Raw genomic sequence first — 121896 nt, 5'->3', positions numbered from 1 at the left:
TGGGCTGTTAGCGTTTAAAAGACCCATTGTCAGCGAATGAACGAGGCAAATTTCCCTGTTCGTAACAATGCCACTTGCAAAATACCCGTGAAGTTTTATCTCACGATGTATTCTGAATCGGAACTAAGCGTGGTTTTGTCTGTTTGATTCTGGAAAAAAAAAAAAAATAATCAAAACGTTTCGTTTCACACTTTTAATGACATTATATACTTTATTCTTTAAAATTTTGTAAATTTTTAAGAAAATGTTTAACGCATTCCTTACAGACAATAGCACTACACAGGTTTTTGTTCTTAATTCATCTTAATGGAACAAAACTGCTCAAAACCAAGCAGTAGTCAGAGATAAAAACTCATAAAATGAAATAAATATTTAAAATATTTATATTTTGTAGTTATTGTAAAAAAAAAGGGGGGGGAGAGAGAGAATTGACGATGAAAGTAATGGCTTGTCTCAACGTTCGTTGTTGGTAGGTGTTTCTGAGACGAACTTCGCCGATGATACACGAAGCGCTGTATGTCGTCGCTCTAGCCAGAGGTTTGTATTTATAATATTGTAAGAGAGAAAATGAAGCAATAAACTCTCTGAACGTTTTATCGCGCTATATCTGAGGCCCACAATGTTTCTTTTCAACTGCAAGTATAGTATTTAAAGCGCGTTTCTTAGATATAAGTAAATTATTATAAACTGCTGTTGTTACGAGTATTCACGAGGTGGCAGAACTCACAGGCAGCAATTCTAACTCAAATATCTCTTAAATTAAGAAAAAGGTCGGTTACTTAATAGGAATAAACACCACCATGTTCATTACATTTGAGAATTTTTTGAAATTATATTTTGTAACAATCTATTATAATCAGTGGCACAACTCTGAATAAATAACGTATTTATACAACTTATTTATACAACTAGAGTCTGATATAAATAAACAATTACCAGAAATTTTAATCTCAGGGTGGAAATAGCCCATTATTTCATGTGAGTGCTTGCAGTTATAATATTTACTCTAGGATCTGGGATACGAATTTTTTTTTTTTGAGAAGGGTCCTAATCTAGGTTTCTTGCGGTTTATCAGTCAGAATAAATAATACAATTGTACAGCAAGCTGTCACCAATTTTTTAAAAAAGGGCACGTGTGCTTTCATACGCACTTTAGAAGATATACGTACTAATTTTTGATTGAACAAACAATTTTTTTTGAAACTAATAGCACCAAAAATTATCAAAATTTGTTACATAATATTAATCACACAAAATTATTTTAAAGCACAATGGATATAGAGTTAATTATATGTACGTATATATCAGCTGAAATTATCGGTATTGACACAGTGTAAAAACTTTATTTTAGAGAATTAAAAAACAAAAGTTTAATGTTTTATATCAGAATTGAGAATATTTTTGTTCGACATCAGATATGGAAATAAATTTGTGTCTTAATATGAATGTAAAGTTTGCAAAATTTCCAACATTCGTTATTAAAAGGTGGGAATCGGGGTTAAAAAATGGTCACCTAGTATAAAACAACCAAACTAACATACTGGGCTATTTATTACAAATTATAATAAGAATATTATTAAACAGAATTAGTGATAATACAAATTGTAACTTTTATTGCTGTGTAAAATGTATATAAAGTAATGAAAAAAAAGTAATGAATAGTGTCGGGACTCGAGCCTAGAATATTGCAAGTCAACAACTTGTATTTAACCGCTGATCTAAAGGAGCACAATTTAAAATTGTGTAGTATTTTGAGCTATCGTTCATAATACCAGGGAAAAAAACGTATTTTTAAAGTTGTTATTAGTTATTAATGACTACCATATAAAAATATATTTAAGAGTAGTTTTGCTACCATAAATATTTATAAGACGCACAGATACGTTTGGTACGTTTGCCGATGTTCACGTAAGCGACTACATACAGCTTAATGCCGCCACCCGCGGTCTGTTGTCTGGACGACTTCAGCTCGTGGATATGGCAGAAACAAGCATGCGCTTTGGATTTAAAAATGTCAAACTTCCATCCATGGTCCATTGCATTTCCGTTGCTTGCTAAAATATCACCCTCAACGTGCCTAAAGTAGTATGACTTCCAAAAAAAAAAAATTCCAAGATTGCATGGTGTAATCACATTTTAAATATTTTTTAAAGCTGTCTACTAATGTTAAAGCTAAGACAAACATTCTAAAGTATTAATATAACGTCGTTGTTGTTAGATTGTAAGTTTAACATCCAGAGAGAGACATAAACTATTCCTATCGCACGAAGGTTTATCTTTCAGAATGATGCGAGGATTAACTATCCCGAATGAAAATTTAAAAAAATGGGTGCGTGTCCACCACGCGCGTTAGAAGTGAAACTTTACACTTTAATGCGCCAGTTGAATGATAACGCAAAATATTCAATAAGTCATTAAACAATAAAATTTATATATATAGAATTGATGTTCATACTCGAGGTTCGCAACTGTAACAAACATGGCGGCCGAAAAACCTTGAAAATTCGAGTCTAAGGGTTGCCTGAATCTACGTTTTTTTATTTTTATTTTTAAATTAACCCTCCACTTCTCCCTCCCCCTTTTGAACGTTACATCACGACTTACCCTACCAACTCTAAGGATTTTTAACTTTCAAAACTTTCTTAAAATTGAGACACTACTCATAAAGAACTATTTTTTTTTAATTTTATTTTGAAGCTTAGAGAGGTGCGCAAGTTTGTCCGCGGAGGGGGCCGAAAGTTTCATCGAAGCGCCCTAAAACCGTCCAACGTGACACCGCGAACTTTCGTTCCACCCCCCCCCCCCCCCCCCCCCCCCCCCCATCAAAATCCACTCCTCAGAAGGCCGCCGAGCGGGTCACGGCTCTCGCCGGGGACCGAAAAGATCCGTCCGGGTCCTCTGGCTCGTGCGCACCGTGCGTCACGCGCGAGAGCGTTCCGCAGCTCGACGGCAGAGCGTCGTGGTTCTGCCGGCCGCATGGTCCTAGCGCTGGCGTCTTCAGTTCGAAAATTCACCGTCAACTGTCAAAAAAATTTTTTTTCTGACGTGACAACGTCTAATAAATCGATGAACGCCGGCTACACGCACGAAAAATTGTCCCGTTACACTCACTGTACGCTTGCGACGCATCTATCTCTCTTCCACTCGATTGGAACAACCATCGATTTGACTTTTTCGAGGCACATTAAACTTGAAACACTCCCATTCGTTTCCTACTTTTCCTATCATCGTCCTATCCTTAACAGAATAACACAGATTGGAAGAAGTTAAATAGCAAACATGTATAAAAGTTATAGTTCAAATAATCTCTTCGTTAAAGTAATAAACATATTTGAATTAATGAGAGCAAATAAAAGTAAATTTATCAATTAAATTGTAGATTTCATTTCACTCCTTCTTTGTATCCATACAAAATAGTGATAATTCAATAAAAATTATTCAATTTTATTCATAAAGGTATGCAATCATTCCATCAATGTTTTGTTATGACGTTGTCACGTTAAACTATCGTCCGTAAACAAACTTTACAGACAACCAATTTGTTTTCACCTTAAATTGGCCGAGAATGCTGGTTACGAACTGTCCAGGAATCTTCGTAAATTTATCGTCATCTTCCTAAATTTACGGGTACTAAGTTCATTAAACTTCAAACATCGGCCCACAAGGATAACGTTGGTATGCAAGCAAAACATTTAGAAACTGATTTGGACTACTAAAAAAACACGTGAATTGCACCTGTTTGTACAGAATAAATTAAATACGTCGCTGTTTCTAGGAAAAAACCTGGTGCCTGAAATTGAGAAGAACTATTTGCTTATTTGAGGCTAATTCTTCGTTGAAAATTCTGTATATTTACTGTATTTTCTAACAGTGGGGTCGGCAACAACTGATTATCAATTCACCATTTCCTCTACATCACAGAACTATTTCATAAAGATCTTTTACATTTTATATTTAAAAAAATACTATGGCCATTGTTCCCAAAAATATTAAACTAATTTTATTTTCAGATAAAATAAATTACCTACACTTATATGAACAGCAAGATTTCTCTTATACCTAATTAGTGTTATCTTTTCTGTGGCAGCTTATGAAGATTGAATTTTCTTTTAATCGTAATATTAAATTTAATATATTTTGGAACAATGTATCACAATATGAACACAACAATTCAATATATTGTTACGAACGTGAGCAAGGCCGCGACACGTGCAGGTGCAGAGCTGGCTGGCGGTTTCCGCAACATGAGATGCACCGCGCGTACCTGGAAGATTACAAGGATTGTCGCTTTCCCCCCCTCCTTGTCCACGCTCAACGCGCGGCGCTGATAGCTAAGACACCTGACACCTCACAGCTGCGGAGTTCTCGAACCGCCGACACGTGTTTCGAGAGATTTCTGCCGCCGGGTGGGCGCGGAATGGCGGCTCGTATATAAGAGCCTCAGAGTCAGTGGAGAGCTGATGGCTGACTGGCAGCCTGGCGGGAAACGACGAAAGTCGCCCCCACTAAAAACCAGTCAGTGCTTAGTAGATATTTTCTACTCTTCCAGCTCTTCTTCCTGAGCCATCCTTCTATTCCCGTAGCCAATCCGCATGTAATTAATGCATGAAATTTTGCATCCCGCATGTAAGTGCCCAGGGTTTTCCCTGTGTCTATGCAGGTTTTACCTGGGCCCAACTTATCTAGTTTTAGTCTAGAATAGTCAGTGAGGGGAGTTAGTCATGGCGCCAATCGCTGCCATGGCTGGCCAATCCCCTCCTAGCACACGATGCATGCACCCTCTCCCGCATGGCTACCCCCTGCATGACTAGGCGTATAGGCTTCGGCCTGAGACGCACCTAGAGTCTGTCCCTAATACAGACCCCTCCCCAACACACTTAGTTTTAATTTAGGTTAGGAAAAAAAATTGGAGAGCTGAGTCTGAGTTCAGTCAGAGTTCGGGCGGGAGCTTTCCCGCGGCGGAGTTTCCGGGGGTGCGGCATAGTGGCGAAGTCCCTGGACGAAGGTTCCAGGGCGAAGAGTTCAGTTCCGGGCGATAGTGTTGCGGGCGCGGCGGAGTTCCGAGCGAAGTTCCGAGCGAAGTGTCGGCGGATCCTCGGCGAAGGCAAGTGCGTCGGCGACGGCGGAGTCCCGCGGCGGAGACCCACGAGGGGTGCTGCGGCGAGAGTTGCGCCAGAGGTGCGGCCCAGCGAGATGTGCGGTGTGTGAAAACGAGTGGCTGGGGAAGTAACATTTTAAAGTACAATTGATTAATCGTCATTTTTAGATTATTTGATAGTAATGTAAATAGTGGCAATAAATAAAACTGTGTGGGTAGTAAAATCTATTAATTGGGCTATCCTTTACGAACCCACGGTAAATCGTAAAAATATTTAAAAAATCTAAGATTTCATAATTTCGTATGTTTTTTATAAAAAAATATGTATATATAATATAACGATACCTCCTAGATGTAGACATTAGAAACATACTCTAGTAATACTCACATTCAAACTAGCATTTTTTTTATTTATTTCAAGTAAAACGTAATGTTATTTTACAAAAGATCTACCAATTTAAAATAATGATAGTAATATAAGCAGGTGCCTGCAAAATTTACATTGTTATTTGGCGACTATATAGAAAGCAAATGTTGGTATAGCTGGAGAAGCTTTCAAGAACTTATAGCTAATGACAAAGTACACAGGAAAAAAAAACTGCAGAACGAACCACTTGGGACCAAGAAAGAAAGTGTAACTTGGCAGCAGTTTAGAAACACGTGTCATCAAATTGATCATGCACATGTTTTTGGTGTATAGCATGGCATCACAAAACAAAGCGAATTTTGCAAGTATTTAGTCATGATGTTCGAGACTTTTCCGGGAAATACAAATACATACATTTTAATGGTAAGCTAGTGCAAGTGTGTAGTAAGCTGATGCAGATGAGCGAGTGCATTGCCAGTAGATTTCCTAGATGGCAAACGATCGTATAAGAGTGTATATCGCAAATGCAACATGAAGTGAAATATTCTGAATAGTGTGCAAAACAAAAACAAAAAAATGCCACATGAGCTTACCGCGATAGTTAAGTTTCTCTTCCGCAATCAGACGCATAGGGTTACTGGATGACAAAGCACTGATATTGACACACTCGTCCCTTCGTGTGTGAGTAACAGAACGGAACCATACTTTCTCGTGCGTTCATGCGAGCGACGTAAAGTTTAGGGGGTCGACCGACGGACCTGGGAAACGTACTTATTATTCATCGACCCCGAATCTGTTGCCGGAATAAAATATGTTCATTTTTAGATTCTTTTGTTTATTTTTATTTTTCCTTTTGTAAGAGTAGAAGGTGTGGTCGTTTAGGATATGTTAAATGAATAAAAAGTAAAATCGTTTAAGTTTTTGTTAGGTTTTTAAACGTCTGTGTTATCGGGACTAAAACTAAATTTAGTGACGTGAAATCAGCGGCATTTAAGATACACGAAAATCGTGAAAAAAAAAAGTACATGATGGAGATTAAATTTCATTTTTATGTAGCTAAAGTGCAAATTATGAAATCATATATATATAAGAATAATTGTGTCTTATATGCAACAATTAACACTAGCAGAATAATAATTTTTGAAATTATTTTTGGAATGTTACTATGATTTTTTCGTTGGGTTAAGCAGCTAGCCGTATCATATTTAACACTAAAACAAGTCCTGCAAGATGTAGGTACCAGCAGGGGGGGGGGGGTAAATTATTCATTTCTTGATGTTCCAAAAGTTCCCAGACTAGCGACCAAAAAAAGCTCAAAATCGAAAGGAAAATTTATGTTTTTTTTCAAACCCAAATAAAAACAAGTTTATTTTGTAGTAAGGGTGAGGGTAAGGGAGGGACCTAGGTGCCTAGTCATGCTGGGATTAACCATGCAGGTAAGGGTAGCGTAAGGGATCTTGCCGGCCATGGCAGATAATGAAACCAGCTCCAAACCCACGCTAAGCTGGGCCCAGGTAGAACCTGCATGGACACGTGCACAGACACCAGGGAAGCATTAATAGCGTAGGAGCACACAGGATACAGAGGATGGTATGGACGAAGAGTTTTGACGGAAGGTTGTATAGGGAAGGGGATTTGGGGCACTTGGACGCATAGACCCGCTTTCATGTATCTTACCAGCCGCTGGGTTTATGGACCAGGGGCGCACGCAACCTTTGTGGTTGAGTGGGCTACACTGGCCTATCACTCCGCTGCCGAGAAGACTGACTATTTTGATTCCATCCCGCGAAGTAGCGCGAAGGAGCGGCGGTTAACTTCGGGCGAGTCCGCGGGAATCGACTCGGTGGCCGAATGAAACGGAAGCTTCACCTCGGAACCGGAAGAGGAGTAGTGGAACGAGGGGGGGGGGGGAAGGGGGGGGGGGCGGCTCGCAGTCGCGGGTAAACAAGCCGGAGAACGACGCACGTCCGCGGACAGAACCTTAACCCCCCCCCCCTCCCACCCGCCGAGACGTCGAAGGACTCTCACGGCCGCCGCCGCGGGGCGGATGTTTACCTTCCGCCCCGACGGCTGTCCCCTCCTCGCCGCAGCTGCCCCCGGGTGAGCTGACGTGGTGGCAGTCCTGCAGTCGCGCGGAGACGGAGACGTATCTACCGGAGCGGAGCTTCTGGACGGAGACGTATCTACCGGAGCAGAGCTTCTGGACGGAGACGTATCTCCCCGAGCAGAGCTTCTGGACGGAGACGTATCTACCGGAGCAGAGCTTCTGGACGGAGACGTATCTACCGGAGCAGAGCTTCTGGACGGAGACGTATCTCCCCGAGCAGAGCTTCTGGACGGAGACGTATCTACCGGAGCAGAGCTTCTGGACGGAGACGTATCTCCCCGAGCAGAGCTTCTGGACGGAGACGTATCTCCCCGAGCAGAGCTTCTGGACGGAGACGTATCTCCCCGAGCAGAGCTTCTGGACGGAGACGTATCTACCGGAGCAGAGCTTCTGGACGGAGACGTATCTACCGGAGCAGAGCTTCTGGACGGAGACGTATCTCCCCGAGCAGAGCTTCTGGACGGAGACGTATCTACCGGAGCAGAGCTTCTGGACGGAGACGGACCCGCACGGATTACCTCGGCGATGCTGAGCTCTTCCGTTTACTGAAGAGGCGAGTACTTGGCTGTTTACCTACTGTTATAATATGACTTAGTCGTTTATTTTCATCAAATATTTAAATTCTTCCCGTGCTATGACCTGAAAGCATCATTTTTTTAAAATTAAAATAATATTTCTTAACCTTAAAACGCAATCTCATTGGTTGCCATTTGTCACCGTTTCCGCGCACTGTGGATGCAGCAGACTGGAATAGTGAAACAATCCCGGATACCAGTCAACGTTTACGTGATCCGTCTCCGCCCTCATAGTATTTTTTCCACTTGGATGCTGCCAATGCACTTTGAAGGCTTGCAATTTATATAAAAAAATATTTATAAAAATTTCTCTTGTTAGGATTTATTAGTTTGACGATCACGTACGCAGTAAACACATGCATATTACACTAGTTTCTTTTTTCGCTCTTTTATTTTTAAGAGAAATTTTCGAGTTGCTTTACGTTATTAATACAACATTCGTGTCTCGGTCAAACTTTGCTTCAAACTTTACAACCTGTCCGAACTCAAGTTAAAACATAATACTAATGCACATGAACAAATTAGAAAACCTTTTAGAATTCAGGCAGTGTCTACAGTATCAGACATTTTTGAAGTTATAATTTAATCCGTCCGTCCGTAGAAAGTTAAAGCTTCGTAAGGATGGGAATGCTTATGCCATCTGATTGACTGCGGGTCGCATTGATTGACGGACGAATACGACGGATCGTCGTGAGTCGAGCTTATCACGTTGCGCCCGTCCGTAGATCATCCGTACGTCGTCCGTACGTCATCCGTTAGTTAATCAGCCGCCGAGCGATTTACCATGTTCCACTCGTACGTCGTAATATTTAGACCATTTCAACACCACCAACTGAACATAAACTTTAATTTCGGAGAAAATTTCTCTTGAATTGATAATCATGTAATTCATGCACAGGGGAATGGAGATGCAAGCAATCGCATTTGTAGGAATACATTTTATTAATGACCTTAACTCTTACCTTTACACAAAAAAAAAGTCAATACTTTAACAAAATATTGTAACCTTGTAAAACACGTGGCTATTGTTATTTTTGCATACATGAAATAGGTAGGGGCAGGCATTTTTCACGAGTAAACCTGAACGCCTATTAGACTACAACAATGTATATCCGCACCACCGTTTTGTTCCTTGTGATTGGCTGCCGTCTGCCAGAGAAGTCGTTCCCTTATTTGACCGAGCCACTCAGAACGCGTTTACTTATGCGCTTAATTACTGTGATTGGTGTTGTAACAGTCAACACGTACCTGAAATAAACTCACCCGATCACGAAACACAGACGATGCTACAGTGTTTTAACTTTCACCTAGTCTGGGAATCTTTTCGCGAAATATGCATGGCCCTAAAATGGGTTTTCCGATATGATATTGATTATTTCTTACGAATATTGGCGCATTTATTTAATATTTCAATTGATGTTTCACAAAAGCATAAATTTTTTTTAAACCATGGGATAGATAATCGAATATTCAATAATTGGACTATGTTTTGTTTTATTTTGCTAATTGATGTGCGCAGTTAATACTGGAAAGCTACTCAGGGAACGGATTACAAATACCTTTTAACTACTGGAATTAACTGGGACAACACAAAGCATAAAGGCCCGGGTAAGAAACCGAACCCAGTATTACCACGAAAACTAGTTTGTAGTGATACAGTCGTTTGCAACATAAATTTAAAAGATATTTGTAACTTTTGCATGAATAGTTCTGTTTCATTTACAAAAAAAGGGCGTGGCTGTGTCAAGGACACGGCCGTGTGTTGTACATGAATACGTGTACGTAACAGGTAATATTTTCTATACAAATATAATAGCTATTTTTTATCTTAACACCATATATATACACTGTAACTATTTTACATTAATGTTTTATATATGCAATCGTTATATTTTGACGAGAGCTGACGATTGAAACTTAAACGAACGTCGTAGCTTCTCCGAGCCAAAAGTTGTACTAAATAGAAATCTCGAAACGCAGCAAAATGACCTCAAAATGGCGGCGCTTCCCCCCCTCCACCGCGCGCGCGATGCGTCACAGTCCTCACTTAGCGTAACGAATTATTTGATCCTTTAGCTATCCAGTGGTGTAATTAAATTTTGGATGGAGATGATAAGATATGTAGCTGCAACACCAAACTGTATCCCCTGATTTTGTTAAAATTGTTTTTTTTTAATTGCCTCCCATTATAGAAGCAATTTTAAAGACGTATTCAAGTAAAAAAAAAATACAATTTCTGTCCCGACAGCTAAGTTGGACGAGGAAGCTGCGACCTGGCTGGGAGGTCAGGAAATGAGGCCATGCTACTCAGTCCGATGACCTCGTCGCTAGTCTACGGTCGTCTCTCCCCCCAGCTCTACATCCCATTTACCCGTTATTTAGTCACGTGGGGCCACCGTTTGATTGCGCGCATGCCGGGGGTCTGGCGATAAATCACCGCGTCCGCGTTCGGGAAGGTAACTAGTAAAAGGAAATAAGTGGTTAGGGGACTGGGGAGATCGGAGCTCATCGAGTTAGGTCCAGCGACGTCAAACGAGGTACGAACCAACCGCTCATTAAATAATCACTAACTCGGTTGCGCGTGATCCGGCTTCCTCGTCCAGGACACGTGACTTCCGGATCAAATAACTCATTTATAGAGACCTGCGAAATTCGCGGTTTCGATGGCCTTCAGGATAGACTGCACACACCCCTGTACACTCGGGCAAATAACGCAAGTTCATTGGCTGCCGACTCGTAATTCGTCTCAGCTGATTTGTCTGTGATTCGATCCTTCTTTGGTTGAGGGTTTATAACTGGTTGAGATTCGTCCAGATGAACAGTAAGCCAATAGCAAAATTATCTAAGAGGTATATGTGTTTGAATTCTAGCTTATCACCGAATGAATCCACGAATTTTGCAGGTCTCTACTCATTTATTTGTATGTTTACGAAATTAAATGAACAGACGAAATGGAAAATATAGTATGAGATTTATTTTCATTTTTTTAGTATATACGAAAGTATATAATACTGAAAGATTTCTAACTATATTTTGATTAGTGGAACATCTTGCCATTTACAACACAGGTTTTTTCATAACTTTATCGTATTTTCATTGGCTACAAATTATAACGTGTGAATTTTTTTTTTCATTTATGAACTAGACTTATTTCAACAAGAAATAAATAAAAATACTAAAATGTTGCAGAATATCCTACAACACATATGATTGTACAAACTGTAGAATAATTTAATAAGTAGTTTACTAAAATAATCCTTTCTTGCTCAATTGAGAGCATAGTTGACTCTTTATGATTACAATGTTTCAGCGAACAGTGGTTTGAGGTTCATATAATAACAAACTATTAAATATCTCCTTACGTTTACTGCTGTGATTTCCTTTCTTTACAAATACTGAAATACAGAATCCAAATTTTTTCACGTAGCTTCGGGAGTCGATCACGAACGTTGCCGAAGGTACCCAAAGTTTTTCCATCATGGTGAAGACCCGTTCCTATTTCAATCGAGACATCCATAAGAAGCATAAAAGTGTGTAGCGAACCGCCAGAAATAATGATCACACTTGGCGGTCATCAACACAAAATAAATTTGCTGTTGTTTAGAGCAAATAGTTCTTTAAACGGTAACAGACAAAAATACCTGACCGTGAGATTACGACCAAAGTATTAAGAGTATTTTTTGTTTCAGTTTAATATTTTTAAAAATCAAAATAATTATAATAAAAAACAATTACACTGGAAATTCTGGTATTTTACGGATTTTGTTTGCAAAATCCTGCGGATGTCGAAGTTTAAAATTTTTAACAAGCATTTTCCTGTTATGGGGAGTTTGTCTCACATAGTAATATCGGTACGCGACCACTATCGCTGTAGTGACTCACGCTTGGTAATGCTGTGTGAAGTCGTGTACAAATCTTTCGTGAGCGATCCTAAACACGACAGCCCCTAACCACATGCACCGGACGTGGTTTGCAAACCACAGACGGTTTCAGATCGTAAATCTGAACACTCCTCCCCCCTCCAAACCCTTTCCAAAATAATCATTCAATTGGATTTAAGTTCGCACGCCACGTGAATTCACCATCATCGACACACCATCCAACACACATCCTTCTTCATCGAAGCAAAATTCGACACCCATTGCCCATCATCGATGCTCAATTTGACGCACATTCAACATACATATGTACTCATTATCGACATAATAATAATTCGACACACATTCATTATCTTCAAAAACACACATTCATCATCAAAGTCAAAGTGGATTAACTTGACAGGCAGTAATTCAGTCAGACGGAAAACGCACCGGGTTTAAATGGATCGAGGTTGGAACTTAACCTGGTAATCAAATTTATTACCTTCTTTGAATAATTCTTGCAACGGGGAAGATTGATTTATGACACTATTTTCGACATAAATCATTGCTAGTTTGTAATGTATTTCTTGGAGAAAACCCGAAGACCGGACAACGAAAGACCAATACACAAACACAGAAATAAAACAATCGGTCTGTGCCCGATGATGGAAATAAATCTTAGTTCCCGAAACATCGCAACTGTTTTGTCTCAGGAAATTCACTGTATTCATCTGTGCTGTTGCGTTTGTGTATGTCAGAGTAGCTGTTCAATTTCTTCGCTGGGTTTGCGTGTGCGTCGTTTTTTGGCGGCGTATTGTGCCAATTATCTGTTTAATACCGCCGTCCGGTACCACTGCCTGTCGCTGTGTTGATCTAGGTTGTTGTATGTCTGTATTTTATGTTTTCTTGTTACAACTGTCTCATAGGCCTATGTATTTATCGGGCAACTTTCGTCTGTGCTGTGTTAGTGTTATATTTCCTTTTTCCTGTCTAGTAGTAGCTATACAATAGGGGTTACTGCTACATGAGTAGGAGTGTGGATGGTATGGGTGGGGTCGAAAGTCTTGGATTGTGACGTCACGGCAGTCATATTTGATGACCTGGACCTTGACTTTGCGTACATATACTGATCGTAACTAACGAAAAAAATGGCAGAATCCTAAGTTGGTTGCCGTTCATTAGTGTGTCAGTAATGAAGTGTCAGTGATAAATGACTAATTTTAATTAAAACAATTACGTCTGAATGAAAATGTATTTATTAAAAAAAAATTATAACCTGTATGGATGGCTTTTACCATTTTTCGAGGCAAATACTTGTACTCGTTTGAACTTATATGGACATAAACTGTCAAAATAAAAATATATATATATATATTAATTGGGAAATGTTTAGATCGTTGTTGATGAAACATCACCTACGAGCCAAAATGTTTAATGACCCACCTAGTCAGGTGTCTGTTTGTGTCAGTGAGGCTGGATGATAAGTGCGACGCTCGCTGGTGCTTGAAGCGCGGTGTCGTCTCTAAGCACAAGGCTCTGAACTGGCGCGCAGTCTTCTCGTTGCGCATAGGGCTACTACGAGATTTGAGCGGTTACCGTAACCCTTGATGGCGGAGAAGAGAAGATAAAGGTGGAATACAAGTCCCTTGAGTGCTTAAAATGTTTTTACTTGGTGTTTCAAAAATAAATAATACTCTGAAATCACACGTTTTTATCGATTTACACTATTTTAAAAATATAATAAAAACGAAATATTGAAACAGGTATACCTAGGTTGGCGGGGACCGTTAAGTTATTTTTTATACTTTGTTTGTTACTTTATTTGAATAATTCTTGTATTTTGAAAGATTTAATTTAAATAATTTCATAGGCATACACCATTAACGGTTTTCTGTGGTTTTCATAGGAAAAAATATTTTAAAAAAAATGATTACATAAACACGAGAAGAACCAGTGATAAGTATATGCCTGGACAGTAATACACAATTCCAGGGGAAAAATTTAGTCCGAAAAAAAGTTTAAAACGATTACAGATTGTAATAGGGTAAAGTAAGTACAAATAAAACAACCGTGGACGAATCAGCGACGCACTGGTGAACCCAACGTTGAAACATAACAGACAATCTGAACAACACAACGACGACAGCACACCCGAACACAGAATGCTTTCAATGACACATCAGTTAGGTACTCAGGCATTCGCCTATCCATTGCCATACGCAAATATACACAATCACGCAAAGTTTGCACATGTTAATTGAACGTCGCCTTTCGTCAATGCTGACATCTTGTGTGAGATCGCGTTTGACATTTGTTTCTTACTAAAAAAAAATAATATCAACGCTCCCAGTAGATTCTATTCAGAAAGTACACAATAATTATTTAAAGTTTTAATTCTTAAGAGAGTGTATGAAAAAATTACAAAAGTTAATTTCCATCCTGCGCGCGAATCATGCAACGAAATTTTCACACGATGAAAAGATGGCTAAATAAAAAAAAGAAGCTACATAAAAATAAAAATTTTTATACGTGCTTTTAAATCGTATTCTTTAGTAATTGGGATTGGATATGAACCAATATCATTAAAAACCTTTATTAATTGTAAATTTTTGTAATAGAAACTGTGTTTATACATTTTAAAAGTGTATTTATATAATTGAGGTTAGGTTGTACTTCATTAGGCGCGTTATGACAAAATGAGAATGATAAATTTTTACCATGCGCGCTCAGCATGCAAAAAAAAAAAAATGACAGGATGAAAAAAACCTGCATACAAATAAAAAGTATACATATGTGTTTTTAGATCGTATAATTTAGTGATTGATATCGAATAATGGTCCATGCAGGTGTAATTAAAAACAATCATTTATTTTGAGTATTAGCGATATAAATTGTTTTTTTTTATAAACTTATTCAAGTGTATTTATAAGTTTATCTTCACGTATGCAATACGATGTCAGGTTTGCTTGTAAGCACGCAAACTAATTGTGTGTTCATTTCATTTCCTTGGGTCTTTCTTCATCGGCGACCTGATATGCGGCTAGAGGTTTATCGCGTAGGGGAAATTTACTTTTTTTCGAGTCGGAACGTAACAGCCCTGACCGTGTGAGGAGGGAAGTGGGCTTCCTGCGGCTGCGATAGCGAGTCTCTGCTTACTCTCACTTCGCGCTCAGATAAGGCGACAACGCTCTTTCCCGCCACCGCCGCGTGCTTTTAGTTCCAGTTCCGAAAGGAAAAAAAAAATTCCGAACGTAAATCTGCTTGCACGGTGTTTTACGCATCACAGAAAGGCGTTACCATGTCCTCAACGGAAGAAAAAAAAAATCGAACATTCAACAATAATTTGTTTAGTTTCTTTTTTAGCATGCTTATTAACGTGCGCGTAAATACTGTAAAGCTATTCAAAGCACGATTCACAAACAACTCTTAACTCACAAATCATAAATGTCCGGGTAAGAATCCGAACCCATTATTACTGCGAAAACGTTTTTTTAAATTGTGATTCAGTAGTTTTCATGTAAATGAAAAACGTACAAATATTTAAAGTTTAACATGAATATTTCTGTTCCATTAAACAAAAAAAAATTACAGTATAGTTATCATTCGTAATAATGGCACTTTCCGCAGTAAAACGGCGTACTCTTGAAGATGTACAGAATAGGTAAGTACTCGTGTATAATTATTTCTTTATTTTGTTTATTTAATGCCGTATTTTCGTGTCGCATGACCCACCAAGCAATGTTTAGTTTACTTTGTGTTTGCCAATACATGTAACACGTTCCTTCTAAGGAAATTAAATGTCTTCCAACGTGATTCTTTGTACGCCCTTTTGAATGAAAATAAATATACTGAAATTTGTAAATTTTAGAATTTAATGACCTTTGTGTTTTTACCGATACTTTCAAGTTTATTGTTTGCTGTCACGCTGCGTAACGGTTGGTATTTGTATCTTTGCATTTCCAAGGTTAGTAATTCTGCACCTGTACAGTAGATAGCACAAAAGTCAAACGAGAATCCGTTTTCTATACTCTGTAAGGCCCGTTATTTAACTGAATATAACTGGAGTAACATATTCGTGTAAAAGTTTGAATCGTTACTCAAATATATTTTAATCATTAATATATTTAATTTTCCAAAATTTATAATTCAAACACATTTTAAACAAAAATGAATAACATACAATTTCGTTTGCTAGTTTGATTTATTAGCTTGTTCCGTTCAAAACCGCAGATAAATGCGTAAATATTGGCCGCGTTACTGAAGCCTTAAAAGCCACAGGCGGGTGGTGTTCGTAAACTCCTCGCCGATATTTCTTGAACGTGAAATTCTACGCAAAAAAAAAAAACAGCCGTGCGTAAACAATATTTAAGTCCCGTTCCCACAAACATTCTGGTTTTAAGTTCCTATCCCTACTCCTCCTGCAAGGGTGAAGGGGGAAAAAATTTAAACGACGGTATTTTATTTTTTATTTTTTAAAGGGAGGTAGCATAAACGGGTGCACGCGAAAGTATAAAGAACGTCCGAAGAAGGTAGGAGTGTGTGTGCGTGCTATCTCCCGTGGTAGCAGTTAGCTAGCGTATCTTCCGCTTTTAAGTTAAGCGAGCACCGCTGTCCCAACGTGGTTCCAAAAAAGGGGCTTCCAACAGCCCCATCCCCCCCTTCCCCTCAACACCATCTCCCACTTTACCCTCCTGCTCGTTGAAAAACAGGAAATTGCGGCCAGAGACTAGACCGCTAGAAAAAAAATAATAATAAAAAAATAAAATACGCCTCTGGAGGACGAAATGGGTCGTGGTCTTCGTTACGAAAGTAAAAGGGAAGTGGCTTCGAAAGTAAACAAACTTAATTTATATAACAGAATAAATATATTCATACATGTAAATTATTTTATTTTGCACAAGGCAATGATTTTTTTAACTGACCTCCCTGTACTTGGGACATTTTTTCACTTGACGTTACAAATATAATCTAAATGTTTTTTTTTTCCTTCACTGGATACGATTTTAAGGATGGCAATTTAACTATTATCCTACTTAAAAAAAAATCTTGATAATCGAATGTTCTTGACAAAAAATATACATTTCTTGGCGTTACATTTTCGTAACATTAATGTCAACATGTTTTGTTTCTATTTGCGCATTTTTTTAAAACACACGTATCAACTATACGTTTATAAAATTTCTCTCCCTTGCTGTTTTTGGTATTATTTATATGGGTTTCGAGATCGCCTGTTTTGCTAGCCTGCTTTTCGTTACCAACAACCAGGTAAGTAGATAAATACAGTTACGATTATTTCGTGGATTCATTTCAATCCAGGCTAGATTCTGTTTGCCTGTAAATTATTAAACTTTTTTTTAAGTGATCATTGGTCAATAACATGTTCACATCCTTTGGCTCAGAGTGATCAAGGGCGTGTCAAGAGAACTGTAGATCATACAACTAACTATATTAAGCAGATTTATATGTGCTTCAATTATACTTTGCTTTGAAATGAATCCGCGAAGGGATAAATATTCACTTACCACTATTTCGTCCAGTTCATGCTATTCTACGAGGTAAGTAGTAGCGACAAGGGCAATATACGCAAAGAAGCCGTTCCGGCTATTATCAGTCAAAGACAACAAAAAAAAGGCGATTGGTGAGGATTCAAAAGCATAAAAAAGTCATCCTTCAACATTCATTATTAGTGTGAAATAAAAACACTTTCAAAACATTAATACTGCACGGACTATCTTAATTATTCAGGAACTGTGAAAGCAACTGGACATTTTGTAGTGAAGCTAAAAGGTGTTAAATAACAAAAAAAAAAAAAAAAAGGAAATAGAAGGTTCATCATACTATACGTAACTAAAAGAGTCTAAAATTTACATTCGGAAGTCACTCCTACACTAAAACAGCACAACACAAAACCTACCTACACTGGAACTTCGACAGCGTAAGAAAACTGAGTGTAGCAAGTTTTTTACAACTACATATATGGTTACAGATAGTTCAAAAAGGTACAGCTCTAGCGAAAGTATTTCCTATAGTTTAGTGTGGTTCTGGTTCTTCCGTGAAAATTTGTTCGGTAACTTCTAGAAATGAAGAAGGGTGGAATTTGGGGGAAGAATAGTTAAGTAACATATCAAAAAAAAAAAATTTTTTTTAGAAACATACAAAACAGTTATGTAGTATCCTCAAAATAGCTTATCGGTAACAGAAAACGCTGTTATTCTTAAATAGTTTGGTAAAGACTGCTAAATTACGCTGTCGTCACAAATAAATATTTGGAGCAATTAATAACAAAATAATTGTGTGTCGGCTACAAAACTATATTTATTTTCTCACGTCAGTTAACGGATGTTTTTGTTAAGTTTGCTGTTAATGATACCATTACGGTAAAGGTAAACCAGAGAGGGCGATGCAGTTAGGCATTAAACTGGCCCAAGAGTTTTTAATCCAATTTTCTCCGCTGGACATAAGTCCCATTGTTTTTATCACGCCGTTTTCATAGAAAAACCTCAAGAATGGATCGCAGAGATATGAACTGTGAAATAAATATTACAGCACAAACGTACACAGTGGGCTCTTACGACGATGAAACAGTTAAAACAAAAACATAAATCACAAAAGAAAACTGATAACACACCGACTAACAGAAAAACCCAACGATGATACCAAACAGATTTTCTAGACAACATAACGACAGCAGCACGGCTTCCCACGACAAATCAGTGCTAATTTTAGGGGATTGACACCTGCTCCTGTGTCCTGTCATCAGGCACAGTCAGTCCATCACTCTAAATACATTTCTTGTAAAATCTACAATGAATGTCTTGTGTATTCTCACCAGCCCTCTTAAAAGTACAACAGTGTGTGTTGTGATATCATTTACCTTGTAAAAGTACAAGGGCAATGCTTGTAGCCCCCCAAAATAAAACTACTGTATGAACACATAATACAGAAAAAAAAAATTCTGTTAATTTTACAAAAGATTATTTTGGAAACAAGTTGCCTATAAAAAAAGGTTTCAATACTACAAGAAAGATATAAGTTCGTACAACACATGGCTATGGTTATTTTTTGCATATTTGAAATACGTTTTTTAAAGGATGATACTGAGTATTTCTTACGAAAATTGGCCCATAACTGATGTTTCATTCAAGCATAATTTCAAAATCAAATATCCAATCATTGGATTTTTTTTTGGTTTTATTATGCTTATTAATGTGCGCAGTTAATACGGGAAATCTATTTAGAGGAACGGTTCACAAATAACATTGGAGGTAACGGAACAACATAGAGCATAAATGCCCGGGTAAGAATCCGGACATGGTATTACTGCGAAGATTTATTTTTTCTGTAGTGATATACTTGCGTACAAACATTTCGGGTTTAATTTCATCGATATTTGAAGTTCATGGTTGGCCGTGGGATTTTTTTTTAATGCGTCTTTTGTGTCGAATGCGTTTCTCCGCGCGGGTCCGCGAACCGGTTCCTGATCACATGTTTGTATCGTTTAAGATTATTTCGGTTATTTAACATTAATATGTTCAAGTATATAACATTTCCGCACATTACAGTCCTTTGCTTTGATTTATTTAGTTACAATTCATGCATTTAATCATTGTAATTCGTTTACATGAAATAACACTTACTTCGTTATAAATGAGTTCTTTTGATGCTGTTTGTTGTTTTTTTTACTTCATTTTAATTATTTTATTACATTTAGGTACAAATCATTGTATTTCTATTTTATCGAGTGATTTGGTTTGATGTATTAGGTTTCCGACTATTTTCCGTATATTTGGATTTATTTCAGTTCCGTTATTATCGTTTAAGATTATTTCGGTTATTTCACATTGATATGTTCAAGTATATAACATTTCCGCACATTACAGTCCTTTGCTTTGATTTATTTAGTTACAATACAACCATTTTAATCTTTGTAATTCGTTTCTATTAAGTAACACTTATTTCGTTATAAATGGGTTCTTTTGATGCTGTTTGTTGTTTTTTTTAGCTTCATTTTAATTATTTTATTTAATTTGGGTACAAATCATTGTATTTCTATTTTATCGAGTGATTTGGTTTGATGTATTAGGTTTCCGACTCTTTTCCGTATAATTGGATATATTTCAGTTCCATTATTATCGTTTAAGATTATTTCGGTTATTTCACATCAATATGTTCAAGTATATAACATTTCCGCACATTACAGTTTTTTGCTTTGATTTATTTTGTTACAATTCATGCATTTAATCATTGTAACACGTTCATATGAAAGAACACTTATTTCGTTATAAATGGGTTCTTTTGATAGTGTTTGTTGTTTTTTTTTTTACTTCATTTTATTTATTTTTAACATTTAAGTACAATTCTTACAATACGATCAAATTACAATACGATAGTGTTTGTGTTTGTGTTTCCAGACGTGTAAGCGTCCGCGGGCGCGCGGGAGGGGCTGCTGCCATGAGCGCGTCCCGCAGCGGACGACGCCCATGATGCCCGGGACGACGACTTCGACGTCGTCGACGACTTCGACGACGACGACGGTCCTGCTGCTGTGGCTGCTGGCGCCCCCGGGTCCCCGGGTCGCCCCCGCCTCAACCTCGGACTTCCGCTACCACGACCACGACGCCGTCACAGCGTTCCTCAGGAGCGTCGGCGACTCGCACGGAGACGTCGCGACGCTCTACTCCATCGGCAAGTCCGTCGCCGGTGGGTTTCCCATTCACACCATAAAAAAAAAAAACCACAACATGCTACCCTCTTACCCTTCCAGCGCATCGGCCCTGTGCTTATGTATAGTCGGTAGAGACCCGTGAAATTCGCGGGTTCATTTCGTGTCATGCTAAAATTCAAATAATTTCACCTTAGTGGTGCTTCTGTCATTGGTTCACTGTTAATCTGGAGGACTGAGGGCCAATTAGAGACCCTCGCTCATAGAAGTGTCGAATCACAAGCCACCCAGTCGAGACGACTCACAAGTCAGCAGCCAGTGAACAGTTGGCATTTGCCCGAGTGTGTAGAGGATATTGGAGTCTATCCTGGAGGTCATTGAACCCGCGAATTTCATAGGTCTCTATGTATAGGGGCAGGCATTTTTTCGTGAATAAATCTGAACGCCTGTTAGACTGCAACAAGGTATACCCGCGCACCAGGGGTTTCTTCCTTGCGATTGGCGGCCGTCTGAGAGAGAAGTCGTTGCCTTGTTTGACGAAGCCACTCAGGTCGCGTTTACTTCCGCACTGAATCACTGTGGATTGGTGTTGTTACAATCGACATGCGCCTGAAAGAAAATTCACCCAATCACGAAACACAGACGATGCTACAAGTGTTTTCACTTATAGCTAATCTCGGAATCTTTCGCGAAATTTGAATGGCCCTACTTGTGTAGAAAGGGAATGAATGATACCTACACTGTAAAAATTATATATTTTTTTTAGATTTAACGTGAGCCAGTCTTCCAGTACTCTCCAAGTGACGTGTAACATCTAACCTTGGTAACAAGCAAATTCACGTGTCAGGATTTTAGCATGAAAACTATCATAATCATGAATGGTTTTTCCATCCCGAGAGAGTTGATCGTTCTCGATTTGAAAAAATTTATTACCGGTTTCCACCTGGGGACAGGAACCACCTTGGCGCTTTTTTTTTTTTTTTTAAATCCAAACCAAAACCTTTCCCGAAAACACCTCAGATCGTCACCAAATGTTAATCCCACTATTCCAAAAATTTTTTTATTCAATTTATATGGTAAATATATTTATTTGCAGCAATTTCATTTTTAATACATCGCAAGTTGGACACTACAATAAAAATAACAGTTTTTTTAAGTGAAAACTTCTTTGGCCGCGTTGAGCGATTTTTGGTAGGGGCAAAACTTATGGGTTCGCGTAACGACATCCTAGTGATATAATACCAAAATAATTTTCTTACGTAAATTTTACGTAGAAATGATGATGTTATATTACACATTTAAAAACAAAGTTTTAAATTTTCACTTCTGTAGACAGTCCCCATGACCAGGGCCGGCGCGTCCACACAGGCGAACTAGGCAACCGCCCAGTGCGCCAAGTAGCTGGGGGCGGCGCAGCACGACACACAACAGCTGATACAATATGTTTAACGCTTATTCAAACTAGATGAAAATGGATTTTTGTAACAGCTTGGAATGTTTATATTGATATAAGTAATTATTTAAAGTCCACGGTGACCTGTTTATGATTTGTAATAGTAATAAGTAAAAAAGTAAAAAAAAAACACAAGCCTGTTTACATTTTGATTGTTGACAAAATCTTAGGCTTACGTGATGTATTTTGAGGCAAAGAAAATTTTATTTTGGGGTTTCCGGCGGGTAGGTTGGGGGGGGGGGGGGGGCGGCTGCATTAAGGTTTTTCGTCTAGGGCGCCAATTTACCTTGCACCGGCCCTGCCCATGACTGACTTATTTTTTCCCCACGTTCAACGCATCTTAGCTCTCGTCATACACAGCATTTCAGTGGGAGTGGTTTCGTGTACGCGACGGAGGTCAAGGAACGGGAAAAAAAAGTGTAGCAACCACGGTGCTGCCATCTGTGGCGGACGGCGCGAACCGGAGTTCACAGAGCCAAGGGGAAGAACTTATAGCATCAACTGTTTGATGAATAAATTGCTAGTATTTTAACTAAAAGTCCTATTCGAAAACCAGGTCCAAAGCCGGGGCTTGGTAATTTTTCCAAGTCTTTCTCTCGCTTTTATCGGAAATCAAATTTTTTAATTAGTTGACGTAGCTGCACCGGCTCCGTGGGGGCTCGTGTCCAGAAATGTTTTTTTTTTTAAAGCAAAATTTGCGTAAATTCATCACGCTCGGCATTATTTAAAAAAATTCTAAGTTAAATTTCGTGTCCAATTTTAGTGTTATAAGTGTATTTGCAATATGAGAATACGGTAATTTGGTCGTTACCGATGTTAGATGTTACACATGAATGTCGAGTACTGAAAGACGCGTTCACATAAATTTTTTTTTTAAAAATCAAGTTTCTAACATTTTTTAGAGTTGAGGTGTCATTCTGTTCCACATCAGTACAGACCGATGCGTTGGAGACTAAGAGGCTCGGGTCCACCATTCGTTTTTTTTTTTTGACGTGACAACATCTAATAAAACGATGAACGCCGGCTGCACGCACGAAAAAGTGTCCCGTTACGCACATTGTCCCGTTACGCTGTGTCCCGTTACGCTCATTGTACGCTTGCGACGCATCTATATCTCTTCCACTCGATTGGAACAACCATCGATTTGACTTTTTCGAGGCACATTAAACTTGAAACACTCCCATTCGTTTCCTACTTTTCCTATCATCGTCCTATCCTTAACAGAATAACACAGATTGGAAGAAGTTAAATACCAAACATGTATAAAAGTTATAGTTCAAATAATCTGTTCAGTTAAGTAATAAACATATTTGAATTAATGAGTGAAAATAAAAGTAAATCTATCAATTAAATTGTAGATTTCATTTCACTCCTTCTTTGTATCAATACAAAATAGTGATAATTGTATAAAAATTATTCAATTTTATTCATAAAAGTATGCAATCATTTCATCAATGTTTTGTTATGACGTTGTCACGTTAAACGATCGTCCGTAAACCGACTTTACAGACAACCAATTTTTTTTGTTTTCCTTCTTCGCCTCTGTACGCCCGCGCATTCTGTGCCGCGACGTCGCAGATCGAGGTCGCCAAACCACTCGCGCGAAACAGCGCTGATAACAAGCGCGGTCGATATCTAATCAAATATCCGGGCCGCGCATAGATCACCCTTAACTGAATTATCTCCGTCACGGGCAAAAGTGGCTCGGTCGAACTGAATTTCCCGGCGTCACCGGGAAAATTTTGCGTCACGGGCGTGCAGATTCCTTCGAGTTCAGATCGTTCCCATCGTGTCAACGGCGAAGCAGTGGGTATGCGATTTTATCATCAGTCAAATTGGTTTTATTGAATTGAATTTCATTTTAGTCGACTTATTTCAAATTGCCAAGTCTACCATCTCACCCCGCGAGTGTTAATAAAGTGCATGTAATATGATAGTAACACAAAACCTAAGTTTATCCAAATAAATAAAATAACCAAGAAAAATAAAACTGATTACAAATAAAATACCCACTAAAATAAAGTCTAGCAAACCTAAAACTTATAAGATACTAAATATGGCATGGCATTAACGAGATTAAGAACTGAATTAGAAAAAAATAAATTATAGAGAAAATATTCATAAAGTGAAATAAAAGAGTTTTAAATGTACCCAATAACTTAATCTTAACAATAATAACACAAGTTTCGTGGTATAAAATATGTTTACAATACACTTATATAATATATTAATAATAATTAGAGAAACGTGAATTTCACGGGTTCAATGACCTCCAGGATAGACTCCAATATCCTATACACACTCGGGCAAACGCCAACTGTTCATTGGCTGCTGACTTGTGAGTCGTCTCGGCTGGGTGGCCTGTGATTCGACACTTCAATGAGTGAGGGTCTCTAATTGGCCCTCAGTCCTCCAGATTAACAGAGAACCAATGACAGAAGCAGCACTAAGGTATAATTATTTGAATTTTAGCATAACACGAAATGAATCCGTGAAATTCACGGGTCTCTAATAATAATCATCTACACATTTTCACGCATTTTCAAGAATTTTAATGTACCTGCTTTATGCTGAACAGCTTAGTGAAGAACAGTTAAAAAAAAAGAAAAAAAACTAAAACTTTCTGTAACACTACATTCCTGGCTGGTGCACACCAGTCAAATAAATACTGTTCGGTTTCATCAGCAAAACCTTTATTTCCGCATGGCAAAGAACATTTCACAAAAAAAAACTTAATGGGACGAATTTTGATTACCAAATCTATAAGTATCGCTAACTTTGAGTATTTTTATGTCACACACAAAGTAAATCATTTATGCATAAAATAAAATAGAAGCAACCAAAATATTTTGTTGCAGAAAATATTTTTTTTGTTTAAATGTTTATATATATATATATACATTGGGGATTGTAACTTGAAAATAAGAATCGGCTTGTGCCTGATGACTAGAGACCCGTGAATTTCGCGGATTCATTTCGTGTTATGCTAAAATTCAAAAAATTATACCTTAGTGCTGCTTCTGCCATTGGTTCACTGTTAATCTGGAGGACTGAGGGCCAATTAGAGACCCTCACTCACAGAAATGTCGAATCACAGGCCACCCAGTCGAGACGACTCACAAGTCAACAGCCAATGAACAGTTGGCATTTGCCCGAGTGTGTAGAGGATATTGGAGTCTATCCTGGAGGTCATTGAATCCGCGAAATTCACGGGTCTCTACTGATGACGTAAAACGATGTCAGATCCCAAAAATTCGCAAACCGTTTTGTCATTGGAAACCTACTGTGTTAGTTGGTGTTGTTTCATTATGTTGTCCATAATATATATAGGTATGTTTGTATATTTGCTTTTTTGTCCAGGTTTTGTTGTTCTACCTGCATTTACTGTTATTTTTGAAACTGTTTTTAGCACATTGTGTTCGTCTGTGTTAATATATTTTTTTTTCATGACTACATTCCTTCCACGGATTTCTTGTGTGCTGTTTTGGGTTTGTGTATTCATTTTTAAATCTTAATTTACGCTCTTGAAGGTTTTCCATTAAAAAAAGGTGCAAAACTGCTATGGCGTATGCCCAAGAAATGTATTAAATCAATAATTCCTCATTCCATGGATCATTTAAAGAAGGTATTGTTGGAATAATTTTCAAAAATCCTAGAAACAAAACAGTCTACGCAAATGATATTGTCATTACACTGCCATGGTCATTAGTTACTCACTGTGGCGTAATTTATATGCCAACTGAAAAATCGGTGCCTACTGGTGCTAAAATGCAGAAATAAATAAAATATTTATGAAGTATGCCTGTAGGCATACAATTTATAACGTTTCTGCCAGGAAAAAAAATATTTATAAAAGTTATCTTTATGTTTTTATTTTTAACTTGTAAAGTCTTCATATGTTCTCGTTAAGCTTAGCAATTTACAAATCACGCAAAGTTTGCATTTGTACAAGAAAATATTTTCAAAAACTATTTTTATAGAATATATTTAAAATTGTAGAAAAACCAAATTCGACTGTGTCTTTGTATCATTAAAAAAAAACTTTGTTTAAGCTTAATGTACTCATAAATGTATTATAAAACTGCAATTTCTCCACATACAGTGTTGAAAAATAGATTTATTATTCGGGAAAAGCTTTCCAAAATCATATTTTTTATTGCGATTTGTTTTTGTTTTTTTCGACGTAGAGATCAAAGAGATATTTAAAATACCGATTTCGGTCCGGAAAAATGAACGGAAAGCGCTTAGCTTCCTTTGTAAGACAAGCACAGAACCATCCTCTGTATTGGGGGGAAAAAAAAGGGAGGTGGGAGGGTTGGTTAAGGCTTGACAGCGTGGTTCCCATAAAGGGCTGAGGTCACCAGAATTTAGGGGAGGAAGAGGGGGTAGATTGTGCTTTGCCCTTTGAGGGTTTTTCAAGGAAGGCCAAAAACATTATACGTTTGATGTTTCACGAACGGTAGGGTAGCTCCCGGCAGAACAGGCGTGGCCAAAGTTTTCGATTATTGTTGTCGATTCGAGGAATATCTCGCCAAAGCAAACAACGAAAGCCGCCATCTTCTATTTCCAGCCAGTGGTACCTCGGGTGCGAACACCCTTTTTGAAGGGTTCGGTTCAGCTGCGCGAACGGAAGCACCACCACCGAGGGCTCGTTAAAATACATTCCCGGCAGTGGGCGGCAAATTGTGTGCGCAAGTGGAGACTGGTTGGGAAGAAAACGATTCTACCGATTCCGGGTAACATAGGGACATTTTCCGAGATCCTCCGTCTACAAATCAACATCCGTAACATAAATAAGAGTTTCTTGTTTGATACGTTAACATCTTAGCTCTTGGTATACGGCCTTCTGGTGGGAGTACATTTCGTGAATGGAACGGGTTGTCGAGGAACGGAAATGTGTAACCACGGTGCTGCCATCTGTGGCGGTTGGCGCGAACAAAAAAAAAAAATCATAAAGCCAAAGTGAAAAGTTTTTCACTACCTGCTTAATGGAATTTTAACAAGATGGGAAGCATTTTAATAATATCCCTTGTCAAAAATCAGGAAGAAATCCGGGGATTGGAAATATTTTTTTTTTTTTCGGTTTTATCGGAGCAGTTTTATCATATAGTTTAAAATTTCGGTCTGCTGATCAAATGATTCAACAGTCGACGTAGCTGCTCCGGTAACGAACTCTAGCGGCGGGTGCGGGAACTACGTGTTATTCGCGTCAATATGTAGCCTATAGATGAAAACACAAATTGCGTATATATTTATCAAGCCCGGCATATTTTTTTAAGAATTATGCTTGATTTTCGGGGCCGATTTTCGTTTTATAAGTGTGTTTGCCACATGAGAACACACGAATTTGCTCGTCAGCGAGGTTAGATGTTGCCTATCTCTGGCGAGTACTGAAATACTGCTAACTTTTTATTTCACGCAATTTTACAGTAGGTATTACTCCTAACTTGAAATTTTTCACACATTACCTTAGCAACAAGAGGAAGGTTACTGTCTACGTGGATTATGAAAAAAAAAATCCCCCTTTCCCAACCATAAGGACATAAATTTGGTAATGTTGATAAAAATTTGCACGCATAACATCCAAAATAAGAGGGAAATCACTGTTTATCATACAATTATTTGGAAAAATATGTAAGGTCAAACGCCTTCACTCGATGTTCAGCCTGGGCTTCACTAGTCTATACATGTAAAGTGGAGTTTCCGTTTGTTCGTTTTTTCATACAAATTTACAGTTCTGCAACTAGTTCTACGAAATTTTTCACACTTTACCTATAAAACAAGAGGAAGGTCACTGTCTTAATATGATTTCTGAAAACAACCTCCAGACCCCATATCCCACGTATCTCATAGCTAAAAAAAATATATATTTATTTTTCTTCAAATCTGCACAATCTATAACCTATGTCAATATCTGCTGCCTGCAATAATATTATTACGATAAAAATAACCAAAAAAATTGGAAAATTAAAGGAATTTGTTATTATGAAATTCTACTTTTCCAAATGTGTCCATTTCATAAGCATGAGAGCATCCTTTTTTTTTGTCAATCTGAAAGTACCACTCCAAGTGACTGCAAGTCATCCTTGCTTTCACCAATCAAATATTTGACCACCAGAAATAAATGTAGCTGTATTTCCACGGAACGGTAATGACTAGAGACCTGTAATATTCGCGATTTCAAATCCCTAAAGGATAGACTCTATGATCCTCTACGCACTCGTGCAAATTACATCTGCTGGTTGGTTACCGACTCGTAACACCTGTCGACTGGAATGATCGTGATTCGCTAATTCTTCTGTTAAATATTTTTCATTGGCCCAGAGTCCTTCAGATAAACTGTGGCGCAATCACTGAAGCAAAATCATGTCAAAAGTATTTGGACTCTATCCTATCGCGAAATGAATCCGCGAATTTTACAGGTCTCTAGTAATGACTGATGATACTGTGCTAGAGAAAGAGGAGCAGTGGTAGGAATCTGAGATTTCTTCAATAACAGAGCAGTTGTCCAGCTGAATATGTCACGTGGCGTTCGGCGCTGCAACAAATCACGAGAATGTTCACCCAGTGTTGCCGTGGCAAGAGCTACACAGAAAAATAAATTCTGTACATTAAAAAAATATTCCTTTGGAAACCAGTTGCCAAAAAAAAATATATTGTTATAATTCAAAGAAATTTATTGTAACTGTGTAAAACATATGGCTATGGTTATTTTTTTTCATGTATGAAAAAATTGATTATTTCTCACGAAAATTGACGCATGATTTCATATTTTGATTGTGTCTCATTCAAGCATAATTTTATTCAACCATCGAGAAGACAATACAATATTTAATAATTGGACTTTATTGTGTCCTATTATGCTTATTATGTGCACAGTTTATATTGGAAATCTATTCAGGGAACGGCTTAGAAAAAAAATTTAATTATTGGAGGTACTCAGACAACACAAAGCATAAATACCCGGTAAAAATTCGAACACAGTATTACTACGAACACTATTTTGTAGAAATACATTGTTCATGTTAAATGTACAAAATTACAAATCTCTGTAATTTTACATGAATATTTCCGTTCCAATTAACGAAAATATTTACGCAGTACAAATACTTTAAATAATTTTACATCCCTCCCTAAAAGTAAACAGGTGACATTTTTATTTCAAAATTCCTATGTATATTTAAAAATATGTAAATATAATTCGTTGGCAAACAAACAAAAAGAAACTTTTTTCTAAAGTAAAAAAAAAATCGCTGAATATTTCTTTTTACGTCCAACAAAAACTAGCGAAAGTCTCATTTTACGCTACCTCAAACATTCAGAAGACCTTTAAAGGAAAACGTACGTGGCTGCAAATCTATTTATCCATCTATCTTTTTCTTACCACCAATACCGTGTGAAATATCGAAGATCTTGCCAAGCACATCCCCGCTTTTTCCCTTTATTTATCTTTGGAACGATCCTTAGGAAAACATTCGGAGCGCTCAGCTCGATACGTGAAGATAGAATAATCACTTCTGAACGCGTGTTTTTTCAATAAATTTTGCCACTTCGCAGAAAACGTTTTCAAGTTCTGCATACTTGTCTTATTTCACAAGGAAGGGAGGATATGCAGGCTTGTAAGATTCACACACTAAATTTTAAATTTCTGAAACCCCCTAAAATGCAGTTGGCTCAAGTTATATCCGCATGCATTTTCCCAGTTTCAATTCACCGACTTTTTTCATTGCCAGCTTCACGATGCGCCAGTAACAACTAATTAGCATAACATTCCGTGACTGTCCTTGAATGCACAATATTAATCTTTATCTATCATTTGTTCCAAATGTAATGCTTTCCTTTTTTACTGAATGAAATTTGTAAACAAGGATTCTAATATTTTCATTCGAACCAAAAATTTCTGTCTATAAGGAAGAGATTCCGTTTGTTTGTTGGTATTTCATAAGAATTTACAGTTTTACTCTGATCTCAATGAAATTATGCACACTTGACCTTCGGAACACGAAGGACGTAACTATCTATGTGATATTAAAAAATGACCCCTTAAAGAATAATACTGATACATCATAATACGATTCCACATATTTTTTTTTTAAAATAATACGTAATTTACTGCTGTGATATGTATATAAAGAAGTGATATGTATATAAAACTTTTGATTTAACGAAAAATTTGGGGTTTATGGGCCATAAAACGAAAAACTATGTTAAGTTTTTTTACGGTGTCCACACTATGGCAACGGCTGCAATAAGTAGTCATTCTTCGAAATCTTTCTAAAAAAAAAGAGGGGTGGGGGTTGAATATGCGCGGCCGTGCTGGATACGGAACGCTCAAAGTGTGCTTGAGGAAACCTTATATTCACCGACTACGAGTCATATGACCCCCCCCCCCCCCCCCCCGCCAACCAAAGAAGTATAAGTATGTTAGGTTAAGTGTCTCACATAAATAAAAAATCTTTGCAAAAGTTATTTTTTTCCCCATTAGGATTGATTTTACATGTCTAGGTGATTTTAAGTAAAATTGAAGATTGGTTAGGTTATTACGGTGAATTAAAAAAAAACTATTATATCGTGAAAATATATATACAACAATATATCCCAATTGTTTTTTTTTTTAGTGTAACAGCTTAAATATCAGTTAATGGCATTTGGTGGGAGTAATTTCGTGAATCCGACGGAAGTCAAGGAACGGAAATGTGTAATAATTGGGCGTCACTGCCATCTGTGGCGGATGGCGCAAACATAAATTCACAAATACAAAGGGTAAACTGTATAGTACTAACTGCTTAATGAATTTCAGCAAGATGGGCAGTATCTAAACACAATTCCTTGTAAAAAAAAATCAGGTCCAAAGCCGTTTCAATTTAAATTTTAAAAACTTCTGGCTACAAAGCCAAATGATTCGACAGTCGACGTAGGCTGCTCCGGCAGCGAATTCTAGCGACGGGTTCGGAAACTACATATGTTATTCGCGTCCAGAAATGTAGTCGCATAGGTATATATAGTTACTTATTTTAAAGAAAAATTCTACGTCAAATGTCATGTTCGAGCATCGTTATTATACGTGTCAGTGCAAAACAAAGAACACCGATGTTAATACTGGTGAGTCCGAAAAATCTAGCTCACTTTTTTTTTTTTTTTTTTTTCACTTTCCACTCGGACACGAGCGCGCGGCGAGGCTCGGACAGTGTTGATGATGTGTATCGTGTGGGAAGCCTTTTTTTCGCAGACGAGAGAGCCAAACGCCCGATCGTGCATCTTTGGTTTTTTTGTGTTCATTGTAAATAATATTAACAATTCGGGAATACTTATATTTTGTGCTACAAAAATTCCTCTATTTAATACAACTTGCGCAGACACGAAATTCCAACACGTTTACGAGAAATCGCCGTTTATTCATTAACATACATATGTACATTGGTGCGGCCGCAGCCATATTTTTCGTTTGCCGTGTGTCCGTGAATGTTTATTTTGGACAACTCATGATAACTAATGGTCAATTAGGTTAGGCTAGCTATTATAAATACTTTAAAACATCTTGGACGGTTGATTTGGTTAGTATAATAGCTACGTTAAAGATACTGTGAAATCATGTAAACGGTTTCCTAGCGCTGGATAGCTACATATTAGAAAGTTATTTGCTAAGCAACCACAAAATGATTTTACTGTATTTTTAATGTAGCTATACTTACCTAATATAACGAACCATCCACAAAGTTTTAAAGTATTTATAATGTAGCTAACCTATGATGTATGTTAATGAATAATTTTAAGAATGACATCTTATAAGTTAAACCCGCGCATTTAGAGAATAAATATCCGCGAAATTTTTTTTTCCACCCAAATAAATACAACTGTTGTGGTACGGGGGGGGGGGGGGAAGGGGGGGGGGAGGCGAGCATGAACTTCGGGTAACTTCGGGTGTGTCTCTCTCGTCTGTGAAATGAAGGCTTCCCATGTGCGTGGTGTCGTGTGTTGTTTGTCTCCAGGGAGGGAGCTGTGGGCGCTGCGGCTGACGGCGGCGGCGGAGCGGCAGGCAGGCGCGCCGCACGTGATGGTCGCCGCCGGTATCCATGGCAACGAAGCCGTCGGCAGGGAGCTCGTGCTGCAGCTCGCTCAGGTGGGCAGCTCTAGTCCGGGGGGCGCGGGAGACGCCGTTCGCTCATTCACTCAGCGGTGGGCTCAAATCCTCTCCCTCCCCTTCTACCACGACCTCACCCCCAACCAACACACACACACACAATAAGCAGGGACCGGAAAAATTCGCGGATTCAATGACCTCTAGGCTAGCCTCCGTTATCATCCTCTGCATTTCTCAAGTGAACACGCGTGTTCATTGGGTGCTAAATTATGAGGCGTCTCCACTGGGTAGCTTGTGATTCGACGCTTCTTTGGTCGATTAGTCTCTCATCGGCCCAGAGATAGAGAGCTCCAGTTAAAACTGCGAGCCAATAGCAGAACCAGCAGAATTTTACACAATTTTTGAATTTCAGCCCATCACGAAATGAATCCGCGAATTTTTTTTCCGGTCTCTAACAATAAGTAGGAACCGGAAAAATTCGCGGGTTCAATGACCTGCAGGATGAACTCCATAATAGTTCCACGTACACTCGGTCAAATGCCACCCGCTCATTGGCTGCTGTCTTGTGAGACGTCCCAACGTAGCAGCCTGTGATTCGATAAAGCTTTGGTCGGGCGTTTCTCATTGGCCCAGAGTCATCCAGGTGAGTTGTTGAGCCAATGGCAGAGGCAGCACTGAGGTATAACTATTTGTATTTTAGCCTGTCGCGAAATGAATTCGCGAATTTTTCCGGTCTCTAACAATAAGTGTACCGTCCCTACGGTTGGCACATATTTTTTTTATTAATCTGGAGAACTGTTGAGCCAATGAGAAAAAAAAACCACAAGTGGATTATTTTGCTTTACATAATGTCGTGTTTCTGGTCATTACTGCCATTTATTGTTTATTAAATGTTTTACAATTTTTTTAAAACTTTTTTTATTTAATAGTTTTATGTCAGCCCTAGCAAATGCTTGAAATCGTTTTAATTGTTCGTTTGTGTGCATCAGTATTACTTTTTTTTTTGTATATCGTTCATGAATAAATTTAAAAAAAATGTATTTCCCAAAACCCTGAATAACTCGGGTTTGTAGGATTGTGAGAAAATCAATATATATTATATATATTTAGTTAAATACAAGAAAATTAAATAATAAGTGGCAATAAAATAAATAATTCAAAATTGTACACAGTTGACATAAAAATTGTTTTTACGTAAGTTTCTAAAAACCATTTAATACATAATTATTAAATCTAAAAAAAAAGTTAATAAGTAACATAAAGGTTACCCTTTTGTATGAATTGATTTAGGTTGGTGATAAAAACATGTAATAATGAAAGCAAAATATCTAAGGATGCTACTTTCTTACCTAAACGAATTCTGGATTACAGACAACTCAGTTGAGACGCCTAACAGGTCAGCAGCCCGTGAAAAGGCGACATTTGCCCCAAGTGTGCAGTCCATTCTATAGGTCAATAAACCTGCGAATCTTTTCCGGTCCCCGGTTATATAGTCCGTGCCGTGAACAACTTGCCTCCAACTCGACGGTTATCAAAAGCAGCACCAATGCTACTCGTATCCTTCTGCCACTGTTTGTTCTGTCGCACAGTGTTGTATGCAACTTCCGTTTGTTCGTATACAAACAACAAGATATGCTTTTGCAAGCGACAGTTCCGGAAATATGCTACCACCAGAGACCCGAAAAATTTCCCTGATTCGTCTGGCCTCAGGGTAGAATTCAAAGTCACAGGTGTGCTCAACCAATGTTTGCTTTCTCATTTGTAGAGACATGCAAAATTCGCGGATTCATTTCGCGATAGGCTAGCATCAAAACAACAATACCTTCGTACCGCTTCTGCGATTGGCCCACATTTTATCCGGGGAACTGTGAGACAATGGGAACAACTAAACCAAGAAAGTGCCGAATTACGGACAGCCTAGTTGAGACGTCACACGCGTCAGTAGCCATTGAACAGGTGTCATTTCCACGAGTATTTAAAGGACTGTGGAGTCTATCCTTTTGTTAGGAGAACGTTTTTTAATCCTTTGTTAATTAGCACTACCAGATTGGCTTACTTCTCTAAAAGCTGGGCATCGTTGGCTCTCGGTCGTAGAGAGGCGATGGGGATTATAAGTAATTTTTCTCTCTACAGATTATTTTCTGATATAAAACGGGATATTTTCCCCCACAAAAATCGGTAATATTTCCCCCCAAAAATAGGGAATATTCCCCTCTAAAAAAATGTACATTTCTAGGAATTTTTAATAATTTTGAGTCCAAGATGGCCGCCGTGAAGTCAGAGCGGTCGGTCTTTGACCCCATCCACAATCCACACTCCCGACTCCAGTACCAGAACCGACCAAACTACACTACTAATGTTCGGTAATGGGAGGTTAATCATCATCAGAAGACCCGGCGCCGGTCCGCCACGTCCAACATTAATGTAATTAGGTCATACGTAACGGGCCTGCTCCACATTGTGGAGATAAAGTCTGGTTACGTCACGCTAGCTATCGTCTTATGTGCTGTCCTTGTATAATGCATAACACGTTGTGGGGAAAAATTTAAATGCAAACAATAATAAGGCATGTCTACATTTTTAAACTAACTTGTGAAAAAAAATTTTAAATGTCAGATACGGATACACTATGAAAAACCTAGTAAATTACTCGCAAAATTTTTTTTGAAATGTATTATTATTTATTTTAATTGGATCTAACAACAAATTGAGTAAGGAAATTCAATCAAATCACTATTAGTTGATTTGAAAAATTTGATGAACACACTAATCTGCTTTATGCCGCGTGATTTAAATCGTTAAAGTGACACACTGCGTATAACATGGTTTAGATTATTATAATTCTACGATGTCAGCTAGTGAGATAGTTATTCTCAAATGTTATCACCAATATGATACGTAAATGATACGACACAAGAACGTGAAAATGCGCCAGTGGCCCGACTTTCGTGAAGATCCAAGAAAAAAATTGCCCAACACGTGTTTTGGCACATAGTGAAGTATTTTATATTTGGGCCTAGGAATAAGATGAATGCAGAAAACAAATTGATCATTACTTCATCGAATTTATTTTAAAATAGAAATATGACCATACAACTTTAGTTTACTATAAGAGTTGAAATAATCCGTAAACACTGTTAGACCACTTTTTAAGATAACTATACCTAATCAAAAATTTAATAATTTTTAGTTAGATATAACTTATTAGTACATCACGTTTTGTATAAAAAATAAATATATTCATCATATTTAGCTTAATAGAAATGTTGTGTAATTGAATGTGTGTTGAGACCAATCTGGATAATGTTTATTCACTGGAAGCAAGACAGTTACTTGTGGGCATGTAGGATATTTCAAACCAATTCTTCTTCATAAAAATATAGGCAGATTCAATACGAATGGGTACGTGGCCACCAAGTGCATTAGAAGTGAAATTTCACAGACAGAGGGATGGGAAATTAGTAGGGTACAGAAATATTTTAAAGAAGTTTACGTGGGTGTAAGTATATGCACACTTAAAGGTGAGTGTACGCTACAAATATCTGAATGTATAAGAATGTGAGCAAATATGAAAGACAGAAAGTATGCGAGTGAACAAGTATGCAAGTGGGTGAGCAAGTATGCGAGTCAGAATGTATGCAAATGCAAGTACACAAGTACGTAAATATATATGTGCGCAAGCAAGTAGTGTGCTTATGTAGGTCCGGCGCCAGGTTCAAGGTTGTGAGGTGTTGAGGTGTTTGTCGCAATCTTGGATTTGTGACGTCACGGCAAATGTCTTGGATTAAAAAAATTAATATATTTTTAAAATATTATAACATTTAAATTTTTTTGAAAGAATTGATTTTAAAAAACACTAATGTCATCAAGTTCTGGGTCCTCAGTTCGAAGCCAACGAAATAAATTTAATGGAAAATTAATGTGTTTTTAATAATAAAAATTATAAACAACTTTTAAATGAAACACACGCAATTACGTCCTGGATTTCAGACTGTTGTGTTCGATTCCCACCGAGGTCAATCAAAAAATGGCGACAGATTGTTCCTCATTGATATTAAAAAGCTGACTGATCCCCACTACTTATCGTATACCAACGCATATATATTTCTTCCATCATTATGACGTCATGATAGACATCTGGATGCCGCCACATTGTTTTTTATACGCTAGAGTGTGCTGCCACCACATTGGTTTAGCAATTACCCTCTAGAGCACGTTGACGTCAATCACCAGAACGTAGCGTCCGCCATCTTGTTTGTCATTTTTTTCCCGCCATCTTGAAAATTTCGGAATTACCACTCGATACATTTGGAAAAATTAAAATATATACATGTACCTATCATTAGATAGATAACAGCGCCGTGTAAGGAGGACGCGGAGGATGGGAGGAGGGGTGAAGAGGTAAAACCGCGCTAGTGCGTGTATGACGTCAGTGGCCGTGTAAGGCCCCGGGACAGGCTACCGCTGAAGGTTCCGCTCAGGTATGTGGCACGCGTCGAGACACTGCTTCCCAGTTCGTAACAATATAAAACAAATGAATTGGTTTTGACGTAAATACATCTTTAAAATTTCTTCCTTAGTGGGAGGCAATTAAAAAAAAAAAAGATAACAAAATCGGGGGATACAGTTTGGTGTTGTAGCTACATGTATATCATCTCAATCCAAAATTTAATTACACCACTGGATAGCTAAAGGTCCAAAGAATTAGTTACGCTAAGTGAGGACTGTAACGTATTGCTCGCGGTGGAGGGGGGAAGCGCCGCCATTTTGAGGTCATTTTGCTACATTTCGAGATTTACATTTAGTATATTATTTGACTCGGAGAAGCTACGACGTTCATTTATGTTTCAATCGTCAGCTCTTGTCAACATATGTCGATTGCAGAAAATATTACTTTTTATGTACACGTATTCACGTACAACACACGGCCGTGTCCTTGACACAGCCACACCCCATTAAAAAAAAACTAGTAAGAATAAAAATTAAACAAAATAAAATGGTTCTTGAACGAGAAATGTTTGGGATGAGGGTTGACATATATTTTAAGCCCATGTAATATGTAAAAAAAGGAGGGGGTGGGTGTTTGTTGACATGCAAACGATTTTTTCAATTAGAGATTCAGGGAATCCAGAAGGATAACTTAATAAGTTTAATTAGTTAAAATCCACCGGTATCCTTCGAGCCTGCTCGTCTTGATCACAGCGTGTCTGTCCAGAAGTTGTAGGCAGGGTTCACACTTACTTGTGTACCTTACCAAAAAGTCCTTCCTCATTAAAATTGCCTCCTCGCAGTCAACTCTTAGTCCAGGCTAAAATAACGTACACAGTTCAGAATTTATCTTTGCAAGCTTGTGATAGGTATAGTTGAAATGAAGTCTAAACTATGCATAAATAAATATAAAATTACACGTTTTGTTATATTTAAACGTTAAATCTATAATTTTATGAATGAAAATTATCCTCAGGCACTAATTTCAGAACTTCAATAAAGATGTTTTATGGGCAATTAGGGCCTATTATAATTATTGATTTTTATAATTTTTTTTGCTGTAACTCAATTTTTGTACCATTTATACCAATTTTTTTGGCATGTCAAGGCATAAGTAATATCTCCCAGACCTACCGTACGTTATTGCAAACACATGTTTACTAAAAGGCTCCAGTCTGTAAGAACAGCAAAGAAATAACTTATTATTTAACTTAACATTTTCACGACTACAAATAAAATTATACTAACACCAGTTCACAGGCGGTGGCTTCAACAGTTAAGACAAAGCTGTGCCCTGTGCACGCAAGCTTTATATCAAGCGGTATCAAAATATTTGAAATTGCAATATTTCGGTGCCTAATCCCCGTTAAACAAATCTCTGATTAGTAATTAAAACACAATGTATTTCACAGGAAAAATATCTGTCTGGTAACTGAAACAGGTTGGCAAGACCAGTTCATGAATTTTTTCTTTTAAATATCCGTGGAATTATGTTAAAAAGTGTAAACAATATTTTTAATGAATATGCTCAGCATTTTCAAACTCCCAATTAATAAATCGTTTTCTTTGCACTATTTCATAAGGCGCCAGATTTTAAAAAGATCTTAACTTACCGACTTTAAACAATTACCCTTCTATTTGTTAAGAAAAAAAAGATTGATGTCAACTATAGTTCAAATAAGCTAACGTGTAAAGTGAATACCTAAATAGTAACGACAACAGTTACTCATCTGGTCTAAATAAGGTGAAACATATTTATCATTGGACTATACGGCCCAAGCCTGCGTACAATCTCACCTTAGGTAATAATTTCTGGTTGGATTTAAAATTCAAAAGATGGCATGACTACTTAAAACTGCAACGGGCTTCGAAAATTTAAAACTCTCTTAAAAGAATTTTAAGTGCCAAGCATTGTTAAGTAGTAAAAATTAAAAATAAATAAAAAAGCTTTTCGAATCTTGAAAATATTATTTTTGTTTGAAAACAGTTTTTTCTCTCGACAGAATCATAAATATCACATATTTTGGAAGCACGTTTTCTTAGCCACACCAACTTTGAAAAAAAAAAAAAAAAAATGAAAAATTTAAAACGGCAGTACTTAAACTTCAGAGCCAACAGCTTGCGTCGATTGATGCTTCACGAAGTTTTATAATCGGATTAGTTCCTTGAAATTAAAAATTTCGGCGTTTTATTAATTTACAGTTCAACTTGGTGAGCTATTATTTACCGTGTTTTCAATATAAGTTCTTTGCAATGAGTTTTTTTAAAGGTAAATACAAAGTGTGTCGAGTGCCCCACTACTAAACTTTACTTTTTTTCGGATTTATTCACGTTACGATTACGTTATTGCCACTACTTACTGTCCCGAGTGTTAATATTTTTCACTTTTGAAAATATTAATATGTGAGTGAATATTTAGGTGCTCGCCCGAGATGTATAAGTATATAACATCTAACCTCGCTAATGAGCAAATTTATGTGTTCTCATGTTGCAATACGAAATTCTAACACGACTTTCAACGCAAAATTCTTTAAAATAATGCCGAGCATGATAAATTCACGCAAACTGAGTTTTCAACTGCATTTCTAGACGCGAATCTCACATAGTTTTCGCGCCCACCGCTAGAATTCGCTGCCGGAGAGCAGCTACGTCGACAAATCCAATTATTCGTTTTTTCTGAGCGAAATTTTTAACTGTATAATAAAACTACTACTATAAAAGCGAAAATCACTTGAAAAAAAAAAACTACTAAACCCCGTTTTTGGTCGTGATTTCCGACAAGGAATTTTATGTAAATAGCCATTAAAGAATTAATACTATAAAAGTTACGTTTTGAATTTTGTAAACTTCGGTCCGGTAGCCGTCCACAGTGGTTGTTCCCGTGCCGTGGTTGTTACTCACTTCCGCTCCTCGACCTCCGTCTCACCTTTGAATATATATACTGTATAGAAGTCGCCAGCCCAGGTTAAAATTTCTAATACGGTTTTGAGGTAGTTGGTTAATTCACCGCCGCAATCGCCACCATCTCTAGGGCATCGACTTGTGGTGGTCCCTAGCGGACAAGTGTCGAACTCTTCAAACACCCCTTCCCCCTCCCGTTGAACGACCTTGAGCTGCAGTGAATGATGGATGAGGGGTGCGGGGAATGACAGCGGGCGACAGTCCTGCGCTCTAATGTGTAAATAACAACCTAAGACGATACAGGGCGTTACGGCAGCGCACTGCAGCGGTGAAGTTCCCAAGCTGCTCCTCATACGCTTCTGAAAAACGTAGAGTAAATCCTATCCACTCGCGACTTCTATACAGTATGTATATTCAAAGGTCTCGCGGAGAGACGAGGTGTCACGCACCGATCGCACACGGCCGGCGTGTTCGCAGTTCCTGGCGGTCAGCTACCGCAGCGACCCAACCGTGCAGTGGCTGCTGAACAACACCAGGATACACCTGCTGCCCAGCCTCAACCCCGACGGAGCAGCCAAGGACCGCACGGCCAGGTCGTGCCTGACGCACCTGGGCAGGTGAGGCAACACTCGCGTGCGCGTGCAGTCTGTGTCGAGGCAACACTCGCGTGCACGTACAGTCTGCGTCATGGTAACATTCGCGTGCACGTACAGTCTGCGTCATGGTAACATTCGCGTGCACGTGCAGTCTGTGTCGAGTCAACACTCGCGTGCACGTACAGTCTGTGTCGAGGCAACACTCGTGTGCACGTACAGTCTGTGTCGAGGCCACACTCGCGTGCACGTACAGTCTGTGTCGAGGCAACACTCGTGTGCACGTACAGTCTGTGTCGAGGCAACACTCGTGTGCACGTACAGTCTGTGTGGAGGCAACACTCGCGTGCACGTACAGCATGTGTCGAGGCAACACTTGAGTGCACGTACAGTCTGTATCGAGGCAACACTCGTGTGCACGTAAAGCCTGTGTCGAGGCAACACTCGTGTGCACGTACAATCTGTGTCGAGGCAACACTCGTGTGCACGTACAGCCTGTGTCGAGGCAACACTCGTGTGTACGTACAGTCTGTGTCGAGGCAACACTCGTGTGTACGTATAGCCTGTGTCGAGGCAACACTCGTGTGCACGTAGTCTGTGTCGAGGCAACACTCGTGTGCACACACAGCATGTCTCGAGGCAACACTCGTGTGCACGTACAGTCTGTGTCGAAGCTATACTCGTGTGTAGTGTCCAATGCTTGCAGAACCAGCGGTCACAATGGACAGGAGTTCGTGTTCATTGCTTGCAGAACCAATTTTTTTTTAAAAATAAACTGGATTTTGCACAGATATTTTTTTTTTTGGAATCATCGGTCAGTATATCGGTTGCGACGGGAGATCTCTCTGTGTGTTGCTCGCAGGAGGAACGCCCACGGAGTCGACCTGGACCGCAGCTTCCCTGACCACTTCCGCGCCAACCACCCGTTCGCGGAGCCCGAGACCCTGGCGGCGGAGGCGTGGCTCGTGAGGCACCCCTTCTGCCTGTCGGCCAGCCTGCACGGCGGGGACCTGGTCGCCAGCTACCCTTTCGCCAACACTCCCGTGGACGGTGGGTGTGCTGGCCTCTCCGGCGGGGGTTGGACGCGCCCTGCTTCCTCCAAACTGCGCACGAACGTACACGAATTCGTTCTATTGCTTCGTGTTTTTTTTTTTGTTTTTTTTTTTTTTAACATTATCTATACAAAGAAAAAAAAATTGCAAATGTTTGTTCGAAATCTTAAATTTCCGAAAGTTCTTCAAAGATTGCTTTGGAATTTTTATACAACGTTGCATTCGAATACGCGCGTGTTTTTTTTTTTATATACATATGTCACACTTGTGAAGTAAAAAGATCGATAAAAAATACATACTTCTTATTACTATAGTGTGTCATACATAGAGATATAGAGAGATAAAGATATAGGTATATAAAGGAGAGAGATAGAGATATTAAGAGAGATAGAGAGAGGTAAATATATAGTGTAGAAAGATATATAGCGAGATAGTCAGATATAGAGACATAGATAGAGAGAGAATCAGTCAGATATAGAGATATGCTTTGTATGTGTGTGCCTACTTCAAACAAATTATTAAAAAAAAAATAGATTGAGGCATTGCAACCATGCCAGGTATAAGCTAGTTTTAAACAAAATCACAATATTGCTATGAGGCTGCTAGTGAAGAGGCTGGCCAGTCAGCCGACGTGCCAGCATTCGAGAGGGGCGCGATGTAGGTAGTGCCCGTCCCTCTATTACCGCTACACGGTGAATACGATAAGCAGCGGCGTCGCTCCGTCATTTTCAAAGGTTTAGCATGTCACCAGAGCCATGCCGCGAGAATTGGCGTAACTAGAACGCCGTTGTTCTCGCAACTTCGGATGTTGAGTCGACTCTGATGATGCGACTAATTCTAAGGGCTACGAGACCTTTCCAGGGCGGGGCTGATAGCAGGTATACACATGGGGAGGACGGCCTACGCGGTAGGAAAGTGAAGAAAGGCAAGTGACCTTTTGGCGAGTGATAGTGGGCGACGAGTGAATAGTGTGAAGCAGTTTGTTGGGACCGAGGTGCATGATAAGAGAGACATAGTTGAGAGAACTTCTACCGAGCCGAGCTCCAGTGGGGATATTACGTAAATAGTGTACTTATGAAAGAAGTGATTCGATTGTGGACAGACATTTAATCTGATGTAATAAAAAATATGTGTCCTAGATGACGAATGTGTGTCCAATGTTTTTCCTATTTGACAAATATGTGTATAAATGCATGCCCTAAATAACGAATGTGTGTTCAAATTAGTGTACTAGATGACAATGTGTGTCCAAATGTATGTCCAAGATGACAATGTGTCTCCTTTTCTTTGAATATGTGTCCTAGATGACGAATGTGAATCCAAATATGTGTCATAGATTACGAATGTGTAACCAAATGTGTGTCCTAGATGACGAATGTGTGCCCAAATACGTGTCCTAGAGAACGAATGTGTTTCCTTTTTGTTTAGTGTGTCATAATCTGTGTCTTTATTGTTGATTGTATGTCCAAATATGTATCCTAGATGAATGTGCTTAGTCATATCTTTGGTCAGGACTGAAAAATTAATGATTTTTTGAAATTTGTTGAAATTCTTTGGTGAAAACTGTTTTCGAAAAATGGGTAATTTTTGGTAATCTAGAGAATTTCGGGACATTTTGGCGAATTTTGAGTCTATTTTGGTGAATACTGGCCAATTTCAAAGGTAAAGTTTAAGGTGAAGGTTAAAGGTCAAGGTCATCCAAGATTGCCGCCGAAAAGTTGCTATCCAATATTGCGGACACCGACACCAGACTCAGACTCCAGGGCCAGTATCGACTATCATGTAGGTACTGCTCACACCGTGATAGTAAGTTTTGTAAGATTTATAAGGCAATTATCAGAAATCTAGATCCCAAAAAACATTTTTTCAAAAATAATGAAAATAAACGAGCAGAGATCATCGTGAAGACTGGAAACCTATTTCATAGTCCGTGATGTAGAACCGCTGTATTGTATAGTCTGGCCGGTGCGCTACAGGACTCTGCAGAGAGGGAAAGTTAACGAAACAAAATTTACCGTCCCTTCCCCCCTCTAACTAAAGGTAATCGATGCTCCCTTTAAGGTGAATGCTGGCTCGGGCGGAATCGATTATCGACCCGCCGAAGCGCGGCGAAGGCCCTGGAGCGCGACTCGAACTATAGGATTCGAGTTAATTTAGATCGGTTAAGCGAAGTTGTGTTTCGGAACCCTCCGTCCTGATTGGTCCCCGAGGATCATTTAAATACGACGCTACTCTGCCGGCCAGCAATTAGTTTCACGTAAAGAGCTTCGTGCTGGGAAATTACCACCACTTACTGAAACCAGTGCAGCTCTGGGAACGTTTTGCTTCCATTTTAGTTTATTTTGTTCATTTAAACGAATTAAAAATATTAAAAATCGTTAATATTAAGAAGTATCAATTTGGAGAAGGGGGTGGGGGCAGCCCCCTACCCAAACATATATATTATACAAGCGGGGAAAGTACAAGCAGAAAAAATAAGAAACAAGTTAATTAAAAATTTATTAATAGTTTGGTTATCGGTATTTATGCAGTTTTAAGATACTTATAACGAAATAGAGACACTGCTGGATAAGTTCCACAAACTTTGGAGTTCCTGCTCTTCCACGAAATATGTTAAGTTCGGAAATATGACCTTTCAGTTTTGAGCTGTATACACTCTCGGAAACATCACAGAAAAACAACAGCTGTCCTTAACTTCACACATGGCCCGAGTCTTAAAAAAACCTGCCCCAAGTTACGAATGCAGGGAGTTGATGCACGCATCTTATCTCTCGGTATGCGGCATTTAGTAGGGGTAATTTCGTTAAAATGGAACGGAAGTCGGTGAACTGAAATGTAACAAAAAGACGGCGACTCACGTTAGAAACATAAACCCGTATATAGTCACTTTCGTAAACATTAGCGTACATACTAAACTTATTGGTGTGCCAATGAAATTTTATGATAAATAAAAATACCCCGGAATAAATTTGGCAAACTATAATGGTCGTAGAAAAAAGTAATCACGAGTTTTAAACTACTTAAGGAAACAGGCATTACAATAATTTAAAAACATATTTTTCTTTTATATTTCCAATGGGCTAAGTAGAACATCGATAGAGCGCGTTCTTGTTAACCTAAATGGACCTAAAAGGACGTGGTTCAATTCTGGTCACTCGATTTATTTTTAAATTTTTTAATAATATTTAATAATTATAATATTATATAATAATGTTTCACCAGCTCATTAAGGTTAAGGTTTGTTTGTAGATAGTATTTTGGACTAATTTCAGTCACTTAACCAAAAACAAAAATTTGCTTAGTGTTATATGTAATTTAAAAGGTTTCAGGTTAATATATTAGTAATCCCATAGAAGTATATTTTCCAATGTGCGCGAAAACTTTATAGTATTAACTCTTTAGTGAATTTTAGCAAGATGCGCAGTATTTTAATAAAATTCCTTGTCGAAAAATCAAGTCCAAAGCCGGGATTTTATCGGAGCCGTTTCCAATAGTTTCAAATATCAGGCTGTTTCGGTCCGCTCTGCTATCTGCACGTGATGGGGACAAGCAACGGTTACAATTCAGGCAGCGAATTCTAGCGGCGGGTGCAGAAAGTACGAGTATGATTCGCGTCCTGAAATTTCGGTATTTTAAAAGCGATTTTTTTTCATTGATAATTATATTTATCACGCTCGGCATTGTTAAAAGGAATTCTGCGTTTGATTTAGAGTCTGAGTTACGTATTACGTAGAGACCTACAAAATTCGCGGGTTCAATGACCTCCAGGATAGACTCTACTACACTCTACACACTCGGGCAAATGCCACCTGTTCATTGGCTGCTGACTTGTGAGTCGTCTCGACCGAGTGGCCTGTGATTCGACACTTCTTTGAGCGACGGTCTCTAATTGGCCCTCATTAATCCAGATCAACAGTGAACCAGTGGATAGAAGCAGCGCTCAGGTGTAATCATTTGAATTGCGGCATATCACGAAATGAATCCGCGGTTTTTTTTGCAGGTCTCCACGTATTGTAAGTTTATTTGCAACGTGAACGAAGCGAGAACACGTGGATGTGCTTGTTACCGTGGTTGGTCGGATGTTCGCACACGTCACTGGGATAGTGCTGGACGTTGTTCTCTGTCGCGGGCAGTGACGGGGCGGATGCAGGAGCCGTCGCCGACGCCGGACGACGACGTGTTCCGGCACCTGGCCACCCGGTACGCGACCTCCCACAGCAACATGCGCCGCGGACGCCACTGCGGGCGCGCCTACCAGGGGGGCGTGAGCAACGCCGCCGCCAGGCGCCACGTGACCGGTAGGTGCACGCGTGCCCCGCGGACGGGAAGCCTTCTTTTCACAGACGAGAGAGCCAAACGCCCGATCGTGCATCTTCGGTTTTTTTTTTATTGTTCATTGTAACTCATGATAACTAATGGTCAATAAGGTTAGGTTAGCTACATTATAAATACTTTTAAACATTGTAGACGGGTTAATTTGGTTAGAATAGCTACATTAAAGATACGTGACGACTTGTTTCCAAAGGAATGTAGCTAACCAAATTAACCGTCTACAATGTTTAAAAGTATTTATAATCTTTAAACAAGTCCAGAAATTTTTTTTCTCTCTCTCTGTAACATGGATTTGTGAAACGATATGGGCCGGATTTAGAGTTCTGGAGACCTCGGGGCAACAGAGGAGCGGAGGCCCCCTGGCCCCAAATTATTTTCCAAATAAAATGAACAATTTTTTTCAGTCGAGTTTTCCAATAAATAATTTATTGCGAAATCAAGTAGATTCTCTTAGTATTTAAAAAAAACACACATAATTATAATCGGAGACAAGAATTATATGAAATTAAATTTTAGTGTTAATGAATATTTCTGTTAATATTTAACAATAATATAATCATGTATGTGCAAAGTACTGTAGGTAAAGGTAAAACAGCGAAAAATAATATCAAAGAATTTGTGGGGGCCCTCCGTTTGTGGAGGCCCCGGGGCTTTCGCCCCGGTTGCCCTCCCCGAAATCCGGCCCTGAGTCAGTGCACCGACATGATGGGAGGAACGACTGTCGGTATAATTACAATCAGTCAGACGGCTTTACAGGTAGCCTAAAAGACTGTTAGTGAAATGGCTTTACGGGTAAATGACTGTCAGATGGCTGAATGGATAAGTGACTGACAGTCAGATGGCTTAATGGATAAAATGATTTGACAGTCAGATGGCTTAATGGATAAAAATGACTGATAGTCAGATGGCTTTGCAGGTAGCCTAAAAGACTGTCAGTCAAATGGCGTTAGGGTAAATCACTGTCAGTCAGGTTCTTTGCAGGTAAATAAATGACTGTCAGTCATATGTCTTTACGGGTAAACGACTGCCAGATGACTGAATGGAATAAGTGACTGACAGTCTGATGGCTTAGTGGATAAAATTATTGACAGTCAGGTGGCTTAATGGATAAATGAAAGACATTCAGATAGCTTTATGGTTTGATGACTTGTCAGTCAAACGACTGCCAGTGTACTGGCTTCCGGTCAACTGCGTGTTGCTTGAGTTAAGACATTTTCCCAAGTAGATAAAGATTCGGGTATTCTTTAAAATTTCCGCCGAACGAAAGATTGTCAGTTAAATGACTTTTAGTTAAAAAAAAAAGACTGTTGTCAAATGACTTGTCAGTGCACTGCCTGTTGCTAGAGTTAAGACGTTTACATAAAGATAAGTATACGGTTTCACGATTAAAAGCCTGTCTGTCAAACGACTTTCGGTATACTACCACGACCCCGTTTGGGGCGCAGCCAGCGTTGATTTACGCATACGATATTTTTTATTCGTGCAAGAGACTTGATAATTGAATTTATATTGCGGGAACTCGCGGCCATTATCTAATAAACTACCTTGGCGTCCGAGGTTGAGTGGCGTTCAATTGTTAAACTGTAATAACGTTTTTCTCTGCATTCCACCAGGCATCTTCAGATTTGAAGATTCAACCTAGAACCAGAAGTTAGTAGGGATGCTGTATATATAGGTATCTGAGGGTCTTCCCCAGGGCCACAACTAGGGGGGGGGGGGGGGGGTGCAAGCGGGGCATACGCCCCGGGCGCAAAGCTGTGGGGGCGCCGAAATCGCTTGCATTGTAATTCCTACTACAACTGGTAACTGGTAAAAAGTTTTTTTTAACTTGCATGCCAGGAATGTCTAATCTGATTTACAATATAACGTCTCAACATATATTTAATGAACAAGTCTAGTGATTGTACGGACTACTTTATGGACATAGTGGGTTCATGCATGGAAGGTACAGTAGCACAGAAACTGTTACATGTAGGTATGGAAGATGCTTAAATAGCACCATTTTTCCGTGGGAGGGCCCCCGGACCCCAAGCTTTATTGGTGTGGTATGTGCAAAAAAATAGGGGGGGGGGGGGGGGGCGCATGAATCCATTCATGCCCCGGGTGCCAGAGACTCTAGTTGCGGCCCTGGTATTCCCTCAGGCGGAATGTCACGAAACCCCTTGCAGTATGATGCGTATATAGAGCCGTACCACTTATAGCACTAACTTGATTTCTTACACCTGAAGATGTCTGCTGCAATGAACCGCGAAACGTCAGTACGTCAGTACAGTCTACTGATTAGACGCTGCTTAACCTTGAAGGCAATATAGTATATTAGAGTTAATCACAGTTAGATATCCTCACTCTAATTATCGTTATCATATCGATGTTATCATTAATATTATTGATCATAATATTTCCCAGTATATTTTATTGCAGCTGACTACAGCTAACAATATACATTTAAAGAAATTTAACGGGAGTCATAGAAATTAATTTTTTCGGTAACTTTAGTTTTTTTTTGTTTTTTACGCAATTTTTTTTTAGTATCTAGTAGCACATTAAGTATAGCCTAAATATTTTTAAACTGTCCATTTAAAACACGCGGAAATTATTTTTTATATTTTTAAATTGCTAACATTGGCACAGGTTTCGCATTCACGAAATTACTGCCACCAAATGCCGTAAGTATGGCGAGAGCTAATTATGTTACACATAAAAACTAGTTTTTTTTTAAATTCAGAAAATAAAGATCTTTACCTAAAAAATAATAATTGGCATTAAACTGTGTTTTTTTTTTAACTGGTTGGTGTATCTGGACATAAAAAGCATGGATAGAAAATAATAAAAATGGCGTGAATAAAATCGGCCAAAATTTAATAACATCAAGCTCTTACGACTTCCGGAAAATATTTCTTTCTTTGTCGTGTTATAACTTATAACTTTATAAGGCGTCTACCAGATTAGTCGTGCGCTACTTTCAACACTTGCCGCATTCTAGCGGCCGTTGTATGAACTGTTTACGTAACGCTTTGACTGGGAAGCGAGGAACTAATTCAGCCATTTGAGAGGTGAACATACACCCACAAAGCAAAAAAGAAAAAAAATTCGCGAATCAATGCTATAACTAACGCTTTTATTTTTTCTTTGTAAAACAACGTATTGTATTTATCGGCAACCTAAAAAATTTAAAGTCCTTGACTTTTCGAAAGAAAATGTTGGCTACCTTGATTTATTTTGGTCATTCGTTGCTGGGAACATTCACCATGAATTTTTCGTATTATCCGTTCTCTAAAACGTAACAACTAAAACCCTATGTTTCAAAATTTAAAAACTGCATAGCCGCAAAGTATAAGTGTTCAAAATCATGAGTTTAGTTTCAATTGCAAAAAAAATACACACTAGCACACATGCACATGTTCATTGCTATAACCAAGATAAATTAAAATTGTATCAAAATTTTTTAAAGTATAATAGTTTGCGATTATTGAGATTATTGAGAATATTGGCTTTGCAAAAATATATAGGTATATCCTTTGATTATTAGATTTTAAAACAATTATAAAAAGGTGTAATGACAGTTGAGGCTATTATTTAAAAAACAATAATTTAAAAAAAAAAACTAGTAAGCATGATACTCCTACTTCAACGTTAAAATGCAAGCTGATTTCTATCGCGGGTTTCTACTCAACGGAGTTCCTCAGAAAGTTCTCACGGCACCTACTAGAGTGCAGCACTAGACACTTCAGTGATGTACATCGAGACAATCACATCGAGGCAATCACTGTTCATATTAGTTCTTTGTTGAATGCATAGAATGCGCCAAAGTCCATAGTCAAACATAATATAACAAAGTTATAACATGTTATTTACATTTAATCATAAATATGAAAATTTTTCGTACATTTTTATTTTAATAAATTTAATTGCTATAAATACTTCCAGAAAAATGTAAACATAAAAATATAACTATCAGAAAAAACCAATTTTCAATTCAAAGAAATTTTATTTAATTGGCTGACAGGCAATGAATATTCTTTATATCTTAGTGTAAGTGACTTTTAAATCAAACTGTTTTGTAGGCTTTAATGGAGGACTGTATCAACAATTTTTTTTAAATGACATACTACTAAACTGAAACAAATTTTATAAATATACCAAGTGGCGTCACCTCTGACACACTCTCCTCATCTAACGGTTCCCCCACTACGTGCCTAGCTAGCTACTCCCCTCATGCGATCGGAATTTTCGTAACGATCGAAAATAATTGTAGCCCCCCTCAGCAAAGAAATTTCACTTCAAATAAATAACTATTATTAATTACACTGAGCGAACCTAACCTTAACATCGGGACTGTACCCGCAGTGGCGGATAAAAGGTGGGGGGGGGGGGGGGCACCAGGGGCAATGACCCCCCCCCCCCCCCGAAATTACTAGTTGTCTGCTACATTAATTTTGCCGACAAAAAACTATTGTTTCTGTGAAACCAATAAAATATTTCAATATAATTGATGAATTTCTTGTAAAATCATAAAATCTGGGGGTTGGATGTTATGCGTAGTTTGAGTAGATTAAATACAAATTTAGTAATTGTAAGACATTTTTTTTCTCTGGCTATTCTGAAATCCTAGAGTGCCCCCCTCCAGTGGCATAGCCAGGATTTGTGTATGGGGGGTGTTAAGAAGCATGGTCCCCCCCCCCCCCCCCGTACGTATTAAAGCGGGTGGTCCGGGGGTCCTCCCCAGGGAAAATTTGGATTTTAAGGTGTAAAATAGTGCTATTTTAGCAGTTTTCGGTACTTAAATTTAAATATTGTAATGGTAAAAATTTTATTAATTTTTAATATAAAATATGTTTGAGTGATGAAAAAGAAATTTAAATAAAGATTTTGTGATAAAGGGGGGGGGGGGGGGTTGAACCCCTAAACCCCCCGCCCCCCTGGCTTGCCCCTGCCCCCACCGAGGTGAACCTCTGGATCCGCCACTGGTTCGGGTTGGGTTGGTGGCTTTCACCTCTGTGAACTGTAGTTCAGTCCCTGCTGGTCGCGACGGGAACGAAGAGGCGCGGGTGTCCTGTGTGACGCAGGAGGCATGCAGGACTACGGCTACGTGAAGCACGGCTGCCTGGGCATCACGGTGCACGTGTCCTGCTGCGTGGAGCCTCCTGAGCAGGACCTCCCTGGCTACTGGCGCGACAACCAGCAGGTATGCTTCACCGCTCTCCCTTCCCATCCTGTGCTCCCCCTCCAATACACGTGTCACACGCTTTTCATAAGTGTGCGCCTTCTTCCTCGCGTATGTAACCCTTTCCTATATGTACCACTTTCCCCCATAAGCATCTTCTTTATCCTACGTGATACTGGAGTAAAGCCTATTTACACTTACATTACATTGAATGTTGATCACGTTTTAGTTTTATTTTTTCATGTTCTCGATGGCTTTTTTCCACAGGAACAAGCCTACCTATTTATGCATAGCATGTTTACTTTTGCCTATAATGAGCTGCGTGGGTTTTGCTGCACGCTGAATAGTACCAAGTGCAAATTGGTGGCCTGTTTCAACTTCACCCACACATATTGTCTTAAAATGGACTATGTTTATTTAAATGTAACTGATTCTGATGTTTAATATCTGTTGCCTCCCTTCTAAAGTAAAAAAAAAAAAAAACAAGAAACAAGGAGCTTAAGTTAGAAAATGTGTAAGAAATACTCACATAATATTGTTTTAAAAATTAAGAAACTTTATTTTTCCTATTTAATTTTTTATTATTTTTATACCATGTATACTCCCCGTGAAAGACGTTTAATTTCGGAAATTTCCCTCACACGTTTCGTTTAGATGTGGATAGGCCCTTGCTAATTCACAATGTTTAAACTTCATTAAAAATGTGTTGAGTGTATATTTGGGTTCAGCAGTTAAAATTCAAAATAAAGAGGCAGTTATTTAATATTGTTCACAATCACTTAACCACATCCTGATTAAGAAACCTTCGTAAAAAGATGAAATTATATGATTGATGATAATTTAGCTGCTCTGACCTAAAAGCGCGTGATGATACACCAAAATAAAAACAAACTACGTAGTTCAAGGATAAAAAAACTCCAACGGACACCATTGTTTTACAAAAATGTAATCTCTACTCACCATAATCGGGATCTTGGCTGTTGCTGTCAGAATTCCTGGAACAAAAGAAAACAACGGTTAAGATCAAAAATTTGTCATATATATTTGTTTATATGTATATAGGTTGCACGTCAGTTTGTTCACATTTTCTGAAGTAAAGCATAAACTTACCTACTCATGGAAGTAAAATTCAACTTCAACATTACGATAAGTAAAAGTTTTTGATACATGCTGGCACTAAAATTGCACTTGGATCTTCGATTCATTTTTCCAGAAATCAAATATTTTCGGTAGTTCTCCGTCAGGGTTGGTAGAGGGAGGTTGACGCAATCTATTGCGCATTGCTCTGCACACGTAATCACTTACAGCTCACAGAGCCGACCTTAAGCCGTGCTTCTAAATTAAAGTACACATCTATGAACTTGCAACCCTGCGTTCCTCACTTGCTCCCGTGGTGTACCTACTAGAGCGGTTCTGACAGTTAAAATTTTTGCCCCTGTAAATTGTATTAGCCTTATCCTCATTTCTACGCCATATGATGTCATACTTGCCACTCAAAAATCATAGTTTCCCATGCATTACGAGAAGACTGCGCTCACCTTGAAATACACAAACACCCCTGACTTAGGTGCGCCCCTTAAATTACATGCTGTGCTTGAACGAAGCTGAATTTTGATTTTAAAAAAATAAACAGAAATATGGAATGAGCAAATATATATAAAAAAAACTCACACGAAGATAGTGTCTTTCGGGTCGTATATCTCGCCTTCAACTATTCGAAACGATGGTTTGTCGTTGCGTGCCACTATAACACAGCAGAGCTCACCCCGACAGTACCGCGGGTTGTTTATGGCATGGAACTAGTGTTATATCCCTCATCCACGAGAAAAGTCTTGCGTTTGGACCTGCAAGGGAGTTGGGTTCGAAGACGTGGCTGACTGAAGAGTGAAAATCGGCGCCAATGGAAGTCGCTGAAGCAGCTGGTAATAAAGAGTGTGCGCAGTGGACGAGCCTGGCCTAAGAATGTTCCCGAATTGTTCTAGAAGCTTCAATGATGTCATGGAAATAACGCTAGAAGAATAATGAATAAAAAAAATCATAGTTTTCTTGTGCTTAATTAAATACAATTGTATTTCGTATGTTGATTTAGTTTAGCTTTATAATTTATGTATTTTTTTGACGTGACAATGTCTAATAAATCGACGAAAGCCGGCTGCACGCACGAAAAAGGATGACTCATTGTCCCGTTACGCTCATTGTACGCTTGCGCCGCATCATCTCTCTTCCACTCGATTGGAACAACCATCGATTTGACTTTTTCGAGGCACATTAAACTTGAAACACTCCAAATCGTTTCCTACTTTTCCTATCATCGTCCTATCCTTAACAGAATAACACAGATTGTAAGAAGTTAAATAGCAAACATGTATAAAAGTTATAGTTAAAATAATCTCTTCGTTAAAGTAATAAACATATTTGAATTATTTGAGTGCAAATAAAAGTAAATTTATCAATTAAATTGTAGATTTCATTTCACTCCTTCTTTGTATCCATACAAAAATAGTAATAATTCAATAAAAATGATTCAATTTTATTCACAAAAGTATGCAATCATTTCATCAATGTTTTGTTATGACGTCACGTTAAACTATCGTCCGAAAACCGACTTTACAGACAACCAATTGTTTTTTTATTTTTATTAATTCAAATTTGATATAGGAGCTGGATGGTTTTTCGGTGCGAGACTAGGAGGACCTTGTCGGCAGGCCCTGCTGGACTTCCTGCACGAGGCGCACCGAGGCGTCAAGGGCGTGGTCGTGGACCGGGCGACCAACGAGTCCTTGGCCGAGGCCAGCGTCTGGGTCGAGGGCAGGACCTTCCCCTTCCGCACGTCGGCGCGGGGCGAGTTCTGGAGGATCCTGCTGCCGGGGCGGTACCAGCTGCACGTGAGTCCTTCACACCCTCCCGCCGGATTTCCCTAGGAGACCACGGGGCGACACCAGGGGGTCGAGGCCAGTTCTTCGTCCCCACTCCCCCAACATTCATCCGCCCACACGCGATCAGGACACCAGCATCAGTGGCGTAGCTGAGGTGACTGGCTCCCCCTGGCCAGAATTGAAAATGGCGGCCCCTCGTGGATCAAAAGAGAGTTTGCGGAAGGGTTCATTAACGTGAAACCGTCTTGACGGCGCCCGCTGGCGGGGGGCCATCCCTGCCACCCGAATGCTGCTACGCCACTGATGCAGCATACCACCACAGCCGAAAAAGGCCAAACAGCCAGCCCCTACCTGCCACAGACTCCAGAATCATTTACACACACAAACACAATATAAAAAAACGTACACACAGACACAAAACCCCGTGGCCTGGGACTCTTAGCGAGCCCCTGGATCGATGCCACAGACAGGCACAGACAGGCACAGACAGGCATGCGGACCTGGCATGCTCGCTACAGGCAGTGATGACAGTGTCAGTTCCGCGACGCACTGGTCGCTGACTGTGCTGTCCGCACTTAGCAACAGATCCGAGCCATACGTGACATCTTAGCTCCCGGTGCACGGCATCTGCGTAACAATGGTGCTGCCATCCGTACCGGACGGCACGAACCAAAGTTCACAAAGCCAAAGTTACAAAAAAAATTAATATAAACTTTTTGATGGATTTCAACAAGATGAGCAGTATTTTAGTAAAATTCCATGTAAAAAATCTGGTACAAACTTGGGATTTAGTTTTGTCCCCCCTCCCCCCACCAAGTCTTTTTTTTTACTTTCTATCGGAACCTTGCTGTCTGCAAACCGAATGATTCGATGGTCGAAGCAGCTGCTCCGGCTACGAATTCTGGCGGCGGACGCGGAAACTACAAGTGATTCGCGTCCAGAAATTTTGGTTGAAAAAAAAAAAACACACATCTGTGTTTCCATCACGCTCTATGTCATTTTAAATAATTCTATGTTGAAATTTCGTGCACGGAGTTTTACGTGTTGTAAGTGCATTTGCAACACTAGAGGTCAGATATCGTACATCTCTGGTTTCAAAGTTTTGTTTTGCCAAATCGAAACTTGAGAAAAAAAAATACTTCAACAAGCTACAGATTAGCCAACTGAAGAGGTTTCTAAAAGTTTACTGATGAAAAGTTCTTAGTTGTTTGACATGAATTTTGTTGTAAGCGATGGTTTTTGTTTTTTACTTGTTATCATGTGTTGTACGTATTAGGCAACTGAAGAGGTTTCTAAAGTTTACTGATGAAATGTTCTTAGTTGTTGACATGAATTTTGTTGTAAGCTATGGTTTTTGTTTGTTACTTGTCATCATGTACCTATAGTACGTGTCTATGCTAAGAGGCCACTCCAGTGTTTCAGGGGCACTACGCAACCCGCGTTAACCTCATAAGATTCAATGCTATTTTCATTTTGCTTATAACTTATTAACTAATATAGATTTCGAAATGATGCTTGCTTGATATGTAAGTCAACGATGCTCTTATCAAAGCCCCTTTCTTCAAAGACGTGCATAAATTATGGTTCAAACCTAGACAATACACTTATGCATATTAGTAAAGATTAGTATAAAACCATAATTTATGCACGTTTTTGAAGAAAGGGGCTTTGATAAGAGCATCGTTGTCTTACATATCAAGCAAGCATCATTTCGAAATATATATTAGTTAATAAGTTATAAGCAAAATTAAAATAGCATTGAATGTTGTGAGGTTAACTCGGGTTGCGTAGTGCCCCTGAAACACTGGAGTGGCCTCTTAAGGCTGAACATTGTTGAACAGCGCGCACGTGTTGAGGAACTGTGGTGGTTGCAGGTGTCCAAGGAGGGATACGACAACCTGACGGTCGCGGTCGACGTGACGGCCGCGGTGACGTGGCTGAGGTTGGCACTCCTGCCCCGAGGCCTCAGCTGGAACCCGGAGGGATCCGTCGAGACCCCTCGCCCTCCGGCGACCTCCTCCGAGCCGACCAGCGGCGCCGGGACCCGGGGACCGTCGACGGCGGAGACCGGGGAGACGTCCTCCGCGCCGGCGAGCGTAGCCGGACCACCAGAGGTCTCACCGTTGTCGTCGTCGTCGTCGTCGTCGTCGTCGTCGTCGTCGTCGTCGTCGTCGGGGAACACCTTCGTCGTGACCGTGGCGTCGCTGCTGTGCGCGCGGGGCCCCCTTCGGCGGGGAACGACGTCGGGGTGATTTTCCGAAAAACAGCCCTGAAGCTCGCCCCCGGCTTCAGGGCATCACACACAGACATCGCTGCTTGATGACACCCGTCTTTATTACAGACACCTGCGTGTGGGCGTCTCCCACGGATCATCAATACGGCTCTCGCGGTGTCTACGCTAACGAGTGAGTGCTGAAACGAGTCGAAACACGGAATGTCTCCGACGAATCTGGACGCTTCCCGTGGCTTCAGCATCACACAGACTTCGCTGCTTGATGACACCCGTATTCATACAGACACCTGCGTGTGGGCGTCTCCCACGGATCATCAATACGGCTCTCGCGGTGTCTATGCGAGCGAGTGTTATACGAGTCGACACACGGAATGTCTTCCGACGAATCTTGACGCTTCCCCTGGCTTACGGAACCCAAAAAAACTGCTCGAGAATATTTGCTGCATGATCACAGACGACGTCTTTATACTCACATGGGTGTCATTAGAGCTGGGATTAAAAAAACAATTTTCGATCAACTCTTGATTTCTGTTTTATCTCTGCATCTTCGAAACTGTTGCATATGCAATATGATAAAAGTTTTCTCCTGATGAAAGTACTTTTTTTTTTCTTGTTCACGCTCGTCTATAGCCGCTTCCTTGGAAACGTCGAGACTGGGAAGGCTGTGCTGGGTTTCACAAGCTCCGCAATAGCGTAACGACTTAACACGCAACAAAACGCAAGTCAATTAAGGTGATTTATAAAACACGCAAGTCGCAAGACGTCAAAAACGTTGCAGTTACAATCTGTAAAACTAGAAAAATAATTTTGTCCATCGACCTTATTTAAAAAATGAAACATCTATTCACGGAAAAAAAAATTACGAATTCTTATATATTTTTTCAGAATCAACTTTTTTTTTTTTCACTGTGCGTTACCTTGATAAGTGAAAACGTGTTGTGTCTGATAAATAGAAAACCGTACTCATGTATAAACACAACTACGGCACTTTCAAAAGATTTCGTAACACTTAACTTTAAATACCTATAGAAGCGTGGAAATCAAGCTAAAAACCAAAGAAGATGAGAGTTGGCTGTTGCTTGAGTTACGTTTTTGCGTCTTGGGTAACTAATAAATCAATAAATATTCCTAAGTACATTCACATGTCTCATTAGACATTTAAAATTTAGCATTATTTTTATTTATTTTTATAAAATATTTATATCAATCCTGCAGATGTAATTACATCTGTATCGTGAGTTATTTAACATTGGTGTAGGTAAAACTTAAATATACTTTTTTTATAATGTTTTTAGATGCCTACAACAAAAAATTGTAATTTATAGTACATAATTAAAAAAGTGCTGATGATTTTTATGTAACGTTTTAGTTGTTTTTGATTTTTAGGTGTAAAATATAAAAATATTGAGGATTTTGATAACTTATTTAAAGAATATTAACAAAATAATTCAATTTGCATAAATAATAAAAAAAGTAACTCACAAAAAAAACGAACAGAAGATGTTTGACACTCGGCCAAATCTGGCATTAATCCATTCTCCCGAAAAAAAAAGCCTGAAAGTTGGTATGTGAACCGGCAGATAGCAGCACCAACTGTATTGAGCCCCAACTACAAGCAAGTCTTCTACTAAACTCCACAGATAGCAGCAGTGAGGAGGTTTGTACAAACCTTTTTTTCTAATGCTGAGTCCCACAAATCTAAGATCACATTTGAAATGATTATTTAAATAAAACTTCTTTTCATCCTACCACGTTTTTAAAACGAACTAAAAAGTACAAAAATAATTTTTCCTAGCCCCGTAGAGATTTATAGCCCCACACAGGTTTCTAACCACGATTCAGTTCGTCCTGAAAATTTGTGATTGTGCATTTTTAATATTTGTGAAAATACTTGTAAGATTTAAAACGAAGTGAAAATACTTGTAAGATTTAAAACGAAAAAAACGCAAGTCCCATGCAATAGTAAGGAGTGTGTGGAGTACCTGGCGTTGAGAAAACTCATATCATTTGTAGTGACATAATTTTGTTGGTTACTTACAGGTGAACTACTCATGTATCAATTATCTATCTTAACAAGTATTTTCATAACCATTAAAAATTCACAATCACAAGTTTACATGACAATCTATATGGGGTTAGGAAACTGTATGGGTTTATAATTCTGTCAGGGGCTAGGATAAATTATTTTATACTTTTATGTCCGTTTTAAAAACGCAGTAAAATAAAATATTCTTATTTAAATAATAATTTTCTGATTTTTAGTCCATAAATCGATGACATTTCCACCAAGAAGTGATGTAGTGTTTTTGAGTTCCTTCTGGCCGGAGATAGCGCATCAAAAATACATCGCTGGTTCAGTTTGTTTAAAAAAATGTATACATTTTATAGTTTGGGCAAATTAAAGGAAGATTTTTGTTTTCAAATAAATAATAACTTATTTTAAAAGAGTTGTACATATGCATTTTCCTTTATGCTTGTTTTAATATTTTTTAAGGCAGTAATAAAAATAATTAATTTAAAAATTCACAGTGTTTATTTTTTTTTTACATTTTGAAAAAGTATTAATACGGAGAAAAGGTAAAGATTTGTATTTTCTCAGACTGTGAAATTTAGGGTTAAATGTGTAAATTAAATTTTTAAAAAGCATCATATAACTAAGCTGAAAAATAAAAATAAAAATATTTCGGTTGAATGTCACATCATGTGTATGAAGTTATTCCGACCTCCGTCATAATGAAAACTAAATCCTGGAGCAGTCGGTGATGTTTGCACCGCCTACATAGTGCTGCATTATGCATCCCGCATCACTGTACTGTTTGGCTCGTAGCCTGACGCCACGAATCCGGGGGCACTGCTAAACAAGACGAAAAAAAGTGTACCGAACAGACAAACAGATAGCCAAGAAACCGAGTTTAAAAAATGTTTTAAAAATAACAGTAACAGTAACAGTAGGTCAAGTGCACAAGATTTGAGCTCCATTTATTCGAACATATTGATTCACAACAGCGCATTGGACGGTCATATGCATGGGTGAGAGGTCGTGCGCGTTGGAGGGAATTGAATATATGTTATTTCTGTCGTGGACACATGGCGTAGCAGCCAATTGGAGGAGAGTAAGGTGCCATTTTGATGGAACTTAGGAACTGTTTGTATTTATCAACCATATTGCAACAAATAATACTGTAGAGATATTGCAATGCTTAAGGTATTAATTCCTGCTTTAAAATAAATTAATGCAATTACTTATATAATGCAAATAGCAATGAATATAAATACAAACACATGATAAAAAATGTTTCGTGGCTAGAATTATCAACTAAAAATTATTTATAACACAAATAAAATTAGCTATATGCTGGAAACATGTGTTCACAACTCCTAGTCAGATTTCACGGAACATTGATTTGGTGCTTTACCTTTCAGTCTATTCGCCCACTGAAGTGCACATAAATGAATGATACATGGAGTTAATCAAACCTTGAATGTGTGAGTTAAGGGGGTCGTTACCACAACACCGAAATACCATAACGCCGAATGTCAAAATTGACCACAACACCGACAGCTAGAGAACTGCTGTGTACCACAACGCCGAAATAACAACTGAATGAATTTGTGTGTGTTTCTTAAATTTACCTTAACGCAGAAATACCCCAATCAAACCTAACCTTACCTTACTTAACCTAACCTAGCGTAATATAACCTAACCTAGCATATCCTAGCCTAACCTAACCTTGTCTAACCTAACCTAGTCTAACCTAACCTAGTCTAACCTAACCTAACCGTTGTGGCAGTCCTGCAATGACACTTTTCGGCGTCAGTGTATTTCGGCGTTGTGGTAATTCGGCGTTGTGTTGCACAGCAGTTTTCTAGCTGTCGGAGTTGTGGCCAATTTGGCATTTCGGCGTTGAGGTATTTCGGCTTTGTGGTGCGTCCCCGGTTAAGGTGTATCTACATTCTAGTGGACATAATACTTTGTGGCTATAATCATAATTACATTTTTTTTTTATCATTAGTATAAAAGATATACATTAATATTATAGTTACAGTGTAATAGTACTACCACTGAAAAAATTTAAAAAAAAGATGTTTTAATAAAAAAACATAATTATGTATATCCTATCAATTGAAATAGCGATAGTAAAAGGGTTTATATAGTTATGTACTAACCCTACTAATATGCGTCGGACACATTGCAAAATTTTCATTGAATAAAATTAACATTAAGATTTTAATCGTGAATCGATTTTTTACACAGGTCGAGTGCATAGTCATGTGCATGGAATGAGTGTATTTACTTGATTTTTTTTAAATTTGAAAACCAAGTTTAACTCTTTCTAGTGCTGCCACTCATGAGTTCAACAGAATGGAATTATTTTAAACTGTGCAAGCGTAAAATGTAGTTTGTTTCCAAAGTCCAAAACAAAAGAACATTAACTTACCCACATTATTCCATTACTTACACATAATAATTCTTTATTAAAGAGTTTTTAAGGATTGTATACTATTTAATATTAATATTGACGCAGGTATTAACTGGCACGGACTTAATCTAGTAGCACTCATTATTAAGGGGAGTAGTTTTCCAAATAACTGCACTACCTAAATAAAAGCGGTTTATCCATTTAAAATACATGTGAACCAAAAATGGTAATCGTTCCCCTTAAAACCTTTTAGATTGTCCCGTTCCGTCAAATAGAGACCAGAATAGGGAGAGAAAGAAAACGTAAGCGATTTTCTGGAGTTTAGTGCTCTTCAAAAAAAGGAAAATAAAATCCTTATCGATTTTCAACATTTTAGCTCACGGTATTTGGTAGCAGTAGTTTCGTGAATGCGACGGATGTGAAGGAACGGAAATGTGTAACAACCGCGGTGCTGCCATCTATGGCGGATAGTGCGAAACAAAGTTCACAAATACCTATAATAGGAAAACTTAGAGTATTACAACTTTTTAATGAATTTTTTTCAAGATTATCAGTATATTAATAAAATACCTCGTCAACAAACATGTCCAAAGCTAGGATTTAGTACTATTTTTTTTCAAGTCTTTTTAACTTTATTCAGAGCCGTTTCATTATACATATCAAAATTTCGCATCTGAAAACGAATGATACGATAGTAGACGAAGCTGCTCTGGCAGCGAATTAATCTATAGCGGCGGGTGCGTAAATTATGGCGATTCACGTTCATAAATGTAGTTGAAAACACTATTTGTGTATATTTAACACGCTCAGCATTATTTTAAAGATTTTTGACGTGACGTCTAATAAATCGATGAATGCCGGCTGCACGCACGAAAAAGTGTCCCGTTACGCACATTTATCCGCTACGCTGTGTCCCGTTACGCTCATTGTACGCTTGCGCCGCATCTATCTCTATTCCACTTGACTGTTTATAAAGTGAAGTGAAAAGTTATTGTGGTTTTCATTGCTTACTACAACATCATTTTCGGCAATAAAGGTTAATTATTCTTGCATTTTAAAAATCTGATTACTAGTATAATTTCAAGTATTCATTGTTTTATTATTAAAATAAAAATTATTCAATTTTATTCATAAAGTATAGCAATCGTTTCATAAATGTTTTGTTATGACGTTGTCACGTTAAACTATCGTCCGTAAACTGACTTTACAGACAACCAATTTTTTTTAAAGTTAAATTTCATGCCAGAGTTTCGTATCATAAGTCTTTGCAAGATGAGAACAGGTGAATTTCCTCGATATCAAGGTTAGAAGTTGCACATCCATGGTGAGTACTGAAATACTCACTCACTTTTTTTTTAAATTAAAGTTCTTCCCATTATAATTAATGATCCAGTAAAACCGCATTGCGATATCACTAGCAGTTTGCCGTTTGAACATTTTTTGTAGTACAAAGGTCTTCAAACATTACACGAAGACGTACATAAAATTTAAATTCCGATTCAGTAAAATAAACATTTTTAGTAATTTTTCTCATTAGGATACCTCTAGATTTTATTGCTGGAAACCGCCATTAAAATTTATGAAGTTCACTGATCAACGGCTATGATTTCAAGACGACATCAAATAGCTTTCAAGTAGTCGTCAAAATATTAATGCCGTATCATATCACCGTTCACTGAATCGAAATTTCCAAATGGAATAAGGCGAGAAATAAAGAGAGTTTTCAATGTAAGTAAAAGGATTTCTTAAAAATCGACCCACAACAAAAACAGGATTTTTTTTTTACAGATTACATCTCTCGACTTCATAATGACCTTGAGAAGATGATACTCATTACTTTAACTGCTCTGCCCGCAAGAGTGGAGCCAGAATCCTTCCAAATCATTTGCATTTATGCAGATCATGACTCGTGAATTAACGGCCACTCCACCTCTTCACTTTTCCTGACTCTGCCAAAAAGGGGGGGAAAGGAAAGGAGGCGAAGGAGTAAAATGACGTGGCTAGTTTGAATTTCCAATGGGGCAACACAGCGGTTGAAAAATGGTGAAAATAACAAAAATTTTAGTTTAATATATATGAAATTTTCATTTAAATTTCTATTTATTTTAAAATTATGCAAACGAAAATTATTTTATATATATGAAATGATAAAAAATTGCCAATAAATGATAATAATATAATATTTTTATTGTGTTCATTGCATGATTGCTATTTACCGATAATTTTAGCAGCAAGAAATTAAGTGACCACAAAAAAATAATATAATATAAAAATTAAAAAGGGTGTAACTACCAAAAAAATTGTCAATAAAATTTCCGGTTATACAAACATATATACATAAAATACAAAAATACCAAAGGTTTTTTAATATAATTATGAACTTCTATTATACAAATATATTTTAAAATAAAACCGAAGATTTTCGACAGGACGTTATTACAAATTAAAAATATCATCAAAAGATTCCCAGTGACACAAACTTAGATTATTTTTTTAAAAAAGGAAATTTCTCCGTTTTTCGTTTAGAGCTAAACTTTCTGAGATACAAGCCTTTTTAGTAACTAGAAACATAATTACACATAAAAAATTATAAATATAACAAACATTTAAATTTAATAACTACGGAGTGTTCCAATTATGCAGCTGTATTTCAAATGTTACTCTATGGTTACACTTACATTTTATATTTTATACAAAATCGATACATTAATCTCGATTAGCTTATTTAGCTTATAGCTTAAGCTTATAGCTTCTTTGGTTGAGGGTGTCTATTTGGTCAGATTAACACAGTGAAACAATAGCAAAAGAAGCTTTAAAGGTATATGTATTTAAATTTTTTTTAGCCTATCGCGAAGTGAATCTGAATTTTTTTCAGCGTTTCGTTTTTTTAACTTCCAGTCGGAGAAGAGAAAAACGAGAAAGAAACAAGGAACTGAGGGAGGGGGGAAGCTCTTCCAAAAGACAAGGGCGGAAAAGATTAATCACCCCAAGTCTCACCCCAGGGGTGGATGACCCGTTCAGGACACGTCGGAAACGATAACTGCCTCTTATCTTTTCCCCGAGAGAAATCTTCCACTCTTCGTCCCAAGCTCTGGGGCATCAAAAACCAACCCGAATAACCCTCCCCCCACCCCCCCACAAACCAACCTAAAAGTGAGAAAGTAAAGCTTGCAATTTTCTCACTAAAATAAAATCCCTGTCTGCTAGAATTATGGGCGTTGGTAGAATTCGAAGCTCGTATTTCTTGTAAACGTTCCCGGATAAGATACAGAAAAAAATAAATAAAAATATGTTCTGTAATATTCCAAAAAAAAGTTTGCTAAAACATTATCGTTTATTCCATGCAGCCATAATGATTCAAATGTTTTATATTCAACGCATCGAGCATTTTATTTGAAATTCAGAGTATTCTCGATAAGAGACTTTGACCTAGAGCAGGTAGTGTGACAATGGAGATAGGATATCCAGTTGTACAGGAACCGTACAGAAGTATAGGAAACTAAATACGTAAATCTTGTATTGAACATATTTTAGGCCATCAAAAATTATCAAAGTTATAAGTTTTTTTAAATCTGCTTTGTCAAATCAAATTATATAATTTAACGTAATGCTTGAAGTTAACGGTGACAGTCTATTGCAACTAGTTTTTCTTCTGAAAAATATTTTTTTTTGGGAATGACATTGACTTAAATTACTTTTGGTCATACGCCATAATAAACTTCAATAACCGACAGAAAAGCTGAATATGAAAACACGCAGATAACAAGCCAAAATCAGACATCAATAAATTAAAAATATGGACAGCAAAAAAAATATATATATATTACAGTCAAAAATATTATTACAGTTCCGACATGCATTAGTTAGTAAATTAACAACTACAAGACAGTAGCAAAGAAGTACAATAAACAAAGACAAAAACGACCTCGACAACACAGCTACGAACAGACGAACACAATGATGACACCGAACAGATATACTAGACATTATAACCATGACATCACAAACTAACACAGCGGGCTTCCTATGAAAACAGCAGCGACAATTTTGGAACTGATTATCTGCTCCCGTCCTCAGGCACACGCAGTGTAACAAACAATGGCTTGCGTCCAAAATAAAAAATCGCAAATCTATCTTTCCTACTGCATGAACCATTCAAAGAAATACAACTGTTATTGTACTGAAACATACACTATATTATACGTTTTTAAAATCATTTGATGTACTATCTATGCTTTAACGTAGATGATTTTTCAATATTAGGTGATATACGGATGTACGGCACACTTATTTTTGGAATTAATATGGTGCGTTTTGGCTCCTGTCTCTTCCCAGTAATCAGATCACATAACGAAGAAAAAAAAAGTATAACTCGGAATTTTCATACGAAATCAAGGGCGCCGAAGTCAGCCAACTGTTTTTGCAAACTTTTAATCGCTCTTTAACTTGTTTATTAATAATAGCTTGTGATATATACGTAGCTTATAAACACTATAAGTAACATTAAAAGAAATAATAATTCAAAAGGCTGCGAAGATTTTGCATAGTTAAATGTCAGTCACGAAATCGATTTTTTTTTCGGGTAGGAGAAAAAAAAAGAAATAATCTTTAGATAACCGAACCATAGTTTTCTGTACTATAAACTTATTGACTTCAGCAAGATAGTGAAAGGATTTTTTGCAATAAAAAAATTAAGTGGGATATTTCCTATGTTATATTTCATTAAAAATATTTTTGGGCATAATTTAAGATGATTTTTAATCATCTCGATTTAACAGCAAGAGACTAAAAGTTTATATTTAATAATAAGACGCATATTAAACATTTGAAATATTACAAAGAAAGACGCATCTGACCAGACGTCGTTCGTCAATAAGCTGAGACGTTAACGACCCTTGCGTGGGTTCTAATGTGAGTTGTTTGCATGTGTGTGTGTGTGTGTGTGTGGAATGGGTTAAGGATTGTCCCCTCTCTCCTCCTAGAGCCCATGCCTCCATCGACCGACTCACCCCTTTTCCGCCCACCCACCCCTCAATTGGCCAACCGCGAGGAAACGCCGAGATGCATTAGTAATGAGCCCTGAACACCCCCCCCCCCTTCCCCATCTCTTGCAGCCCAGAACCCCCTTCGCGCGCTCCGAGAGCTCAGCGGGAAACGCCAGCTCTGATTCGGACAAGGCTCATGTTAAATTCACCCCCCATCCCTCCCCATATTCATTCCAAGAACGGCTTCCACCTTCGCGAATATTCCCAACCCCTAAAACCTTCCCCCCCCCCCCCCCTCATTCCCCTCGCACCCACGTTTTCGAACGCACTGAAATATTTCTAAATCGTGGGTGGGCTCGCAATATTATTTTTTTTTATTTCTAGTTTAAAAAATCCCCACGCCATCTAGCGTTCTCCCAGATGTTCCCCCGACGATTCAGCGGGCGACTTCCGAGAGATCCAAAGATTTTCGGGTTTTCCAGGGGGAATAAGCATGGTTGCAAAGCTGAAACTTTACGTTAATCACCACTGACTCTAAGGTATAAGTAGAGACCTGCAAAATTCGCGGATTCATTTTGTGATAAGCTAGAATTAAAACACATATACCTCTTAGATAATTTTGCTATTGGCTTACTGTTCATCTGGACGAATCTCAACCAGTTATAAACCCTCAACCAAAGAAGGATCGAATCACAGACAAATAGAGCTGAGACGAATTACATGTCGGCAGCCAATGAACTTGCGTTATTTGCCCGAGTGTACAGGTGTATGTGCAGTCTATCCTGAAGGCCATCGAAACCGCGAATTTTGCAGGTCTCTAGGTATAAGGGATAAGTAGGGCCATGCATATTTCGCGAAAAGATTCCCAGACTAGGTGAAAGTTAAAACACTGTAGCATCGTCAGTGTTTCGTGATCGGGTGAGTTTATTTCAGGTACGTGTCTACTGTTAACAACACCAATCACAGTAATTAAGCGCGGAAGCAAGCGCGTCCTGAGTGGCTCGGTCAAATGACTTCTCTCGCAGATGGCCGCCAATCACAAGGAATAAACAGGTGGTGCGGGTAAACCTTGTTGCAATCTAATAGAGTGTTCAGATTTATTCGCGAAAAATGCCTGCCACTATGTAGAAGATATAAGGGGCAAGTACACAGCCAACTGTCTGGTCAGCTGAGTGAGGCACGGGGCCGAGGTGGTGACTATGCTGGGATGGGTCTTCCTGGCCTCTGGTCACAGCCGAAGCTTTAACACCTTCCTGATCAAAAAGGGATAGTGATCCCTGGTTCCCATTCTAACCTACAAGGGCGCACACACGGGAGGGGAAAGTTTCCGGCCATAGAATGGAATAAAACTGACTCCAAGGGTTCCCTAGCCCGATGCGGAGTCGACGTGGTGAGCGAGCGACACAGCTCCGGTACTAGCCTGGACAGCTAGCAGAGGTATGGATAGTCCGGGTGTTTTCAGGGGTCCCAGCGTGAGGTGGGAGATCGGGGTAGGCGCCAGCAGTGCCGATAATTTCTAAAGGGCTAAGGACACGGCTAACTGTCTGGTTAACTGAGTGCGGCAAGGGATGGGGGGGGGGGGGGGGGGGCTAAGGCTCTAACACCTTCCCGATTAGAAGAGGATAGTAATCCCATGAGGTAGAGAACTGCAAAATTCGCGGTTTCGATGGCCTTCAGGATAGACTGCACATAACCCTGTACACTCGGGCAAATAACGCAAGTTCATTGGCTGCCGACTTGTAAGTCGTCTCAGCTGGTTTGTCTGTGATTCGATCCTTCTTTGGTTGAGGGTTTATAACTGGTTGAGATTCGTCCAGATGAACAGTAAGACAATAGCAAAATTATCTAAGAGGTATATGTGTTTGAATTCTAGCCTATCAACGAATGAATCCGCGAATTTTGCAGGTCTCTAGCCATGACAGTATAACTTGATGTAGGCTTTTGGACATACGCCATTGCTTAGCACATGTATGTCTGCAGAAGAAAACTACAAAAAAACACAAATGACAAAAACACAAATTAAGCAAAAATTGCTGCTGTCAGGATTTAACGCCACACAATATTCCACAACATGAATATGGTCAACAAACAAGGAAAAAACAAAGAAAAATGGACTAACAGAACGAAAAAACCCCCACAAATGATGGCAGCACAAAAAAATTCCGAACCCAAAAAAAATTCAACACAACAGTTGAAACGAGACAAAAAACACAGCAAAACGAAAAGACGAAACAAACACAATAGTTTTCCAAAAAACAAAAAACAAAAAGAAAAACGAAAAAAAAACCACAAATGATGACAGCACAAAAAATATTGAACCCAAAAAATTCAGAACAACAGTCAAAACGAGACAAAAACACAGCAAAACGAAAAGACGAAACAAACACAATAGTTTTCCAAAATACAAAAAAACAAAAAGAGAAACGAAAAACCCCCCACAAATGATGACAGCACAAAAAAAAAGCTTGTTTCTGTTTTAGAAAACTGTTGTGTTTGTTTCGTCTTTTCGTTTGGTCGTGTTTTTGTCTCGTTTTGACTGTTGTGCTGAATTTTTTGGGTTCAATATTTTTTGTGCTGTCATCATTTGTGGGTTTTTTTTCGTTCTGTTAGTCCATTTTTCTTTGTTTTTTCCTTGTTTGTTGACCATATTCCTGTTGTGGAATATTGTGTGGCGTTAAATCCTGACAACAGCAATTTTTGTTTAGTTTGTGTTTTTGTCATTTATGTTTTTTTTGTAGTTTTCTTCTGCAGACATACATGTGCTAAGCAATGGCGTAAGTCCAAAAGCCTACATCAAGTCATGCACTCCCATTGCACAAATCTTTCAAAGATAACATGACAGTATAGTCTAAACTTTACTTGCTCTGGAATTTTTCGAACTGTTCTGTAAGCCGACTTGCCAATCTACCCTTAAAGGGCGCATGTTTGGGAGGAGTGGTGGAGTGTGCCGGCCTTGAGTCGGAAAACATTTGACGGGAGGACACGACGAGCTAAGGCATGATCTGACTAACACGGGAAACCTGTCACCAGGCCCGGGCAAACACGAAGTGTTGGCAGATGGATAGAGACCCGTGAATTTCGCGGATTCATTTCGTGTTATGCTAAAATTCAAATAATTATACATTAGTGCTGCTTCTGTCATTGGTTCTCTGTTAATGTGGAGGACTGAGGGCCAATTAGAGACCCTCACTCACAGAAATTTCGAATCACAGGCCACCCAGTCGAGATGACTCACAAGTCAACAGCCAATGAACAGTTGGCATTTGCCCGAGTGTGTAGAGGATATTGGAGTCTATCCTGGAGGTCATTGAATCCGCGAAATTCACGGGTCTCTACAGATGGAGGATGTCGTTCTTACTTTTTTGTTGGTTGGTGTCGCATGGCCGTTCCTATATGGTGCAGCGAATTTTTTTTTTTTTTGATGAGTAATATCTTAGCTCTCGGAATACAGCATCTGGTAGGAGTTTTTTTCGCGAATGGAGTGGAAGTCGCATGGAACGGAAATGTGTTATCACGGTGTTGCTATCTGTGAAGAATGGCGCGAACCAAATTTCACGATGACAAAAACAAAACTTTATAGTATTAACTGTTTAGTGAGTTTTGAACAATACGGGCAGCATATTAAATTCAAATTCTCCGTAAAAAAAAAGTCAGGTCCAAAGCCAGGGTTTAGTTTTTTCTTCTTCTTTCGTTTCCACTTTTATCAGAGCCGTTTCATTATTTATGTAGTTCTAAAATTAGTTTTGTTAATCAAATTATTCAATGGTCGACATAACGGCATCGGCAGTTAATTCTAGCGGCGGGTGCGGAAAGTACGTGTGATTCGTGTCAAGAAATGTAGTTGGAAACACAATTTGGTTAGATATATTTATCACGCTAGGCATTACATTAAACAATTCCAAGTTAAATTTCGTGTCAGAGTTTCGTGTTATTACAATGTATTCGCAACATAAGAACACACGAAATTTGCTCGTTTCCGATGATAGATGTTACACATCGGCGAGCACTGAAAGACTCGTTCACATTTTTCCCCCGGTCGTTTCCGGCAACTGGCCTTCTATTCTCTCACGGCCTTCAGAAAGAATGGCAGTTTCCGAAAGATGCCACAATGGTTTCATTTAATATATACAATTGGCATTCGTTGAACCAGAGGTAAATTAGGGTTGAAAATACCATAAAATAGTTATTATTGATAGTATTATTCCAGACATTTATTCTGAAAGATTAATGAGGTACTAAAAGCTAGTTACTTCAACAGAGTAAACTATGCGCAGCATCCAGTCATTATTGAGTCAAGGCATCATAACAATTTTTATTTAATGTTTAAACGAAGTCAAATTAGGAAGCTAATAAGGTTTGAAATCGTTATGACCTAAAAAATTTGAACGCTAGGTGGCATTTTTCATGCAGTTTCTATCACGGTGAACGAATAGAAGTAAAAAAAAAGAAAGAAGGAATTTTTAGCCTTGAAGGAAGTCAAATTAATTATTGTTTGGTGATTTTAATAACAATTTATTACAATGAATTACGGGTGATACCAAAATTTTTTCCCCCGAGAGTCCTGGAAATTGCCAACAAATCTCTTTAAGACAGTTTTACTCATTTACGTGTGGTCTTTATTTTTGAGTGACATCAAAAATATCTCTACAATAAACTCGCTACATAATTTGATCTAGCAGTGGGAGCGTACGCAGAATTTAATTTCTACTGTTTTGCTTTCAAATTATTTCCTTTCGCCAGCGGGAATAACAGATTTTTATAGATTGTTAAAGATTTCGAGGGTGAAAGGGTGAATATCCCCCTTGTCATGGATCACAGTACTTACGTCACTGAGCTGTAGGTATTTAACAACCTTGTTCTCCGACAGACCGCGTTTCCTTCCGAAAGCCAGGTCGCAGTCGACGATAAGTCGGGAAGGAAAAGCCCCCCCGGAAGCAATGGAGGAAGGGGGTAGGGGGGTGGGGGGGGGGATATGCGCCTCGCTGCTCACTCCCATGCAAATTGCTTTGCTTTTCCTTTCGCGCCCGTAATTAACTCGCCACTCGCACGCCTCGTTACCCCCTCCACACAACCCCCCCTCCCGTCCAAGCAGGAGGCAGGGAGGGGTTACAGATCGCTCCGCTAGGGGCGCGCAAGCGCCACATACGCAGTGCTCGCTGTACCGCGACCTCACCCCCTCCCTCACTCGCCCCCCTTCCCCCTCTCACTCGTTTCCCCTACTTCCCCTTCAACGGCTATCCTTCTCTCGAGCTCTTCCTGTCACATATATGCCGTATTGGAACACGGCTGCAAGTTTCTCTTTCAGCGTGAATACATCACGTAGATGGGAAGTAGAAAACAAAAAAGAAAGACAGTAGTTCCAATGAACTATTCATTATTTCAATATCAATGTTATTTCGGGTATAGTCTCATTGATAGAGACAGGAAAAATTCGCGGGTCCAATGAACTTCAGGATAGACTCCAATATCCTCTACACACTCGGGCAAATGCCAACTGTTCATTGGCTGCTGACTTGTGAGTCGTCTCGACTGGGTGGCCTGTGATTCGACACTTCTATGAGTGAGGGTCTCTAATTGGCCCTCAGTCCTCCAGATTAACAGTGAACCAATGGCAGGAGCCGCACTAAGGTATAATTATTTGCATTTTAGCATAACACGAAATGAACCCGCGAATTTTTCAGGTCTCTCCTCATTGATTACTGCTAAGTAAAAAAATTGTACTTTAACAAGGAGAGTCCTTGGAAACTCAGTTGTCAACGATATAACTTATAATGTGAGCTTTGTAACTTTACTTTATTTTTCCATGTAAGAGTACAATCTTTTTTTTTTTTTTTACTGTGAATCGCCGATGCCCGGGGACGTACGCCATCTTAGTTTTCTTCCTCTTCCTACAGAGTCTGATGAGTGGGACATTTTTTTTTTAAATCGTTGAAAGTTGTTCTTTCTTCCAATCGTTAGTAAAATTGCGATTCTGATGTTATGAATCCGGAATATGCCTCCACACTGTAATTTTTTTTTTCACACACTTGTACCTGTTTTTTCCATCTCATAGTTATTATAGCGTACCTAAACTTTTCAAACGTGGTTGACACATTTCTCTATTTTACGCAAAAAAATTAATTTTTGACATGATTCGAATTGGTTAACCCGTCTGTCCAATATCTGATATCAAAGTAGATGAGTCACCGGAAATAAATAAAAGCTGTTAATAATGGCGCATGCGTCAACCCTTATCATAGCTATATATGGTGTGTGTGTTGGTGTGTGTGTGTGTGTGTGTGTGTCTATGTATGCGCGCAACTCGAATATACCAAGCCTAGGTTATAATTTGTAAGTTCTCAAAATCTATCCTATTCTCGTACACTCCACTTTTGAAAAACTGGCATCCCGAATTCGTGAGACGTATTCACGTAAAAAAATTGCAAACGCTGCCCGCAAATCAAGTCACGTGGCTGGTCCATTGCAGCTGGACAGCCCGTCCCACTGTAAAATGAGGGGAGAGAAGAATGAATAAATAAATAAAAAAGAAATGGGAGCTAACCGACAAGAGCATTGATAGTGAAACTTTACATATAGACGGAGAGGAAATTTGTAGGATTCAAATTTTTTTAAACTCGTGTTATTGTGGTTTTATTTTAAATTTTTTCATCTTAATTTGATGAAAGAGACATTTTTATTGATTAAATAATGCTATAACCGACTAAAAAATACACTATTGGAAAGGTCTATAAAATTTCTACACAATTCTGTTGAATTATATTTAATTTTCAAGACTGAAATTCTTCGTCGTTTCCAGCGTAAAGAAAAATGCAGTGCTGTAGCGTTTTCCTCAACTAAGTCTATCTCGAGAGTGTAATAGTGGAGCACTCGATGATATATTGTTCCCCCATCGAACACTCGAACACTCGAACATCCGAGCATTGCACTTTTCGTGACGCTTCGATGAGTCATCGCCTCGACCTACCCTACCTTCTATGAAGAAGTTTCACTTCAAAAAATCCGAGAGTCTGTTCCCTGTTCGTTTTCACATATCCCCGATAAAGATTTCTCTTCCCTCTCTGCTTGCATGGAAAAAAAAAAGTCGCAGCGAAGTTCACAAACGAGTTTCACAATCCGATTTAAACTTTTCCGCGTACGCTCGTCACAGAGAGATTTGCAAACGGTACGTGTTTTCATATTTCTGGTTTCCATGACTACCCCTCGGAAAAATAAAAATTCAAGTTCACCCACCTTACAAAAAAAAATGAAGCTTCTTTTAAACTCTACCATAACATTCACTGTTGTATGCTGTAATACTGTATAACTTAACCAGTTTCAATTTTAACACATTTCATACATTATTTAGAATACGACCTCACGTATCATTACGATGAATTTTCGCGGTCGTACATTAGGGTGAAAATCAATTTGTCAAGTTTGTGATTCTAATGAGGCTCACAAGTTGCGTATTTGCATTCTGATCAAGGGAAAAAAATTAAAACCAACTATACATTGTGACTCAAGTTTGTGCAGATGGCCAAAAATTTTGGAAAAATAATGACAAAAACCTGTCTATAACTAAGAAGTTCATTTTAGTTCCTGGAGACAGAAAAATTATTGACAAACCATGCACGTCATTTTAAGTTCACGCGTTAAGGCTAAAACTGGAAGAAAAATTCGAGAAAATGTTTGAGAAAAGCCAGAAGAAATGATCAAAAACCTTTTCGCTAAAGTCTTAAAAAAACTCGGGATATATATCTTTAATATTTCCTAGAGTGTTTTTCACTTTCTTAAAACTTTTTATTTGGCACTATCTATATAAACTAAAAAAAAATATTTGAAAAAAATATATATTTTAATTTTTTTAAAATTTGTTAAGATATTTTAGACTCTCTTCTACTAAAGTTTGAAAATTCATAATGCTATTTTTTGAAATATAACGTTCCTTGAATGATTATTGCAATGAGAGAGATTGATTGAAAATAATTTCATGGACATACATCACGGCTGAATTCACATTTTTTTTAAAAACCTTTCTTCCACCTTCTTTAAATCTCTCTCTTAAAATTTTCTTCAATTTTTATTGGAGTTTATTCCAGGACTGTTCGAAAATTCATCAGGTGGTTTTCAAGCGTTTTTGATACGTTATTCGAGGCTTATCTTGAGAATCTTTCTCCGTTACTTTTTTTTGGGTATTTTATCACGAATTTCTTTTAAAAAAACATTTTGGGGCTACTTTGAGCAATTTATTTATACTTCCTTTGATATTTTTCCACAGCTTTTCCTGTAGAATTTCATCGATTTTTTTTTTTTTTTTGGGAAATTCTTTGAGTTTATCGAACCTTTTTTGATAGTTCCTTGAGCTATTACTGGAGCATTTTCTCCGGTATTTCCTCGAGCATTTTGTTGGGGCATTCTTCAAAATAAAACAATTAATCGAGCCTTTCCTCGAAACATTTCCTGGAGATATTAACCTCCAGAAATTCCTCTAGCATTTTGTTGAAACATCCCTGGAAACATTTCATACGTTTATCAAGATATTTTTTGATATTTCCTTGACCTTTTTTTCTTATGGAGATTTCCCTCCAGAATTTTCTCAAGCTTTTTTGTTGGGGCATTCTTCGTAATACTTGGAGCATTCATGGAGCTATTTTATAGATGCTTCCTCATGAGTTCTCCAAAACTTACTGGGGACGCGTTTGTTGTGACGTTCCTCGAAACAAATGGGAAATGTGCTCAGCTCATCGGTTCATTTCCTCGATGCATCTTCGAGGTCTTTTCCCACCCGAATGTTTGGTATTTGCCCGGAGTGCGCTCGGGGGTCCGGGCTGTTGACATTCCGGCCACCGCGGCAGCGCTCCGGGCGCGGCGCTTGATCGATAAGGTCCGGCCGCTCCGGGAACCCGGAATCCGGCAGGAGGGGAAGTTGTCGAGGAAGCCGGGAGTGGGGGGAGGGGGGAAAGAGGGAGGGGCCAGCGTCAGGGGAGGATGCAGCCCCCCCCACCCCCCGCGCGGGAATGCGACTCGGACGTGTGGCGTGCCGAGGGCGGAGTTCATTGATTTCGCCGAGTCGCCGGCCTTGCGATACCTCGGTACGCAGGTGGAAAAAAACAATTTTTCGGTACTCTAAACAAAATATTCCTTTAACAAGAAATATATTGTATAATTTCGTACAACACATGACTGGTTATTTCTGCACATACGAGATATATATATATATATATATATATACACTGTGGTTATTTCTGCATATATATATACTGTGGTTATTTCTGCATATATATATATACTGTGGTTATTTCTGCATATATAATATAACCACAGTCATGTGTTGTACGAAGTTATAATATCTTTCTTGTAAAAGGAATATTTTGTTTAGAGTACCGGAATTTTTTTTAATATATACTGTATATGTTCGGGATAATACTTGGTATTTCTTACGAAAACTAGCGCACAATTTTATATTTTATTTGGTGGTTTCAATTCAACCATACTTTTTTTTTTCTTCTTCAAACCATTTAAAAGACAATCGAATATTCAGTAATTGGACCCTTTTTTTGTTTGTTTCATTGTGCTTATTAACGTGCTCAGTTGTTAAAACTGGAAATATACTCAGGAAACGGTTTTATAAATAATATACTACTGGAAGTATACCTACTGGGACAACACAAAGCCCTGGTGAGAACACGAAGCCATGTGTTACCGCAAACATTATTTTTTGGTGATACAGATGTTTTCTTGTAAATGTGCAAATGTACAACTACCTGTAGTTTTGCATAAAAATTTATGTTTCAATTACAAAAATAGTACGGTGTAGAGAACTCTGAGGAGACACAATTTATTTGCTGACGTCGTTATGATGATAAGTATAGACCGGCGAAATTCACGTTACGTTGTTAGGTATTTCATGCGGCATGTTTTGGGACCACGGCAAAGCCGAGTTAACTATATTTTGCCTTATTATAGAACGTCAATAATGTGTTTACCTGTTTAACGGGAATACTTAATAATGTAAAATTTGAAATTATATATTCTAATAGCTATAAAAATATCTTAATGCTTAATTTCCTTTCCAGTGAAAGGGTCTAGTCTGGTTTGTACCAGAAAATATGTTTTACACACTAATTTACCAATACTGTACTAATAATATTGATAGTTTAATACATTCTATTATGACAACATCGAATTCTTAAGCCAATCTGAGATGATACAAATTAGCAGTCAAAATATGATAAAAAACAATTATTGGCAGAACGCCTAATGAAAAGATAAATTATTTTAGAATTAGGTAAAGGGGTTTCGCGAGTCTGACATTTTTCATGCATTTATATTAACTTCATTTTTCTGTTTTAGTTTTAGGATATTTGAGTCAGTAGCTGAAATTGATCTCCAGATTTAATTTTTCTGATTAATGTTAATAAAAGGTACAGAAGAGAGTTAGTCAGGTGTTGTTGCAGAAAATGTAACGAACTTGATAAGTCCTACAGTTCTTGTTGTACTACTAAGAAGATTATTAACACGCACGATAACTTCTTGATATTTTATGTGGTCCTCTCGTTACATGCGATTTGATGGTTATGGGTAAAATTAAATATATTTTTCTGTTGAGAGTAACACAAAACAAATTTTTCATAATTAAGTGACATACTTTTGTTAAATGACCAGGCCTAAGCAGCTGAAATATCGTTTTCAAGGGCTTCACAATCAGGTTTTACTATTTTGGTTTTGAACAATTTAATGTCATCAGCATACCATAATATCATAATTATTTTTTGAATTTCACTTGTAATATCAGTTATGAAAAGATTGAAGACAATTAGAGATATATGTGTATTACCTAATTGCGTCTCCAGATGTAACAGAAAAGATTGATTATAATTCATTAGCCACTCTGACTGAGAACTTTGTACTTGTGAGATAATTAGGTAACCTGTTTACGTACTGCTTGTCGAAACCTAAAATTATCTATGTTTTACAAATTGAATTAAGTTGACATGTATTAAATGCTTACCTCATATCAAAATATATGGCAAAAGTTTACTCTCTGAATTATATATTGCTATAAAAATATTAATATTTACATGACGGAATAAATTTGTTTTCAGAGTGGATCTTCAGATTGCAACCCATGTATTTTTCAAAAATTGTATTTTTCAGATGAAAATTAATGTGGCTATGTATAAATATTAGAAAACTTTTTAAAAACAACATATCATACAAAAAGGTCTGTAATTTAATTTGTTTTAAAGACAAGTATTTAAATTGCAATTTCCTCGTAGAGGGAAAAGTGGTATTTATTAAACTAGTGTTGAATGCATGTGTTAATAGGCGCGTGGATATGTGAATATAGCCTTTGATTACAAAATTAGGTCTGCCATCCAAACAAGTGACCTTTACTTGACTTAAGAATCCTACGACCCAAATCAAGAGCAATCCGGACAGATGGCTGAATGAATTGAACAGATAACGCAGACCTATTAATGTGTGAGTGGATGTGGAGTTCAGACTCGTACCAAAAAAATGAAGTTCTTACGCAAATCTTCAATGAGAAATAATTTCACCTGAGCTTCAAGCACGTTTCCCCACACCAAAAATTATTATTTTTTGTTATTTTATAAACCATTTGCCGAAAAACAGTCTGTAATACTACGTGAACAATATCGTTTTTTTTTACACAAAACATTATTATAGTATTTTTTTTGCGGATTTTAAACACGTTTATGGAAACAATACTGAATACTTGTTTTATGCTTACTGAAATTGGTGCATAATTTTAAATTTTGAATAATTTTTTACACAAGCATAAATTTTTTAAGTCATGGGAAACAATAATAGAATATTCAAACATTAGAATTTATTGTGTTTTATTATGCTAATTAATTTTGAAAGCTATTCAAGAAAATGTTTACAAATGACAAACAATAACGAACGAATAATAATGAAGGTACTGGAAAAAAAAATAATGATAAATGCCCGGGCAAGAATAGGAACCCAGAATTACCATGAACATTTATTTTTGTAGCTATACAGTTGCTTTCATGTCACTGCACAAGATGTACAAATGTCTATAATTTTACATTTATATTATATGGTGCCTCCCATTTCAGGTCATGATTTTATATTTACGGTAAATACAGATAAACTTGTAGACTTTGTCAACTGTTTAACTTTCACGAAATGAAAAAAATATATATATCGCATACTTGATGCATACTTAGCTGCCAAAGTTACATGTTTAACGTTTTTGAGTTGTACAAATAAGGAGAATTTAATTTATTGCAGAACTGAAAATTTTTAGGCTGAATTACAATGCCATTGACTACTCCATGATATGGTTTGAATTTATATCACAAAAATTCATTTAATGTTACTTGGCTAAAATCCTAACAAATTTGAGAATTTTGAAATGCAAGGTAAATTTAATTAATATTTTCTGATAGAAATTCTAACCATTTCTTGAAGTATCCAGTGGTATTAAACTTAAACCTAAAAAGTATCAGTTTACAATAAATTAAATTCTACTTAATTGTACAACCCAAAAACGCTAAAAATGTAACTTTGGCAGCTAAGTATGCAAAAAGTATGCGAAATATTTTTTTCATTTCGTGAAAGTTAAACAATTGACAAAGTCTACAAGTTTATCTTTAATTACTGTAAATATAAAATCTTGACCTGAAATAGGAGGCACCCCCTTGACGATAACGATTTGATACTCAGGAGAGGCGGAATCAAATTTCGGGTCTCGAGCCATGCATACCTCAAACTAGGCTGAACGGGAGAGGCTGTCTTAAAGCAGGGACTCTAAAACTAAAAAAAACGTGACCAACCAGCCAGGAATCCAGACTACACTAGACCTAACGATACATCTGAAGACTCACCATTTTTCTGGGGAAAAAAAATTACCATGAACTACGGCAACATATATGTCTACGAAGTAATAAAAATTATAATCGGTTAAACGGACGCAATAATTTTTATTTTCAGGATAAAGTTATTTTTATTTATTTTTTTTCTTCAGAAAAACTTCCCAATGTCGAAACCCCTTGGTCCGATCTGGCCCAGTGATGAACTTGGCCGACATTTTTTCCACCTTTAATTTTTTGTGTATTAGTCTGATAAGTCTGAAAGTAACGTGTGCCAAAATACTAAATTTATTGTGTCTATAAAAATGATTATATGTACAGTATATACATCTGATTTGGCGGTGGTTTATGGGGGTATAGGAACCAAAAAACAACAAAAAAAAGTTTAAAAATATATAAAGTCATTCATCGAAATATACTTAGAAAAAAACACAAATAAATCGAGTAAAGAATGGAACTTCCAAGACGCCTGGCGAATCATTGACACTGCATCTAAACCATTAAAAACATAACCGAAAATTGATTTTTTTTTTCTCAGAGAAACCAATATTACAAAAATAAGAGTGTTGGTTGAAAACAAATTGGATAGACGATATGTACAGGTATAATGAATTCCATTTGTCTTGACGTATGTGTAAATGCGTATATATATGTATATATATGTGTAAATATTGTTTTTGTGTGTTTGTGTATGTATGTATATGTGAATGTAAAGTCTGCACGCCAGTTCAGAGCCTCGCGCTTAAAGGCGATGATCGCACTGGTTCCACCAGCGAGCTTCGTCCTTGGAGCCACAAAACCTCCGCGCGCCTAGCTCGCGAGCCGGATAAACCCTCCCCGGCAGATCGCGCGCGCACGGGGTTGAAGAAGAAGAAGATTGCAACCCCCACAGACTCCTATCTCCCTCCAATCACGGACCGCGAGAAGGAACCCGCCCGCTCGCTTTGCATGAATGTGTTCCACGGCGCCAAAAGCTGTGCGGTGTCGGCCCCAATTTCCTCCTTCACCCCCCCCCCCCCCTACTTCCGTGTTCGGCGAAACACAAACCTTGGTAGCACGGAGGCGCCGAAACTCACCCTCCCCATAACTACGTGAGATTCGTGTCAGGATATGTAGCTGAAAACACAATTTTCGTATATTTATCACGCACGTCACTATTTTTTTTTTTTTTAGAATTCTACGTTTGATTTCGTGTCAGAGTTTCGTATTTTAAAATTATTTACACGTTGCCGAGATTAGATGTTACACATCTCTAGCGAGTACTGAAAGGCTCACTCTTTTTTTAAATATATATATTCAAAACGGTCTTAACTTGCAAACCTTAAAAAAAAAAAAATCAATCTGCGTATTTTAGCTGACAATTATTAACATACATCACGTCACACATGCTTTGATTTCGGTGGTTCCGGAACGCTTGCAGAGTACGAGCTCAGTTTTGGGCGTCTATGCTTCCGGTGTGGGTTACGGAACTTCGTCGTTCACGCGTAGTATGCGCGCTTTAGTGCAGAATTCCAGATCCGAGACTCGGCCGGCCGGTCCGGGCGCTGCGGAAGGCCTGCGCCAGAAAGAGAGAGAGAGAGAGAGAGAGAGAGAGAGAGAGAGAGAGCTTGAGGACAGCCTAAGTTTCACCCCCATAGATCGACATGCCCTTCGGGCTGGTTCGTACATGTTCGGTTTTTTTTTTTTGGTTTTTTTTTATCTGTACGTTCAAAACAAACATTGCAATATTGATCAAAAAATTGTTGACTAATGTTATTTTATATTTTTTTAAGAGTAAAACACATGTACACAAATATTTCCTTGTTACTAATTATGAGATTTTCAGGTAAGTTATTGAGCTATTTCTGTTTGATTTGTTAGGAGATTAGTTTTGTCCGTTTACAAGTTAACATTGCTTGTGTTATTCTTGGCAAGTAATCATTTCTTATATAAATTTTTGTACACTATAGGCTTATCTTTTTAAATTTTAGGTAGCGTGTGGAGATTTCATCTTATGTTCATGAGTGCACAACGTATAAAATCATAAGAAATGTTTTCCGGTGGTGTGTAGCAGTTAACCGCATTTAAGTAAAAATATTTTAAAATAATTGTTACCAGAGCTGAATTACATTGAGGTGAGTGCACTTAATATAATTTGGGGTATTGCAGGAAAAATTATAAATTCCTAAAGTGTTTTTTACTTCCTGACATGTTTAAAATTATTATTCTCTATGAGGGTTGTTTGATACCGCAAGTAGTTTATCATGTTTAACATGTGGATAGGTTAGGATTATTTATTACAAATCTGTAATATTGAGATACTGCCCTTGGGTTAGCTGGATTAAAAATACAGTGAAATTTGTTAGGTTAGTAACATTATACGTACAGTGATTCTAAGTACAGTGGAATTTACATTTGGTTAGCTTGGGATAGCACCAATTAAAAATTCTGTAAAATCAATTGAACGGTTGGATGTTACTAACCTAATCTAACCAACCAATATACATTTTACAGTGATTTTTTAGGTTATTATCTCACGTTGCTGCTTTTTGTATGCAAAATAAACTTTGGACACTTTTTTTTTTAACTTTAAATATGTACCTGTATTTACTCTGAAAAAAGTTTTTTCTAAATTCAGACTGGTTTTTGAGAAATCACTTTTAATAGGTTACATTACATTACCTGTGCAGTAAAGGGCCTGTCACCATGTTGTTCTTTAATTGAGTTGCAGATCTTGTTGTTTTTCATACACAAATTGTCTATTTTTTATTTGGATATTGCAATGCAGTAACGTAAATTAACACATTAAAAAAGTTATGTGACTCCTTATTGTGCATTCCAAACCCAAAGCATCAGTCCTTGAGAGCAATATTTTTTAGCAGTTTATAGGTGCAAAATTCTGATTTTTTACGTGAGACAACACATAACCTGACATATAAAATAAATTTTCATTTTGTAACAAATGATTCCTTTTATACGTCAGGTTACGTGCTATTGCAGGTAACAAATCTGCGCTTTGCGCCTCCATACTGCTATAAAAAATCCCTGTCAAGGGTTGGCGTTTTGGTTTGGATACACATTAGAGACTCGTAACTTTTTTAAAACTATTATTTACGTTTCATTAGGTTATAATATTCAAATAAAAAATATATACATTCTTATATATATGGAAAACCACAGGATCTGCTATGCAATTAGAGGGGAAAATGGTAACAGCTGCTTCACTGCATAAGCTATCTAGCGTGACCTGCAAAATGTGATTTCTTGAAAACCAGTAGGAATTAAGAAAAGCTGTTTACAGTTTTAATAGAGGAAGGTTTTTAGTGTCTGAAACGGTATTTTCAAAATTTTATAATTTAATTTATGGATAAGCAGCAACAAAAGAAAATTACTTTTTTTAAGTTTAGCTAACCAACCATTCACATGATTTTACAAATTTTGTATTGTTTATACTTACCTACTTTAACATTAAACTACTGTTAAACAATTTATTTCAATTTTTTAAAAATATATTTGGGAATTAGCGCAGTATAATCGAAGACGTTTACTGTATTGATGATTGATTTACTTTATTGATGCACAACGAAGTTGTATAATTGTTGGATTGGTTAAGCAAATTCAAGCATCAAGGGTACTGATCAATGGTTTTTAACATTATATTTTCTTAATGAATCCATTGGTAAAACGTTAAAACACTGGAATGGCTAAATTTCCATCGACTGCTTATGTTTTTTTCCGCATGCTCACTTGAAAACAATTACAGGGTTATACTGTAGTTCACAGTTGCAATACTTGGTTAGGTTAGTTACATAAGTGCTGTTAAATCATGAAAATGGTTAGGGAAAGGTAACTTCTTCATAACTACTGTAAAATGGTGTAAGCAATTATTCTTTAGGTAAGTTTACCTAGACTTTAAAAATAATTTATTTGGCGAAGTACATAGTACTAAGAATTACTATTTATCAAATTTGGTTTGTGTGGAAAAGTTGTTACTCTAGGAAATTTCTGAATCCATCTTTGTAGGAATATAAACTAATATTATTAGAAACAAAAAAAGAACAATGTGTGGTATATTTTAATTTTCTAACACCCTCTGAACTCTGCAGTTATGCGATTACCGATAATAATTGTAAATCATTGCAATATACATCCGACACATTTTGTAGTGATTTCACAACTGTACTATGAAGTAATGCCATCGACTGCTGCAAAATAACATGCTGACATCTATTCTTGTGTAGGCATTTTGTTGATACGACTAAAATATGAACATATAGGATATATATAGAATCTTACAAATTTTGGTAACCTACCTACTAATACTCTCCCCGAAGACTTTGGTTAGATACTTAAAAAAAAAAAAAAAAAAATTAACTGCTTATGTGACATGCATTACGTGAAATTAATTCAACTTGTAAACATTTTGCTTGAGTCAAAGCCTAGATTTGCTTAAGCTAATAACAAGCAATTACATCACTTGAGGCCCTGAGAAACAAACTTCTAAAATTTTGTAGTTACTTGGATTGTTAAATACCTAGTTTTTCTGCAATAATGGGCACAAGAGCAATAGAATTATGTTTTTCATATATTTTTTTTCACATAAATGAGTTTTTGTCAAAAAGTATTTGGAAAAAATATCTATTTGAAAGGACAAAGAAAAATGTTAATTGTAGTACATAAATGAGAATTTACCAAAATATTTAATGTATCAAATTTCTAACTAAAATGGTTTTGAAATTAATTTATCATTCTGGTATGCATAACTTTTTTCTTTGATACATTTATTTATCAGTTTCATTTCTCTTTAGTACAATATAAATCATTTAACTTTGATTTCTTTTTTGTTTCAGGCTTGTGGAGAACAGCTTTTTTTTATCTACTCTTTGGCTGGCCAATGTAAATAAGCAATGATTTCGTGAATGCAGCGAGAGAGTTTATTTATGTATTTTAAAATCACTGATAATATTTATTGATGTATTTTAAAATCACTGATAATATTTTTTTTGTGGCTGGAAGATGGTAACCATGGTGACTTGTGAATTTTTATGAAGATTAATAAAAAGCAGTAAAAATTATTAATGGTTGTCAGAAGGAATTTTTTTTTTCAATAATCAATCAAACATCTACACTCTACAGTAACAATTTTCCTTAACTCAAATAATATTTCAATACATATCTTATAAAGTATTCATATATGTACAATACAGACCAATTTTGAGCTAGTCTGATATCAGTATATTAGTTATTATGAACATATACTATCAGAACTACCATTTGCATATAGTGCACATACATACATAACACTAGCCAACAACCATTAAAAAAAAACACTACTATATACACTTACATAAAAAACAAACAAATCATAGACAAGTACAGATTACGTTCTAGAGCCAATTCCAATAAGTGTATTATCAATAAAAGAAAATAATTTTTTTTAATAACAATATTTCAATATGAAGGAAAATCTGTATTCTGAAGTTCTTGTATATGTTTGGTATCAATCAGTGTAAATTAATCAATCTTTGATAAAAAAAAAAAATCCGAAAATGATTAATAAACTAAAAAAATTATTGCCTACCAGCTCTGGGTTTTGCATGAAGGTTCAACTTCTCTGACTTCTGAGATTACAGACAAGATTTTAATTAATAATACTATTGGCTTCATTACTAGATTATCTTTCAATCTATAATTTTTTATTTGAATCAGTTCATTGAACTGAAATATTTGCAGCAATTTCTTTAAATGTTTATGAACTTGGATTATTTAAAATACAAATGTAGGTAGGCTTACTAGACCTTTAATGCCATGAGATTGTAATCACATAGGCCTAATTTCACACTTACAACTTAAGTCTTGGAGCTGATTTACATTAATATTTGTGCTAGACTTTGTAATTCTTAAAATTTTATTTTCTGCAATGTTCCAAAGAGCATTGCTCTATTTTGGAACAAAACAATTTAATCTGACAGTTTGTTACAACACTATTCTTCATAAAACAATGCACGTTAGCCTGTATAATATGAATTAGATCTAACATAAGAACTACAAACTGCACATTTGCACTTAAAATATTCATCAAACAGTTAGGGAAAGAGATTAAACATAACATTTAACTCTTAAATCGTCATACTTCATTTTAGTTATCACACTTATGCCTGTATGTGAACGGGATCAGAAATTAGCACTGCAAATGCACTTTTAACACTAATAATTAATTATATCATGACGTCGTCCGACCGACGACCATCCCTAAGCCCGACCTGCACCCGCCAGTATACTCTCCCGCTAACGGAACGCACCCCTGACCGTGGCCCACCCGAGTCGAGCGAGCCACCGAGCCGAACGGCCAAACCAGACATTATTATTATAAAGCACACTAAATCCGAGTGGACTAGAGACGAACCACACCCATTCCCCCTCAAACAATTAATTACGAATTTTGCGACCTTAAAGTCTCTTCCAGACGCAGTCATTTAGTTTTTAACGTAATGAGGTCAAGCTTGGCGCGGCAGGGGCCGACGCACCACCGGACGCCATGCCAGTTCCGCAGTTCTACTCGACTCGCGGACCGGGACGGACCTACGTCCCACGGAGAGACCACAACCATTGTCTTCATCGCAAGTAACGTCCGGTAAATATAGTCATTTAGCATAAACCAAACCTTTTTCTATTCACCTCTCCGTGCGTGCCCGGTCCGTTTTTTACGGTTCAGGACCTAATCCGACCGCGTAAACGTAAAGACGCCCCACACCACACCTGGTGCGCAGGGTCGTTCTTCAGCATACGGCACGGGCCGTCTCCCGCAAACCACAGAACTTTCTTAAGGCCACGCGCCTTCGCGCGGACCACAAACCCGCAAGGGAAACTTCGCCAAGTTTAGTGGCGGTGCGTGTACCACCCAGTGGGCACGGCACCCGCGTAGAAACAATCGCTTACGGGACTGGCCGACTCCAGTCACCCACAAACTCTGTGTGCCACGTCAATTGTGCGCGCCTAATTTTCATTAAGGGTACTTTGTTAACGTAATTTTGTGCCACGTCATTTGTGCGCGCTTAATTTTCATTAAGTGTACTTTGTTAACGTAACTTTGCGCCACGTCATTTGTGCGCGCCTAATTTTCATTAAGTGTACTTTGTTAACGTAACTTTGCGCCACGTCATTTGTGCGCGCCTAATTTTCATTAAGTGTACTTTGTTAACGTAACTTTGCGCCACGTCATTTGTGCGCGCCTAATTTTCATTAAGTGTACTTTGTTAATGTAACTTTGCGCCACGTCTTCTGTGCGCGCCTCTCTTGCATCAAGTGTACTTGGCCTGCATACTGTTACCCGAGAAACCAGTGCCACGAAACATTGAACATATACCGGCCTGCACCCCGCAACGGACAAGTAGCCCTCAGGGGCATGTCTGTGCTCAGTAATTGTATGGTGTGACGTCAACCCCTTGAATAAAGGCACGTCGCTACTACGGCAATCCCACGCATTCTTCTTTAACGTAAATTCCCAAGCAATACCGCCGACGGTTCTAGCGGACCACGCTGGGGCAACGAACCACGAACCCCCATTGGTTAGACACCGAGCTAGCCTGGCGCCCTCCCGGAACATAAAACGTTAACCAGACCAGCCACCCCGCTAGAACTCGCGCCCGGACTCGAACACGAGACCGCGGCTGACGGCAATCAAACACAAATGATATCAGTAACATCATACTTCATTTTTGGTGTTACAGTAAGCTTCCATAAATGTTTCTTTTTCTCAGAACATACATCAGAAAACTTTTTTTGAATTTAAAAATTACAATAAATTTTTAAATACCTAATGATTTGTTAGATAGCAAACCTTCAAAATATGATTTACTTCCAATTTTTGGATTAACGGCATTGAAGTTTTGTATTGTTTGCCATGGAAAACAATGGAAATAAATAAACAAATAAATAATTAAAAATATAAAGACACAACTGAATCAGCTGTAGTTGAACATACAGAACCAGCGAGGAGAATAAAAATATAATAAAATATAATATGTTATTATGTTCACTAAAGGTATGCAATGGATGGAGGATGCCCTACATTAATAATAATTAGTAACAGAGAACAAAGGAAATTTGTAGAGAAGAGACTTTTAACAGTAGTAGAATAATAAAATTCCGAAAAGAGCTGTTTCAAAAATTGCAAACATTCCTACTCATAAGAAGCCCTTAATCTCAAAGACTTCATTCAGTACACTGGTCATTACCTGCTGCTCACGATCTGTAAAGGTAAGGTAATTAAATTAATGGTGGAAAAGGTAATAAGCATTAGGTTTGTGGTCTTATAAATGTGGTCATTAGAGGCAAACATTAGGTCTCTGTGTTTAAGTGCTCTGGGTTTGATTCTCAGCAGGGTCATTAATGGATCTTTTGATAGTGGGGAACATAGCAAACATTGCAGTGGTTAGTTGGTTTTCTCAGAGTTCTTACGTTACTTCACCCACCCATTTTGTCATATCATTAGCATTTTATAGCCCTTCATTTTTTTGTAATGATCTAGAGGTCACCAAGCTGAAAGCTAAATTAATTTCCTTCATTGACAGATATAAGGGTTGAGGATTTGAAGCAAGCAAGATAAACATTTTAATGTTGCTTGCTTCGTCTTCTACAGAAAATTGAATCTAATATTTTGAATCGCTCCTGTGCTGCACTACTTCTGACTGAGAACGAGTAACCTGCACTTTTTAAGGCATCAAAGAAATTGTTATAACCGATTTCACTGTCTACATATCCCGGAATAGTGTTATCTTTATCACTTTTGGTACAATTTTGCAATTTATCTCTTGCTAGATCAAAAAACGATATCATTGTTCACGTTCAAAAGCTGTAGCTATAGCCCGCGCTTTTCTACTACCGAAGTTACCCGATCGAGCGACGTACTTCGGAACTGTTCGTGCATGTCGATCTATGGGGGTGAAACTTAGGCTGTCCAGAGCTTGAACCGCCCTAAGACTGCTGGGCAACTCCTTCCTCTCCCCTTTGCGATCATCAACGCTCCTTTCCGGGCTGATTGTGCCTTATTGTCGACCTGTGTTGCCAGATTTCTCTTCACCTTCTCCCCTTTCCACTTCTCCATCGCAGACTCCCCTCCCCTACCCCAACCAACATCCAACACACTTCAAGACTGCGATGCCACATACACTAATTCACCTTTGTGTCACATTCCGACGTAAGGGGGTACTATCCTAAAATTATTTGCTTCTTTTTTTAAAAGTGTATTTGAATACAATTTTAAATAAGTTAATAAAGTAACACATGAAATTGTTTTCAAAATAATTTCCTACCAAAACAAATTCATGTTTAATCATTTTTATGAACTTCGAAGTGAATTTTTTATATTAGTCCTAGCATGTGTTATTGAAAACATAAAATCATGGGTTGTATACATTTCTGGATTAACCGTGTAGGTATCTTTCGTCTTTTAACATTATTGTTTATTAATAATTAAATTTTTTTTCTTATATTCATATAAACCTGAGTTTTTCAAAGATTCGAAAAAACCTAATGTTTACTAATTCATTATTTTTGCTATTCAAAAAATAATATGTATAATATAATTAAAACATTGGCAAATTTTAAAAAGGTCCAGTGTGTTATTGGTACAAAAAAAACCGCTAATGTTTCCTGTCAAGAGTTTCGTATCATTAAGTGAAATTTCTACATGGGAGAGCACATGAATCTTCTCGTTACCGAGGTTAGATATTGCACTTCTCTGGCGAGTAATGAAAGACTCACAGTTTTTTTTTTTCCGACGTGTTTCTCCGTCTGTCATTGGCCCGAAGGCACGTGCGTAAAGCAAAAAAAAAAAAAAAGTGCGAGAGATTCAAGCCCGATACTCTAGGCCAGATGCATATATTTCACAGGCGGGGCGCGTGAATAGCAACTGTCCCCCTAAACCCGACGACCGGTCGAGAAGGAAAAAAAAAAAAAAATTAAATAATGACACTCTGGAGGATGAGAAATTTGAAACCAGCTCCATCAAACAAAACATATCTTTCCCGCCCTTTTTTTCCCCCCATTTTTACTTTCACGCTTTTTTTTTTTTTTTTTTTTTTTGCAGAGAGGTTCCGGATCATTAATCAAGGACTCGTCACGAAAATTCGGCGCGACGCGACGTTCCAAATGAAACACCGGCCACAGTTCTCCCATTTTCAAACCCCGAAAAACTTCCTCTCGCCTCACCGTCGCGATATTCCGATTGCCATCCCGGAATGAGAAGGGAAAAGAAAGAAAAAATTAAAAAAAAAAAATGGTTGTCTGTAAAGTCGGTTTACGAACGATAGTTTAACGTGACAACGTCATAACAAAACATTTATTGAATTATCACTGTTTTGTATGGATACAAAGAAGGAGTGAAATGAAATCTTCAATGTAATTGATAAATTTACTTTTATTTGCACTCATTAATTATAATATGTTTATTACTTTAACGAAGAGATAATTTTGACTATAACTTTTATACTTATGTTTGCTATTTAACTTCTTCCAATCTGTGTTATTCTGTTAAGGATAGGACGATGATAGGAAAAGTAGGAAAACGAATGGGAGTGTTTCAAGTTTAATGTGCCTCGAAAAAGTCAAATCGATGGTTGTTTCAATCGAGTGGAAGTGAAATAGATGCGGCGCAAGCGTACAATGAGGTAACGGGACACAACGTAACGGGACAATGTGCGTAACGGGACACTTTTTCATGCGTGCAGCCGGCAATCATCGATTTATAAGACGTCACGTCAAAATCTTGGGCCAGCAGCACTAGACGTCGCCGGAGCCAGGCACGAGAACTACTTATGTAACGGGTCTCGTACTTTTGACTGCCGTGAGCATTTTAATGGGAATTACACTCTCTATTTACAATGCACAATATCTGCTGTTAGAGCTGTCCCTATTCCGGTTCTGCCATGCTGCCAGATATACGCCACAGAGCACAAACGTTTCAGACACAACTTTGTAATTTAATGGACATTTTTTTTAAATACTAATCAAATAAAAATAGAACGTTGAAAGAAAAATTTGTAATGAGAATTTCGGAAATACATTTTTTTTTTATTTCTACAGAGACGTAATTTAAAGAAGTCATCTTGGTTTAAACCATTCGATAACATCGTTGCATTTTTACAATTATTGTCTTTTGTCAGCATATCACATACTTTAATGGGATCTGAGTGGTAAAATTATGTTTCTCCTGTGACATAATAATTGTGTTAAGCATTCCGTAACTTTTTTTGTCAGTATAACTACAGCTTTTACAATATTATCAGTATACCCTATTTTATGGTTTTATAAAAATAAAGGTTAAGTATAATTTTTAAATAAATATTAAAACTTATTATGATAAACGATAGTAAACAAAATAAAATTTTGATTTTAACAAGCCGGGTTTTATCAATCTGTCAACAGTGTTTGCCATTTGCTCTGTACTGCAGTACAAAAGTGAGACACTATAAGAAATAGTCAGGATGTGGTCAGGAAAAGGTAGGATAGACAAAACCCCCCTCCAACCTAGAGCTCGATACATATTTTTAACAATTGTGATGCACTACATTTAACAACTTAAAATGATTAAAGATCCCTGGATATGAAAAAAAAAATAATTAGTGGTCTTCTCTCTAAACACATAACAGAAGAAACCTTATGTAACAAATATTTATCTAAGAATTAAAAGGTTTTGAATAAAAACGGGGCCCCTAGTCATGGTTGTATAGGTGCTAGAGAAGAGTGATGATAAGTGTGGCACTTGCTAGTGCTTCTATCGTGGTATCGCCTCTAAGCGCAAGGTTCTGAACTGGCCTGTGCTGAATTCTCGTCATGTGTAGATCACAAATTAAATTTGAGTGGTAGCAATAACTTTAGATGATGGATAAATCTATAATGGATGTTTCACTCCTAAAAAAAAATTGGTTGTCTGTAAAGTCGGTTTACGGACGATAGTTTAACGTGACAATGTCATAACAAAATATTGATGAAATGATTGATCCAGAAGAAAAGGAAATATCATATTCGGCCTGAGACTGAGCCGTAATAGGTTTTTGCAACAAAATCATTTAGGCATTAAAAACATTATATTCCTTGAGGAAGAATTTTTTTTAATTTTTCAATCTTTTGCATGATAAAATCTACCTTTGCATACTTTTATGAATAAAATTGAATAATTTTTATTGAATTATCACTATTTTGTATGGATACAAAGGAGTGAAATTAAATGTGCAATTGAATAAATAAATTTACTTTTGTTTGCATTCATTAATTCAAATATATTTATTACTTTTGAAATGTTGCGTGCGCCATATTTATTTTTACAAGTACAAAAAAAAATTCGCAGCTGCCGGGTTTCGAACCGAAAAACTTTAGTCTAAAAGTTAGGTATGCTAACCACACGCCCACGAGGCCATACTAAGGTAAAGTAATTTCAAATGTTATATATACAGATTTATAAAAACTTTGTTCACGGTAGGGTTATAATATTAACACGATTTTATAACAAATACGCATCCCAAATACACCAAACTTATTTATAATGTGTAACAATATTTTTTAAAACATTGTGCAAAAGATCCCGGATGTAATTTGAATTATTATGTGTAACTGTAAAACACCATTGTTGGTTCAAAACGTATTTGAATTTTCAACATTAATTTTAAATAACCGTACCGATTGTGCTGAAAATCGGTGGACAATCGTTAAATTACATAATATTAATAATTCAAACGACGAAAATATGATTGAAAAGTCAAATCGATGGTTGTTCCAATCGAGTGGAAGAGAGATGCCACGCATGCGTAAAATGAGCAAACAGAACACATCCGTAGTGGGACATCCGTAGTGGGACACTTTTTCGTGCGTGCAGCCGGCGTTCATCGATTTATTAGACGTTGTCACGTCAAAAAATATTCAGAAAAAACGCGTTTTAGCCATTATTAATCTTCTAAAAATACAGTACAAAAAAATAACCATCCAAACTAAGGGTATTCTAAAAAAAAAATGTTTCTAGTCGTCGGAAACCACTTTGATATTTTGAACTTTCTTTAAAAATCACTTATCTTTTTCTGAAGCTCTGCACACCGTATTTGTGCCCAAGTAGGCGGAGTGCTTAAGGATCCTCAGACCGCCTAAAAAATGCGTTCTCAAGCAGTAACTTTTTCCCTCCCACCTAAGAGGGCGTTGTAAAATAATCCGCCACCTCGGGTCTCACATGTCTAAATAAAAATTATTATTTTTAGTTTCCTTCGGTTGACCGTTTTTTTTTTTTTTTTTTTTTTTTACGAATTCTGGCCATTAAGGAGAGAACAGGGTAGCCGGGTCTAGAATATCTCCTTACCTGGCGTAGGGAAAGGTGACCACTCCACTATAAAGTGCACAAAGCCATTGAGCTAGGTAGAGAAGCATGCCAGAGAAAGACAGCCTTTTTGAAATTTTTAAGCGATGTAAGTACAATGAACTTTATTCTCTACTCGATCGAGTCCTTGGCTCATAGGTCGCTGGATATAATTTCACTGCAAAGAATTGTTTTTCTTCTTTTTTTACTTTTTTCTGTTTTTCTTTGTTTCTTACATACATTTAAAATAAAAATATTGAAATGGATGAATATTTGGACGTGAAAAAAAATCCCAGGAAGAATAACGTAATTTTTATTTTTACCAAATATGTAAGAAAACACGTACTAATAGATTAACATTTTAAAAAAAGTTTTCGTGGAGTCACGAGCGACTGAAGTGAAACATATTGCTTATTAGGTATAGATAGAGATAAATTATTAGTATTTTTTCATTGAACAAGAGATAAAAATTGAGAGTAGTAAGGATGCGGCTATGATCTCAAACAAAAAAAAATTAAACTTATTAAGTTAATTGCACATGTCAATAAATCTTTTTCATACCAATAAATAAATTTTTAATCTTTAAATTAAATAAAATATATGTAGTAACGTCAATCGTTAGCCGTTACGAAAACTGAGGAGTAGACAAACACAATCAGCGTTACGAGAATTCCGTAGTATCACTGTTACGTCATTTCTACCTATTCCCTGCCGTCACAACTAGCATACAACATGCTCCGCTACGTACCTATTCACCTCTCCTTGTCGTTTTCCCATTCGACCGCTAGATCATGCGTTGGAGTGGCGTTGCCACTGACGCACTCTCCTCCTCTACCGGTTCCCCCACTACGTGTCTAGCTACTCCCCTGATGCGATCGGAATTTTCGTAACGCTCGAAAATTGTTGCCCCTCAGAAAAAAGTTAAAAAACAAATCAAGGCCATATCTAAACAAGCTGGTAAACACAAAGTTTTAGCATACATCTTGTTTGTTCCGCAGCAACCTAATACAAATATTTATTACAAGGAATATTTATTTTGGAAATTTAATTTTTTAAATTATTATTTACCTACAACCATTAATTTTGAAAAACTTTTTAATTTATTTTTTTAACTTAATTGGTTTGGTCTGTAAAATTAGATCACTACACTTATAAAAATTAACAGTGAAATAAAAATCATACATCTATCACACTTGATAACTTGTTGTATTTGTTCGTTGAGCTTTTAATTCAAAATTATAGGGCAATATAACGTAACAGTCATCATGTGACCATTTATTATTTTGCTAATATAAGAGAGACATTTAAAAGCAAGATATAATTACTTGATTAAGAGTAATCTTTGTGAATACTTTGTTTCATTGTGGATAAACCGTATAAAAAAATAGCTTACATTATAATTTTGCAATTTTCTCTCGGAATCGAAAGATCTTTCGGTCTTAATTTTAGGCTTAAAAGGATGGGCGGATAAGAACTTTCAAACGAAATCCGGTCTACGAAGGGGATGGCATTCCTCTTCGTCTCTTAACTGCGGGAATGATTTTTTTTGGTGAAAATATCTTTCTTCCTCTGGGGCCGCGCGTTTTCCTTCCTTTAAACTACTGGCTGGTCGATTAAAGTTTAAAAGCCGTTCATCTCTTTGTGATTTCATTCCCCGATTCTCAGCGGCTTCTCTGGTTATTTCAACCCACGCCTGAAATCCTCCAAGTCTTTGTCATTCTAATACGGCATCCACGCTGAAAAGAAGGAGATTCATTCCCTACGAACCAACGATACAGTCAGTGGTGTATTGTGCAAGTGAACCTCCTTCTGATTATTTAGCTAATTAAAAGATTTATTTCCGGAAAAAGAAGAAACACTCATTGTTTAAAACATTGTGGAATGTACCCTGGTTTTAGTTAAATTAGTAGTGATGTCCAAGTGTTAACGCCGTAACAATAAGCTTTTATTTTAATCTTTAAACATTAAAAGTATAAAATTAAATACAATTTAATGTTACGCCTGTGAAGTCACTGGCGTCGAGTAGGTACTAAGTTCATTAATTTTTTATGACTGAAGCTGTAATAATACTTTCAATATACATTATGCGCTCGTTTTAAAAACTATAAATGTGTGGTCTTTGCCTTTAAAAAAAAGGCATATTTCAATAAACAAATTGTTTTGGTGCAAAAAATTGTGGAAACCAATTCGGCGTCTATCGTTTCCTATTTTCTTCTTGCGGAATAATTACTGAAAAACTTTATGTAGGGTAAATGCCCAAACGAATACAAAAAAAAAACATTTACTAGTAAGATTGTTGTCAGCTAAGATCCAATAAATAAGACAAAATTTTTATATATTTGGACTTGAATTACAGACAACCTGGGTGAATGATGTTCTCTGGTTTATCGTAATCGAATTATTAAATAGTCAAAAATAATTATGCATAGTCAAAAATAATTATGCATAGTCAAAAATAAATTTTTGTTGTATTAATAGTCATAAATATATAAGCATTGTCTTAAATAGCCAAAAATAAATAACGTGTTGTCTTGAATCATCAAAATAAATATGTGTTGTCTAAAATAGTCTGGGATGGTTCCTTATCATAAACTCCTTAAGAGGCCCGGCCAGCCAGGTGAGTGTTTGTGTCAAGAGAGAGACGAAATGATGTAGTGCTACGCTCGCTGATGCTTCCAGCATAGTTTCACCTCTAAATCTTCTGTCACATCAGGCTCGTAAGCAGCTGGTAGGAAGCTTAGCATTACCTAGCGTCGTGTAAAAAAATGTTTTCTTTAATACCACGACGAGAGTTTAAAATGTCTCACAAATACTTTTTTTTTAAACGTCCCAGAGAATCATTTTATTCCGCAAGAGTTTGATTCGCACATCATCATCTTCTTGAAAAACTGAGTCCTCGTCGTCCCTTTAGCTGTGTTCACAAGATAAAGTAGTGATGGGAGCAGTGACAAATTTTGTTCCTGTGACACACCGTGACCAGTGACATGAAAGTCACAGGGTCAAGTCACCGTGACATTGTCACTGTTAGTGACCTTGTTGCTAAAATGTAAAACCGGAGTTTTTTTATTAATAAATATAGTGGAACATAATCTCCTAATAATTGTAGGTATATTTTTATATATGTGACATACAACATGTAATCATTGATAAACCAAATTAGTTCATAGTTTATTGGAATTATTAACTATGCATTTTTACAAATGAAATAAATATCTTCTATATTATTTATAAATATTTTTAAATAAAATATTTTTAAATAAAATACTTTTATTAAAATATAACATTAATCATCACATTTTTTAATAATACTCAAAACATGAAAACTGGGCAATATCCTACTTCACCGAATTAACAGTGTTTGTTTGGCTTTTTTTTTCAATTTGGACAATAACATTTAGTTCAGATTCACAAATGATTTTGAACAGAGTAACTGGACACACCAGTGTCGCATACCTCGCCGAGAAAGTACTCGTGTGTCACGTGTCGCTGCTGCGGCAAGTCTCCATTAATTTCCCGGCGCCGTTACTCTTAAGGACCTGCGACTCGCACCGCAGTGACACGCCCGCAGTGACTTGCGCCAGTGACACGCTCTGCAGCGACACGTGACCCGTGACATGCCAACCGCGCCGTTACTCTTAGCGACCTGCGACTCACACTGCAGTGACACGCCCACAGCGACTCGCGCCAGTGACACGCTCTGCAGCGACACGTGACCCGTGACATGCCAACCGCGCCGTTACTCTTAGCGACCTGCGACTCGCACCGCAGTGACACGCCCGCAGCGACTTGCGCCAGTGACACGCTCTGCAGCGACACGTGACCCGTGACATGCCAACCGCGCCGTTACTCTTAGCGACCTGCGACTCGCACCGCAGTGACACGCCCGCAGCGACTTGCGCCAGTGACACGCTCTGCAGCGACACGTGACCCGTGACATGCCAACCGTGCCGTTACTCTTAGCGACCTGCGACTCACACTGCAGTGACACGCCCACAGCGACTCGCGCCAGTGACACGCTCTGCAGCGACACGTGACCCGTGACATGACAACCGCGCCGTTACTCTTAGCGACCTGCGACTCGCACCGCAGTGACACGCCCGCAGTGACTTGCGCCAGTGACACGCTCTGCAGCGACACGTGACCCGTGACATGACAACCGCGCCGTTACTCTTAGCGACCTGCGACCCACGCCGCAGCGACTCGCACCGCGGTGACACACTCGCAGCGACACGTGACCCGTGACATGGATCGCAGCGACAAGCGCGAAGAGACGTGACATTGGCCCTGTTACTTATAGCTAAAGTCACCACCGTGACACGTGACATTTCAGTCGCCGTGACAAAGTCACCGTGACAGTAAATATTCCCCATCCCTAGGATAAAGTGTCGCATGAGCGCTCGCAATTCCTGAACCCATTAACTTAAAAAAGGGGGTTGTCTGTAAAGTCGGTTTACGGACGATAATTTTACGTGATAACGTCATAAGAAAACATTGATTAAAACTTGCATACTTTTTTAATTTTCAAATATTATTTACATTTTTTTTTGCAAATTTAATTTAAATAATTTGTTTTAATATAATGACGAACAATTATTTAAAAGGCCGCCTTAACCTGTTTGATATTATAGAAGATTTTCTCGCACGATCGTTGGCCGGTTCTTGCACGCTCGGCTCAGGCGGAACGTGACAATTTCTCGTGCGTGCAGCCGGCGTTCATCGATTTATAAGACGTTATCACGTCAAAAAAAACCATGACGTCATCTCCAGACCACTTAATCTCCGTCATTGCGAAATGAGACTAAGTACCTCGCCACTTGTCCGCTGCCGAGGGTTCGGATTTGCCGGGCGGGTCGCTACCAGCCAAGGCTTTGAATATATATACTGTATAGAAGTCGCGAGTGGATAGGATTTACTCTACGTTTTTCAGAAGCGTATGATGAGCAGCTTGGGAACTTCACCGCTGCAGTGCGCTGCCGTAACGCCCTGTATCGTCTTAGTTGTTATTTACACGTTAGAGCGCAGCGCTGTCGTCCGCTGTCATTCCCTGCACCCCTCATCCATCATTCACTGCAGCTCAACGTCGTTCAACGGGAGGGGGAAGAGGTGTTTGAAGAGTTCGACACTTGTCCGCTAGGGACCACCACAAGTCGATGCCCTAGAGATGGTGGCGATTGCAGCGGTGAATTAACCAACTACCTCAAAACCGTATTAGAAATTTTAACCTGGGCTGGCGACTTCTATACAGTATATATATTCAAAGGCCAAGGTTACTGGAGAGAGCAGCTACCTGCTGGTCGCGAGGACCACAGAACAAGGAGTGCGACTCTTACAGTGGCAACTGAAACCATGTTTCGCGCGACATGAGACGCTATCTGTTGTGTGGGCCCATAACTACCAGCAAAAAAAAAAATCGGGATAGAGGTTCAAATGCAAAGTTAAGGTTAACGATGTTAATTTATCTACTTGACCACTAATTGCTTAGTGAAGGTGATTGCAACTGTGCGAAAAAAACACGTAATGTAGTTTTGTAATTAAAAAAAAGTAATGTTATATTTAAATGAGTATGAGATACAAAAAATTATGATGTGTCACACCAACAAAATATGTGCCTAACCAAAATATAGTGAATTAATTTGCACTGGTTTGTTTGCCCGATAATAGCTCGTGCATTACTTCTCGCAGTCAGTGTATCTACGTTAGCAATATATTATGAATGTTACTATCTGGCGGATGGGCCCAGAACTACTTCAAAAAACTAGGTCTCAGTGCGGCAATAAGAGTTTCTCCCCCGTGACGAGGGCATCTGGTGTTCGCCAATGAGAGTAGAGTATGGGCTGCTTGAAGCAGAGCTGGCCAATCACGAGCCGGCAGCAAGCAGCCACTGGTATTTTCGCCGCATGGAGTATGAGAAAATGTTAAATCGATCTTTTTTTTTTTATATTGGCCAAAATATAGGATGCTATGTAGACTACATCAAGTTCTAAAAATGTTCCAGTAGTTTATAGAAGTTTCCCAAATAATTCCAGAAAAAAATAGGTACATCAAAATCTACCTACGCCTGTAGCTGTGCCGAGAGGGATTTTTGTTGTTGTTGTTGTTGTTGTTTTGTCACAAATCTTTTCAGCATATACACCCAGTGTAATATTGAGGGGCGTAAAAACTCAAGTAGTTATTCGTTATTATTTTTATTTGCTTGACTTTTTGCACCCCATTATAGTTCACAAACAGAGCTTCTATTAGAACAATTAGTGACAAAAAAATGTAAAAGAAGTTTCAAGTTGAAATCTTAGAAATGACCCTTAAATAAAAGTAACGACGGAAAAAAAGCGAGCCATATTAAATTTGATCCAGAGCCCGTATACTTATGTAAATATTCATAGAATCACGAAGATCCATGGATAATTTGTAAATAGATTGCTCTTCGTTGATTTAAGGATAAATATTGTTTTTCGAAAATAATAAATGGTATAAATCACCGTAGTTCCTCGGGGGGAAACGGGCAGTTTCGTTGTCATGGTAGAAAATTATTTTTCCTCACTATAAGGTCGGATTTATTTATTATTCCCTCAGACCACTAAACGGCTACCGAAGCAATGTCATTCACCAACCACGCTTCGCAGTTTCAAGGAACAAGAACTGTGTTCTGTCTTTCCCTTGGAACCCGGTTTGGACGATTTACAGGATGTGCCGTTGTTTCACTCGTTGAGAAAAAACCCTCAAGGAGCTTACTCCCCGAGATTCAAAATTAAACCATTAATCTCGCTCGTAGCGTTAAAATTGTGTAATAAATAACTTTTTTTTTAATTTGCTTCTTTCTCTGAAAATGTTGTCTTCTTGAAAAGAGTATTAAAGCTGAAGATGATTTCAAAAATCTTATCATGAAATTAAAAAAAAAAATAAAAAATAAAAACTTTTATAAGTATAAAGTTTTTTTTCACCGGTAACAATACCTTTTATTCCTATCAAATAATTTCTCAGATACGAATAATTTGCATTTTGTTTTTTATAACCTTTATTTAAAATAAGTTATGTAGTTACGGTTACATCATTATTTTTACTTAGTTATCTACGAGTAGGTAAAGTTTTGTCATTTAAAATTACTCAGACCTAAATCCAAAATTTAAAGCAATAACTATTTACTTAAAAATAATACATTAAAATAAACAACCGGAGAACCAATATTTTATCAATAATTAATTAATTATACTAAAATCAGCCATTATTATTACTTTCTTCTAAATCCATGTAATTATGTATATCAAAGGAAGATATTTTAAAATCCTTTATAAAAATTTAAGCTTAATAAATTTACTACAAGACATTACATCTATAATTGCTTTTGTTATGATTGTTTTTATACTAAGCATATTTATTTAAAAATAGTTTTACGTTTAAGTATTAAAGGTGTGCACTAAAATACACGTAAACTAAGAACATTTTAAAATGTGACTATGTACAAAATTTATCGAAATATGGTTAGGTGGAGAGGCTCATTGAAATATATATATTAAAAAGGAAAGTTTCATTTGAAAAAAAGGAAAAAAAATATCAGTTTGCTTTTAATATAATACTGGTGAGCAGCCTAGTCAATGCCTAATGATTGCACTAATTTTGGTGACTTCAAAATATTATCTTGTGCTTGCGGAAGGCCAATATCATCTTGCCAAGGCTACGCCGACGCCATTTGCGTTAAAAATTCTCACAATTTCTCACAATAATCATCAACTGCATGCCATCAAATAACTAGTGAAAAAAATATTGTGATCCAACAACCAATGAAAAATATCTACAATTATAACATTATTTGAACTAAAGTAATGTTAGACACCAAAAAGATTTTTCCCCTTTCCTAACGTATATATTGCATGCTATTAGATGGCAGTACCAGGTACTTGTAATGCCAGCATCATGGTAACAGACATTGTCTGAATAGGCGATATCCTCTTTAGTTAAGGGGCCTCGTCATTTTGCACTTTAAAATATTTTGATACTGCTTGCAATAAAGCAGTATTGCTATATAGCAATAGTGATCAATTTTATTCAATTTTATTTTGATTTTGTATGGCTAATACTTAGCTTTGGCTACTTGTTGAAGTGACAATTGTCCACTGGTGTGATCATCATGACAGTTGTAGTAACAAGCGTGAAATATTTAATTATTATTTGCGTCGCTTACAGATAAGAGCGTTTTAGTAAATTTGTGGTTGAAACGAGGTACTGAAGAAGTTCTAGGAAATAAGATTTATACACTAACATGCAAAAAAATTGAGATTATTAGTAAAATTAGCATTGTAGCAAAAATATATAAAATTCCAAGATGGCGGGGTCTAATCTATCTTAACTTTTAACCCAGTTTGGAAATTGTTATGTCAACCCTGGTTTCTTTATTTCTTTTCTGCAGTGATATTTATGTTGTTTACTTTGCCCTGGGGAGAAAATCGTCTTAAATAATGTAAAACGTGATTACGTGAGCATTTTTATTTTACCATTTTTGCCTTGAGCCATGCATAGTACATGAAGCAGTGTTACGAATGAAAAAAAAAATTCACTGTTATGTCTGATGTTTGGTATAATATATTTAAAAATAAAGTTTTAAACTTGTAGGTGTTTTTCATAACGGATGCAATTCATAATACTTTGTTATCACGCCCCCAGTTTTGTGTTTTGCATAAAAGGAACCTAAAAATCTTTATCGTCCTTCGTTTTTGCAATACTCTCGAGACATTGTTTCTGCAGTTCTCTTTGCTTCGCAGCTAGAGAATTTCAAGCGTGTATGATTTAAAATGTACTTTTCTATTCCCTGGAGAGCTTTAGCAACCAGCTTAAAAACTACAAGTGCATCTTTTCTTGTTCCCTGAACTATTGTCTGGTTATTCTAGCTAGGGAAGACCTGAATAATAGAATGATATCTCGAAAACTTTTCAAACCCGTAAAATTAGTTTCGTTCTCAAAATTTGCCAATTTCACATTTGTGACCAATTCCTAGAACCTCTTTTGGTGTTTGTTGACACGAATCTTTTGTTCAGCACTCACGTTATGTGCTTTAAGTTACGACTGCAGTCTTTTTTATCACATAACAATAATACGATCAATATTTTTTCTTCTTTACTACTTGTATTGTTAAACATTAAAAACAAAGTTATAGCGATAAATTTACTGGAATAGCTCTTAAAATTCGGTCTCATACGCCAGGTTAATTTTATCGTTTTATTGTCATTATATTTATTTAACTTTACAACTCTGCCACAAATATTGTCACCAGATATTACACTAAGAGAACATCTGTTTGAAATATAGTACCAGAAATAGTCTTTAAATAAAAAGTAACAACAACAAAAAAAAAGATTCAGTTACAACACGTCGTGAAAGATCGAACCTTTAACTTAAAAAAAAAACAGCCACGTGAAGCGGCGAACCTGGGGTGAGAAACATCACATGTCAAAAAAATAAAAAATAAAAAATAAACGAGTTGGGAAAATACACACTTGTCACACTCTTGGGAAGGGTGTGTGTATGATACAGCGGGGGTGTATCCTCTTCAGGGTGATGTCTACTGGGAGAATGCCTTCTACACACACACACCCCTCTCGTGACACCCTAAACCCTCCCCTTTTCCCTTCCCCACCAAGTCCGCCCACTGGGACAACGAAGTTGTTTGTCTCGCCGGCGACCGAAAGAGCCGCGGGGGGCGGGGGTGAGGTCTCGGAATTCAATTACCGAGACCCCCCTGAAAGAAGGAGACTGGCAGGAGAGGAGGGACGGTGTTGTATGGTGTTGCATGGTGTTGGTGTTCCCCTGGAGCGGTGGATCCCGGGGGGTCGGGGGGCAGGAGGGGTAGAAGGCGAGCCTCCCAGAGCCGGCATGTCTGCGAGAACACGAACACACACTAACACACACGAACACACACGCGTGCAAGAGCACATCGGGACCATCGGCCTCTTCGCAGTTCCTGTCGGGAAGACATTTCTAGGGGTGGTGGGAGGTTTGGGGGAAGGTTGTGGAGGGAACCGTATAATAACGTTCGGTTGGCTGGCCTGGCGGGGCGGCAGCGGCAAACTACGAGACTCTTGAGAGAAACTTCCTCCCTTGGGAAGAAGAAAATTCGAACCCTTATTGTGCCGAACCGGCGAGCCGTCCGGCAAAGAACGAATGATTCTTCTTCTCCGTCGGACCACGGCGTGGAATTAAAAAAAAATATCCGGTGGTCAAATAAAAAAAAAATGCGCGACCACACACAGCTAATTGCGCGGTAATTTCTTTTTTTTTTTCCCCCGATGCTCGCAGGTTAAGACTTTGACCACAGATTCGTTTACTTATTAACGCAAATCACAAAATGAATCAATAACATGATGTTAACTTACATCTTAAAAAAAAATGATCAGAAAAAAACAAGGTGTTGAATTTTTTTTTAAAAAAAATAAAGCAGGCAGTAGCAAAATACTTGCTCGCTCACAAGTAAAAAAAAAAAGAATGGTATTTAGTAAATGCTATTAAAACTGGTAAAGTTTTAAAGCAATTAAAATAATACTGTGTTAATCGTTTGTATAATTAATATTTTTTTTTGTTTAAAGGTACTCACTGTTAATACTTTCCAATGATATTTATTTTTACAATATATATTTATTGATAACGTGGCGTTAATTAATAGGTAATTTGGATATTCATTTTTAAATGTAAAATTTTAGTATTAAACTGTGGTGAAAATACAGCTATTTTTTTCATTAATATTTTTAGTTAGTTTACACCTACTAGTCATAGGCAGTTAAAAGGATAAGGTAGTGCAAAATATTTACTTTCTGCAAGTTAAGATATATTAACAGTTAACTCTTATATGATACCGTTGTTATGATGGGTTTGCAATATGTTATCACTAACTCACGCACCAGTCCTATTCTTGCTATGTAAAACTATACTTTCCACGATTTTGTTAAAATATGGGAAAGAAAATTACACCTACATCAACGGGAACATAGAATACGACATATTTATGGAAATTTTAAAGAAAAATACACATTTGTGGTAATTATAAAGCGATGTATAATAAATAATAAGTAATACGAAGTTTTCCTGTGGCTTTGTGAACCGTGGTTCGCGAAATCCGCCACAGATGGCAGCACCGTGGTGACACATTTCAGTTCTGTGCGATTTCTATTACATTCGCGAAATTACTCCTACCAATAGTAGCTTACGTATCCTTCTGCCACTTTTCTGGGTCAACATTTTTTTTTTAATTACTTAATTTGACTGTCAGAGTTCCGCAAAACCCACGTGTGGCGTTGTAAGTGGTGGTAAGTGGGTTTTCCTACTACTTCCTAGAGCTGTCAAATTCGAGCTAATTTACATCACCAAATAGTAAATACATTTTCTGTTGTCAAACGTTGGGATTTTTTTCTTGGCTCTGTCCAAGATACCAATTAAATCCCAAGCTATCGTTTTATCAACATTAAGCGGATTACGGTGAAATGCTACCAACTTAACGCTCTGGTATCAAAACTGCGAAAAGGTCTTAAGGAAATCGGAAAAAGGACGCCCCCCCCCCCCAACCGCCAAATAAAGTTGGTAAGGGATGATCGTGTGATATAGCCCGTTATAATAGAATGAACTTCTGACAGAACTTCAGTTAGAAATTTGTAAGTTTTAGGATGAGTCTCCATATATAAGACAGACGTTGTAGAGGGATGAAACGAAAATATTTTATATATATATATATATATTTTATCTTAAATTACATGAAATATATGCTATGCTAAGTGCCTATTAATAATAATAATAATAATACGAAATTCGGACACAAAATTTAACGTAAAATTATTTAAAATAATGCCGAGCGTGATACATTTACACCAACTGTGTTTTCAACTACATTTCTGAACGCGAATCACAAGTAGTTTCCGCAACCACCGCTAGAATTCGTTGCCGGAGCAGCTTCTTCGACGATTGAATAACTCGATTTGCAGAGCGAATTTTTAAATTACATAATGAAATGGCGCCGATGAAAGAGAGAAAAAACCTTGGAAAAAATACTAAACCCCGGCTTTGGACATGATTTTTTACAAGGATTTTTATTAAAATACTGCCTATCATGTTAGATTTCATTAAACAGTTAATACTTTATTATTCCTAGCGAATGCCATATATCGAGAGCTAGTATGTTACACTTCAAATATCCGCTTCCATAAAAGAGTTGCAGAGATTCGTACAACCCTAAAAATGTCCCGACCCAGACAACGACGAAGAAAGGGTGGAAAAAAAATCCCAGAAGGGGTGAGGTCGGAATACATTATTTATTCAATTCATTCAAGAGACGTCCCATCCCCTACTGCTCCAAAAAACCTACCCATATCCCTCCTTTTTTTCCCCCTTAAAAGCCGCATGGTTTTGTCGCCGAATGGTGGTGGAAGGTATTTCGAGGAGAAGCGTGGGAGGTAAAGACGTGGTGCGTCTCTTCATTTGGTGACACTTTTATTGGCCTTTTCCCTTCGCCCCCTCATCACTCTCTTCCATAGCTGAAAGAGACCCCAAGGAGTTTTTAAGGAGGAGGGAGGGTTACCAAAAGACACTACAGTAAAACCTCATTTATAAAAAAACCCGTTCAATACCAAACTATTATTAATACAAAGTACTTTTACAGTCCCTAAAAAATAACACACGAGTTATAGTGCTAAGTAATTTTGTTTAAAACAATGTATAATTACCTCAAACAAAATGTTATTATTCTAATTATAAATAATTGCATGTAGTAATTAATGGTTATTAAAAACATACCACAATGTTAAGAATCAATGTGAATATTCAACTAAAATAATACTGATGTCATTGATTGGTTCAATGTTGGTTTAGGAAAAAGCTTAGAAATTGCATATTCTTCCGGAATGATGTTATGTATTTTTTTTGTAGGTATTTTAAAAAATTTTGCTTTATTATTTTGTCTTTAATCCTTTTCAAAATTATGGTACAGTACAAAATTTTTAAAGACATATGTGGCCGTTTTATAATTTTATTTTATATTCCCTAAAAAATTACATTTTGATATATAAAATTTTGTACAAAATAGAGTGTATAAAATTCAAATTACCAATATCCTGATAATCTAGTACTAATAAGGATCACGTATACCTATAGATCACATGCGTGTCATCACGAAATTTCCACTACTTAAAGAAACATTCTATGAAGATATTATTTCTGTTAAAAATTTATTTCATAATGACAAAGTGTTTGCTTTAAGCAAACATTATTTTTTTTGCGAAAGTTATAGTAATGCCGTTAATATATGTATGTATTTATTCTAGCCTACATGTTTCCGCCTGTAATTAAGGTTGGAAAATAAGGTATTTAAAAATTAGGATTGCGCGCTTTCGCGGCATTTGTTTTGTTTTTTTTTTATGTTTCTTGGCTTTTGGGTTCCAACCACTCCGAAGTTCACTGACGTTTCGTTCAAATTTGAAGTTGTAATCTTCAGGGCGGCAGTCTCTAGACTGCACCAGAGACTGATACCCTGCAGATAGCGAGTGAAATTTTGACCGAAACGTTGTAGTATAATTCGCGTAGGAAGCTCTAGAACAGCGGGCCAAACGACCCAAGGGATTCAAGATTTTAATTCTTTAGAATATGTTTGAAGTGTAATCACAACAACAACTCGAAATATTCACAAAAGGTTTTTGAAGATATCATTTAAATGTGAGTTTATGACTTTCACAATTTTAATTTTTTTTTCTAAATGTTTACGTTCGCATAAAGTCGTAAAATGAAATTTCTCAATGTTAATCTCACTCGTTACCACAGTACCTAAGGGAAAACAAAAGATTCATCTAAAAACGAAGATAGTTTTTCTGCTCTAAAACAGCCTTAGAGGCAGTAGAGACGAAACCCATGGCATCTGACTCTTATGTCTTTATTCAGCACGCACTGGCGCCAATCGTTGTAGGAATTCACAGGGTGCGATAAATCGTCTAATAGTGTTGCACTTTCAGCTTGCGTTCTGATATCAGTCTCTTCGAGAAAGTGCCACGTGATAGGTATTTTAATTTTTTTACGTATAATATTTCGTGTTTTTTAGCTTATCATTTTTAACGAATTCTTAATATCACTTATATTTAATTGTTCCTGAATTTTTTCTAGTAAACAATTCCTTATTTAAAGATTTCTATGAAATTAAAGGCTAATTTTTAAGTGAACACTAGCGTGTACAGAACGCATGAAATCATGTGGTATACATTTTATTATATTATTTTTTGTTTATAATTAATTAAAATCAATAAAAAATAGTTTTCCCCAAACTGTAGAACTATGAGTTTTTCCTAAGGTTTTGGTAAAACCTAATTTTTATTAGTTTTTTAATGATGTCTTGAGAATTTGTTTTCCACAGAATGTATATAATGTTGTATAATCACCCTTATTTGTTTAACAGAGCAGATATGGAGAGTACCAAGTGGGAGCTCAAAATAGATTTTTTTTCCCCGCCCAAGGGCATGTTTACGTTTTGTATTGTTCATCGCATACCGCTTTGTTTTTTTTAAGAACATGGCTAGTGTTCCCGCCGCGGGTAAAAGAATTTCCGAAATATTCCCTCCCCCCCTTTGTTTCCCCGTGGTTCAGGAAGCGCGTAACTTCTTTGAAGTTTCGTAAACTCTTTCCCTTCCACTGCGGCATTTTTACAAGCCTTTTTTTATATTCCCTCCCTCCTCTATCACCCACACCGCCCCAAAACATTTTTTTTTTTTGCGGAAGGGCTCTAAGATTGGCAACGAGGGACATATTTCATCCCCTGCTGTGGGTTTCACCTTTAATACCTGCCTCGTTTCTCGGGAACAAAGACTTTCACTTTTTTTTACCAGCCTTCATCAACTTCCGATAAAACGCAGGATTTTCCTCGACTCACCTCAATTCGAATCTTGCGCGCGCACGCACCAAAGGAAACCAAAGCAACCAAAGCATAAGTGCTAATGCGAAAACATACCACATTTTACCCACACTCACCCCCTCCTTAAACTTTGCGGTTAAATTAGTGCGAGGCAAAGTGCGAACTTAACGTTAAGATGACATGAGACATTTTTTTACTGCACTTTTTTTTTCCACTTAAGCGCATCTTCGGCTCTGTGATATGCCAGTGCCTACGTCATGATTGCGGCCAATAACATATGAAATACTTTTAAGAGTCATTATAATTGCAACAGAGTAAAGAGCATTTGTTATTTAAATTTAAAAGTTGCATGTTAATATTCTCGATATATTTATTGTATCACGTGTATCGTAATCTTATTACTGAGGAAATAAATCTTATATCATTACATTTGTGCCGATACTAAACTATTCTTGGGTGAACTGTTATATGTTTTTATAAATTATTTTATTTTTACGTTTCGTTTGCTGACAACGATGTTATTAGACGGAACAACACCTATGCTGCTATCTGAGAACATGTTTCCAAAGGAAAATACACAATGAGATAATCTTCCGGGATGTGTGAATGTTTGTAGCTTTGTGGGTATTAAATTGGCTCCCGTTCAACTGAATAAGACGGAACCGTGCGAGTTTTACATTAGTTTTCTATATGTGAATGAGTTGTAGCTCATTGCCAAAAAAAAAAAAAATTAGAAGCAAAAAATATTTTTGTGTACAAGACAAAATGTTGTTTAGAAATATTGCGTAGTTCTTTGAAATAACTACTCTTAAAGAGACAAGTGTTTCAGCCAAACTTTCAGATATTAATCAAACATCATTAATTGCACTTGCAAATATTTTTTAAAAAAGAATTCTATAGAGGGAAATTTTTATGAACCAGATATGCACTAAAAGAAAGATTGTCTTCATACTTTTTAACCATTTAAGTCTATTTGTACACTGAAGTGTGGGTTCGTGGTTTACATTCCAGTAATACTTACATTAGTTATACATCATCACCAAACTTATACATTACTGTTTTTACTTCATAATAACACCAAATCATTACTTAAGTTAAGTAATAACTACTAAAATAATATGTTAGGAATTTAAATTTTTTTATTGAAACGGTTGTCAAATTTGTTTTAAAAATTTGTTTCTTTATATAAAAAAATATATAAATATTTATACTGAAATTGGTCATCTGGACTCAGCTGTATTTTCCTCGCTGTATTTGTTGTTGTTGTTGTTTAGAGCCACTCTAAGGTTCAATCACCCGATACATCAACCCCGAAAACCACTACAGCGCCCTAGCGGGTAAACTGTGTCGGCTGGAGCAGCAATTTTCCCCCCACAAAATACGCCGGCAATAACCGGTTTAGCCGCGGAGGCAGCCACGGAGTAAAGAAGAAGTGGACCAATTTTTCTCCTCTCGCGGTTTTTTTTTTTCCCACCCCCTTACCGCATCGGCCTGAGAACCCTGGTATACAGCAGAAAACACACATAAGCACAAACCTCCAACCCCCTTCAACCAATCAAGAGGGCCTACTAGCACCCCACTCGCTCTCGACTCAAGTGATCCTACAGTTTTTATCTGCGGTCATATAGTTCAGGATCCCATCCCGCGATACCATCCGTTTCATGGCCTTACTTCCCCATCGGTCGCACGCCGTTTCAGAGGTTCAATGACGGTTTATTTTATTTCAGTTCGGCAGTAGCGATGTGCAAGTTTCACTTAAAACCACCGGATCCCGCTTTCAAAAAAAAAAAACTGCTGATCCAGAAGTAAAACTGCACGATCCCAAATGCCACTAAGTGGACCCTTCATTCTCCTCGCCGATTCAGAGAAGCGATGCCGCGAATAGTTCCAAACCTCGGTCAGTCTAACAGTTGCCAGGGAGTGATAAGGAACAAAAGACGCCATGTTGGTAAAAAATAAAACTTTTTTTTATCGTTTAATATATACGATATACCTTTGTTAAGGTAGAGATCGCACTTCATGGGATTTTTTTTCTCAAAGATCACAACATAGAGCTTATTCATCGTATTACAGCTGTAGTCACCCAAAAAAAAAAATGGGTTCAGTACTAAACGCCAAATGTACAGAATACACTATTTGAAGCAGCCATTCATTTTTAAATTAAAAGATACTCCATTGATATTTCTGATATACTTTTAAAAATTATAAATAAACAACCGAGAATTCTTTAAAAAAAAAAAAAAAACTTTTGAAACCAAGATTATGTGTTTGGTTTCCTGTCTTCCCCTTTAATATAGTATATATACATGTTGCACATAGCTCTATTATAGCATTGAAAACTCCCATATGGCCACCACTGAGCTCAAAATGAAATTTAGGTACTCGAGAAAGAGGAGATACGATAAGTTCGTTATCCATCCACAAAGAGTAAAACTCGATATTTTAAGAAAATACCAAATAAATATTTATTTTATGGTATATACTAGCTTCAATAAATATATGTTTTCAAAAAAATAGTTATATTTTTGATATCCTACATTATGCTAAAACTATTGATTAAAAATATGAAACTATTAAGTTAAAACTTTGCTTTTTCTGTTTTACTGCAAAAATATTAATATCAGCTTATCAAATGTTTTTGATAATGTAGCGTAGCGAAATTTACTTTTACACAGTCCTGTTTTTTAATTCTCAGTTGAAAAAAAATTGTTATTCCTATATCTGATGGTGACACGTACCCACTACGTTGTTGATCTTCTAGTCACTACGTAGACAGTGGTGCGATCAAATGAAGATCTGAGAAGCGATTTGAATATTCAAAAGTCGTTTAACTCGAGGCAATCAAGTATGCAAACCTCTCGTAAGTCTGCTGGCAGGGAAATATACCTAATTGTGTTTTCATCGAGCGTTTTCTATATTCAAACTTCAAGAAAGGCGTGTTTAAGTAAGAAGACGCTGATATATTTATTTTTAAAAAATTATAAATTTTGTACATTAATTCTATGACAGAATTTTTTTTATTTGTAATTTTAAACTGTTCAACCGAGTCGTTATTGCATGATTTTTTTTCCTCGTTATAATTTTCACAGTCCACATATCTCATTCAATTATTATCTCAAATATGACCGTTCTAAAAATTTGTACTTAACGTTCTACGTAACCTTATCCCACTGTTGTCGTGTCTTCGTAAATAAGTTTACGTGTTTGTCAGTGTTCAAGAACAAACATGTCTTGCTTCGCGAGAAACACTTGAGAAATTGGTACACCTATGTAGGCCTACTTTGTAAAACTGCCAAAATTTGAGACAAGTTTCGCGAACAACTTCCAATAAACGTTACATTTCGCTACATAAATCGTTTGCGGTGCCCATGTAGTCCACACTGTTTCCTAGAGCTTGGTTATTTGGGTATTTTCTTTGAAGCGCGTGAAACAAAAAAAAATCATTGGAAGGTTTTAATGTGCCAGCAGTTTTTTTAAAAATATAATATGAGGTTTATATGCTTGAGACCTCTCCTATAAGCCATGAAAAACGATCCATTAGTAACCCCGAAAATATTTTTCATGAACTGACATTAGTTATATATTTTTTATTATTGTTATGGTTAGTTTGATGGCTCAAAAGGCAACACATCATGTAAAGTCCTGGAGAGTGCTGCCACGATAACAATCATTACATTTATAAGAGTGACCATTGCATACTTCTTCAATAACAATAAGAAATAAAGAGTTTTAATATGGAAAATTTTCTCTAAATTAATAGAATTTAAGGTTCTCTTCGATATCATATCGCCAAACAAAAAAACATTAAATTATTAAAAAAATTCTAACGACTTTTTTATTGTTAATTTTTTCAACCAGGTATTTTCTAAGTGCTGTAATACTAAAAAGTTTTAAAAAAATGTTAATTCAAATGACACCACTCAGAAAAATTAAATTTTCTGGCTAGGTTATGCTAACATTTACTTTTGTTACCCCATTTACTGGGACAGGCGTATATCTTTATTTCTAAATGTTTGGTAGATAGTATAGGAAGTCAAGTGTGCCAATTTGTATTAAATTTTTAATGAATCTGTTGTACATTTTTGTACGTAAAACCCAACAAATAACACTTACTTTTGTCAGGGTGTGTTACAAAACTCAACGTTCAGCTGAGAAGAGTTCATAGGCAAATTAATTGCGGTTCTGAATAAAAAAACTAAAATAAAAAAGTCTTAGTTTTAAAGTTATTCGCATTTGTTCAAAAAATTTCAAATCCCTCACTCTGCACGAAATTATAACAAATCAAAATAAAAACAAGCATGAAATATTTAAGGGGGGAAAAATAATTTTTTAGACTTATGTGATAAAAAAATAATCGGGTAAATCTGACAAATAATGCTGTACAAAATGTACTTTGCCAACGTACAAGTTATTTAAAAAGGTGGCTATTTAAAACATGAAACTAAAAAAAATAATTTCTGGATCACAAAAAAAACTGTTTAATGATAAAAAAAATCATAACACACGAATCTGCCTATTTACAATACGCACTTGACATTTAATACTTGCTTTCTTATGGGATAAGTACTGTCTTTTTTTTTCGTATTTTCACCACTTTAACAAAGCTCCTAAATTAAAGGAAATTCGTATGCTTTAAACAACATTTTAAAACGTTTTTGTATTAAAATTAATATTAAAATATATACGAAACTCTCATTAAAGCCAATTTTAATAATGGGCTAACCTACAACTAGTGTTTAAGACTGGGCTAACCAACAACTAGAGTTTAAGACTGGGCTAACCTACAACTTGTGTTTAAGACTGGGCTAACTTACAACTAGAGTTTAAGACTGGGCTAACCTACAACTAGTGTTTAAGACTGGGTTAACCAACAACTAGTGTTTTAGAATGGGCTAGCCTACAACTAGTGTTTAAGACTGGGCTAACCTACAACTAGTGTTTAAGACTGGGCTAACCTACAGCTAGATTTTAAGACTGGGCTAACCTACAACTAGGGTTTAAGATTGGGCTAACCTACAACTAGTGTTTAAGACTGGGCTAACCTACAAATAGTGTTTAAGACTGGGCTAACCTACAGCTAGATTTTAAGACTGGGCTAACCTACAGTTAGATTTTAAGACTGGGCTAATCTACAACTAGTAGCTTTATTCGCAAGTTGCCAAAGAGCTTAGGGACGTCGCCAGAACTATGGTACAGGTTTCAACCAACATATTCAATTTTTGAAGCGAAACTTCTGCACAGCCGGTAGGGCAAGTTGAGAGAGAACGTAATTTCAGAGTAACGGAAGTGTTTCTAGGTAACGGAGATAACGGACATTGCTCGATGACGAGAGGTTTGTAGGGACGATTTGGGAAAAAAGAGTGAGACGGGGCTAGAGAAAGACAAATATAAGACTGCAGGTTTTTCTTTGTCATGATCACTACTAGAGTGAATAATCATGATGTAACTTACTGATAAATTTCATCGTTCTAGTGAATTTTTTGAACATTTTAACATTAAACTACTTCACGGCAATTTACATGGAGGTTATTCGTCGCGTTTGTGCATCTACCTCGTGTTATTCATTGTAACATCTTAGCTCTCGGTATACGGCATTTGGCAGGAGCAATTTCGTGGAAGGAACGGAAATGTGTAACCACGGTGCTGACATCAGTGGCGGATTCTGCGCGCACCAAAATAAACAAACCCAAATGGGAAAATTTTAAATGATAACTGTTTGATGAATTTTAACAAGGTAAGAAGTATTTTAATAAAATTCCTTGTCTAAAATCAAGTCCAAACCCGGGGTTTAGTATTTTTTAAAAAAGTCTTTTCCACTTTTATCAAAGCCGTTTCAGTATATAGTTCAAAATTTCAGTCTGCAAATGGGAATGATTCAATATCCGACGTAGCAGGCGTGGAAACTACGCACGCGTAATTCGTGTATGGCAAAGTAGTTGAAAACACAAAGTATTATATATGTTACGCCGGGCATTTAACAAAAAATAATTCTACGTTTAATTTCTTGTCCGAGTTTTCGTACGATAAGTATATTTAGCAGCGTGAGGACACTAATTTTGCTCGTTACCGAGGTCGGGTGTTCCGCATCACTAGAGACCGGAAAAAATTCGCTAATTCATTTCGCGATAGGCTAAAAAAAATACAAATAGTTACACCTTATTTGCTGCCTCTGCCATTGGCTCACAACTCACCTGGATGACTCTGGGCCAGTGAGAAACCGCCCGACCAAAGCTTTATATACGAATCACAGGCTGGAACGTTGGGACGTCTCACAAGACAGCAGCCCACGAGCGGGTGGCATTTGACCGAGTGTACGTAGAACTATTATGGAGTTCATCCTGCAGGCCATCGAACCCGCGAATTTTTTCCCGGTCCCTACGCATCACCGGCGAGTACCGGAGAAGTCGCTCACGTGTTTTTTACCGGAATCATAATTTTCGAGGCGACGTGGCACGCGGCGACGCAAACCCATCGGACGATATCTCCCGTCATTCCTTTCATCTCTACCGCTCCGCGCCGCAGGAGCCGAGCCTGGCTCGTGGATTCCGGGCGGGAACAATCCCGGTCCCCCGCACGGGAGGGAGAAACTATTCGCCCTAGAGAAGTCACGGGGGGTGGAGTGAGGAAGACGGGGAAGGGGGAGGGGGGGGGGTTTTGAAGGCCTCGGAACACTGGACGTCGTGGACCGTGGACCGTGGAACCCCCCCCCCCCCACCCTCCCTCCACAGCGAGCACCACCACCTCGCACCGTCTACGACCCACGGGGTCGCGTCGCGCGCGCGCGCACAATGGCTCGGAAGCACCGCGCCGTCGCGTCGCGGTAAATCACGGTCGGAGCTGAGGTCGAGGCCCGCCAGGTCCCCGCGGTTCCGCCGCTCGGACGACCTTGGCGAGGTGTGTGTGTGCGCCGACGCGCGAGAACACGGGGAGAGAAAAGGCGTCGTCCCGCGCGGTGAGACCGCGAAGTCTTTTCAAGCGCACTCGCCCGCCAAGAGAGAGAGAGAGAGAGAGAGAGAGAGAGAGAGGTGCAACGTCTTTAACCTCGGAGAACGAGCAAATTAGCCCATATGTGCTCTCGTTGTTTTGCAAACACACACTCGCGACAAAGGAACTCTTGACGTGAAAATTCAAACGTAGAATTGTTTAAAGTAATCCTGAGCTTGAACGAATATAGGTAAGCATGTTTTGCTATGGCCATGCATATTTCGCGAAAAAGATTCCGAGATTAGTTATAAGTAGAGACCGGAAAAATTCGCGGGTTCAATGACCTTCAGGATGGACTCCAATATCTTCTACACACTCGGGCAAATGCCAACTGTTCATTGTCTGCTGACTTGTGAGTCGTCTCGACTGGGTGGCCTGTGATTCGGCATTTCTATGGGCGAGGGTCTCTAATTTGCCCCCAGTCCTCCAGATTAACAGTGAACCAATGACAGAAGCAGCACTAAGGTATAATTATTTGAATTTTAGCATAACACGAAATGAATCCGCGAATTTTTCAGTTATCTAGTTATAAGTTAAAACACTGTAGCATCGTCTGTGTGTCGTTATGGGGTTAATTTCTTTCAGGCGCATGTCGACTGTCACAACAACAATCACAGTTATTCAGTGGGGAAGCAAACGCGTCCTGAGTGGCTCGGTCAAACAAGGCAACGACTTCTCTCACAGGCGGAAAGAAAAGAAGAAACCGCTGATGCGGGTGTACATTGTTGCAGTCTAATAAGTGTTCAGATTTATTCGCGATAAATGCCTGCCCCTACATATTGCACATGTAGTTTCCGCACCTGCCCTAGAATTCGTTACCAAAGAGAATCATTCCATTTGCAGGCCGAAATATTGAACTATATTATTAAACGGCTGCGATAAAAGCGAAAAAGATCTGAGAATTCAAAAACTAAACCCTGGTTTTGGACCTGATTTTGGTAAAGGGATTTAATTAAAATACTGCCCACCTTGTTAAAATTCACTAAACGGTTAATACTTTAAAGTCTGCCTTTGGGTTTGTGAATTTTGGTTCCGCACCTTCCGCAACAGATGGCAGTACAGTGGTTACTCGTTTCCGTTCTTTTTCTTTCGTCGCATTCACCAACAAATGCCGCATACCGACACCTAAGATGTTACACATGAAATAATAAGAAAAAGTGCATGTACTTAAGTACAAGTTACAGCTCCTGCCATGACTAAATCTATATCCATACAGAATGAGTCTGGATTATACAGAGAAACCTAGACTGCAGGTTCATCTCGGTAAAATAAGCTGAAACGTCTATACGACTCATGGTCTTAAATTGCTTACCAAGGTTGGCATATGTCCTTGAAGATGCAGGTGAGAAACATTTTGATTGTAAATAACAAAGGAAGTAAGTGTTTAAGATGAAGCACTGGGCGTCTGGATTATGTTTGATCAAAAGTAATTTCGGAAACCACCAGCCAATTTTGTTATGCTGTCGGCAGTATTGGCGGGAGGAACAGTTTTGAACTGCGCGCCTCTTTTCGCCTCGATCGTCCGGCAGCATGATGCTCCCCCCCTCCCCCTCTTCGATTGTCACCTTCCCCTAGATTACCCTCCTTTCCCGGTCCGCTAAAGTACAATACTGCTATGAATTAGCAAATTTACCATATTTTCTGAGAAATTTTACTCCTTGGAATGTAAATTTGTCACTAATGCCAGTTAATTTTACGTATAATTTTTTAGCAAATTGATACAAAATCTGAATGTGTAAATTTGTTATTATTGTAAAAATATTTCGGTTTTCTTCCATTTAGTTTAATAAAGTTGCCCTTGTTGAAGAATGAATTTAGGAATTTCTGGGAAGAACTGTTATGACGTATTCTATTTTAGATCATTTCTAAGTCACAAGACATAAGCTCCAGTTTATTATTTGACTCAACAAATTTTTACCAAAAAAAAATAAAGTTCCCATACATGAGCAAACAAATCCATTCACAAATCTTAAAATGGTTTTCTTTTTTACTAAAACCCAACCAACTACTAATTCCATCCCTTGTAATAAATATTTTATATTACAACTTGCTTTTGTAAGTATTTATTTACGCAGTTATAATACCTGTACTTGTAAAATAAAACTTATTGGCTTATTTAACATGAAAAATTACGGTCCTCGCACAGGTAACTGTTTGCGTTCAGGATTACATTTAAGCAAGCATTAAAATGGATGAAAGTTTTAGTGGAAGTACAAACATATTTTATCTAGCCTGTCTCGAACTGCAGGAATGTTGAAGTAATCTCTCGAAATGCGGGAACAAAAGCTTATTTAACTAAAATTTTCAGAGTTTGCAGGCAATTTTGTTTATCATTTCCCACGAAAACATGTCCATTATGACATATTCGTGCTAAGATATAACGGTGAATGTGGTATCAAGTGATTAATACAAGTTAATATTGACTGCAAAACGAACATGTTCCACGATCCTGGATGTAGGTAATCATGCTTCAGATCTTTATAACTGCTTGAAACGCTGTTAAAATGGGCAAGAGAACAAAGAATAGTTAAAAAACGAGATGCTTTAAATAAAAATTAATAATGATATCTGTGAGATGAAAGTTTATGCTTGCGCATGGAGGTTGAAAACTGGCGAGTGAAGCGTATAGACCACATTGTACAATTAAATGTTTAGTTTTACTATAATAGAGATAACTTCTTTTTCTTTTTTCTTTTAACAAACATTTTTAATTAATGGTGTTCCTTTGTGTGCGATGCAGAATATAGAGCATCTAAAGGCAGTTTCGTTTTAAAACCATCTCCCAATATCATAAGAGAACATCATTATTCTCTTTCGAGCTAGAAAACGAACTAATCTAAATACATATTGTTATAAATATTAATATTAAAAACTTGGATCGTACTAACAAGTTAATTCACATAAAAATTTATTATTACTGTTTATATTTTTCACAAAAATAAAGAAATAAAAAGTTTATTTAATTATTTCCTTGATTATAAAACCCTAGAACATATTTTATAAAATATTTTCAACTATAAGGCGTTTAGTGCTTCATACGTTAGTTTTTAAAGGAATTGTGATAGTCGACACATGATATTTTACTGTAAAAACAAAGTTATTTTCCTTATGAAATTTTAGTTTACTTGTATATAAAAACATTACAAATTTAATGCTATAAAATTATAACACACTTCTGCCATGTTAATTTTAATAAGCTGTCTTCCAGCCTTAGACAGACCATTTGTTGTGTAAAAGAAATAGATTTTATAGTAGTGCAAGTTCGTTTAAGGATAAGAAGTCCTGGTTTACGCCCCAGTAAGAAGACCACAATCTTGTTTATCATCATAGCTGCCTTCTGATGTCTTGTTACTGGCAAGCTGTACTGTCGGGTGTACATTATGGTGTAAAGTAATAAAAACACCCGAATGTCCATGAAGTTGATTGAAAATTAGATTTAAAAAAACCAATGTAATTATTTATTTGTGTTTAGTTTGATAAAAACTATCAGGCTTGCATTAATATTCATGGTTAGTTACATGCAATAAGATTTTAAAACCTTAGATAAAAAAAAATCATTGTTTTAAGGATCTTCAAAATAAAGTAACAAAATAAAATGGTATTAATTTACAAACATTTCAATAAACTTTCAATTCCTTGAAATCAAAGAGTTTGTTTCAGTATGGTAATTAGTGCAGAGATTTATTTAGAAACCAGTGTATTAAAACATTCTCCAATATCGTTTTCATACAAAGTTTGCGTGGCTGCCTGACATAAATAATTAAAAGCTTAGTTACTTTACGTTCTGTGATCTCAAAACTTCATTTACATCTTCTGCGTGAAATTCCAACGCTTCAAACAAAATTAAAGACGGTGCTGCATTTTAAGTGCGTTTCGGTGTCGCCGTTGGAGCTTTCCTGTTTCCCGTCTCGTGGCCGCAAAATAGCTTCAGTTAAGCGCGGAGAATTCCAACAGACCCCAGAAACTGCAATAAAACTCTAACGGGCCCTGAGTTTCCCGGGAATGCAGGGATATTCATCCAAGAAGGTTAGCGCAGTCGCTGTATTTCACAGCAGTTTTATTCTTTGCTGACCGTTTCTCGTAAATAAAGTTCATTTCTCACTGAGAAGCATGAAAAATAAACTGCATCGTCAATAACTTATCAGTTTAATCCTACATGATTTCAACCATGGAGGTTATAAGTTATGGAGTGGGTGTGTGCAATCATTGAAACGATATTTATTGAAGTAAGAACAAGAACGATCTCTCACCATTTTCCTTTTTTTTTTTTAATCTGAAGTTAAGTGAATTTTTCTTGCTGATGTACTCCATACTCACTTTTTGATGCCTAAATTCTTAGCTTTGATAGTAGTAATTTCGTGACTGGAACGGAAGTCACATGGAACGTAAATGTGTAACAACACTACTTGATAACCATGGCGAATGGCGCGAACCAAAGTTCACAAATACACAGGAAAACTTTCTCGTATTAACTGTTTAATGAATTTTTAACAAGATTATCGGGATTTTAATAAAATTCCTTGTCAAAAATCAGCTGTAAAGCCGGGGTTTAGATTCTTTTTAAAGATTTTTCGCTCTTATCGTAGCCACTTCAATATTTTGTTTAAAATTTAGGTCTGCCAAACAAACGTTTTGACACTCGACGTAGCTGCTCCGGTAGCGAATTCTAGTGACGGGTGCGGAAACTACGTGTGATTCGAGTCCAGAAATTAAGTTGAAAACACAATTTGCGTATATTTATCACGTTCGGCATTATTTCAATTAATATCACTTTAAATTTCATATCCTAGTTTAGTATTATAAGTATTGCAGGTTTTTTGGTAAAAATTAATTATTACAAAATGATTTTAAAACTAATGAAAAATTGGCTAATTTTTTTATTTTATTTGACCTTCAAATTAGAATTGGTTAATCATTCACTAAAAACATTTTTGTAATTTTACAAAAGATTTTTTTTTAATCCAGTAGTCAAGAAAAAGTTTCTAATTCCATAAATATATTGTAAATTTGTAATACACCACATGGCTATGGTTATTTTTGCATTATACTGTGTATTTCTTACGAAAATTAGTGTATAATTTTTTTTAAATTTTTTTTATTGAAGCATATATTTATGAAACCATAGAAAAGATAGTAAAATATTTAACAAGTTGACAGATATTTTATTATGCTAATTAATGTGAGCAGTTAATACTGGAAAGGAATTCAGGAAACGGTTTACCAAAAAAATTTAATGATTGGAGGTACTAGGATAGCATACATGTCCGGGCAAGAATTCAAACCCAGTAATACCATGAACACTATTTTGTAGTGATACAGTTGTATTCATGTGAACATAAAAATTTACAAAAATATGTAATTTTACATGAATATTTCAGTTGCAGTTACAAAAAAATACCTGGTACTGTTAAATTGGGTAAGTTATTTATTTCCCTCCTGTAGTTATAAAAGAATAATATGCGAGATCTCGGTGAAGAAAATATGCTATAATTGATTATGCAAGGAGAGTTTGTATAAGTGAATCTCCAAACCACGCAGGAAGTGACGCATTTTGAGTATAATAAAGTAACTGTCGAAATCTCTTATTTTTGAAAATACAAACGTTAATATTTACTTGTTTTAACAAATTATTTCCCGAAATTAATTCCTATATCCACCCCTGCTATTTTCATATAAAAATTTGGATTAAGTTTTCAAAAAAAAAATCACTTGCAAGATGTGTATATGAGAAATAATAAGGTATATACGATAGCGTATTTCGAACGCAGGTTTTCTCTAGATGACGAACATATTGTTATATATTTAATGGTATCGATCAGCTTAAACCAAAAAAGAAGTCAATTTAGTCGTTTTCCTCCTGTTTTGGTTACAAATAATGTTTCATCATATTAATGCATAGTTAAATAATAAAAAAATTGTGAGCTAGTCTTTCATTGTCGCCAGAAATGTGTAAAATTCAACCTGGATAACGAGCGAATTCATGCGTCCTGTTGTAGCAAATACATTCAAAATACGAAACTCTATAACACGAAATTCCTCATTGAATTCTTTAAAATAAAGCCGAGCGTGATAAATATACGCAAATTGTGTTTTCAATCACATTTATGGACACGAATCACACGTAGTTCCGCCACCCGCCGCTAGAATTCGCTACCAGAGCAGCGACGTCGACTATAAAATCATTTTAATTGCAGAGCTAAAATTTTAAGTATATAATGAAACGGCTCCAATGAAAGTGTAACAGACTTTAAAAACATACTAAACCTTTGCTTTGGGCCTTTCTTTCAACCAGGAGGTTTATTAAAATACTGGCCGTATGGTTAAAACTCACTAAACAGTTAATACTATAAAGTTTACCTAGGGCTTTGTAAACATTGATTCACGCCATCCACTCCAGATGGCAGCACGGCGGTTGTTACACATTTCCGTTCCTTGACTTCGTCTCATTCACGAAATTACTCCTGCCAAAAAAAAAGCCCATGAAAATCTGGAAAAATGTAGCTTTTTAACGGTGAAAAAATTGTAAATCTTCCAGTAGATTTCGATTTTAGTTCTTACAAATGAACAAACAAACAGTACAAACAAACTTGCGCTCTCTGTGTATAATTTTATGTAAAGATATCAGAGTTCAATCAAATTTTTTAAAAGTAATTATCAAAACGATCCTGTCTTTGTGAACCATAATAATGTTTGCGTGGAGACATATGCATAATTGATTCGTCTGTAAATAGCTAAGCCATATTTTTTGTTAACTTATATATTATGTTAGCAAACGGGATTTGTCTGACAAAAGAGCAATGATTGGAGGAAAAGAACATTACCGACTCTTGATACGTACGCTGCTTTTCACACCACGTAACTTCTCTTGTTATCAAACCACTGACAAATTTAAAATTGTCCCAATATAAAAAAAAACCAAGAAATACAAGCCAAGATACTTTTTCCCAATTTGTTATATAAATAAAATCATCACAGATAAAATAAAATTAGCTTGTTAAATAAAATTTTTATAAAGTTTTCAACATTATATAGTAATATTAATATTTTTCATTCTTACAATGATGCAGGCTTATGAATTTCGACGAATCAATTTTAAAATATTTATATCCTACCTTACACATTGAAAAATTATAGACTAAATTTCAAAATTTGATCTTTTTTAAAGTTTCAAAAAATATATTTCTTTATTTTCAATTATTATTATATTTCCCATTGGCTGAATATTATCAAGTACACGACAAAAAAAATCTCTCGGTGGCGGTTTTAAATGGATGAAGGGTATCTATGTCATGAAGAAATGGCATCTAGCCATTGTTAATGGTATAATACATGGTTGTTTTACACCCGCATCAAACTATAAATATCTTTCGTTCCCGACTGTAAAAAAGCTAACCTCCAGATATGCATGACGACTCGCTATAAATACCCGATAGCCGGAATAATTTCTTTGTTACCGCGAGGGACCAGCCAGTGATAAAGCAAACGCGTTTGGTTAATAAATTTAAAAGATAGCCAATCCCATCTATGCAGAACGTTTTTGTTTCCCCTTTATTTTAATAGCAACGACTCTTTACAAATAAATGTTCGGATTTATTTCCTATGGCTGAGAATCGTGGAAATAAAACGATGCCGTAACGAAAATTCTTTCCATCACAAGCATTAAGCAAATTATGAACTAAATTACAAACCATCATACTTCTCTTATATTTTCGAAGGAAATTGACGGCATTTCCTTTAAAAAAAGTTTATGTTGTTTCATAAAAATTTTACACAATAGATACATTTGGACAAAAACCTTTGTGTTCTTTGAAAATATAAATATTAAAAGGGTTGAATGCAATAATTACTGTGTATAATTATTCCGTGGTGAAAATACATTTAAACAATGCCTTCAACGTTTGTAATAGGTGAACTGACACTTTAAAGGTTTTCGGTTTAAAAACAAATTATATTTTTATTTTATTTTGACTTTTTAAAATACGTCAAAAAATAAACACCAGAAATTTCATAATATCAAAATATAAATTATCATAAATCTCTAAACTAAATTTAAGTAGTAAATATTTCTATAGTAAATTTATGTAGTAAAAATGCAATTGACATTTTTTAAAATGACATAATTTACGAATGAATTATAGAGCCATCAGTATTTATATACATATATTTTAATTTAATGGCTTGTGTACATAATTTTGGTAGTTTTTCCCTGTTAAAGAAAAAAACATCCGACTTCAACGAACAGGATAAATAATTTAGATTTTTAGCATTTTTCTCAACATGTAGTTTTCCCCTCTCTTTATATAAAAAATTATATAAAATAATAGACTAAAAACACAAAATTTCATTGCAAATAAAACTCAAGGTTTTCTACCTTTTCTCATTCCAGATTCAATTTTTTTTTTTTTGTAAAATACAGATGAACTTTGAAGACATATTTAAAAACATGGTAGATCGAAATATTCCTTATATGTGGGTGTACTATACAAGGCAACTGCATCATTGGCTGGAGCAGGTACTGTTACATTTGTTTCTTGAAAACGTTAGTGTACATAAATACGTTACCTTAAAAGAATAATTCAAGATAAAATAAAGTAATTAAATATAGGTACTTTATAAGTCGCTCTTTAACTAGTGCATT

At 37.3% G+C, this 121896-nt stretch overlaps 2 protein-coding genes across 4 annotated transcripts; both read left to right on the top strand.

Annotated features, from left to right (window-relative positions):
* Positions 1–6895: 6895 nt before the first annotated feature.
* On the top strand, positions 6896–15148 carry LOC134540312 (snake venom metalloprotease inhibitor 02A10-like). Its single transcript, XM_063382972.1, has 3 exons — positions 6896–6901; positions 7556–8040; positions 15121–15148. Exons 1-3 carry the CDS (start codon positions 6896–6898, stop codon positions 15146–15148), a joined length of 519 nt encoding a protein of 172 aa, XP_063239042.1.
* Positions 7615–56969, top strand: LOC134540467 (carboxypeptidase D-like). Of its 3 annotated transcripts, none has more exons than XM_063383237.1 (9): positions 7615–8125; positions 20419–20707; positions 32112–32242; positions 40070–40209; positions 41048–41235; positions 45371–45535; positions 50636–50754; positions 53439–53618; positions 55484–56969. In XM_063383237.1, exons 2-9 carry the CDS (start codon positions 20488–20490, stop codon positions 55859–55861), a joined length of 1521 nt encoding a protein of 506 aa, XP_063239307.1. In that variant the 5' UTR covers positions 7615–8125; positions 20419–20487; the 3' UTR covers positions 55862–56969. The 3 variants fall into 3 exon arrangements, with proteins under 3 accessions (XP_063239307.1, XP_063239309.1, XP_063239308.1); XM_063383239.1 differs by lacking the exon at positions 7615–8125 and adding an exon at positions 10612–10684; XM_063383238.1 differs by lacking the exon at positions 7615–8125 and adding an exon at positions 15567–15668.
* The last annotated feature ends 64927 nt before the right edge of the window (positions 56970–121896 follow it).

This window comes from Bacillus rossius, chromosome 16, assembly GCF_032445375.1.
Source record: "Bacillus rossius redtenbacheri isolate Brsri chromosome 16, Brsri_v3, whole genome shotgun sequence".
NCBI lineage: Eukaryota > Metazoa > Arthropoda > Insecta > Phasmatodea > Bacillidae > Bacillus > Bacillus rossius.
Note: the sequence above shows the minus strand (reverse complement) of the source record. Positions and strands in the feature narration are given on the sequence as shown.

Coding starts and splice junctions, on each gene's coding strand:
- LOC134540312 (XM_063382972.1), top strand. Junction 8,041..15,120: donor CAGAGCTTCTGGACGGAGAC/GTATCTACCGGA, acceptor CCGTGTGAGGAG/GGAAGTGGGCTTCCTGCGGC.
- LOC134540467 (XM_063383237.1), top strand. CDS start 20,488: ATGATGCCCGGGACGACGACTTCGACGTCGTCGACGACTTCGACGACG. Junction 20,708..32,111: donor CATCGGCAAGTCCGTCGCCG/GTGGGTTTCCCA, acceptor GTTTGTCTCCAG/GGAGGGAGCTGTGGGCGCTG. Junction 40,210..41,047: donor TGCCTGACGCACCTGGGCAG/GTGAGGCAACAC, acceptor TGTTGCTCGCAG/GAGGAACGCCCACGGAGTCG.